This window comes from Capra hircus, chromosome 5, assembly GCF_001704415.2.
Source record: "Capra hircus breed San Clemente chromosome 5, ASM170441v1, whole genome shotgun sequence".
Taxonomy (NCBI): domain Eukaryota; kingdom Metazoa; phylum Chordata; class Mammalia; order Artiodactyla; family Bovidae; genus Capra; species Capra hircus.
The window spans coordinates 68953060-69097238 of record NC_030812.1 but is presented as its reverse complement, the minus strand read 5'-3'; the positions used below and the strand labels follow the sequence as shown (position 1 = coordinate 69097238).

Below are 144179 nucleotides of genomic sequence, written 5' to 3'. Positions count from 1 at the left end.
CTCTGCTTTGGAATATGCTGTCTAGGTGGTCATAACTTTTCTTCCAAGGAGTAAGCGTCTTTTAATTTCATGGCTGCAATCACCATCTGCAGGGATTTTGGAGCCCAAAAAAATAAAGTCTGACACTGTTTCCACTGTTTCCCCATCTATTTGCCATGAAGTGATGGGACCGGATGCCATGATCTTCATTTTCTGAATGTTGAGCTTTAAGCCAACTTTTTCACTCTCCTCTTTCACTTTCATCAAGAGGCTTTTTAGTTCCTCTTCACTTTCTGCCATAAGGGTGGTGTCATCTGCATATCTGAGGTTATTGAGATTTCTCCCGGCAATCTTGATTCCAGCTCGTGTTTCTTCCAGTCCAGCGTTTCTCATGGTGTACTCTGCATAGAAGTTAAATAAGCAGGGTGACAATATACAGCCTTGACGTACTCCTTTTCCTATTTGAAACCAGTGTGTTGTTCCATGTCCAGTTCTAACTGTTGCTTCCTGACCTATATACAGATTTCAAGAGGCAGGTTAGGTGGTCTGGTATTCCCATCTCGCTCAGAATTTTCCACAGTTGATTATGATCCACACAGTCAAAGGCTTTGGCATAGGCAATAAAGCAGAAATAGATGTTTTTCTGGAACTCTCTTGCTTTTTCCATGATCCAGCGGATGTTGGCAATTTGATCTCTGGTTCCTCTGCCTTTTTTAAGACCAGCTTGAACATCAGGAAATTCACGGTTCACATATTGCTGAAGCCTGGCTTGGAGAATTTTGAGCATTACTTTACTAGCATGTGAGATGAGTGCAGTTGTGCGGTAGTTTGAGCATTCTTTGGAATTGCCTTTCTTTGGAATTGGAATGAAAACACCTTTTCCAGTCCTGTGGCCACTGCTGAGTTTTCCAAATTTGCTGGCATATTGAGTGCAGCTCTTTCACAGCATCATCTTTCAGGATTTGAAACAGCTCAACTGGAATTCCATCACCTCCACTAGCTTTGTTCGTAGTGATGTTTTCTAAGGCCTACTTGACTTCACATTCCAAGATGTCTGGCTCTAGATTAGTGATCACATCATCATGATTATCTGGGTCGTGAAGATCTTTTTTGTACAGTTCTTCGGTGTATTCTTGCCACCTCTTCTTAATATCTTCTGCTTCTGTTAGGTCCATACCATTTCTGTCCTTTATCGAGCCCATCTTCGCATGAAATGTTCCCTTGGTATCTCTAATTTTCTTAAAGAGATCTAGTCTTTCCCATCCTGTTGTTTTCCTCTATTTCTTTGCATTGATCGCTGAAGAAGGCTTTCTTATCTCTCCTTGCTATTCTTTGGAACTCTGCATTCAGATGCTTATATCTTTCCTTTTCTCCTTTGCTTTTCGCCTCTCTTCTTTTCACAGCTATTTGTAAGGCCTCCCCAGACAGCCATTTTGCTTTTTTGCATTTCTTTTCCATGGGGATGGTCTTGATCCCTGTCTCCTGTACAATGTCACAAACCTGATTCCATAGTTCATCAGGCACTCTTATCTATCAGATCTAGGCCCTTAAATCTATTTCTCACTTCCACTGTATAATCATAAGGGATTTGATTTAGGTCATACCTGATTGGTCTAGCAGTTTTCCCTACTTTCTTCAATTTGAGTCTGAATTTGGTAATAAGGAGTTCATGATCTGAGCCACAGTCAGCTCCTGGTCTTGTTTTTGTTGACTATATAGAGCTTCTCCATCTTTGGCTGCAAAGAATATAATCAATCTGATTTCATTGTTGACCATCTGGTGATGTACATGTGTAGAGTCTTCTCTTGTGTTGTTGGAAGAGGGTGTTTGCTATGACCATTGCATTCTCTTGGCAAAACTCTATTAGTCTTTGCCCTGCTTCATTCTGCATTCAACGGCCAAATTGCCTGTTACTCCAGGTGTTTCTTGACTTCCTACTTTTGCATTCCAGTCCCCTATAACGAAAAGGACATCTCTTTGGGGTGTTAGTTCTAAAAGGTCTTGTAGGTCTTCATAGAACCATTCAACTTCAGCTTCTTCAGCGTTACTGGTTGGGGCATAGACTTGGATTACTGTGATATTGAATGGTTTGCCTTGGAGACGAACAGAGATCATTCTGTCATTTTTGAGATTGCATCCAAGGACTGCATTTCAGACTCTTTTGTTGACCATGATGGCTACTCCATTTCTTCTGAGGGATTCCTGCCCGCAGTAGTAGATATCATGGTCATCTGAGTTAAATTCACCCATTCCAGTCCATTTTAGTTCGCTGATTCCTAGAATGTCAACGTTCACTCTTGCCATCTCTTGTTTGACCACTTCCAATTTTCCTGGATTCCTGGACCTGACATTCCAGGTTCCTATGCAATATTGCTCTTTACAGCATCGGACCTTGCTTCTATCACCAGTCACATCCACATCTGGGTGTTGTTTTTGCTTTGGCTCCATCCCTTTATTCTTTCTGGAGTTATTTCTCCACTGATCTCCAGTAGCATATTGGGCACCTAATGACCTGGAGAGTTCCTCTTTTGGTATCCTATCATTTTTGCCTTTTCATACTGTTCATGGGGTTCTCAAGGCAAGAATACTGAAGTGGCTTGCCATTCCCTTCTCCAGTGGACCACATTCTGTCAGACCTCTCCACCATGACCCGCCCGTCTTGGGTTGCCCTGCAGGCATGGCTTGGTTTCATTGAGTTAGACAAGGCTGTGGTCCTAGTGTGATTAGATTGACTAGATTTCTGTGAGTATGGTTTCAGTGTGTCTGCCCTCTGATACCCTCTTGCAACACCTACCATCTTACTTGGGTTTCTCTTACCTTGGGCGTGGGGTATCTCTTCATGGCTGCTCCAGCAAAGCACAGCTGCTGCTCCTTACCTTGGACGAGAGGTAAACAGAAAACAAAAATAATTTGTAATTTAAAAGGTGTCCTCTTCTTATCAGAGATTTGTGTGTCTGTGTATGTGTGTTTCCTGTCAGGCCTATTTGTTTATTTTGCAGTTTTTTGCTTCCTGAAACCATTCAATTAAGCCCTATACATCTTTTTTTTAATGCTTTCTTTATTGGGAAGAGACTTCAAAGCACTCCCCAAAATTTAGCCACAAAGATCTTTATTAAACAGTCAAAGAAAGTTATATGACTTAAGATACTGTGCAGATCTGAGACTGATGGGATTACATTGTCAAGTGAGATGAAAATGCTATTAAAACTGATTGAATATAAGATACTACAAAGTGCTGTGCATCAATAACTTTGAAATAAGTCTGTGATTTGCTATCTTAAGATCCAAGGACTCTATTTCTATCCATGTAGTCATGTTATCTATGGAATTTCTTACCAGATTAGGAAAAAATTACATTATGCAACGGATAACTACATTATGTGCCTTGGAGCTGTACATCTCACATTGTCATGGGAAATTCAGCCAGATCCTCCTGTGCTGTCTACATAACACCCATAAACAACAATCAAAGCCAAAAAGTGGCTGTGTTTCCGAAGCAAAATTTAGCAGATTGAAGTCCATTAGGTTAGCACAGTTCTGATTCACAGAGAATTTTTGAATCCAAAAAATAATCTAGGGGCAAAGGATACTGCTGAATATCCCAGTGAATAACAATCAGGGCCAACATGAATGCTTACTTTATGCCAGACACTATCATGAGTTCACAATAGGCCCATGAATCAAGAACTGTTACTTTCCCTTTTTAAAATATTTATTAATTTGGCTGCACTGGGTCTTCATTGCAGCATGCGGGATCTTTCAGTTGCGGCTTGTGGTATCTAGTTCCCTGAGCAGGGACTGAACCCGGGTCCCCTGCATTAGGAGCATGAAGTCTTAGCCACTGGACCACCAGGGAAGTCCAAGAACTGTGACTTTCTTGATAGTTTAGCCCAGAGTCTCCAGTCTAACAAGACCCTCACTCTTCTCTCCTCTCATTACAAGAACAAAGACTTGCTCAAAATAACTTACATGCTCTCTCTATGGTTCCTGGTCTACTTAATTCAGATACCTTTCAGAACTCACTAGAAACCTTGCTTTCCTAAAAGAATTTCCCTAGTTCTTAGGCTATTTTTGGTCCGTTCTCTTACACTTACACTCCTAGTACCAACTATTTCAACCAGTATAAGCCAAATCATAATTTTTGAAAATTACTAATTGAGTTAATTATCTTCCCTAGTAGAATTCTTCCAGAAGGTAGGGACTGTGTTTTGCATCCACTGTAGTCTTAGTACAGGGCAGAGATTTGGCACATAATAAATCTTTACTGTATGAATACATAAGTAAGGACAACATAGCTGTTTCGTTGATCAAGGGGAGGTGATAAAGAAAACGTAGCCTACGTAAAGGAAGCACGCTACATGTGGAAAAATACTGAAAACAACCGAAAGCAGACGGACTGATCATCACAGAGATCAGGCAGGCCTGCCCTCTGCTGGTGGTTCGGAGTATATAGGAGAGGCTGGTTCTTAAAAGGGAAGCGGCTGCGGAGGAGAAAGAGGAGCTGGAGAAGGCGAAAGCCACAGGAAGGATCCTCGCCGTAGTTCGCGGACCTAGAACTGTTGAAGGGGCCGGTCGGGAACCGAGCTGGCGGCTGCTTCTTCTCGTGGTCCCCATGACTGAGAACTGGCTGGCCTACCCGACCCTGGGCCCCGGCTGGAAGCGCCGTGAGGTTTTTAAAAATCCTTGACATAAACCATTCTTTCTTGCAGCCAGCACCCACTCATATATTCATTCAGACTGTCTGCCTTTAGGGGACTCTCACATGATGCTGTTCTCGGAGGGGCATGGCATAAAATCATTACCAGCTTGACAAATTCTGCCTGCAAAACCCTTGAAGGAAAAAATGAAAACCAGACCACTTACACTGACTTAGAAGCTGCTGCTGCTGCTGCTAAGTCACTTCAGTCGTGTCTGTGCGACCCCATAGACGGCAGCTCACCAGGCTCCCCCGTCCCTGAGATTCTTCAGGCAAGAACACTGGAGTGGGTTGCCATTTCCTTCTCCAATGCGTGACAGTGAAAACTGAAAGTGAAGTCGCTCAGTCGTGTCCGACTTTTAGCGACCCCATGGACTGCAGCCTACCAGGCTCCTCCGTCCATGGGATTTCCCAGGCAAGAGTACTGAAGTGGGGTGCCATTGCCTTTTTCGACTTAGAAGCTAGCTTCAATCTATTCAGACTTTTTGTTGTTCAATTGGCTTTACGCACAAAAAAAGCAGACAATCTCTAAAGACTATTGATTTAGTATAAATATTATTTCTAATTTATCCTGGGCTTCTAATGACTATAGCTTTACTAACTTGACCTTATTCATTTAATTTAGGACCCTAGCCTTGTATTCTAATTCTGATTTAGTTTGTTCATCTCACACTTTTTTTTTTTTTTTTTTGAAGGCTGTTACACAGCAAATGTTGCACTAGTTACTGGGACATAACAGTGAACAAGACAGATGCTACCTGACCTCACAGTGTAGTCTGGTTGAGAATATAGATGTGTGAATAGGCAATTGCAAAAATAGCAGGGGTCTACAGCTCATCAACAAAATTCAGGGAGGGTTTCTCTTTGTCTTAAATCCCTTAAATGGTAAACACAACTGGATGTATGTGTTTATGTGTAATTTTCATTGTTTTCAGCAAATTCTTAATCATCTTCAGTCTAATAGTTGAGGTGAGACAAAACTACATGCAAAATGCACAACAGCATGTATAACCAAAGCATAAACAAGTCACCAGCGTGGTTGTTTTGAACTGGATGTCCTATATAACTCGGGACAGGCAGGGGCAGCTCTTTTTTTTATTTTTTTATTTTTTTTTTATTTTTTTTAGTTTTTTATTTTTTTAATTTTAAAATCTTTAATTCTTACATGTGTTCCCAAACATGAACCCCCCTCCCACCTTCCTCCCCATAACATCTCTGTGGGTCATCCCCATGCACCAGCCCCAAGCATGCTGTATCCTGCTGCGATTCAATTCTTACATGATAGTATACATGTTAGAATGCCATTCTCCCAAATCATCCCACCCTCTCCCTCTCCCTCTGAGTCCAAAAGTCCGTTATACACAGCTGTGTCTTTTTTGCTGTCTTGCATACAGGGTCGTCATTGCCATTTTTCTAAATTCCATATATATGGGTTAGTATACTGTATTGGTGTTTTTCTTTCTGGCTTACTTCACTCTGTATAATCGGCTCCAGTTTCATCCATCTCATCAGAACTGATTCAAATGAATTCTTTTTAACAGATGAGTAATACTCCCTTGTGTATATGTACCACAGCTTTCTTATCCATTCATCTGCTAATGGACATCTAGGTTGTTTCCATGTCCTGGCTATTATAAACAGTGCTGCAATGAACATTGGAGTAAATGTGTCTCTTTCAATTCTGGTTTCCTCAGTGTGTATGCCCAGCAGTGGGATTGCTGGGTCATAAGGTAGTTCTATTTGCAATTTTTTAAGGAATCTCCACACTGTTCTCCATAGTGGCTGTACTAGTTTGCATTCCCACCAACAGTGTAGGAGGCTTCCCTTTTCTCCACACCCTCTCCAGCATTTATTGCTTGCAGATTTTTGGATCGCAGCCATTCTGACTGGTGTGAAGTGGTACCTCATTGTGGTTTTGATTTGCATTTCTCTGATAATGAGTGATGTTGAGCATCTTTTCATGTGTTTGTTAGCCATCCGTATGTCTTCTTTGGATAAATGTCTATTTGGTTCTTTGGTCCATTTTTTGAGTGGGTCATTTATTTTTCTGGAATTGAGCTGCATAAGTTGCTTGTATATTTTTGAGATTAGTTATTTGTCAGTTGCTTCATTTGCTATTATTTTCTCCGATTCAGAAGGCTGTCTTTTCACCTTGCTTATAGTTTCCTTTGTTGTGCAGAAGCTTTTAATTTTAATTAGATCCCATTTGTTTATTTTTGCTTTTATTTCCAGAATTCTGGGAGGTGGATCATAGAGGATCCTGCTGTGATTTATGTCAGAGAGTGTTTTGCCTATGTTCTCCTCTAGGAGTTTTATAGTTTCTGGTCTTACATTTAGATGTTTAATCCATTTTGAGTTTAGTTTTGTGTGCGGTGTTAGAAAGTGATCTAGTTTCATTCTTTTACAAGTGGTTGACCAGTTTTCCCAGCACCACTTGTTAAAGAGATTGTCTTTACTCCATTGTATATTCTTGCCTCCTTTGTCAAAGATAAGGTGTCCATATGTGTGTGGATTTATCTCTGGGCTTTCTATTTTGTTCCATTGATCTATATGTCTGTCTTTGTGCCAGTACCATACTGTCTTGATGACTGTGGCTTTGTAGTAGAGCCTGAAGTCAGGCAAGTTGATTCCTCCAGTTCCATGAATCAGTTACCAAAAGCTCCTGTTTACAAAATCTACGGGGAGACTTTTCAAAGAGAACAACAACAAAAAAAAAGCAGGTGATGAAGACTGTACCGTTGTTCCCCATCATTCTCTCTTCTCTCCTCGTGATTTGATTAAACTTCTCCACCACAACCCTCCTCCCCAAACACACACATCAGACTTGGCCACATGGCTGGTTTTGCCTAATGCAATGTACTTGGGGGTGTTGTATGCACTATCCAAGCAGAAGCTTGAAGAGATTTCCAGTAGTTATGTATTGCTCTATTCCAGGAATGGGCTCTTTCTCCAACCTAGTCCCAGAATAAAGAACATGTGCAGCAGAGCCGACCAGTGAATAACACCTAAGATGAATAAGAAATAAACCTTTGTGGCTGTAAGTCACTGGGACTTGGTGGTTGCTTGTATTTCACATAACCTAGCAAGAGTAGACAAGATCACCAAGTTTCAGACACCCAATGGGATTCAAACAGGGGCTCAAAAGGAAATAAAGAGCCAATATAGAACAGACACAACTTTCTAGAGCAAGACAAGAAATTAAATAAACCTATAAAAAGGTCTGTAGCCAAGTAAACAAGCAAATTAAGGGGGAAAAGAAATAAAGATATTAAAGGTTAGAAATTACTAAAAATCAGCAAAATTTCTGGTTATGAAATCAGTATACAATAGCCAATTGCATTTATATATAATGAACAAAGAAGATATATAATAACAGCAACAAAATTACTTAGAAATAAATCTAATACCAATTTCGTCTGTAAATGTTAAGTTTTTGAGAGAGTAGTTCCCTAAGAAGAGGACATTATAAAGAAGCAGGGCAATTAGAAGAAAGTCAGCATCCTCAAAGACAGATTCCTCCACAATAGAGCACTGAAAAAGGATTAGGCAGAGTCCAACAGAGCTGCTTCTGAATATAATGGCTATGTTTTTAAAAAGAAAAAGAAAAGGAAGGAAAAGACTGAATGTTTTGAAATGTGTTTTAGTAGAATGTTATAATGATTTGTTCTATTTATCTGTTCTTTACATTGTGACTTTATTATTTTGTTTGAAATTCTCAGAACATCAGATATATTCACAAATACCAAGTCACATATGAAATTTTAAAAACTTTAAAATGAAGATAAATCTAATAAAAGACATGTAAGACCTCTGTGGAGAATACATAAATCTAATATTAAATATTAGATTAAATCAAAGAGATGGGAATACCAGACCACCTGACCTGCCTCCTGAGAAATCTGCACACAGGTCAAGAAGCAACAGTTTGAACTGGACATGGAAAAGACTGGTTCCAAATTGGGAAAGGAGTACGTCAAGGCTATATATTGTCACCCTGCTTATTTAAATTATATACAGAGTACATCATGAGAAACACTGGGCTGGATGAAGCACAAGCTGGAATCAAGATTGTCGGGAGAAATATCAATAACCTCAGATATGCAGATGACACCACCCTTATGGAAGAAAGTGAAGAGGAACTAAAGAGCCTCTTGATGAAAGTGTAAGAGGAGAGTGAAAAAGTTGGCTTAAAACTTAATATTCAGAAAACTAAGATCATGGCATCCAGTCCCATCACTCCATGGCAAATAGATGGGGAAACAGTGGGAGACTACATTTTGGGGGGCTCCAAAATCAGCTCCAAATTTTGAGGGGTGCTGCAGATGGTGACTGCAGCCATGAAATAAAAAGATGCTTGCTCCTTGGAAGAAAAGTTATGACCAACCTAGACAGCTTGTTAAAAAGTAGAGACATTACTTTGCCAACAAAGATCCATCTAGTCAAAGCTATGGTTTTTCCAGTAGTCATGGATGGATGTGAGAGTTGGACTATAAAGAAAGCTGAGCGCCGCAGAATTGATGTTTTTGAACTGTGGTGTTGGAGCAGACTCTTGAGAGTCCCTTGGACTGCAAGGAGATCCAACCAGTCCATCCTAAAGGAAATCAGTCCTGAAAATATTCATTGGAGGGACTGATGCTGAAGCTGAAACTCCAGTACTCTGGCCACCTGATGTGAAGAACAGACTCGTTGGAAAAGACCCTGATACTGGGAAAGATTGAAGGTGGGAGGAGAAGGGGATGACAGAGGATGTGATTGTTGGATGGCATCACCGACTCGATGGACATGAGTTTGAGTAGGCTCCGGGAGTTGGTGATGGACAAGGAAGCCTGGCATGCAGCAGTCCATGGGTTGCAAAGAGTCGGACACAACTGAGTGACTGAACTGAACTGAATATTAAGGAAGACTTAAACAAGGAGAACATCGTACAAAGGTGACTTTAGTGCCTAGTAGTTTGTGTAAGCAAACTAGAACCTAAGCTTGTAATGTCTCAAGGTTAAGAAATTGAAACCTTTGGACTACCAATTGCAAACAGCCAACTAGACTTCTCAAAATAATGCAGCCACTTAAGCTATAGCCAATCAAATAATTTCCTTGCTTTGCTTCCACCTCTGATGTATAAAAGACGTTTCCCCTAGCTCCTGTTGGTGGACTGCAGAATTTAACCACTTCAGGTTTAATGCTGCTCTATTCAAATCTATGTTTGCTCAAATAAATTCTCAAAAAATTTAATATGCCTCAGTTTACAAGACCATATAAATGGAGAAGGATATATATGAGTGCATGTGTGTATGTGTAAACTAAAAGTACATGTGTGTGTTAGTCACTCAGTCGTGTCTGACTCTTGCGACCCCACGAAGGGGTCTTCGTAGCCCACCAGGCTCCTCTGTCCATAAAATTCTCCAGGCAAGAATACTAGAGTGGGTTGCCATTCCTTTCTCCAGGGGATCTTCCCAACCCAGGGATCAAACCTGAGTCTCCTCCTTGTAGGCATATTCTTTACCATCTGAGCCACCAGGGAAGCCCAATTCTATTATATGAAAATTATATGAAAATGTGAATAAGAACAAAATGGGAATACTTGCTCTATTATATAGTAATTGAGACTAACTGATCAATATCCTGAAACAGACTCTGACATATGTAGAAACTGAATTTGTTACAGAACAATTATCTGTCGCTATGTCATAAACTACCCCAACACTTCAGATCTTAAAACAGCAATAGTTTTATAATTTCTTACAGTTCTGTGGATTGATTAGCCAGTTCTTGTGTTGGTCTCACCTCCACTCAGTCATGCAGCTTCATTCAGGTTAGTGACTCTACTGGGCTGGCAAGTCCAAAGACTGCTCTCACCTGGCTGGGACCTTAGTGCTGACTGTTGGCTGGGGTTTCAATTCTCTTCCAGGTGACCTCTCACTATACAAAGGAAACTATAAGCAAGGAGAAAAGACAGCCTTCGGAATGGGAGAAAATAATAGCAAATGAAGCAACTGACAAATAACTAATCTCAAAAATATACAAGCAACTCATGCAGCTCAATTCCAGAAAAATAAATGACCCAATCAGAAAATGGGCCAAAGAACTAAATAGACATTTCTCCAAAGAAGACATACAGACAGATAACAAACACATGAAAAGATGCTCAACATCACTCATTATCAGAGAAATGCAAATCAAGACCACAATGAGGTACCATTTCACACCAGTCAGAATGGCTGCTTTCCAAAAGTTGACAAGCAATAAATGCTGGAGAGGGTGTGGAGAAAAGGGAAGCCTCTTACACTGTTGGTGAGAATGCAAACTAGTACAGCCACTATGGAGAACAGTGTGGAGATTCCTTAAAAAACTGCAAATAGAACTGCCTTATGACCCAGCAATCCCACTACTGGGCATATACACCAAGGAAACCAGAATTGAAAGAGACACATGTACCCCAATGTTCATCGAAGCACTGTTTATAATAGCCAGGACATGGAAGCAACCTAGATGTCCATCAGCAGATGAATGGATAAGAAAGCTGTGGTACATATACACAATGGAGTATTACTCAGCCATTAAAAACAATACATTTGAATCAGTTCTAATGAGGTGGATGACACTGGAGCCAATTATACAGAGTGAAGTAAGCCAGAAAGAAAAACACCAATACAGTATACTAACACATATATATGGAATTTAGAAAGATGGTAATGATAATCCTGTATGCGAGACAGCAAAAAAGACACATATATAAAGAACAGACTTTTGGACTCTGTGGGAGAGGGAGAGGGTGGGATGATTTGGGAGAATGGCACTGAAACATGTATACTATCATGTAAGAAATGAATCGCCAGTCTAGGTTCGATACAGGATACTGGATGCTTGGGGCTGGTGCACTGGGATGACCCAGAGAGATGATATGGGGAGGGTGGTGGGAGGCGGGTTCAGGGTTGGGAACTCATGTACACCCGTGGTGGATTCATGTCAATGTATGGCAAAACCAATACAGTATTGTAAAGTTAAAAAAAAAAAAAAAAAAACACAAAGGCAATGAAAAAAAAATAAAGCCAGTAGCAGGATCAACTCAGATTCAAGGAAAAAGAAAATAAACCTACTTCCTGATGGATGGAGTAGTATATATATACCAGGAGGGAAGGAATTGATCATGGCTGTCTTTGGAGCTTATCTAACACAGCTGAACTTACAGGCTAGTGAGAAATGGAGGACCTATCAAATAGGTTATCCACACTGAATAAAAAATTGGGCCCTACCTCACATTGTTGTTGTTTAGTTGCTAAGTCTTATCTGACTCTCTGAGACACCATGGACTGTAGCCCACCAGGCTCCTCTGTCCATGTGCTTTCCCAGGCAAGAATACTGGAGTGTGTTGCCATTTCCTTCTCCAGGGCATCTTTCCCACCCAGGAATCAAAATTGTGTATCCTGCTTGGCAGGTAGATTCTTTTTACCACTGAGCCACCAGGCAAGCCTCACCTCATACCATAAAGAAAGAAAGTGAAGTCGCTCAGTCGTGTCCAACTCTTTGCGATCCCATGGACTGTAGTCTACCAGGCTTCTCTGTCCATGGGATTTTCCAGGCAAGAGTACTGGAGTGGGTTGCCATTTCCTTCTCCAGGGGATCTTCCTGACCCAGGGATCGAACCCAGGTCTCCTGCATTGCAGGCAGACGTTTTACCCTCTGAGCCACCAGGGAAGCCCACCTCACACCATACACAGAGACAAATTCCAGACAGAGTACAGGCTAAAATGTAGAAAGTAAAACTATAAAACTTTGATAAAACAAACAGGAGAATATGTTTACGACCTTGGAAAAGGAAAGGATTTCTGAAGTGAGACATCAAGACGACCCAGAGGGATGGTACGGGGAGGGAGGAGGGAGGGGGTTTCAGGATGGGGAACACGTGTATACCTGTGATGGATTCATGTTGATGTATGGCAAAATCAATACAATTGTGTAAAATAATTAACCTCCAGTTAAAATAAATAAATTTATATTTTTTAAAAAAAGAGTCAAAGGAGACTTATGAGTGAATTTCAGCTGTGTTGTGAGTTAAGGACTTCAATGGTAGAGAAACTAACCACCATGTTTGACACAGTTTACACAGGAAAATAGTTTTCATATTCTAAGAGTACAGGACTAATTTATAAATCCTCTTTGCACTCATCTAAAAATTTTAATATAATTTTGGTTGTACTGTCTAAAAATATCTGCAGCTGTTAACCAAAGCCAGGTAAAGCATATTCACTTAAAGCAGCCAGAGGGACTTCCCTGGTAACCCAGTGGCTAAGACTCCCAGCTCGCAGTGCCAGGTGTCCCGGTTCAGTCCCAGGGCAGGGAACTAAATCCCACATGCCCACAACGAAGAATTCACACACCACAACTAAATATCCTTCATGCTGCAACTTAAGAGCAACTAAGGATCCCACATGCTAAAACTAAGGACTCGGGGCAGACAAATAAACAAATATTTTAAAATTTTGTTTTGATTAGAAACAAGGGATACTCATGTGCTCTTCTAATGGAAGTAGAAGTAGATACCACCTATTTGGAAAACTGTTTGACTTAATAATTTCAAAGAAGCACCTAACCTATAACCCAGTAATTCTACTTCCAAGTGGATTGGCTGAAAAACTCTTGAAAATAAATATCAGAAGGCAAAATGTTTATAGCAGCAATGTTTGCAATAATTTTTTTAAATGAAATTTACTCAAATTGGTTGATAAAAGAATGACTTGTTCTTTAAATGGAATACTAGGTATGAAGTTGACTGCCTTTCAAGGTGAGCAAAAAAGCACAAGGTAAGCAAAAAAAAAGTCACAGAAGACTAGACTCAGTATAATTCTACTTACATAAAGTTCAAAAATACAGAAAACCAAACAACATATTGGTTGGAGACTGATATGTAATAAGATCACAAAGAAAAATAAGGGAATAATAAATATAAAATTCAGGATTGTGGTTACCTCTGGGAAGACAGATGAATGAGAGCAAGGAGACACAGAGTGGGCTTGGCTACAAAGGTATTGTAATTGCCCATTTTTAAACCAGCTACTGAATTCATGGGTGTTCATGGGGTTGTTATTCTTTAAGCCTTCCACATATGTTATAATTACTACTTTACATATATTCAGTATCCAATAAAAATGATAAGAAAATTAAAGTCTTTACAAATGCATGGAATATAGTGAATGATGAGTGTGCAATAGCAGAAATAATAAAAATTTTAAATTTGAAAACAAGAGTGATTTAAATCCCTTTTCCTTGTTTTCCAAAACCTAGACAGAAGAGCAACTTGGGTTTATTTTTTCAACCAGTTTTTTTGACAGCAATTTTTTTTCTCCCCATCTTCAGCAGGAACCTGAACTGTATGAGAAAATAAGCCATGTGGCTATATAGGAGAAGAGTATCTAAAGTTCATCAGATTGATCGAGAAAGCAACAGTAAATCCCCTATAATGGCTTGCATCCGGTCTGTGTATGACATTCACCCCACCCCCCACCACTGTCTCTCACTACCCCCCATCTCAGCTTTACTTTGATCTTATGATAAAGATCCTGGGTTGCATTACAAAACCCTCATCTATTAACTTGGCACAGTAGGCTCCAGATCTAATCACTTCTTCGTAATTCCCATGATCTCTGCCCTGGCTCTGAAGGGATTGCCTTTGGTGAGAAAAGAGGGTCCCACATTTCCATTGTTTTTCAAATTTCCTCCTTTTTCTTTATCTTCAGTCCCATAGGGATCATTATTTACCTTTCTAGAGTGGTCTGTCTGCATGGTCTAGAATCAAATTTATCAAGTATTGAGTTATCTGTTAGTTCCCTTAATTTAGGATTCCTGCCCAACATCCTATCCAGGTTATTCTAAATTTGTCTACATGCCTGGCTCTCAGAAGATTCCAAGGTACCAATCCATTTCTAAAAGAATGAGGAACCATGCAGTTTTGTAAACTATACATCCTGAGCTCTTCACTTACTCGAGATCTTGAACAAGTTACTTAGACTTTTTGTATCTCAGTTTCCTCTCCTCTAAAATGGAGGAAAAATAAGACTTATCTGAAAGAGTTATAGGGAGGACAAAAGATGGTATACATGTTGCAGACCCTTTGAGGCTACTTACTAATATCCTTTCTCTCTCCCAGAAAAGACTACCTCAGGATCACATTGGGACCCTGTGAAGCAAAAAGATTCTGAGCTCTGCTCAGCTCTGCTAAATCAGAATCTCAGAGAAGATGGGGGATGGCTGAGAATCTACATTTAATTCTGATCAAAGTGATAATTCTGACATACATATGTGGTAGGCACCATTCTAAGAATAGCCCCCAATGACCTCACTCTTGCATAATCCCATCCCTTTTGAGTAGGGATGAAATCTGTGATTATGATGAGATATCATTTGCCCAGGAAGAGATTATCTGAGTGAGTTTCATCTCATCACATGAGCACTTTAAAAGCAGAGTTTTCTCCAGCAGATAACAGAAGAGAAAATATGTGAAACCCTAAGGAGAGAGCCCAGTGGAGCTCACCTGGACTTTTGACCTATGGAACTATTAGATAATAAAATGGGGATTGTTTGAAGTCACTAAACTTGTGGCAACTTGCTATGCAGCCATAAAAAATCAGAACAATATTCAAACTTGGGAACAGCTAGAAATAATATCCTATTCTCACTCCTCTATCCTCTATGCACACTAGCATTGATTTATCTCTGTCTGCATTTGAAGGTTTTTTTTTTTTTTTTTTAAACTGAAAGAAGGTGGACAAATGTTTTTATGAGAAAGGCTAAGTAATGGGAGAAAAAAACCCAGGAAGTTGAAAGGTGATAGAATAGTGACTAGTTTTCAGACTAGTTTTCAGTCTCTTAGGAGCCTAAAAGTTGAGAGTTCAAGGGGAATTTGAGGGGCTTTCAAACATATGGAAAGCTACTTTTGGCAAACCCAGAGGCAGTGTCCTTAGCAGAGCCCTGGGCAATCCCATGCTGGGTAGTGAGTCTTCTCCCACGCAATGTCCACAGACACAAGCTACCAACCAACTGAAGGAAGATGGGACTCACACCTTTGTATGTCTTCTGCAAATAACTGGGGCCACTGATAGAAGTGGGGGCAGGTTGTGGGACAAAGGCTAATTAGCAGGGCCTATCAGACTAGCAGACGTCTAGGCTGCACATGGAAAATAAGTACCATAGGTATGATATTTAGTAGACTTTTTATAAAGGCTGGTTCTCATTTAAGCTTCCCCTTAATTGATAAGAATGTGTTATAGTCCTGATTATCAAATCCTATTCCTGGCCTAGTTCTACATTCCCTGTTAATTTGAGCAAAAATTTATTTCTGTCTATTGTAGCTGCCTATGATAGGTACCCTTTTCTTCCTAAATGCCTTGTCCTTCAATCACTTTCCCTAGGAATGAAGATTGTACTAAAGCTTGACTTCAGCCACAGTATTTCCCCGAAATCTGTCTTTGGCATCAGCTTTGATCTTTGAAAGTTCAAATGCCTTCTGGCATTCTGAGTGACAGAATGCCAACTTTAACGTCCTTTCTAACCTCCTGAGCTTGCATATGATCTATTTGCAAGTGACTGCAGTTAACGATCAAGTCTACTCGGCTTAACAATGTCAATAATAGAATGACATATCATTCAGGATCATAATTAATATCTGAATGGTTTCCTAGGTGGCCCACTGGTAAAGAATCCGTTTGCTAATGCAGGAGACATGGGTTCAATCCCTGGGTTGGGAAGATCCCCTGGAGAAGGAGTGGCAACCCACTCCAGTATTCTTGCCTGGAAAATTCCATGGACAGAAGAGCTTGGCAGGCTACAGTCCATAGGGTCACAAAGAACTGGATGCAACTGAATAACTGAGTATACAAGCATGCACATGTACTTTCAAATATAAGTAAGCTTTTTAATGTAACTCAGAGCAAAAGAAAAATAGTGTACGCTTTGGAGTTTTAATTCCTATCACTCAGTTGAAATCTAAATGTGTATTCTTAGTTTGTGGAGTAAAATGTTAATGAAGATTTTGCAAGCTCTATATGTTATGGGAAAAATTAAGAAACTTCTAATATTAGAGAGAATAGAGAGACAGCATTAACTAGAAAATTTTAGGGAGATTGTCATCTTTTTTGAATCAACAGCCTTTATTAAAATTTAAATAACAAGGTGAAATAATGGAGATTAGCATAATTCTAATTTTTGTAGAACTGTTCTAAGATTCATAACATTAAATAAAATAACCTTAACCTCTAAAACTGCCTTTGGATTTTAGTTATTTAGTTCTATTTAGACCATGAATCTTCAGTTGTGTTTTCTGAAAATAATTACCATGCAGCCTAATGAAGCAGAATTACTAACTGTAAACGGAGAGATAACAAGGATACTTTCATCATTTTTCTTCATGCACAGAAAGGCAGACAAAGGATTTCAGAATTGCCTTGTCATGTACTTATATATAGGATGTTCAAACAAGATAAAATAGCTGCAATTACATTATTAAAAGGCTGCTTGAATGAAAGACTTTAATGCAATACTTTGCAGAATAAAATAGAAATACAGCCGGGCTTACAAACCACCAGTGGTTGCCTGCAGAGAACATGGCTCCTATGCCAGAAACTGCCAAAGAAATAGCCAAAGCATTGTTTCTGAAGATAGCAAGTGTTTCTTATCCGTAAATAAGCCAGTTCAGTTCAGTCACTCAGTTCAGTTCAGTTCAGTTCAGTCAGTTGTGTCCAACTCTTTGCAACCCCATGGACTGCAGCATACCAGACTTCCCTGTCCATCACCAACTCCCGGAGCTTACTCAAACTCATGTCCATTGAGTTGGTGATGCCATCCAACCATCTCATCCTCTGTTGTTCCCTTCTCCTCCTGCCTTCAATCTTTCCCAGCCTCAGGGTCTTTTCCAACGAGTCGATTCCTCACGTAAGGTGGCCAAAGTATTGGAGTTTCAGCTTCAGCATCAGTCCTTCCAATGAATATTCAGGGCTGATTTCCTTTAGGATGGACTGGTTGGATCTCCCTGCAGTCCAAGGGACTCTCAAGAGTCTTCTCCAACACCACAACCCAAAACCATCAATTCTTCGGCTCTCAGCTTTCTTTATAGTCCAACTCTCACATCCATCCATGACTACTGGAAAAACCATAGGCTTGACTAGACAGACCTTTGCTGGCACAGTAATGTCTCTGCTTTTTAATATGCTGTCTAAGTTGGTCATAACTTTCCTTCCAAGGAGTAAGTGTCTTTTAATTTCATGGCTGCAATCACCATCTGCAGTGATTTTGGAGCCCCCCAAAATAGTCAGCCACTGTTTCCACTGTTTCCCCATCTATTTGCCATGAAGTGATGGGACCAGATGCCATGATCTTCGTTTTCTGAATGTTGAGTTTTAAGCAAACTTTTTCACTCTCCTCTTTCACTTTCATCAAGAGGCTCTTTAGTTCCTCTTCACTTTCTGCCATAAGGGTGGTGTCATCTGCATATCTGAGGTTAACTCCTTGCTTAACTCTGCAATAACCATTTCTCTGTTCCAAACTCCAACATTTAGGCTTGTTTGGCTTCACTGTGATTCAGGCACAGGGGCTTGAGTTTGACAATGATCTCCATTCCAGGCAACTTGGAAGCAAGGCAAGAAAATGTCTGACTTGCAGTTGTCCTTGGTCATATGCTGACATTGGTTAAAAGGATAAATCTCACTGAAATCAATGGTTCATTGTGAAACTGTGTAACTCAGAGTGTGTCTTGAACCCATGGTCTTTAAACTGAGATCATACCTGGTCTCAGGATTTAATGAAGCTCAGGTTATTGATGTTTCATAGCAGAAAAAGTTCAGTGACAAGACAAAGTGATAGGTGAGAAGTTGATTTATTTAGAGAGAAATACATTCCACAGACAGAATGGGGGTCATGTTAGAAGGTGAGAGCCGCCCCAGAATATGGTGTTTTAGGGGCTGGGTAATTTCATAAGCCTTTGAGTGGGAGGATTTGTCCAACTATTTTGGGGACGGGGTGAAGATTTCCAGGAATTGGATACGACCCTTGATGGTTGGGCTTGGAACAGTCATGGCACTGGTGGGTGTGTCACATCAGTTCAGTTCAGTTGCTCAGTCGTGATCGACTCTTTGCGACCCCATGAATTACAGCACGCCAGGCCTCCCTGTCCATCACCATCTCCCAGAGTTCACTCAAACTCACTCACTCACTCATCGAGTGGGTGATGCCATCCAACCATCTCATCCTCTGTCATCCCCTTCTCCTCCTGCCCCCAATCCCTTCCAGCATCAGGGTCTTTTCTAATGAGTCAACTCTTCGCATGAGGTGGCCAAAGCATTGGAGTTTCAGCTTTAGCACCAGTCCTTCCAAAGAACACCCAAGACTAATCTCCTTTAGGATGGATTGGTTGGAACTCCTTGCAAGGGACTCTCAAGAGTCTGCTCCAACACCACAGTTCAAAAGCATCAATTCTTTGGTGTTCAGCTTTCTTCACAGTCCAACTCTCACATCCATACATGACCACTGGAAAAACCATAGCCTTGACTAGACAGACCTTTGTTGGCAAAGTAATATCTCTGATTTTCAATATACTATCTAGGTTGGTCATAATTTCCTTCCAAGGAGTAAGTGTCTTATAATTTCATGGCTGCATTCACCATCTGCAGTGATTTTGGAGCCCCCAAAAATAAAGTCTGATACTGTTTCCACTGTTTCCCCATCTATCTGCCATGAAGTGATGGGACCAGATGCCATGATCTTCGTTTTCTGAATAATGAACTCTAAGCCAACTTTTTCACTCTCCTCTTTCACTTTCATCAAGAGGCTTTTTAGTTCCTCTTCACTTTCTGCCATAAGGGTGGTGTCATCTGCATATCTGAAGTTATTGTTATTTCTCCTGGCAATCTTGATTCCAGCTTGTGCTTCTTCCAGCCCAGCGTTTCTCATGATGTACTCTGCATAGACGTTAAATAAGCAGGGTGACAATATACAGTCTCGACGTGCTCCTTTTCCTATTTGGAACCAGTGTGTTGTTCCATGTCCAGTTCTAACTGTTGCTTCCTGACCTGTATACAGGTTTCTCAAGAGGCAGGTCAGGTGGTCTGGTATTCTCATCTCTTCCAAAATTTTCCACAGTTGATTGTGATCCACACAGTCAAAGGCTTTAGCATAGTCAATACAGCAGAAATAGATGTTCTGGAACTCTGTTGCTTTTCACCTTAGCTTATACTAATGTCTTACAGGGCTTCCCAGGTGATGCAGTGGTAAAGAATCTGCCTGCCAATGCAGGAGACACAGGAGGTGAGGGTTTGATCCTTGGGTCAGGAAGATCCCCTGGAGAATAAAATGGCAACCTACTCCAATATTCTTGCCTGGAAGATTCCATGGACAGAGGAACCTGTCTGCGGAGTCCATGGAGTCACAGAGATCTGGACATGACTGAGCAACTGAGCAACTGAGCACACATGTAATGTATTTCAATGAGTATATAATGAGGCTCAAAGCATGCTACCATCCATGGAGTCACATAGAGTCCAACATGACCAAGGACTGAACAACAAAGGGTTCAGTTCAGTTCAGTTCATTTGCTCAGTCATGTCCAACTCTTTGCAACCCCATGGACCACAGCACGCCAGGCCTCCCTGTCCATTACCAACTTCCTGAGCTTGCTCAAACCCATGTCCATCGAGTTGGTGATGCCATCCAGCCATCTCATCCTCTGTCGTCCTCTTCTCCTCCTGCCTTCAGTCTTTCCCAGCATCAGGGTCTTTTCCAATGAGTTGGCTCTTTGCATCAGGTGGCCAAAGTATTGGAGTTTCAGCTTCAGCATTGGTCCTTCCAGTGACTATTCAGGACTGATATCCTGACAGTTTACTAGACGTCAAATCTTCCATCTTGGACCTAGTTGGTTCCAACCAGTTTTTGTCATGTCTGTGGCTATGTCATTCTTGTAAAGGTTGTGCCCTGCCCCTTTCCTCCTGTTTCAATTGGTTAAAGTGAACTTAGGGCATGTGTATTATTTTTTGTGGGTTTCTACTGAGGCAGCCATGCCCCAAGTGGTGCATCATCCATGCTGCTCTCTTGCTTTCTGAAGCAGTGCCTCCCTGGAACTGAGAATTGTTCTGTAATTCTCTTTCCCTCTCTCTCTTTGCTCATTTTTAAAACTTTCATGAAGACTCTGTAAATTGGGCTTGTTCTTCCTTTCAAACTGTCTGAAATGAATGTATCTATTGTTCTATAATTGCCAGGTTCCTTTAGTAAGGATCAAGAGTGTCCCATGATTAGAGGCACTGATGTGTCTCTCCGCACAATCTTACTAACAGATGATATCATATAATGGAAACAATATGTATCAGCCAACAGCGACAAAAAATCATGTGACCAGTCACAGTGATTGCAGTGAGATTCCTTCTCTGCCCTTTTAGAGTCCTACAAGAATCTTGCATGAAACACACAAAGGCAAAATGTAACAATATTCTGACACTGGAGGCTTGAAGACAGAGCTCTCCAATAAAAACATTATGTGAATCACATATGTAAAGTGTTGATTGTATATGAAATTTAAAGTAGCCATCTTTAAAAACAAAACAGGTAAAGTTCATTGTTGGTTTATTTGGTTTTGGTTTTTGTAAGAAAAAATGAGACCATAAACACTGAAAATGTCACAGAACAAATGTATAACTTAAGGAGTTTTTATAAGGTGAGGAAGACTGAGCGACGAAGAATTGATGCTTTCAAACTGTGGTGCTGGAGAAGATGCTTGAGAGTCCCTTGGACTGCAAGGAGATCAAACCAGTCAAACCTAAAGGAAATCAGCCTTGAATATTCATTAGAATGACTGATGCTAAAGCTGAAGCTCCAATACTTTGGTCACCTGATGTGAAGAGCCAACTCATTGGAAAAGACCCTGGTGCTGGGAAAGATTGAGGGTAGGAGAAGGAAACAACAGATGATGAGCTGGTTGGATGGCGTCACTGACACAATGGACATGAGTGTGAGTGAGCTCCAGGAGTTGGTGATGGCAGGGAAGCCTGGCATGCTGCAGTCCATGGGGTCGCAGAGAATTGGATGAGACTGAGCAACTGAACAGCAACAACATCTGTGTCACAACTAACCAAGTTAAGAAATAGAACGTTTCAGGCTACCTCAGAAGTCTCTTGATGTGTCTTGGCCCAATTTCAGCCCAATCCTGCCTTCCATGCACTATCAGTTTCCTGACTTTAAAATTTATAGACATTATTTTTAAAACAGTTGTAGATTTATAGAAAAAATGAGCAGATGGTACTGAGAGTTTCCTTGTGCCTCCACAGACATACCCAGTTTTCCCTATTATTAGCATCTTTCATTAACTGGTATATACAGTTAATGAATCAATATTGATAAATTATTATCAACTAAGTACAAAGTTTATTCAGATTTCCTTTATTTTTACCTAATGTTCCTTTATTGTTCCAGAGTCCAATCCAGGATTGAACTTTTTTTGTAGGGGTTGAAGAGAGAGAATACTTTATTAAATACTTTACAATATCACCTTGCATACTCATTAATAAAGTTATAGTCCTTTATTAGTCTTTGGTTATAGTCCTTTAAAAGCTTTAGTGAGAGCAGCAACAGTAACATACACTCACTCTCATAGGCTCTAAAGTTGGCCATTTACAAAAGGACACATCATTAGTTTTCAGGGAAAGTCATGTAGCTAATTCACAATGTTCTGCCTAGATATTCTCAAATTTTTCTCCCATTTGTGTGTCAACATTTGACTTCAAACTTATAAATGTTTCACATTTTAAAAGTTCTAAAACATTCTGGAATTCCATTCCAGTAAAACAGTTTTGTCAATTAGCTCAGTTTTCAGACTAATTCCCCAAGCCTATTTCATTCATCTTATAGCACAAATCAATTACATTTGAACTGAAAATTGTAGAAAATAATACTGTTACACTATTTAAAGAACTCTGAGCATAGAAACTGTGGAAAATTCTGAAAGAGATGAGACTACCAGACCACCTGACCTGCCTCTTGAGAAACCTGTATACAGGTCAGGAAGCAGCAGTTAGAACTGGACATGGAACAACACATTGGTTCCAAATAGAAAAAGGAGTATGTCAAGGCTGTATATTGTCACCCTGCTTATTTAACTTCTATGCAGAGTACATCATGAGAAACGCTGGGCTGGAAGAAGCACAAGCTGGAATCAAGTTTGCTGGGAGAAATATCAATAACCTCAGATATGCAGATGACACCACCCTTATGGCAGAAAGTGAAGAGGAACTAAAAAGCCTCTTGATGAAAGTGAAAGAGGAGAGTGAAAAAGTTGGTTTAAAGCTCAACATTCAGAAAACGAAGATCATGGCATCTGGTCCCATCACTTCATGGCAGATAGATGGGGAAACAGTGGAAACAGTGCCAGACTTTATTTTGCGGGGCTCCAAAATCACTGCAGATGGTGATTGCAGCCATGAAATTAAAAGACGCTTACTCCTTGGAAGAAAAGTTATGACCAACCTAGATAGCATATTGAAGAGCAGAGACATTACTTTGCCAACAAAGGTCCATCTAGTCAAGGCTATGGTTTTCCTGTGGTCATGTATGGATGTGAGAGTTGGACTGTGAAGAAGGCTGAGCGCCAAAGAATAGATGCTTTTGATCTGTGGTGTTGGAGCAGACTCTTGAGAGTCCTTTGGACTGCAAGGAGATCCAGCCAGTCCATTCTGAAGGAGATCAGCCCTGGGATTTCTTTGGAGGGAATAATGCTGAAGCTGAAACTCCAATACTTTGGCCACCTCATGCAAAGAGTTGAGTCATTGGAAAAGACTTTGATGCTGGGAGGGATTGGGGGCAGGAGGAGAAGGGGACGATAGAGGATGAGATGGCTGGATAGCATCACTGACTCGATGGATGTGAGCCTGAGTGAACTCCGGGAGTTGGTGATGGACAGGAGGCCTGGTGTGCTGTGATTCATGGGGTCGCAGAGTTGGACACGACTGAGTGACTGAACTGAACTGAGCATAGAAAGATACAACACATGTGTGGTTTTTTATGCATAAATAGCCCGGCAGTAAAAGCTGATACAGCTTAATTGGCCTCATGGTCTCATAAGCTCTTTTTCCCTCTCCACTCTCCCAGTTTTCTTCTGAACTCTTGGGAGTTCATCACAGCCCTCTATCATCCCTTTTCATCAATCTTTCGAATAGTAAGAACTCTTAGGGAAAGAAATGAAAAGACTGCTCTTTTAGCTTGAGGTCAATGGAGGAGACCTCCATCGGAAGGTTGGTGGAAGGTTGGTGACATGTACAGAAAATATGATTTTTAAACATATTCAAACTTTTTAATGATAAAATTTAAAGCCATTTTCCTCAAGCTTTTAAATTCAACATACAAATCTCATTATTCTATTAATAAATCTAGTACATTTTAATAACGGGGCTTTGATTAATATTCTCAAGTTGAACAAGCTAAACTACTTCCAACCTGTTATGTTTACAAGCTTACTTTAATTAAATTTTCACTAAATGTTTTAAATTGCATTAATAAATTCAACATATTCAATTTTCTTTTTAAAGTACATTTATCACCTATCCTGACAAACAAAACATTCTCAATACTTGGACTAAATTAAATTTATAAATATAACAAATCTGTTAAACATTCTAATACTGTATTGCTTGCAAACCATAAAATCCTCTTACACCTTTCAGCAATAGATTACAAATCTTAAGTCAATTACCCCATTACACATTTCAAGTTGGAATTGGAAGGCTAATCTCTCAGCCATTCTCCTACACCCAATTATTTTGAACACTATATATACTGTGAATACCAAATATACACAGATTGTTGTTCCTAAGTTTAATGCAAAGTGTTAATACTGGGTATTTGGTCTCTTGCTTTTCTATATTTAATTTTAAGTCTTCCCAAGGCTAAAATACATGAACACACTACAACTAAGGGAACAGTTACAGCATCTCAAAATGAGTTGATGCTCCCATCCGAAGCAAGTTGCATTGATTTCTTGCCAGAGATTTTTTGGCTCAGGGCAGGATATGAATTCCAGGGTTATTTTTCTAGCACTAAAAATAGATGCACTTGCCTTTTTTAAATTAGTCACTTATTCCAACTGGGGACAATAATCCAAATCTTTCCAAGGGAAATAGTTTTGCTGAATCCATCTTCTCTGTGTTAATTACATCATTATCTAATTCTTTGAATTTGCAACCCACTCCATCCCTTAAGCTGCTTTACCTCTTTACATGGATTCAACTAGTCTTTCTACTACTTGATTGAACCAAGCATTATTTTCAAATTTTTGTCTTTGTCTATTATCTGTCCAGTCTCTGTCTTATCAACTCTTTTTGCCCCTTTGCTGTTTGTTCATCTCTGGGTTGGGAAGATCCCCTGGAGGAAAGAGGGCATGGCAACCCACTCCAGTATTCTTGCCCGGGGAAATTCCATGGACAGAGGAGAGGGGTTGCAGTCCATGGGGTTGCAAAGAGTCAGACACAACTGAAGCAACTTAGCACGCAGCACATGCACATCTCACAGCTCTATGGAGATTATTTCTGACATCCTGAAGTCTCAAGGGAAACATCTGAATATAGATTTTTTTCCCAAGTACTTCTTTGCAAGCAGGTCTGGGAGCTACTGATAACCACTGTTAAACTTTTTCCCCCAGAAAATTCATTCTTTTTTTTTTTAAGAATGTATTAAAATTTGTTTTAATTCATTTGCACCAGATCTTAGTTGTACCACGTGGGATCTAATTCCCTGACCAGGGATCAAACCCAGAAAATTCATTCTTTTTTTTTTAAAGAATGTATTAAAATTTGTTTTAATTCATTTGCACCAGATCTTAGTTGTACCACGTGGAATCTAATTCCCTGACCAGGGATCAAACCCAGGCCCCCCTGCCCTGGGAGTGTGGTGTATTAGCCACTGGACTACTTGAAAATTACTGGAAAATTCTTTCCTGAACTGTGGCTTTTGTTGGCTGACTTTATCTCTTTATGCCCCTAACCTCCTTTCCTATCATTCCCTACCTTGCTCTCTCCACGTCTCAGCAGGCTTTCACTCCTGCTTGTCTCCATTCAGGATCTTTACCCTGGCATTCCTTCTGCCCAGCTCCCTCTCCCTCCCCTCACCTTTAATCTTCAGGTCTTGGTTTCAGTTTCACTTGCATTAACTTTTTTCTTTATGAGCTCACACATTCTAATGAAGTCCCTATTGGGAAAGACCCGCATCTGGGTTGTGATACCTTTCCAGGGTGGTCTGCCCCACAGGCAGGGCTCCACTAGGGCAAGGGCTGTGTTTGTGCTTAATTCTTATTTTCAGTGCCTAGCACATGTCTGGCATATAACTAATTGTTCCACAAAACTATTTGTAATGTAGATCTGAATTTAAATTTAAACTCTAATTTCTAAAAAAGAAGAAATACTGCATCTTGAAATTTAGCATTTGAGAGAAACAGGTTTAATATAGAGTTATAGATTTCTGCAGATTTCATAGAGGGAGTGGATAGTGGAGGGACACATGGGTAGATGCAGGTTATTAGTGATGTTTATGATTTCTTATTATATTATGCTTTATGCATGCATGCTAAGTCACTTCAGTCAGGTCCAACTCTGTGGAATCCTGTGGACCATAGCCCTCCAGGCTCCTCTGTCCATGGGGTTCTCCAGGCAAGAATACTGGAGTGGGTTACCGTGTCCTCCTCTGGGGTATCTTCGGGTCGAACCTACTTCTCCTGCATCTCCATCATTGCAGGCAGATTCTTCACCACTGAGCCACCAGGGAAGACCATTATGCTTTATACCTGATATTTATTACAGAACTCTATATGCATTAAACATGTTGTAGTTAGTGTATCAAATATAAAAATAATAAAGGAAAAATGGAATCATAAGAAAAAGATTTCCGATGATTTCAAATTTGACATATATAGAGAGAAACGTTATACTGAAATTAACATACAGCAAAATGCCCAAGTCAGTGTAGAGCTTGATGAGTGTTCATGTAACCAGTTCCAGATCAAACAGAACCTTCCCAGCACCTCAGAAGACCCTCCTGTGTCCCCTAACAGTGGCTTCCACATTTACTCAAAATTGATGAGGAAAAAACCTGCTATCACTTCATTACTCCAAAACTTAGTGGCTTAAAACAGCAATACTCATTAATTTGCTAACAAGTGCACAATTTGAGAAGGGCTTGGAGGGACAGCTGTCTGTGTTCCATGCGGCATTTGACTGGGGGCAAAGAAAAACACACGCTCACCCTTATATCACTAGTTCTAACTGGACCTGGAACTAGGAATCTATTTCAATCAATATTTTTTGGCTGACTGGATCAATCCCAACCTGAAACCAGACCTGCGTTTGGATTTTCGGTCATCTGAGCCAATATATTTGCTTTTGAGCCAATTGGAACTGTATTTTCTGTTGTTTACAACTGTAAGATTCTTGAAGGATAAGAGAGAGATCAGGGTGTAAAGAGAGAATAAAGCATCTCTGAGAAGAAAGAAGAGGGATTCAGATGACCAGGGACTCGGAGGAGATGTCCCTAGTGATGGAGGAGAAGCAGGGATGGATCCCACATGCCTGTTGGTGGCAGTGCCCTGAGGAGATGGAAAGGCCTCAGAGGGATGGAGTGGTGACCAAGGGAGGTGGCTGCCTGGCTGAGGCTGGCGGAGACTCCAGCAGCAAAAGCCAAACCATCATTCCGTCTAAGTGAGGCACAAAAATCAGCAGACAGCATCCACATCTGAATGGACTAGGGGGAGAGACAATAGCCATCTCCACAGAGGCCAGTGTGGACAGTTGACTGAGGGCTTCCAAAATGTGGGTCCTGCATGAGGCCACATAACTTTGGCTTGACTCACAGGAAGGGAAAGGAAAGCTCCAAGAATGACCATGATCAATTTCCTGCTCAACCTGGCAGAGTAGGAGCGTGACAAGAAAAATCAAGTTGATGTGTAGAAAATAATTCAGTACACCTGGCTTTGTGGACTGGGATTCCTATCAACTAAACAAGAGTGATAAAGAGCTTGCCTGAGTTGGACTTAAGTTTTGAATACTGGAGGGAATGTGAGCAGAATGTGGGAGATTGATTGGTAGGGATCTGATGCAGAATGCTTAGTAGGTGAAGCTCCCCGTGAGGGTTGGGGAAGTGAAAGTAACTTACAAGCTCTTCCACTACAACCTTTCTCCACTACAGAAAACTACAAGTGTTTCTGAATATGCAAGTTAGTCTATATGTGATTGCTTAATAGAGAAATGATAACAGTAAAAGGCAAAAGGTATCTTGACTCATGAAATTTTACCCAATAGGTTAATGTTTTACTCCACAAATTTATTCCACTTTGTTCCACTAGGTAACAATAGACAATGGCAATGTAGATGCACACAGCTAAATACAGCAAGCCACAGAGGAATACAGTACTCTATAGAATAGCCATGATTCAGCCAATGTTTTTCTCTTGCCTTGATTTAGCCATGTCCTCAGTCTAAGAGATGGAACTCTCCCTGGTATTTGTTTATTGAATTCTTATCTCCATAAATCAACAGCCGCAACTTGTTGGTTTTTTTAATTGGAGTATAGCTGATTGAAAATGTTGTATTAGTTTCAGGTGTACAGTCAAGTGAATCAGTTATACATATACATAAATCAACTCTTTTTTAAGATGCTTTTCCCATACAGGTCATTACAGACAGTACAGTACAGTAGGTCCTTATTAGTTATCTATTTTATATATAGTAGTGTGTATATTCAACCTGTTCTTATACTCTTTACATCAAGCTCAGTTCGGTTCAGTTCAGTTCAGTCGCTCAGTCGTGTCCGACTCTTTGCAACCCCATGAATCGCAGCACGCTAGGCCTCCCTGTCCATCACCATCTCCCGGAGTTCACTCAGACTCACGTCCATCGAGTCAGTGATGCCAACCAGCCATCTCATCCTCGGTCATCCCCTTCTCTCGCCCCCAATCCCTCCCAGCATCAAAGTCTTTTCCAATAAGTCAACTCTTCACATGAGGTGGCCAAAGTACTGGAGTTTCAGCTTTAGCATCATTCCTTTCAAAGAAATCCCAGGGTTGATCTCCTTCAGAATGGACTGGTTGGATCTCCTTGCAGTCCAAGGGACTCTCAAGAGTTTTCTCCAACACCACAGTTCAAAAGCATCAACTCTTCGGTGCTCAGCCTTCTTCACAGTCCAACTCTCAGATCCATACATGACCACTGGGAAAACCATAGCCTTGACTAGACGGACCTTAGTCGGCAAAGTAATGTCTCTGCTTTTGAATACGCTATCTAGGTTGGCTTCACTTTTTTAAAGTAAAACCCAACATATAATTTCTTATAATAGGGGTTGGGGCTTCCCTGATAGCTCAGTTGGTAAAGAATCTGCCTGCAATGCAGGAGACCCCAGTTCAACTCCTGGGTCAGGAAGATCTCTGGAGGAGGGATGGGCTACCCACTCCAGTATTCTTGGGCTTTGCTTGTGGCTCAACTGGTAAAGAATCTGCCTGCAGTGCAGGAGACCTGGGTTCAGTCTCTGCGTTGGGAAGATACTCTGGAGAAGGGAAAGGCTACCCACTCCAGTAGCCTGGCCTGGAGGATTCCACGGACTGTGTAGTTCATGGGGTCACAAAGAGTTGGCCACGACTAAGCGACTTTCATAATAGGGGTTAAACTTGTCTTTTAATTATATTTTTATTAGAATCAGGTTTGTTGTTGTTAGTGCTGTGGTTATTAAGTTGCACACATTTTAAGTGGCTGTCCCAACCAACTATTTTCTCTAAGACTTGTTTTAACTGTGCTTTTTTGCAGAAGGGAGTCTTTTCTGAATATGTTTACGGATTCTTGTGGAGCTGCTTGTAGTGTTCTTGCATTAGCCACCAGGTGGCATCACTAGGTGGTTGCCCCAGGCAACTTTGCTTTCCAGGAATTCTGAGAGCTGAAGTTCAGCAAAGTAGCAGGTGTGCCTGTTTCCACACCTTGCCTCTTCCAACTTGTCTGAGTTTTGCCTGCTAACTACTCTTACTTAAAAAATCTAACATTAAGGACAGAAGAATTGCTTTTCACTCTTTTGCTTTGAGTTCATAATACTTGTCGTTTTTTGAGTATTTTCTTTATAGAGTTCCTGGCCGATCTTTTTGGTCTTGATTAACTTATGAACCAACTTCTAAATCCACTTTTCTATCCTGACCCTTCTTGGAGTGCTATCATGTCAATCCAGGCTGGTTTAATCCTCATCAAACGCTCAAGAACTGTGGAGATGAGCCCTTTAAAAGCCCATCGATAGCTCTGAGCAATATGCAGCATAGTTCAGTGCCATCTTTCTGCCCTTTCTTTCCATCTCCATCCTCCTTCCTGTTGATACTGATGCTGCAGTTATAGCAAATATCCTCCAGGTTTCTGCTACTGTTCACTGGGTTTTCAGTTTATACTCGAGAACTGTTTTTCCTCTATACACTTACTGTACCACATGAATATTTTAAATTAGTATATTGCCTTATATTGCATTATCATCTACTTCTTTGGAATCCTTTCTTCATTTATTTTTCCCCCCAGTTCAAATACTACTTTCTATAAAAAGCCTATCCAGATTCATCTTAACCAGAATTACTCAGCCTTCTCCCCACAGTCTGAAAGACCTTGTCCTACATCTGTATAAAAGCACCTACTGCCAGGGCAGAAGTGTGTCCTGGGCAACCCACAGCCTCTGCATTTGGGAGAACTTGGGTTTGCTTCCTGTCTTTTCCACTTTTGATATGAAGCCTTAAGCTTACCTGGTAGCTCAGAGGTAAAGAATCCACTTGCCAAAGCAGGAGACACAGCTTTGATCCATGGGTTGGGAAGATCCCCTGGCGAAGGGCATGCCAATCCTCTCCAGTAATCTTGCCAGGGAAATCCCAAGGACAGAGGAACCTGGTGGGCCAAGTTCATGGGGTCACAAAAAGAGTCAGACATGAGGACAAAACTTAGCAACTGAACAGCAACGATATGAAACCTTAACTACTCTGGGCACCAGTTATCTCATCTGTTAAACAGGAATAGTGATACCTATCTCATATGGCACTTTAAAAATTAAATTGTGTATCTAAGGTTCTTTGCACAGTACTTACCTACTATAGTGGTTCTGTGTCTGGCACATATTAAGGACTTGAATTGATCTTGGATACTATTAATAGTATTTAGGATATTTATCTATTCATTTACTTTAAAAATACTGTGGAGTGTGTTAATTTTGGGGGGTTACTATAACATAAAGCCATGGACTAAATAGATTATAAACATCAAAAACTTATCCCTTACAGTTCTAGAGGCTGGAAGTCTCTCAGACCTCACCAAGGTCAGGGTGCCAGCACAGTAGGCTCTGGGAAAAGCCCTATTCCCAGTAGCAGACTGCTGACCTCCTACTGTGTCCTCACATGATAGAAGGGGTCAGGAGCTCCTTGGAGCCTCCTTTATAAGTCACTAATCCCATTCATGAAGAGGATTAGCATTTCAACAGATGAATTTAGGGGAGGGGGGAAGGGTACACAAATGTTCCATAGCATGAGGCTTACTCTATAGAGCAGTGATGGTAGTTTAGTCACTAAGTCATATCTGACTCTTGTGACACCATGGACCGTTAGCCTGCCAGGCTCCTTTGTCCATGGGGTTTCTGAAGCAAGATTACTGGAGTAGGTTGCCATTTCCTTCTCCAGGGGATCTTCCCAGGGGTTGAAACCAGGATCAAACTCAGGTCTCCGGCAGGCAGTCTCTTGCATTGCAGGCAGATTCTTTACTAACTGACCCACCAGAGTAGGGGAGAGGCATATTGCTATGGACTGAATTGTATCCCCTCAAAATGCATAGGTTGAAGCCCTAAACTCCAATGTTTCTGCATTTGGAGATAGGGGTAGGGCCTTGCTGGAAGTAATTAAGGTTAAATGTGGTCATAAGTATGGGACCCTGAACCAATAGGATTAGTGTCCTTATAAGAGACACCAAGTAGTTCTCTTTCCCCACCTCTCTCTCTCTCTCTCTCTCTCTCTCTCTGTCTGCCATGTGCAGGCATAAGAAGGTAGTCTACAAGACAGGAGTAGCATTCTCACCAAAACCCGACCATACTAGCACTGGACTTAGACTGAGCTTGGACTTCCAGCCTCTAGAATCGTAGGAAAATATACTGTTTAAGCCACCAATCTATGATATTTTGCTGTAGCAGCCCAAGATGACTAATAAGTGTGCATGCACGTATGTTACATGGCTTCAGTCATGTCCACCTTTCTGTGACCCTAAGGACTGCAGCCTGCCAGGCTCCACTGTCCATGGGATTCTCTAGGCAAGAATACTGGAGTGGGTTGCCATGCCCTCATTCAGGGATCTTTCTGACCCAGGGATCGAACCCACACCCCCTACATCTAACCTGCATTGGCAGGTGGGTTCTTTACCACTAGCACCAACTAATATGCACATGTAACCAAAAAGATACATAGTTCAGGTACAAGTGAGTGCCAGAAGAAACACACAGCTGGGCGAGTGGATTTTAGAATAAGTATAGATTCAGTGGACAGGAAAGGCCACCCTAAGGAGGCGACACTGAGGCAGACCACTTAAGGAAATGAGGAAGGAGCTACCAGAATATCTCGGGACAGAATGTTTCAAGCAGGGAACACAGCAAGTGCAAAGTCCTTGATGAGTTCCTGGCCTGCTTGAGGAACAGCAAGGAGAGAGTAAGAAGCAGAGTGAGACTAGTAGGAGTGCAGAGCAGATCTCACAGCCAGAAAGCTTGAGAAAGGTCTCTGGACTTTCTACAATAAATGGCTGGATTTTGTGGCAAGTGTAATTTTTGTTAGTCTGCAAAACATAATTCAAAAGTAACTATTTTTAGCCCAAAAGTCTTTATTTTTCTGTCTTATTAAAGTTTATCTCAGTTTGATGCTCACTGGTTAAAAACTGGTCCAATCAGTTTCAGGTTTGCTTGATCATTTCTGGATTTTCCTGTCATCCCAAGTTTAAAATCAATCAATTCTTTAAAAACACACACACACAACAAAACTCCTTTTTCTGCTTCTCTCTGGAGTAGCATTTAATCATTTAAGTTTCCAGATATTTAAAAGACAGCACCTCTTGGGGAAGGAGGGGTGCTGATCTAACTTGTCATTCCTCACTTGCCAGCGCTGACATCGGCAGAATGTCTGATCCTGTCTGGTTCTCAGAGGTTGTTGTCTCTCTGGATGGCATCTGTTGAGATGCTCACATCCCCATCTAGTCCTTGGCCACAATCTCTTGTGACATTTTGCCCACGTGGTGCTCTTTGGCAAAACTCCTTGGCTAACTGGTTTTCTCTTTCAGCTAACTTTGACAGCCCTTTAAGGAAAGAAATCCAGATCTTCTCTCAGATGGCAGGATGTAGGGCTCCCCTGTCCCCTCTGTCCAATGGCATCCCGCTAAAGTTTTTGTTCTGAGTCACAGTAAAGTGGTAATGGAACTTTCATGAGGGGTCAGCCTCCAAATTTCAGATGGAAAGTTAGCACAAGATCTCTTCTACTCTCAGTTCAGTTCAGTCACTCAGTCGTGTCTGACTCTTTGCGACCCCATGAATCGCAGCACGCCAGACCTCCCTGTCCATCACCACCAACTCCCAGGGTTCACTCACACTCATGTCCATCGAGTCAGTGATGCCATCCAGCCATCTCATCCTCTGTCATCCCCTTTTCCTCCTGTCCCCAATCCCTCCCAGCATCAGAGTCTTTTCCAGTGAGGAAAGCCACTCTTCGCATGAGGTGGCCAAGGTACTGGAGTTTCAGCTTTAGCATCATTCCTTCCAAAGAACACCCAGGGTTGATCTCCTTTAGAATGGACTGGTTGGATCTCCTTGAAGTCCAAGGGACTCTCAAGAGTCTGCTCCAACACCGCAGTTCAAAAACATCTATTCTTTGGTGCTCAGCTTTCTTCACAGTCCAACTCTCACATCCATACATGACCACTGGAAAAATCACAGCCTTGACTAGACAGGCCTTTGTTGGCAAAGTAATGTCTCTGCCTTTGAATATGCTATCTATGTTGGTCATAACTTTCCTTCCAAGGAGTAAGTGTCTTTTAATTTCATGGCTGCAATCACCATTTGCAGTGATTCTGGAGCCCAGAAAAATAAAGTCTGACACTGTTTCCACTGTTTCCCCATCTATCTGCCATGAAGTGACCAGATGCCATGATCTTCATTTTCTGAATGTTGAGCTTTAAGCCAACTTTTTCACTCTCCTCTTTCACTTTCATCAAGAGGCTCTTTAGTTCTTCTTCACTTTCTGCCATAAAGGTGGTGTCATCTGCATATCTGAGGTTATTGAGATTTCTCCTGGCAATCTTGATTCCAGCTTGTGTTTCTTCCAGCCCAGCGTTTCTCATGATGTACTCTGCATAGAAGTTAAATAAGCAGGGTGACAGTATATAGCCTTGACGTACTCCTTTTCCTATTTGGAACTAGTCTGTTGTTCCATGTCCAGTTCTAACTGCTGCTTCCTGACCTGCATACAGGTTTCTCAAGTGGCAGGTCAGGTGGTCTGGCATTCCCATCTCTTTCAGAATTTTCCACAGTTGATTGTGATCCACACAGTCAAAGGCTTTGGCATAGTCAATAAAGCAGAAATAGATGTTTTCCTGGAACTCTCTTGCTTTTTCAATGATCCAGTGGATGCTGGCAATCTGATCTCTGGTTCCTCTGCCTTTTCTAAAACCAGCTTGAACATCAGGAAATTCACGGTTCACATATTGCTGAAGCCTGGCTTGGAGAATTTTGAGCATTACTTTACTAGCGTGTGAGATGAGTGCAGTTGTGCGGTAGTTTGAGCATTCTTTGGCATTGGAATGAAAATGGACCTTTTCCAGTCCTGTGGCCACTGCTGAGTTTTCCAAATTTGCTGGCATATTGAGTGCAGCACTTTCACAGCATCATCTTTCAGGCTTTGAAATAGCTCAACTGGAATTCCATCACCTCCACTAGCTTTGTTCATAGTGATGCTTTCCAAGGGCCACTTGACTTCACATTCCAGGATGTCTGGCTCTAGGTGAGTGATCACACCATTGTGATTATCTTGGTCATGAAGGTCTTTTTTGTACAGTTCTTCTGTGTATTCTTGCCACCTCTTCTTAATATCTTCTGCTTCTGTTAGGTCCATACCATTTCTGTCCTTTATCGAGCCCATCTTTGCATGAAATGTTACCTTGGTATCTCTAATTTTCTTGAAGAGATCTCTAGTCTTTCCCATTCTGTTGTTTTCCTCTGTTTCTTTGCATTGATCGCTGAGGAAGGCTTTCTTATCTCTTCTTGCTATTCTTTGGAACTCTGCGTTCAGATGCTTATACCTTTCCTTTTCTCCTTTGCTTTTCACCTCTCTTCTTTTCAGATCAGCCTAAACTTATCTAGAAATCTGGAGTTAATCCAAAAAGTGTAGGTGTGACACTATCTTCTTATTTTAGAAAAAGATTGATACTTATCTATCTCATTTCCCTCAAATGGCACTCATATCCCACCCCAGCTGAGAGAACTGTTAGATAGTGATGAGGGAAGGGGTGGGGAACATCAAATCTTTCCCAATTTACATCTGGATCAAGGCTCTTGTATTTAGAACAAAAACATTGGGCCACCTCGGTCCTCTAATTGTGCCATTCTGAGGCAACAGAAGACTTACACCCAAAGACCTGAATAGGGATGGTCATAGGACAAAAAGAAAAAAAAATGAGGGGAAAACTAATATGTCACAATATATATTACCACGTTTGTAACTATCGACTTCCTAAATGCACTTGATCACGAAAAAGGAGCACAAGCAAGAAAACTTTACATCTCTGTGGATGCCATCAGTTAATGGACTATATCAGTTAGCGTCTGATGAGGAAACAGAAACCACACAATAAGCCCCAACAGGAGAGGTTTCATAAAAAGAATTATTAAGTATTACCTGAGTGCATGCTAAGTTGCTTCAGTCGTGTCTGACTCTTTGAGACCCTATCGACTGTAGCCCACCAGGCTTTTCAGTCCATGGGACTCTAGGCAAGAATACTGAAGTGGGGTTGTCATGCCCTCCCCCAGGAGATCTTCCGGACTCAAGGACTGAACCCATGTCTCTTAATTCTTCTGCATTGACAGGTGGGTTCTTTACCACTAGCACCACCTGGGAAGCCCAACGATTACAGGTGATTAACAATAAAGGGAGAAAAGGAACTAGCAGGAAACCCAGGATTTAGGGAGGGTAACCAAGGAAAGACAAATTTGGAAGGGAAAGTGCCAGGAGCTACTTTCAAAAGTGAGATTCAGACCTCATTGACTTGCTTTTCATTGCTTTTGTTATTATAATCATACACAGTGGTCTGCCTCAGAGAATCCTGCTCCTCTGCCTGACTGTTAGAGTGCTTATGTTCAGGACCCTGTCCACCAGTGGGTGGCAGGAAAGAATAAATCAACACATCTCCTGCCCCAGGCTTGCCATTCTAGGAGATATTTGGAAGGTTGATTTTTTTTTTACTTTGTTTCCTCACTTTTCCCCATCTCTGTTCTATAAAAGGACCTGGCATCCAGACCCCGATAAGATGGTTATTTTGAGACATGATTCTGTGATCTTCTTGGTCTTCTGGCTTTCCAAATAAAGTCATATTCCCGGCCTCAAAACCTCATCTCTCATATTCATTGGTCTGTTGTGTGGTGAGCAGGGTGAGCTTGGACTGGGTAAGCTTTGGGAGTGCCCACAGGAGACACATGGCCAGAATGCAGGGGCTGAGGCAGGGCAGCTGCCGCCTGAGATGCCTGCAAGGCTAACTGGGAGTCCATCTGCCTGGATGCCACCAAAACTCGATAGACGTGAGCTCCACAGTATAAGCATCCCTTAGTGTCCGGGAGGATTGCTCCTGGGACCCCTCTGCTCACCTCTTCCTGCCAAGATACCGAAAGTTGGAGATGCTCAAGTCCCTTATATAAAATGGCACAGTATCTGCATATAATGTCCACACATCCTCCTGCATACTTCAAACCATCTCTAGATTACTTACAATTCAATGTAAATGCTGTGCAAATAGAAGTAAATACCATGTAAATGATATGTAAATAGTTGCCTGTGTACTGTTGATTTTTTAATGTTTTTGATCTGCAGTTGGTTGAATCTGTGGATGTGGAACCCACGGATCCAGAGAGCCTAGTGTATGTTCCTCCCCCAAGCACTGTGATATCAATGGAAGAACTACAGCACGAACAACAGAAGAAACCAATATACCAACACAGGAAGAGAAGACCCTCCTCCTTTAGTTTCCCTCCGGCGCCCTCTACTGACAATGTTTTACGTGGCGCCAGTGGAGAAGACAATGGCGCCAAACTCCAGCACTCCTGCCTGGAAAATCCCATGGACGGAGAAGCCTGGTGGGCTGCAGTCCATAGGTTTGCTGAGGGTCGGACACGACTAAGCGACTTCACTTTCACTTTTCACTTTCATGCATTGGAGAAGGAAATGGCAACCCACTCCAGTGTTCTTGCCTGGAGAATCCCAGGGACAGGGGAGCCTGGTGGGCTGCCGTCTATGGGGTCACACAGAGTCGGACACGACTGAAGTGACCTAGCAGCAGCAGCAGCAGCAGTGGTGAAGGAGTAATCCTTAAAGAGAATATAGTTCCACCAACACCTAGGAGGCATGAAAGGTGAATTTGGAGTTGAGAGGCAGTATGTTGATAACTAACATGAGAGAGTGAGGTACCGCACTCGTGATCAAATGGGTGTTTATAGCGATCTGTAGAAGAGCAGTGATTGAGAGTCTGTTGGGTACCGGGCACTGTGGCATGTGCTAATGTATAATGAGGAACATGACAGACCAAAATGTCTGCCCTTCTGAAGCTTGCATATGGGATGGGGACAGACAGAGATTGCCTGAAGTTAAATAAGTAAATAATCAAAAAATACAGATAACAATTGGTTCTATGATGAAAGTAAACAGAGGGCTATAATAGAAACTAAGAAGGGGTCCTTTTTAGAATGGGCTGACAGGGAAGACCTCTCTGAGGAGGTGACAAAAATTATGAATAATCTTTAAAATAGGCAAAGGTCTCTTGTCTGGAGCACCCTTCGAGTTATTCTCTGCTTGTTATTATCTTTAAACTATTTAACAACTCTGTAAATTGTAGATAATCAATGCAACACAAATGAATGTTCACTATAAATATGCAAGTGAATTCCATAGGATTTCGTTCTGTGAAAGTGAAGTTGATTTCCCTCCAACCCTGCCTCTGTAACAGTGTTTTGCATATATTAAGCAAATTTACTTTTAGCATTTCTGATGGCCTATATATGTAACTGCTCTTTGGAATCTTCTTTTATTCCATTGTAACATTTTACTGGTTCTCTCATTAAGAAATCTTCAACATGTATTTTACATTCATATGAGAGTCATAATTTACCTTTAAAAAATAACAATTTTGGAGGGAAGGCAAAGTGAGTAAAGGGGGTCAATTGTATGGTGATGGATGGAAACTAAACTTAGTGGTAAGCACGCTATAATGCATAAAGAAGTCAAAATATAACATTGTACACCTGACACTTATGTTATAAAATAATGATACTTCAGTTTTTAAGAAAAGATCCTTTAATACATTTAAATTCAAAGAGTCTAGTGCTGAGGTTCATTCAGCCTGGGGCCACCAGCCTAATATTCACAACACATCAAGACTGAATGATCTGATCACACTTTCCTCTACTTCATTATTTGTGTGTTGATAACACATGCCCAGAATCACATCTAGAAGATGGGGTCAAAGAAGAACACAGGCTTTCAGTTTAGAGGCTGATGCAGTTTTATCATCAGAGTGCTCATGAAGTCAAAGAGATACTGATTTTTCTAACACTGTTGGCAGTTAAAAGAACATTTAATAGGACTCCTTATAGATATTTTTGAGCCCAAGGTAGGGTTGTGCTTAAAGAATCTTAGAATTTTAAAACAGTATAGAAAATTTAGAAATCATCCAGTTCAACCCCCCATTTTACATATGAATTAAGCTGGTCAGGAAAACCCTAATGACTTGCTCAAGAGCAACAACTAATTAACTACAAGCTGAGATATAACCCAGCATTTTCCTTGTTAGTCCCATACTTGTTCAACCACCAGGAAGTTGGAACCAACCAGAACTTCACAAGAGATTCCTGAAAATGTTACCCATACCTTCTTTTCCTCACACATAAACACTCAATCTGAAAAAGAAAGGGAGAGGTGTTATCAGTGAGGGATAGTATGTGATAAGGAAAGAGCTTTGGGTTCAGAAATAGTCGTAGTTTTTCATCTGGTTTTACTACTTATTTGTATTTGAGCTTCAGCATCTTCATCTGCACAGTAAGCATAAACTATTATTAAATAATAATAAGCGGCCTTACTGGATTAATAATAACCTGTATAAAGTACCTGGAGTATAGTAGATGCTCAATAAGTCACAGCTTCATTTTATTGAAGTATAATTGCTTTACAATGTTGGGTTAGTTTCTGAAGTACAACAAAGTGAGTCAGCTGTATATATATATGTAATATCTCCCTCTTGAACCCCACTCCCACCCATAACTCTCCACCTCAAAATCACCGCTTTTATTAAATTGTTGCAAAAACATATTAAAGTAATAATCTTGATGTTCAGTTGCTAAGTTGTGTCCAATTCTTTGTAACCTCATAGACTGCAGCATGCCAGGCTTCCCTGTCCTTCACTATCTCCCAGAGTTTGCTCAAACTCATGTCAATTGAGTTGGTGATACTATTTAACCATCTCATCCTCTGCAGCCCCCTTCTATCGCCTTCAATCTTTCCCAGCATCAAGGTCTTTTCCAATGAGTCAGCTCTTCACATCAGGTGGCCAAATTACTGGAGTTTCAGCTTCAGCATCAGTCCTTCCAGTGAATATTCAGGGTTGATTTCTTTTAGGATTGACTGAGCTCCTTGTAGTCCAAGGGCATCTTAAGGGTCTTCTCCAGCACCACAATTCAAAAACATCAATTCTTTGGTGCTCAGCCTTCTTTATGGTCTAACTCTCACATTTGTACATGACTGCTGGAAAAACCATAGCTTTGACTATATGGCTTTTTGTCAGCAAACTGATGTCTCTGCTTTTTAATATATTGTCTACGTTTGTCATAGCTTTTCTTCCAAGGAGCGAGTGTCTTTTAATTTCATGGTTGCTGTCACCATCTGCAGTGATTTTGGAGCCCAAGAAAATAAAATGTCACTGCTTCCAGTTTTTCCTCTTCTATTTGCCATGACAATAGAAGGGACCAGATGACATGCTATAAAAACCCCTCACTCTTTGAGGAATGCATGGTTGACAGTACTGACATTTTCATAATTTAGTACTTTCATGTGTAAATGAAAGTTACACACATACCCACATGTAGCTGTCTGTTTAAAAGATCCATCTTTATTGAATGGACAGTTGGCAAACATAAACCAATTCCACACAAATCAATATTCTATCTTCCACTGTTTCATTTGGCTGCTTGAAAATAATTATATCTTTAGACATACTCTGCTTATTTTCAAACTGCCTAAAATGAAACATGAAACATTGTATTTTTAAAAGTATGTTAGGCCCTGGAGTATGAGACAATCCAAGTGAAGGCACAGCTCTGTCTGCCACATCCTCTACAAAAGCGATCGGCCCCTTGGAGTGGTAATTAATCAAGGCTCACCCTCATAAAAATAACTGTTTAATGCTTCATAGTGAACAACAGGCTTTCACATACTATATAATTTTAAATGTTCTTAGCAAACTGAAGAGAGGATGCTATGTCCTTCCTATGGCAACAAAAGCAGGGCTAGGAAAGACATCCAGACATACTGGCTCACTAGACGATGAAACTTATTTTGCTGCTGTATTAGTTTGCTAGAGCTGCAGTGGCAATGTACCCCAAAATGAGTGGCTTAAAACAGCAGGAATTTATTGTCTCACAGTTCTGGAGGCTGGAAGTCTGAAATCAAAACGTTGGCAGGGCCATTCTCCCTCTGAAGACACTAGGGAAGGATCTGTTCCAGGCTACTCTCCTAGTTTCAAGTAGGTCCTTAGTTTATGGCAGCCAAACTAAGATCATGGCATCTGGTCCCATCACTTCATGGCAAATGGATGGGAAGACAGTGGAATCAGTGTCCGACTTTATTTTGGGGGGCTCCAAAATCACTGCAGATGGTGATTGCAGCCATGAAATTAAAAGACGCTTACTCCTTGGAAGGAAAGTTATGATCAACCTAGACAGCATATTCAAAAGCAGAGACATTACTTTGCCGACTAAGGTCCGTCTAGTCAAGGCTATGGTTTTTCCAGTGGTCATGTATGGATATGAGAGTTGGACTGTGAAGACAGCTGAGCGTCGAAGAATTGATGCTTTTGAACTGTGGTGTTGGAGCAGACTCTTAAGAGTTCCTTGGACTGCAAGGAGATCCAACCAGTCCATCCTAAATGAGATCAGTCCTGGGTGTTCTTTGGAAGGACTGATGCTAAAGCTGAAACTCCAGTCCTTTGGCCACCTCATGCGAAGAGTTGACTCATTGGAAAAGACTCTGATGCTGGGAGGGACTGGGGGCAGGAGGAGAAGGGGACGACCAAGGATGAGATGGCTGGATGGCATCACTGACTCGATGGACGTAAGTTTGAGTAAGCTCCGGGAGTTGGTGATGGACAGGGAGGCCTGGCGTGCTGCGATTCATGGGGTCGCAAAGAGTCGGACACGATTGAGCGACTGAACTGACTGAACTGAAGTCCAATCTCCATACGGCCTTCTCTCCCGAGTATGAGACTGCTGTCTGCATCCAAATTTCCCCTTTTATAAGGACACTAGTCATTGGATTTGGTCCCCGAATGACCTCATCTTAATTTCATCATCTGCAACGATCTTATTTCCAAGTCAGGTCAAATTCACAGGTACTAGGGGTTACATGACTTTTAGAGGTACACAACTCGGTTTGTAATAATTGCCATATCTTTCCTCCTTCTAGCCTTGTGAAACACACTGGTGACAAACAGAATTAATTCATTCACTCTTTCATTCAATAAACATTTGACTGTGTCGAAATATATTCCCTAGCTCAAAGGTGGTGTAGTGAGCGGCAGATTCTAAACAGCATTTACAGAGCGAAAAACAGCACGTATAAAGGTTAGGGGACACATCGTGAACTTCAAGAGGGCTTTTCTCTTCCTCTCTCTGTGTACCTCCAGTACTTTAAATAGTGCCAGTTTCATTCAATAAGTGATTGTTGAATGAACTTAAAGTTATTGCATGCCTAAGGAACAGCGATTCCCTTGTAGTTCAGTCCCTAAAGAACCTGCCTGCAATGCAAGAGACCCAGGTTCGATTCCTGCGTGGGAAAGATCCCCTGGAGAAGGAAACGGCAACCCACTCCTTGTCTGGAGAATCCCATGAACAGAGGAGCCTGGCAGGCTACAGTCCATGGGGTCGCAAGAGTTGGACACGACTTAGTGACTAAATCAAGGAACAGCAAGGCCTGAAGTTCATTGTCCTTACAGGGGTAGGCAAAGTCCCCATCGCAAAGAGCCCTGTAAACCGCACTAGGTGTAAGAAAGGAAGGCTGACATGTTGACAACACAGAGATAGTATTAAGGAGTTCCAGGGATGCCTGGCACCACCCTCGGAATTAATCCTCTTCCCCAGAGCTCATACAAGGATCCAGTAACGCTAGGGGCACAAGAATGAGAAGGGAGCCAGCTCTATACACTCCAAAGTAGGGTTGGGTTCTCCAGCTAAAGCTGGATGGAAACACATGTTTTGGGCTCTAAGTCGATGTGGAGCCTCCTACTCTGCTCTTTCCACTCCATCCTGCCCTCACTCATTCCCCACCGGATCCTCGTTCCGACTCCTGGAAGACACCGCGATGTCTCCACGCCTTCCGCGAACTCCGCGGGAGGACTCCCCAAGCGCGCTCCGGATCGCCGGCCCCGCCCTCCTTGACTCCGAAACGCAGCGAGAGCGCAGGCGCGCCCTCACGGGCAGAGCGCGAGCTCTCTAGCTCCCCGCATCCCCGTGCTCATCCGGGTCTCAACGAGTCTCAGCCAATGGTGGACGTTCACAGCCCCCGAGGGCGGGGCTAAGTCTTCCCTCACATGGGGCCTCGGCTCACTCTGGGCGCTTTCAGGCAACCGCGATTTGTTGGCCGAGAAAAGGGACAGAGGCAAAGTGTCTAGCGTCTGGGAGAGGACCGATGGATTTGACATGGAGCAGCTGCCGCCTCCTAGAAGCGACTGAAGTGCAAGCTGATACCCCGGTCGGAGCCGCTGTAGTAAACACACTTCAGAAACGTGAGGTGCCGGTGGTCACGTGGGGAGTGCGCCCTCCAATGAGGAGCCGAAGGCGGGGCTGAAGCCGCTGACGCGGCGGTGGCGGCGGAGTCACCCGGGCAGCCTCGGGACGGGTCACCGGCCGGCAGCGGTCCAGCGGCCTCGACCACCGCCTTGCGGGCTCTGTCCTCACTTCTCTTACCCGGGCCGAGAGGCAGCGTGGCCGACAGTGACTGAATTCTCTCTCATCCTTGTCGGTGGCTCGCCTCAGGCGGGGCCGTCTGCTCCTCAGGGGCCGCCTCGGTGGGCGAGGTTTCCGTGCAGGGAACCTCTTGGGGCTGCCCGCGCCCGCGCGGGCCGTGGTGGAGTCTCGGACTTGTGGAACTTGGTCAGCCTCCAGAGGTCCGGGGACCTCGAAGTTATGCGTCTTTTCCAGTCGGTGGCGGCGGGTGCCGGCTCCTAAAGGGCGTCACACCGGGACTCCGCTGACTGGGCAACCTCCATTCATCTTCCAGCTGCGCCGCCAGCGCCCTCTCCCTCTTCAGTCCCTTCCTCGGACTCATCTTTTCCTTCCCCTCCTCTGCTTTCCTCGCTCCTTGGGTGCGGCGATTCTCCTGCGTTCGGAGGTGTCGGTTATGAGCCGGACCCTCCTACCCTGAATTTCTCGGCGGAGGAGCTCGGCGGCGCCGCGCCGCACCGCGGCACCCTCCCCCCCGCCCCCAGCCCCCAGCCCCCAGCCCCCAGCCCCCAGCCCCCGGGATGGGGGTGAACGCCGTGCACTGGTTCCGAAAGGGGCTCCGGCTTCACGACAACCCCGCCCTGAAGGAGTGCATCCAGGGCGCCGACACCATCCGCTGCGTCTACATCCTCGACCCCTGGTTCGCCGGCTCCTCCAACGTGGGGATCAACAGGTGGCGGTGAGTCAAAATCCTGTGGGAAATTGATTTCGCTGTTTAATGAATCAAGACTTTACATGCCATCAGCCAGACCTGAGAATTGAAATCTTGCACCGCCTCGCCCGTACTGTTTGAATTATTGCAGGTGCTTTAAGTATTAAATAGAACGGACTTAATAGCCTTGAGGCGAGAGAGTTCTGGCAGCCTGAAACACCTTGGCCTTCAGGTGTGAATTACGTGTCTCTGCGCTCGTAGGAATTCTTCCCCTGGATTTATGGAGAATTCTTAGTGGTGGAGTTAAAGAAACACCCTTCCAGTTCTCAATGGCCCGTGTGTTGATTTCCTTGGCCTCTGTGGCATTTGGGGTTGCGGTCTTTAGTGTTTACGTTTGTGTGTTAACTCATAGTATGGAGAAAATCATTCATTCAGTAGAGTCCCCTCCAAATCTAGTTTTCTTCCACCTTGAGGTTGCCAGAGGAAAAGCAAGGGACATTTCTTTGCTCAGTTCTTCCTCTCAACTCCTCCTTGTGGTTGAATAGACAAAGCACAGTTTTTCTTTCTAGGCAAAGTATAATCCTTCCAGGATTTAGAGCACTGGAAGAAATCTTAGAGAAGCTTTATGATCTTTTCCTGACATGCCAGGCCAGATGATTATTAGGCCCCGTGGTGGAAATGAAAGCATTCTTTCAGCAGAGTATTGATCACCTGCTGTATACCAGGGCTTCCCTTGTGGCTCAGCTGGTAAAAAAAATCCCCCTGCAAAGCGGGAGACCTGGGTTCTATCCCTGGATTGGGAAGATCCCCTGGCAAGGGGAAAGGCTACGCACTCCAGTATAATGGCCTGGAGAAATCCATGGACTGTATAGTCTTTGGGGTCTCAAAGAGTCTGACACGACTGAGCGATTTCACTCACAATCACTTACAGCCACAGCTTTAAACACCAGGGATACAGTAGTGAATGAAACAAATAGAAATTCTTGTCCTTTTCTAGCACATGTCCCAGAAAGTATGTAGTAATGTAGTAGATGATAAATGATGTGCGGAAATACAGCTTTTATGTGTACAAGGGAGTGGGATTGGAATTGGGAGTTTAAAATATGGTGATAGGGAAAAACTCAGAGAAAGGGACAGTTGAGCAAGATGATGAAACAAGTAGATTACAGATATCTAGGGAAAAGCATTCCAGGGAGAAAGAACTAAGAAAAAGGGCCTGAGGTGGAATATGCTTAACCTTTGGAAGGAACAGCAGAAGAAGCCAATGTGACTGGAACAGAGTGAGAGGAATAGTAGTGTATGAGGTCAGAGATGTAATAGGGCCAGACTGAGTAGAGCTTTATAGGCAGTTGTCAAGATTTGGGCCTTTACTCAGATGAAAATAGGAATAATTCTAAGATTATGAGCAGAAAAGTGATGTGATTTGACTGAAGGTGTTTTTTTGTTTTTTTGTTTTTTTGTTTTTTTAAACTTCTCTGGCCATGGTTCTGAGAACAGGCCCAAATTGTGGGGTGGAGGTGGACAAGAAGCAATAAGACAGGTTAGGAGTCAGTTGCATTCATCCAGGTGAGATATGATAATAACTTGGACCATAGTGATTGTGGTGGACATAGGGAGAAGAAGTCAAGTGCTGAGTGTATTTTGAAGGCAGAATTCACAGTATTTATTGACAGATCTGGTGTGTTAGAAAAGGAATTAGGAATAATTTCAAAATTTGATTTGAGAATCTAGAAGGGTGGAACTGATCTTTACTAAGTGGTCAGTTGAAGAAGCCATTGAGAGGGTGCTTTGAGTTTTCTTTTGAACTTGGTTAGTATGAGATGTTTATTATGCATCCAAGTAGAGATAGCAGATAGATATGTCTAGAGTTAAGGTTAGAGATCCTGGCAGGAGGTATAAATTAGAGATTCATCACTTTATAGATAACATTTAAAACTATTAATCCATTCATATATTGACCAAATATATTGTATGGATCTACTATGTGCTAGACACTTTTAGGTGCAGGACATTAAACAGAATAGCTAAAATATCTCTGCACTGTTGAAGATACATTCTAGTAGAGCTGTGAGACTATATGAAAACATTATGTGAATTTATACAGATAGAAAAGAACTGAGCCTGGGTACTTGAATGTATTTAAATTGTGGACGTGTGGAAGAAGTAGCATAGGAGTTTGAGAAAGAACATCTGGTAAGCTAAGAAAACCTGAAGATAGTGGTGTCGTAGAAGCCAAGGAAAGGACAGTGGCTCAAAGAAAATGTTTGACCTTTGTCAGGTTGCTCGTCGTGTGAGATGAGGACTGAAAATTAAGAATCATATTTAGCATTTTGAGATCATAATCTTGACTGAAGTGGTTTCAGTAGTGTCAGGGGCAAAAGCCTTTTTGGACTGGCTTGAGAGAGGCTGAGAGGAGAGAAGGTGGGGATAACTCACATAGATAGCTCTTTTAAGTTTTCCATTGAGGGGGGGAATCAGAGAAATGGTGTAGAAGAAGGTGAACTCAAGAGAAGATTTTTTTTTTTTTAAAGATGAGAGAAATTACAGGATATTTGTGTGCTCATGAGAATAATACAGCAACTGTATATAAAACATTTTCATTAGCAGAATTGGTGTCATCATTGATTCTGGAAAAAGATAATGCATGTTATATATTCTAATCTATTCATATCTTAACAATAATATAGTAATAAGTCTGTCTTCATAATATTGTTAGGAGAATTAAATTAGTTAAAAGATGTAAAATGCTTAAAATGTGAGTGGTGCTACTACTGCTACTACTAAGTCATACTAGGAAGTGCTTATTTGCTGTTTGCTCTTAAATTGAAAGTCCTAGGTAAATAGTATCTACTTAAATGCCTACAGTTTTAGCATTTTAAGACTAAAACTGATAAGTATAGGAATCCCTTGAATAACAAGGAGATCCAACCAGTCCATCCTAAAGGAAATCAGTCCTGAATATTCATTGGAAGGACTGATGCTGAAGTTGAAACTCCAATACTTTGGCCACCTGATGTGAAGAACTGACTCATTGGAAAAGACCCTGATGCTGGGAAAGATTGAAGGCGGGAGGAGAAGGGGATGACAGAGGATGAGACAGTTGAATGGCATCACCGACTCAATGGACACGAGTTTGGGTAAACTCTGGGAGTTGGTGATGGACAGGGAGGCCTGACATGCTGCAGTTGATGGGGCTGCAAAGAGTCGGACACGACTGAGCGACTGGACTGAACTGATAGGAATCTCATATTTTCCTTTTAAAAAGGATTTTTTTTTTACTACTAAATATTGCCCTTGATGAATAATAGATAGGTAAAGATGTAAATAATGAGTAGAGACAGACTTTCTTCCACTGACGACTATATAAAAAGGAGGGACAGAGTTAGACTTTTCTCTCAGCATCAGATTCAGTGCTTTCATATAGTGGTAACTCAGTTACTGTTTGTTAATGAAATGACATCCTGGAGTCAATAGTTTTATGTTTAAACAACTTTGCTACCTTACTTATTGACCATAGAATAAGGTGCAAACTCCTTAACTTGGCATTCAGGCTATCTTGTGGGTTTTGGTCTTCTTTCCTTTGTACTATTTCCTTTAATTAACAAAATTTCCTAGATTTTTGGATTTAACAGAAAAACAAATCTTAAAAATCTATTTTGCATAAGAAAATTAACAAAATTACCTTTTGATGTTGCTGTAATTTTCATTTAAAATGGGTTCTTTCTAAGGCAACTGAAAGAAGAACAAGCAAAACCCAAAGTTAGCAGAAGTAATAAAATCGTAAAGACCAGAAATAAATGAAATAGAGACCAAGAAAACAATAAAAAGATCAGTGAAGCTAAAAGGTAGTTCTTTGAAAAGATAAACAAAATTAATGAACATTTAGCCAGATTCACAGTATATTAAAAAGCAGAGACATCACTTTGCTGACAGAGGTCCATATAGTCAAAACTATGGGTCTTTCAGTAGTCATGTACAGGTGTGAGATTTGGACCATAAAGAAGGCTGAGTGCTGAAGAATTGATGCTTTCGAACTGTGGTGTAGGAGAAGACTCTTCAGAATCCCTTGGACTGCAAGGAGATCAAGCAGTCAATCCTAAAGGAAATCAACCCTAACTGTTAACTAGAAGGACTGACGCTGAAGCCGAAGCTTCAGTACTTTAGCTATATGATGTGAAGAGCTGACCCTGATGCTGGGAAAGATTGGGGGCTAGAGGAGAAGGGAGTGACAGAGGATGTGATGGTTGGGTGGTATCACCAACTCAATGGACATGAGTTTGAGCAAGCCTGGTGTGGTGCAGTCCATGGGTTGCAAAGACTGAGCGACAAAACAGTAACAAACCAGACTCATCAAGAAAAAAAGGGAGAGGGCTCAAATCAGTAAAGTTAGAAATGAAAAAGGATACATTACCCCACAAAAGTACAAAAGACTGTAAGAGATTACTACAAGCGACTATATGCCAATAAAATGAACAGCCTAGAAGAAATTAGCAAATTCTTAGTAAGGTGCGAATCTCCCAAGACTGAACCAGGAAGAAATAGAAAGTACAAGCAGACAAGTTATAAGTACTGAAATTCAGTCGTTGATTAAATAACTCCCAATAAACAAAAGTCCAGGACCAGATGGCTTCACAGGCAAATTCTGTCCAACATTCAGAGAAGAGTTAACACTTATCTTTCTGAAACAAATCCAAAAATCTGGAAGAAACACTTCTTCACTCATTCTGTGAAGCCATTCTGTGAAGCCACCATCACCCTAATACCAATCAGAAAAAGGCACCACAAAAGAAAAAAAAAAAGAAAAAAAAGACAATTACAGGCCAATATCACTGATGAACATAGATGGAAAAATCAACAACAAAAGATTATTAAACTGAATCCAACAAAACATTAAAAGGGTCATACACCATGATCAAGTGGAATTTATTCAGTGATGCATGGATTTTTCAGTATCCACAAATCAATCAGTATGATACACCCCATCAACAAATTGAAGAATAAAAACCATATCAGAAGACGCAGAAGGCGGCTTTTGATAAAATTCAACATCCATTTATAATAAAATCCCCCAGAAAGTGGGCATAGAAGGAACATACCTCAGCATACTAAAGGCCGTATATAACAAACTCACAGCTAGCATGTTGCTGTTGTTGTTCAGTTGCCCAGTCGTGTCTGATTCTTTGCGACCCCATGGACTGCAGCACGTCAGGCCTCCCTGTCCCTCTAGCATACTCAGTGGTAAAAAGCTGCTTTTCCTCTAAGATTAGGAACAAAACAAGTATGTTCACTCTCACCACCTTTATTCAACATAGTTTTGATGACACAAACAGATGGAAAGATGTACTTCATGGTCTTTTTGTTTCCATACAAATGTAAAAATTTTTATTCTAGTTCTGTGATAAATGCTATTAGTAATTTGATAGGGATTGCACTGAATCTGTAGAGAGCCTTGGGTAATATAGTTGTTTTGACAGTGTTGATTCTTTCAACCCAAGAATACAGTACATCTTTCCATCTGTTGGTGTCATCTTTGATTTCTTTCATCAGCATCTTATAGTTTTTGGAGTACATGTCTTTTGCCCCCTTAAGTCAGTTTAGTCCTAGGTATTTTATTCTTTTTGATGCAATAGTAAATTTGATTGCTTTCTTAATTTCTCTTTCTGCTCTTTTGTTGTTAGTACATGAAAACGCAAAAGATTTTTGCGCATGAATTTTGTATCCTGCAACTTTTATCCTATTCATTGATCAGCTCTAGCAGTTTTCCGGTAGTGTCTTTAGGATTTTCTAATTTGAAAAGTTACATGAATCTAGTGCTCATAGCAACATTGTTTACGTTGCCAAAATATGGAAGCAACCTAAGTGTTCATCAGCATCTGAATAGATAAAAATGGATAAAGAAGATGTGGTGTGTATATACACACACACAAAATTAAATAATATTCAGCCATTAGAAAATTTGGTGTTTGCAATAACATAGATAGACTTGGAGGGTAAATGAAATGTCAGACAGAGAAAGAAATGCTGTATGATACCAGTTATATATGGAATCTAAAAAATACAACAGAGTAGTGAATATAACAAAAAATAAACAGAATCACAGATACAGATAACAAAGTAGTGTTCACTAGTAGGAAGGGAGAGGAGGAGGTAACAACTGTTGAGTGTAAGGTACACTGTGAGGATGTATTGTACAACATGGAGAAAATAGCCAATATTTTGTAATGATTGTAAATGGAATGTAACCTTTAAAAATTGTAGAAAAGTAAATTCCTTAAAAATCCCAATTTCTTTATGTGTACTCTATTTTATGAACTTCGCTCTTATTTTTTAGCCATATTATTGACATGCAGAAGAACCTGAATGAACTTTTTGGCCAACTCAGTATAATTGACAAATTTGAAACTGTATGTTTAAGCTATACAATATGATATGATATATGTATACATCATGAAGCTCATTTTTGATTATTCTGTTTCACCTTTTATTTAACCCTGTCCTCTTTTTAAGTGGCTTCCAAACAACATTTAAACATGCCTGAAACCAAATTCTACAAAGAGATAAAGAAATAACAACAAAAAACCAAACAGGAACAAAACCTACCCTTGACATTCCTCTCCTGAAGCTTTACTTCTCAATTCCTTTATAGCCACACTTCCTGAACAAGAATGTCTAACACAAACATGGGTCTAATACTGGCTGACTCCATATCTTTATCTCCTGCTCAACCTTGAACCCACTCTAAACTTGGTTTTACCCCCATCTTCTCCACCAAAACTGCTTTCATTCAAAGGATACTTTAAAACTTTTCATTCCTGGACTTTTAAATTTTTGACGCATTTGACCATACCATCCTTTTCTTCCTTCTGCTTTGGTTAGAGGACTCTCCTGTGTTTGTTTTTCTGCCAGAGTTGTTAGCGACCTTCCTTTACTTCGGTTTCTCTCTTTTCAACCCTTAGAAGTGAATTCGCTCAGTTGTGTCCGACTCTTTGTGACCCCATGGACTGTAGCCCACCAGGCTCCTCCCTCCATGGGATTCTCCAGGCAAGAGTACTGGAGTGGGCTGCCATTTCCTTCTCCAGGGTATCTTCCCGACCCAGGGATCAAACCCGGCTCTCCTGCATTCCAGACAGACGCTTTAACCTCTGAGCCACCAGGGAAACCCTTAAGTGCTCCTTAAATCTGTAGTCTCTACCCTCTTTTCATCATTTTGAGGTAATCTTTTCTCTTCATAAAGTTGGTTACTATCTATATGCTCAGAATTCACAAATTAGTATCCTCAGCCCAGATCTCTCACCTGATCCCCAGATATGTGTCCACTATAATATTCCCTCCATATTTGAATCTTATGGAGGGCTTATTACCCTAAACTCAGTTTGCTCAAAACCAGGTTCATCTTTTCCCTTACCTCTTTCTCAAAAACAAACAAAAACCCCAAACTGATTTTTCTTGTGTTTCTGATCTTCGTAGATAACATTGCCATTTGCCTAGTTGCTCATATAGTTTACATATTAGGTTGTTAATTGTGTATTAATTTATTCAACAAATAAATGTGTGCTTCTACTGTGTGCCAGGCTTCCCTGGTAACTCAGTTCGTAAGGAACCTGCCTGCAATGCAGAAGACCCCGGTTCGATTCCTGGGTTGGGAAAATCTGCTAGAGAAGGGATAGGCTACCCACTCCAGTATTCTTGTGCTTCTCTGGCTCAGCTGGTAAAGAATCTGCCTGCCATGCAGAAGACCTGAGTTCAATCCCTGTATTGGGAAGATCTCCTGGAGAAGGGAATGGCTATCCACTCCAGTATTCTGGCCTGGAGAATTCTATGGACTGTATAGTCCATGGGGTTACAAAGAGTCAGACACGACTGAGTGACTTTCACTTTCACTGTATGCCAATCACTTTGCTAATTTATCTCGATAAAATGGTAGTCAACAGATAAATTCTCTGTCCTCAGGGTGTTTGCAACGTAGGAGGGATATATTCAGAAATAATCACAGAAATAACATTCTTCTGTCTCCATTGCCACTTTAGTCTATCCTACTGTCTTTTTGCATAGATTTTTCATAGTTTATAAACTAGTTTGCTCTTCTCTGATTCCTCCTTTACACAACAACCAGAGTAAACTTTTAAAATTGCTAATGTGATCATGTCCTTTACTAACCTTCGATGACATTTATTTACCCTTACATAAAGGTTCAAATGGGGCTTCCCTGGTAGCTCAGCTGATAATCTGCCTACAATGTGAGAGACCTGGGTTTGATCCCTGGGTTGGGAAGATCCCCTGGAGAAGGGCATGGCAACTCACTTCACTATTCTTTCCTGGAGAATCTCAAGAACAGAGGAGCCTGGTGGGCTACAGTCCGTGGGGTTGCAAAGAGTCAGACACGACTAAGTGACTAAGCACACACAAAGGTTGAAAAAGCCATAGCATGGTTTAAAATCTCTGTGTAATCTGGTCTTCTGCTTCTTTTCCCAGCCTCTAGGGATTGCTTCACTAAGGCATTGAAGTAGGAGATGGATCTTATTAAACAGAGGAAAGAGGGAAGGGAATTCCAGACTGAGGAAATAACATAAGGGAAGGTTCTATATTTTGATACTGGTGAGGAGGTTGATGTAACTGAATCATATGGGTACATAAAAAGATAGGTGTTATTTAGTATTCTTTTGGTTCAGTGGTTTAGATGGTTGCCTTACTCAGATGGGGTTAAGCAGAAAGAGGGTTTATTGCCAAGTGTAATTGAATGACCCAAGGGAAATTGGCTTCAGACATGGCTTGATGCTAGCTAGGGCTCAGAAGGGCTGAAGTCTCAGCATCTCCAAACTTGACTTATTCTACATTGGCTTTTCAGGCAGTCTGTCCTCTGGTGGTAAAATATAGCAATGACAATAGCAGATATAGAGTAAAAAAGCATTTGTTTCTGTCCCAGAAGTAGCAGCAAAAGTCTGTGGCACTTCAGTGGCTCTGTTTGGGCCAATTCTGAATCAGTCATTGTGAACCTGATATCTGAGCTGAAGTTGTATGCCTCAGCTTGACTAAGCTGAAGAAGAATAAGTAGGAAGTAGGTGGATGCCCTAAAACAAAACTCAGTTTGAAAACTCAGATCAGAAAGTAGGACCAAGTCAGAAAAACTTTGACTCCGTTTAGGGAAATATAACTTTGGCATCTGAGTGAATGATGGAGGAAAGAGACCCAGTAAGAGTGTGGAAGCTTTATCAGCAGTTCACTTGAAAGATATTACAGACTTGAATTAGGGAAAGGGCTGTAAGGAAGGGGAAGGTTGCAAGAGAGTAACTGTAGAGGTGCAATGGATAGCTTAGGTGACTGTCTGTAAAAGGCAGTTTTCATAGTGGAGTATGAGGGAGAGAGTAGAATATAAGCTTCTCATATTATATGCCTCTTTGACAATTAGACATTAAGTTAGAAAACACAGGCATATATCATATTTAGATGATCTATCTAAATATGTATCACCTAAGCTCATGATGAATTTGATGTGCTGCTAAGATACCAGCGTGGGAAATGGAGGAAATAGAAGTTCAAGTTTGGGGATCATAGACGTTAGAGCTGTGGTCATGGGAATAATTCCTATACAATTAATAGGTTAAGCATAACTGATGATACTGGATGGAATCAGACCCATCAGTACCTTGAAGAATACTGTATTTAATATGAATAGGAACTGGTGAGACTGAAGAAAATCAGAGGAGTCAGGAGAATGATGTATCATGGAAACCAAAGGTGGTAAGAATTTTCCCTCATTGTGCTAAAGAAGGCAGGTTAGAATGAGTTTTGACAGTTATGCAAGAAAAATTTGTCAAAGACTTGAAAATGGGCAGAAGAAATTACTGTGTATCTGAATGCCCTAAATACTGTGTATCTGAATGGGCATTGGACTCTCTAGGACCTAGAGGGCCCTCTAAGATAAGTAATTATATTACTTTGATTTAGAGATACATATTTTTGTCCTTGGTTGACTAGACTGATTTACAACTCTGCAAAAAGGGGCAAAAGTTAAGTTGTAGAAAACCAATAATGGAACAGATGTCCCCTACCTGTACCAGTGCAGTTATTCCAGTTCATGCCATGCAAATGAATTTCATAGACTGGACAATATAAACCTCTGAGAGTCAGATTCTCATTTGAACCAAATTTAACATCTTACTGGTTGCTTCATTTATTAATGAGTTAAATAAAACCTTTCTCATATTCATTTCATGTCTGTATGAGAGTCTCCTGCAAGGAGATTAAACCAGTCAGTCCTAACGGAAATAAATCCTGGATGTTCATTGGAAGATCTGATGCTGAAGTTGAAGCGCCAGTACTTTGGCCACCTGATGCAAAGAGCTGACTGATTAGAAAAGACCCTGATGCGGGGAAAGATTGAGGGCAGGAGGAGAAGGGGATGACGAGGATGAGATGGTTGGATGGCATCACTGACTCAAGGGAGGGTCATGAGTTTGAGCAAGCTCTGGGAGATGGTGAAGGAGAGGGAAGCCTGGCGTGCTACAGTCCATGGGGTTGCAAAGAGTCGGACACAACTGACTGACTGAATAATGAGAGTCACAATTTGACCATTTTGCAAATTATACTTTAACTGTTACAAAGACCTTTGGTAAACTTGAGAAAGGAGCTTTAATGTAGTTGTAAGGACAGATATCAGACTGTGTAGGATGTTACAGAAAGTGTATGTGTGTGTCTAGCTGGTGTATGGGAGGATGGTGATATTTGAGGGACTGGTGGAGAGAGATTTTATGGGAGAAGTAAGACAAGCTGAAAGCTCAACATTCAGAAAAGTAAGATCATGGCATCTGGTCCCATCACTTCATGGCAAATAGATAGGGAAACAGTGTCCGATTTTATTTTTGAGGGCTCCAAAATCACTGCAGATGGTGATTGCAGCCATGAAATTAAAAGACGCTAACTCCTTGGAAGGAAAGTTATGACCAACCTAGATAGCATATTCAAAAGCAGAGACATTGCTTTGCCCACAAAGGTCCATCTAGTCAAGGCTATGGTTTTTCCTGTGGTCATGTATGGATGTGAGAGTTGGACTGTGAAGAAAGCTGAGTGCCGAAGAATTGATGCTTTTGAACTGTGGTGTTGAAGCAGACTCTTGAGAGTCCCTTGGACTGCAAGGAGATCCAACCAGTCCATTCTAAAGGAGGTCAGTCCTAGGTGTTCTTTGGAAGGACTGATGCTAAAGCTGAAACTCCAGTCCTTTGGCCACCTCATGAGAAGAGTTGACTCATTGGAAAAGACTGTGATGCTGGAAGGGATTGGGGGCAGGAGGAGAAGGGGACAACAGAGGATGAGATGGCTGGATGGCATCACCGACTCGATGGATGTGAGCTTGAGTGAACTCTGAGAGTTGGTGATGGGCAGGGAGACCTGGCGTGCTGTGATTCATGGGGTCGCAAAGAGTCGGACACGACTGAGCGACTGAACTGAACTGAAGACAAGCTGGATGCACAGGTTCTGGATAGGCTGAGCCAAAGTGAACTTTGGGTAGATCATTAGATTTGCAGTCAAGGCAATGAAATCATCAGACTTAGAGTCCAGACAGGATGATAAAGAGAAAATAAAATATATAGATAGGATGAGTAGTGGACTGTCTGAATGTGTAGTCCTTTGAATGACAGACTGAAGTGAGTTTAGAACATCTGGCTGTCCTAAAACCTAGATACTAGTCCCTCCTTCCCTATTAAGTAGCAGTTGGACTGACTGTAAGTCACTCCTTTATAGCCATTCAGTAATGTTCATTAAAAGATTGTTGTTTGCCAGGCACTTGGCAGGGCACAAAGATGAGGGTCATAATTTTTTCCCATAAAGAAACTTTCACACCACTCAAGGACAAATAATTAGAATATAGGATGTTACATAGGACTTCTGTAGAAATATTCTGAAATGTCTGGATCTCCTCCTCTCTCAAAACAGTATTTCCCTTCCTCCTCCCTCCCACATATCCTCCTTCACCACCTCTATCCTAATCCCTCCTCCCCTCTACCAGGGTTGTCTCTCTTCTGTGCTAAGATTATCCTAATATGAAGAGAGAGGTACTAAAAAATAAAAGCCCTCTTATCTGATATCATTGTCTTTGAAAAAGACAAGTATAAAAAATAGCGTAAATATACATTATTTTGACAGCTTTTGATGTGGAGTGAAATTCTAGGTCTCAATTCTCTCTCTCTTCTTTATCTACATTTGCTCCTTAGGTAATTTAACCTAGTCGCATACTTCATGCATGTCCTAACCTGACCTCTATCTTGAATTACAGACCTAGGTATCCAGTAGTTTTACTCAGATTTCAAATAAGCATCTTAAATTCAATTTTGTCTCCCTCTCTCCAACCTTCCATGGTTTCTCTGTGTCACATATGGCAACGTTCACCTCATTGCTGCCTAGGAACCATCTTACCTTCATCAAAAACCTAGGAACCATCTTAACCTTCATTAGTTTTTTTCCCACTCACAACCCTGTTTCTAGTCTTTCTGAAGTTATTATGGCTTTTCCTTCAAAATCCCATATTCATTCAAATTTCACACTTCCACTGCCATCATACTCTCCAGGTCACCAATATTTCTTGCAGGATTACTGCAGTAACCTCCTCTAACTTCTTTACTTCCATCTTTATACCTTCTTTCTCAGTCTTTCTGAGTGGAAGCCAGAGTAGTAGTTTTAAAAAACCTTAATCAGATTAGGTCATTCCTGTGCTCTAAAGCCTCCAGTTGACTTCCAGGGTATTAACATTTTTGCTTCTCTGTCTTTCAGTCACTAAGTCATGTCTGACTCTTTGCAACTCCCGGGACTGCAGCATGCCAGGCTTCCCTGTCCTTCACTATCTCCCAGGGTTTCCCCATCTGTTTGCCATGCAGTGATGGGACTGGATGCTATGATCTTAGTTTTTTGAATGTTGAGTTTTAAGCCAGTTTAAAAAAAAAAATTGATTTATTTATTTTAATTGGAGGCAAATTACTTTACAATATTGTGGTGGTTTTTGCTACACATTGATGTGAATCAGCCCTGTGTGTACATGAGTCGCACCATTCTGAATCCCCCTCCCACCTCCTTCCCCACCCCATCCCTCTGGGTTGTCCCAGAGCACCAGCTTTGCGTGCCCTGCTTCATGTATCAGATTTACACTGGTCATCTGTTTTGCTTATGGTAATATACGTGTTTCACTGCTGTTCTTTCATATTGTCCCACCCTCTCCTTCTCCTACATAGTCCAAAAGTCTGTTCTTTACATCTCTATCTCTTTTGCTCTCTTGCATATAGGGTCGTCATTACTGTCTTTCTAAATCCCGTGAAAGTGAAAGTGAAGTCGCTCAGTCATGTCCGACTCTTTGCAAGCCCATGGACTGTAGCCTACCAGGCTCCTCCGTCCATGGGATTTTCCAGGCAAGAATACTGTAGTGGATTGCCATTTCCTTCTCCAGGGGATCTTCCCGACCCAGGGATTGAACCCAGGTCTCTTGCATTGTAGGCAGACACTTTACCGTCTGAGCTACCAGGGATATATATGTGTTAATATGCAGTATTGGTGTTTCTTTTTCTGGCTTACTTCACTATATATAATAGGCTCCAGTTTCATCCATCTCATTAGAACTGACTCGAATGCATTCTTTTTTTTTATTGCTGAGTAATATTCCATTGTGTATATACACCACAACTTGCCTATTCATTCATCTGCCAGTGGACATCTAGGTTGCTTCCAAGTCCCAGCTATTGTAAATAGTTTAAGCCAGCTTTTTCACTCTCCTCTTTCACCTTCATCAAGAGGCTCTTTAGTTCCTCTTTGCTTTCTGCCATAAGGGTGGTATCATCTGCATATCTGAGGTTGTTGATATTTCTCCTGGCAGTCTTGATTCCAGCTCGTGATTCATCCAGCCCAGCATTTCACATGATGTACTCTGCATAGAAATTTAATAAGCAGGGTGACAGTATACAGCCTTGATGTACTCCTTTCCCAATTTGGAACCAGTCTACTGTTCCATTTCCAGTTCTAACTATTGCTTCTTGACCTGCATACAGGTTTCTCAGGAGTCAGGTAAGGTGATCTGGTATTCCCATCTCTTTAAGAATTTTCCATAATTTGTTGTGATCCACATAGTCAAGGCTTTAGCATAATCAGTGAAGCAGAAGTAGATGTTTTTCTGGAATTCTCTTGCTTTTTTTATGATCCAGCGGATGTTGTCAGCTTGCTCTCTGGTGGCTCAGACAGCAAAGAATCTATGTGCAATGATGGAAACCTGGGTTTGATCCCTGGGTCAGGAAGATTCCCTGGTGAAGGGAAAGGCAACTCACTCCAGTATTCTTGCCTGGAGAATTCAGTGGTCAGAGGAGCCTGGCAGGCTACAGTCCTTGGAGTCGCAAAGACACGACTGAGTGACTAACACTGTAAGTCATTAGGGAATGCAAAGCAGAACCACAGTGTGTATCTACTTTACACCCACTAGGATAGTTATCGTAAAACTTCCTTTAAAGGAAAATAAGTATGAGTGAGGATGTGAAGAAATCTGAACCCTCAAACATTGTTGGTTGGAAGTGTAAAATGGTATGGTCACTGTAAAAATGGTTTGGTAGTTCCATAGAAAGTTGTAAACAGAATTTCTCATGGCTGTGTTATGAGTCATACCATGTGACCAAGAAGTTTCACTCTTAGACTACCAGGAGAATTGAAAGCAGGTATTGAAACAAAAATTTTTTTGTGAATGTTTATAGCAGCTCGGTGCACAGTCACCAGAATGTCTATCAACTGATGATGGGTAAACAAAATGTAGTATATCCATACAATTGAATGTTATTCAGTGGATAAAAAGGAACTACGTCCTGGATGAATGTCTAAAACATTATGCTAAATGAAAGAAGTCAGACACAAAAGATCATACATTAAATGATTTCATTCATGTGCAGTATTCAAAATAGAAAAATCCATAGGAAAGCAAATGAGTGTTAGCCAGGGATGGGGGAAGGGAGAAATGGAGAGTGATTGCTTAATGGGTACAATGTTCCCTTTGGGGTGACGAAAACGCTTTGAAACTGAAAGAAAGATGATGATTATGCAACATTATGAATTGAACTAAATGCCACTAAATTATACACTTTAAAGTGGGTAAAATTATGTGATATGTGTTTTACCTCACAAAATTACAAATAGCTTTCTTACATATTAGAGATTGGCTAACTTTTCGTATAAGGGCCAGATGATAAATATTTTAGATCTTACAACTTCTGTTACAGCTACCCAAATTTCCTCCTGTTGCATGAAAGCTGCCATAGAAAATATGTAAATAAAATGAACATGTCTGTGTTCCAAAAAAACTTTATTTGCAAAGCAGGCAGCTGGATTGACCCATGGCCTTACCGTGCTGAGCCTCTGCTACATATACAGAGCCAGGTAGAAAGTATCATAGTAAAAAAAATCCTATTTTTAATAGCAACAAAGAGAGATGAACAATACCCAGTGATAACTTGAATTCAGATACAAAGAGATTGGTGATTGGATCTTAGCTTTTATTTTTATTGCATAGCTCTTCAGTCTTTTTGTCTCATTTTCCTGTTCTATCATTTTGTCTCCAAGCATTTGATAAATTAACTTGATATTCTTTTTAAGTTCATCTGAAGATGCAGATCTTTTTGGCAGATTTTTCTTGTTGCTTGTGTTCTGTTTTTATATTAATATGCTGGGTTTTGTAGTTTTTTGCCTGCTCTGGAATTATTTTTGTGTTATTTACATTAACACTGTCATGTTTCTTCTTTTGATTTTGATTTTATTCATGTTTAATGTGGGGAACTATATTTTACTTTTATAAACATTTAAAATGTAGTAAAAATCACTTTTACCCAAAAAAGTTGGTAAAATCACTTTTATACATCTCTGAGTTTTAATGCACAGAACATTACAACCATCACCAAAATCAAGAACCAGGATGGTTCCATCATTCCTGAAAAATTCTATCATGCTATCCCTTTGTATTCAAACTCCCCCCCAGTCTTAGCCCTTTAGCAACCACTGATCTATTTTGTGTTTTCCAGAATGCCATAGCCTGTTGCCTTTTGAATTTGACTTCTTTTGTGTGTGTGTATGTGCTCAGTCACTCAGTCATGTCCAACTCTTTGCAACCCCATAGGCCGTAACCCACCAGGCTCCTCTGTCCATGGGATTTTCCAGGCAAGAATTACTGGAGTGGATTGCCATTTCCTCCTCCAGGGGGTCTTCCTGACCCAGGGATTGAACCCACGTCTCCTAAGTCTCCTTCATTGGCAGGCGGATTCTTTACCACTCAGCCACCTGGGAAGCCCCTTGGCTTCTTTTACTTAATATCAAACATGCATTTGATATTTATCCATGTTGTTGTTAGCGTTAATTCATTTCTTTTCATTGCTGAGTAATATTCCATCATATAAATGTACTACAGTTTGTTTATCCATTCCCCAGTTAATTGACTATTTGGATTGTTTCCAACTTTGGCAGTTACAAATAAAGCCACTGTGTAGCAAAGAGTTAGCATAACAAGCGTAAGATTGCTGTTGCTAGGAAGCCTGTTTGCAAGGTTGGCTCTTGGCTATTGTCTGGAACTTGGATTTTGAGAGTGTTTCCACCATTCTCTAACTGATGAGGGTGATTTATGTGCCTAAACTGTATGCTAAACACCTTCCGTCCTTAAAGAAGTATGGAATTTTGACACATGCTATAAGCTACTGTGACTGTATGACCAGCCCCCAATAAAACCTTGTACTCCTATGTCAGGGAAGTTTCACTGGTAGATAGTACTTCACATACACTGTCATAAATTCACTGATGGAAGGATTAAGTGCATGCATCCTGCTGGGAGAGGACTCCTGGAAGTTTTCATCAGGTTTCCAATTTTACCCCATGTGCCTTTTTCCTTTGCTTGTTTTGCTTTGTTTCCTTTCTCTGCGTTAAATCTTAATCCTAAGTATAACTAATTATATGCTAAGTCCTGTGAGTTCTTCAAGTGAATCACTGAATCTGGGCATTGTCTTGGGGACCTCCAGCATAACCACTATAAACATTCACACACAGGCTTTTTTGTGTGAACATGGTTTTCATTTTGCTTGAGCGCATATCTAGGGGTGAGATTGCTGGGTCTTATGGTCACTGTTTATTTTACCTTTATAAAAACTGCCAAATTGTTTTTATACCATTTGAAAATGCAGATTGTACCATTTTGCATTTCCACTAGCTATGCATGAGCATTCAAGTTGCTCCTTATCCTTGTCACCATTTGGTATTATCAGGCTCCCCCCCCCCCCAATTCTGATCAGATGTAATGGCATCTCATTGTGGTTTCAGTTTGCATTTTTATGTACTTATTTCTCATATCCATATAATCTTTAGTGAACTGTATGTTCTCATCTTTTGGGTTTTTTTAATTGGGTTATTTTTTATTGTTGAGTTTAAAGAGTTCTTTACATATTCTAGATCCAAGTTGTGAGATATAAGATAAATGATTTGCAAATATTTTCTTCCCATCAGTAGATTATCTTTTCATTCTTTTAACAGTGCCTTTCAAAGAACAGTTTAAAATTTTTAAGTAAAATTCTGTTTGTTAATTTTTTCTTACATGGGTTATGGTTTTAATATCATGCCATATGTATTGTCTTTGCATAATCCAAAGGTGCAAGGATTTCTAATGTGTTTTCTTTTAAAACTTTCATAGTTCTACATTTTATATTTAGGTCTTTGACTTGTTTTTAGTTAATTTTTGTGTAAGGTAGTGGTGTGTATCAAAGTTTCTTTTGTTGCATATGGATCTCAATTGGTTCCAATACCATTTGTTGATAAGACTGTCCTTTCTCCATTGAATTGTTTTAACACCTTTGTCAAAAATCAGTGAGTGTATGTGTATTCATATATAAATGAATTTATCTTTGGTCTCTGTCTTCTGTTCCATTGATGTATGTATCTGTCCTTTCACTGAAAACCATACTGTCCTGAAATCACATAGTGTGATTTCTCCAAATTTGTTCTTTTTTAAAAAAATTTTTGTCTATTCTTTTTCCTTTGTTTTATAAATTTTACAATTAATTGGTCAGTATTTACAAAAAAATCCTGCTGGGATTTTGATTGAAAATGCACTGAGTCTATAGTTCAATTTGGAAAGAATTGACTTCTTAACAATATTGAGTCTTTCAGTCTGTAAACACAGTATATCTCTCCATCTATTTAGGTCTTTTTTTTTTTTTTTCATGAGTCTTGTAGTTTTAGCATGTAGACTCTGGGAGCTGTTCTGAAGCCTTCTGTTTTGTTGAAGTACATGTGTGTTCTAACTCCTTCCCTATTTATTTGAGACCTTTTCAGTTTTTCCCTGGAAAGTATACTTGGAGCTGAAACATTCCATTTAATCTACTTCTCTTTACTTGGTGGCATTGGTGTGTGTGTGTGTGTGTGTGTGTGTGTGTGTGTGTGTGTGTGTGTGTGTGTGTGTGTGTGTGTGTGCGTGCGTGTGTGCGTGTGTTTTGCTTAAAGGACAGCTCCATTAGACTAAACCTTTTGCTTTAGAGCTGAATTCTTCTGTGTGTTAACTGGTGTTAAAATTCTATACTGGGGTCTTTTCTATCTAGATTAGGAAATACCTTTTCTCATGGGGGCATACTGTCAGGTTTTGAACTGTGAATCTTCCTCTGTTTGGGGCACTCAAAGTGTTTTCAGCATTTGAAGTCTGCCATGATTGTTTGATTCTTTAAACAAAGTTACTTACCTCTTTCCCCAGGGGTATTTGTTTCTCCCCAGGCAAAAAGAAGCAGTTTGAGGGGAATGAAGAGTGGAATTCATTAAAGAAAGATTGGAAAGAATGGAAAATTATTTTTTTTAAGAGTCAAGGTGAGACCCTCTGAATCCCTTCATCCAAAATCAACAGTTGCTTACATTTTGGCACATTTTCATTCATATTTTTTCCTTGCTATGTTTATCTTTCTCAAAGTTAAATATTCTTACAGTTTGAACTGTCAAAAAATGCTAAGGCTCTTTAGAAAAAAGCAGAACATACTCATTGTTGACCCTTCTCCAGTCATCCTCTTCTCAATTCTCACAAACACCTTTTGGAATTTTTATTTGAATTGTAGTGTATTAACTCTATATATGAATTAGGAGGAATTGATGTCTTTGCCCCATTGCATCTTTCACTTCATCCTATAGTATATTTATTCATTTACTTTGTTTATAGCTAAAATTTTATTGAAAGACATTTTTCTCCATTAAAATCTTTTGTACTTTTGTTACATTTATTCCTAGAGTCTTCATGTTTTCTAATGTTGTTGGATATAGTATCCAACTTTAATACAAACTTTATTACTTTAAAAAATAAAATGATTTATTTGTTAGGAGAATATAGAAATGATTTAGGAGAAGGCAATGGCAACCCACTCCAGTACTCTTGCCTGGAAAATTCCATGGGTGGAGGAGCCTAGTAGGCTGCAGTCCATGGGGTCGCTGAGCGACCTCACTTTCACTTTTCACTTTCATGCACTGTAGAAGGAAATGGCAACCCACTCAAGTGTTCTTGCCTGGAGAATCCCAGGAACAGGGGAGCCTGGTGGGCTGCCGTCTGTGGGGTCACAGAGTCGAACACAACTGACGTGACTTAGCAGCAGCTGCAGAGATGATTTATATCCATTAATGTTTACTTCTTATTTACCTATAGAGTGTCAAATTTTCTAAGTATACATCATATCATCAGAATAAGGGTAATTTTGTTTCTTCCCTTACAATCCATCTATCTACCTTCTGTTTATTTGGTATTTATTTGATTAGCTGATTGGTGTGTGTTTGTCTGACTGTACTAACTAGGATCTCTAAGAAGTATTATATAGAAGTGGCCAGAGAGTAATAGCTTTTCTTGTCTTAACCCACTTTTTAAAGGGAATATTTTAATATTTCTCCACTGAGTATGCTTTTTGCTTATATTTTTCATCAGTAGCTTTTTATCAGAGTAATCCAGTTAAGAAACATTATTTCTAAGTTTCTAAGAATATGTTCATATAGGTGATTAAATTTAATCGAATACCACAAATATATTCTATGACTTTTAAGATTTTATTTTAAAAAGGATAAAATATACTTAATTTTTCAAAGCCTAAAGTAGAACTTTCTGGAGTTATTTCTCCACTGATCTCCAGGAGCATACTGGGCACCTACCAAACTGGGGAGTTCATCTTTCAGTGTCCTATCTTATTGCCTTTTCATACTGTTCATGGGGTTCTCAAGGCAAAAATACTGAGGTGGTTTGCCGTTCTCTTCTCCAGTGGACCACATTCTGTCAGACCTCTCCATCATGACCCATCCGTCTTGGGTGGCCCTACACGGCATGACTTACTTTCATTGAGTTAGACAAGGCTGTGGTCCATGTGATCAGATTGGCTAGTTGTCTGTGATTGTGGTTTCAGTCTGTCTGTCCTCTGATGCCCTCTCTCAGCACCTAATAACTCCAGAAAGAATGAAGGGATGGAGCCAAAGCAAAAACAACACCCAGTTGTGGATGGAACTGGTTAGAGAAGCAAGGTCTGATGCTGAAAAGAGCAATACTTCATAGGAACCTGGAATGTTAGGTCCATGAATCAAGGCAAATTAAAGTGGTCCAACAGGAGATGGCAAGAGTAAACATTGACATTCTAGGAATCAGTGAACTAAGATGGACTGGAATGGGTGAATTTAACTCAAATGACCATTATACCTACTACTGTGGGCAGGAATCCCTTAGAAGAAATGGAGTATCCATCATAGTCAAAAAAAGAGCTTGAAATGCAGTACTTGGATGCAATCTGAAAAATGACAGAATGATATTTGTTTATTTCCAAGGCAAACCATTCAATATCACAGTAATCCAAGTCTATACCCCAACCAGTAATGGTGAAGAAGCTGAAGCTGAGTTCTATGAAGACCTACAAGACCTTCTAGAACTAATACCCCAGAAAGATGTCCTTTTCATTATAGGGGACTGGAATGAAAAAGTAGGAAGTCAAGAAACACCTGGAGTAACAGGCAAATTTGGCCTTGGAGTACAGAATGAAGCAGGGCAAAGGCTAATAGAGTTCTGCCAAGAGAATGCACTGGTCATAGCAAACACCCTTTTTGAACAACACAAGAGAAGATTCTACACATGGACATCACCAGATGGTCAACACCGAAATCAGATTGATTATATTCTTTGCAGCCAAAGATGGAGAAGCTCTATACAGTCAACAAAAACAAGACCAGGAGCTGACTGTGGCTCAGATCATGAACTCCTTATTGCCAAATTCAGACTTAAATTGAAGAAAGTGGGGAAAACCACTAGACCATTCAGGTAGCACCTAAATCAAATCCCTTATGACTATACAGTGGAACTGAGAAATAGATTTAAGGGACTAGATCTGACAGACAGAGTGCCTGATGAACTATGGACGGAGGTTCATGGCATTGTACAGGAGGTAGGGATCAAGACCATCCCCAAGAAAAAGAAATGCAAAAAAGCAAAATGGCTGTCTGAGGAGGCCTTACAAATAGCTGTGAAAAGAATAGAAGCAAAAAGCAAAGGGGAAGAGGAAAGATACACACATTTGAATGCCAAGTTCCAAAGAATAGCAAGGAGAGATAAGAAAGCCTTCCTCAGTGGTCAGTGCAAAGAAATAGAGGAAAACAATAAACTGGGAAAGACTAGACATCTCTTCAAGAAAATTAGAGATACCAAGGTAACATTTCATGCAAAGATGGGCTCAGTCAAGGACAGGAATAGTATGGACCTAACAGAAGCAGAAGATATTAAGAAGAGGTGGCAAGAATACACAGAAGAACTGTACAAAAAAGATCTTCACGACCCAGATAATCATAATGGTGTGATCACTCACACTCACCTAGAGCCAGACATCCTGGAATGTGAAGTCAAGTGGGCCTTAGAAAGCAACACTATGAACAAAGCTAGTGGAGGTGATGGAATTCCAGTTGAGCTATTTCAAATCCTGAGAGATGATGCTGTGAAAGTGCTACACTCAATATGCCAGCAAATTTGGAAAACTCAGCAGTGGCCACAGGACTGGAAAAGGTCCGTTTTCATTCCAATGCCAAAGAAAGGCAATGCCAAAGAATGCTCAAACTACCACAGTTGCACTCAGCTTACACACTAGCAAAGTAATGCTCAAAATTCTCTAAGCCAGACTTCAATAATACATGAACTGAGAACTTCCAGATGTTCAAGCTGGTTTTAGAAAAGGCAGAGGAACCAGAGATCAAATTGCCAACATCTGCTGGATCATGGAAAAAGCAAGAGAGTTCCAGAAAAACATCTACTTCTGCTTTATTGACTATGCCAAAGCCTTTGACTGTGTGGATCACAATAAACTGTGGAAAATTCTGAAGGAGATGGGAATACCAGACCACCTGACCTGCCTCTTGAGAAATCTGTATGCAGGTCAGGAAGCAACAGTTAGAACTGGACGTGGAACAACAGACTGGTTCCAAATAGGAAAAGGAGTACGTCAAGGCTGTATATTGTCATCCTGCTTATTTAACTTATATGCAGAGTACATCAAGGCTGTATATTGTCACCCTGCTTATTTAACTTATATGCAGAGTACATTATGAGAAACGCTGGGCTGGAAGAAGCACAAGCTGGAATCAAGATTGCCAGGAAGTATCAATAACCTCAGATAGGCAGATGACACCACCTTTATGGCAGAAAGTGAAGAGGAACTAAAGAGCCTCTTGATGAAAGTGAAAGAGGAGAGTGAAAAAGCTGGCTTAAAGCTCAACATTCAAAAAACAGTTCATTCATGGCATTCGGGCCTATCACAATGGCAAATAGATGGGAAAAGTGGCAGACTTTATTTTTCTGGGCTCCAAAACCACTGCAGATGGTGATTGCAGCCATGAAATTAAAAGACACTTACTCCTTGAAATAAAAGTTATGACCAACCTAGATAGCATATTAAAAAGCAGAGACATTACTTTGCCAACAAAGGTCTGTGTAGTCAAGGCTATGGTTTTTCCAATAGTTATGTATGGTTGTGAGAGTTGGACTATAAAGAAGGCTGAATACCGAAGAATTGATGCTTTTGGGTTGTGGTGTTGGAGAAGACTCTTGAGAGTCCCTTGGACTGCAAGGAGATCCAACCAGTCCATCCTGAAAAGAGATCAGTCCTGGATGTTCGTTGGAAGGACTGATGTTTAAGCTGAAACTCCAATACTTTGACCTCCTGATGCGAAGAGCTGACTCATTTGAAAGACCTTAATGTTGGAAAGACTGAGGCCAGGAAGAGAAGGGGACCACAGAGGATGAGATGGTTGGATGGCATCACCGACTCGATGGACATGGGTTTGGGTAGACTCTGGCAGTTGGTGATGGACAGGGAGGCCTGGTGTGCTGTGGTTTATGGTGTTGCAAAGAGTTAAACACGATTGAACGAGTGAACTGAACTGAACGTAGAACTTTTGACCTCCTTCTGCATAGTATGGGGCTTCCCCGGTGGCTCAGAGGTTAAAGCGTCTGCCTGCAATGCGGGAGACCTGAGTTTGATGCACGGGTTGGGAAGATCCCCTGGAGAAGGAAATGGCAACCCACTCCAGTATTCTTGCCTGGAGAATCTCATGGACGGAGGAGCCTGGTGAGCTACAGTCCACAGGGTTGCAAAGAGTCGGACACGAGACAGGGAGTCTGAAATCTCATTTACCCCGACCCATATGTTAGCATTTGCTCTGTGTTTTAATTCTGTCCTTTTTTAAAAATTCTATAAGGTATTATTAGATAGTTATTTTGTAAAGTCAGAGTTCATTTTGATTTATGCCTATATTTACTACTTTCTTTTTTATTTTTCTTACATACTAGGCAGTCATCTGAAACCACTTCTGTCTAAAACATATTTATAGTTTCCTTTAGTAAGATCTTTTAAAGACATATCTTTTCATCTTTTATTATAGTATGCCTATATGTTCATCTCAATTCTTTAAAAATATTTTCATGCATATAGAATTTTAGACTGCTGTGTTTTGGGTTGTTTTCGTTTTTCCAGCATATTGAAAATATACTCCTGCTTTATGGTTTCCACTGTTGCTATTGAGAACTGTTGATCCCTTAAAGGTAATCTGTCATCTATCCCTATGCTATAGCTGCTTTGAGGACTTTTCTCATTGCCTTTGAAAGTTATTGGTGGGGAATTCCTGACGGTTCCTTTCTTCAGAGAGAATTTGAACTTACTTCTCAGAGTCATCCGTCGCTGCAACTTGAGGGACAGTTCAATGTTTTGGTGTGAAGTTTCTTGTACTATCCTGATGATTTGAATTTGGGCTACATCTCTGTCCCAGGGCTGGTCAGTGCTTAAGAAGCTTCATTTCTTTTTGTTGATTTTCTTCCCTTTTTTCTGTTGAATGCCACGGGCAACCTCACCACTGTGTGGTGTAAAGGAGGACTTTATATGTTTACTCATTTCCTGAGGGTTTGTGTGGTGTTTTGGCATCCTGGCCACTGTTAGGGGTATCTTATTTTAACCCTTCTATCTTGGACAGATCCTAGGCTTTGTTGTCTATTTCCCTTGTGTCATGAGATGATTAAAACCACTCTTCAGATGCTTTAGGGATAGCAAATGCTCTTAGGGCAAAAGCTGATTATGTGTTCTACTTAGCTTTTAGTTTATTAATTCCTTATTGTCTTGTCAGATCTTAGCTGCTTTAATAAGATATATTTTTATATGTTAAAAACAAATATTTTTTATTTGTTTTTAGTGGGAATATTGATCTAAATAATTAGGCCATTACTTGAAATTGAAACCTACTTATTTTTGTGTATGATCCAAATGTAAGTAGTGTTATTATTTTCCCTTTCGGTCTTAGATATTGCTTATTTCTATCCTCTCTTTTTGTTGTGATGAATTTGTCAAATGTTGATTAATTGTCTTCAGAGAACCAACTGTTGTCCTTACTGATCATCTTTCTCTATTATAGATTTGTTTTCAATTTCATTAATAGCTCCTGTTACTTTTATTTCTTCCTTCTGATATCTTTTTGTTACTCTGACTTCTTGAGATGCATGTTTTGGCTGATAATATTTAGCCTTTTTTTCCCTAATGGAGAAGGCAATGGCACCCCACTCCAGTGTTCTTGCCTGGAGAATCCCATGGACAGAGGAGCCTGGTAGGCTGCAGTCCATGAGGTCGCTAAGAGTCGGACACGACTGAGTGACTTCACTTTCACTTTCATACATTGGAGAAGGAAATGGCAACCCACTCCAGTGTTCTTGCTTGGAGAATCCCAGGGATTGGGGAGCCTGGTGGGAGGCCGTCTATGGGGTCACACAAAGTCGGACACGACTGAAGCAACTTAGCAGTAGGCATTTAGATGTTAAATATACTTTAGTATTACTATAGTATTTATTTATAATATTTATTATATTTCAAACATAAAGTTTTTCTAATTATCTTTTTAGTATTAATTTTTAGCTTAAATACATAAAGGCCAAAAAAAATGCTCTGCAGTATTTAATTCTATGAAATTTGTTTAGACGTTTTTAATGTCCTAGTCAATTTTCTTTTTTTTTTCTAAGTTCCATGTTAATACTATTCTTCCAGCAGTAGTCTACTACTGTGATTGTGTGGAGTATTTTTTTTTTTCCTCATCAGGTCAAAGTTGTTAATGTGTTCTCCAAATCTTCTATGATTAGTTTTGGTCTGCTTGTATATCTCAGTTATTATCAGAAGAGTGTTGAAATCTCCCCCGATTTAGTCATGAGTTTCTCTTTGAAGTTCTGTCACTTTTTACTTTATACATTGTAAGATTATTGTAATGTATGTCCTCCTGATTAATGGATTATTCTAGGTTTTATATCATTATGAAGTGTGATGGCTGTGTTATATTTAAATTTATTTATTTTTCTGGGAATTGAAGTGTTTGTCATGACTTTTGCTAAGTATTTTTTCTTAATTAGTTTGTGACTGATATGGCTGCAGCAGCTTTCTTTGATATTTTTATGGTGAACTTTTGGTATCCTTTTGTTTCACTCTTTCTGGAAACCTTTTTTTAGATATCTCTTATAAGTAGCGTATCTTTGGCATTTTGATTAATTGGCCTGATGGTTTGTAGTTTTTAATTGAAGCCTATTTACATTTGTTATAATTGCCTTTGTGTTGGATTTATGTCTGCTATCTTATTTTGTGTTTACTTTTTTTTCTGCTTGTTTTATTTCTTTATCGTCCTCTTCTAAACTTATTTTGTTTATTTCTTTGTACAAGCTTGGTAATTATACATTATTTTAGCTATTGTTCTAGTGTTTACCCTAGAAATTACTGCAGCCATACTGATCAGTTAATCAGTGACTTCGTATATTGGATCATACTTTAAAACACTTAAACTTGTGTGTGTGTGTGTGTGTGTGTTTTACTTTATTTTACTTTACAATACTGTATCGGTTTTGCCATACATCAACATGAATCCGCCACGGGTGTCCACGTGTTCCCAATCCTGAACCCCCCTCGCACCTCCCTCCCTATACCATCTCTCTGGGTCATCCCAGTGCACCAGCCCCAAGCATTCTGTATCCTGCATTGAACCTAGACTGGCGATTCATTTCTTATATGATAGTATACATGTTTCAATGCCATTCTCCCAAATCATCCCACCCTCTCCCTCTCACAGAGTCCAAAAGACTGTTCTATACATCTGTGTCTCTTTTGCTGTCTCGCATACAGGGTTATTGTTACCATCTTTCTAAGTTCCATATATATGTGTTAGCATACTGTATTGGTGTTTTTCTTTCTGGCTTACTTCACTCTGTATAATCGGCTCCAGTTTCATCCACCTCATTAGAACTGATTCGAATGTATTCTTTTTGCTGGAGAGGGTGTGGAGAAAAAAAAAACACTTAAACTTTTAAACTCCAGTTAGTCTCCTTCTGACTTGTATATTCTAATTCTGTCTGTCTGGTTTTTGTGTGTTTATTTGCTTTTTAAAAAGCCAAAATGCATTATTTTATTGTTTTATAAAGCCAGTGTTTATATACATATATATTAACTTCTGTATTCTTTTTTCTTCCTAAAATCTCAAATATTCCACTTGGAATCACATTGTGTATAGTGCTAATGGGAGACTCTCAAGTTTTGTTTGTCTGAATATTGTGTTTCTGTCCTTACACTGGGTACAGAATTCTAGCTTGACAGTATTTCTCCCAGCATTCTGGAGATAATAGTTATAGTCAGCTACTGTTCCCACTGTTACTTTTTTGAGGGTAATATGTTGTTCCTTTTTGTCTAATTTTGTATCTTCTCTTTCTCTTATATATTCTTCAGCTTTGCAGTGATGAGTGTTGTGTAAGTTTCTTTACATTTATTCCTCTTAGATTTGTAAGGCTCCTTGAATCTGAAAGTTGGTATCTTTCATGAGTTCTGAAAATTTTTCAGCTATTTCCTGTTCAGATATTGCCCTCACCTCATCTTCCTTTCGGAACTCTGTTTGTACATGTTAGATGTTTTCACTGCGTTCTTAAGGTCTTCTCCTTATTTTCCATCTCTTTGTCTCTCATTATTTTGTTTTGTAAAATTTCTTTATGTCAGCTTTCCGTTTCATGAGTTCTCTTTTAAGCTTCATCATTATGTTTCATTTCAGTTATTTTTAAGTAGAAGTTTTCTTTGGTCCCTTTTCAAATGTGCCATTTCTTCTTAAACTTTTTGTTTTTGTTTTTTGTTTGTTTGCCTGCTTTTATTTATACCTTTTTACTTAAACATAATTAAATTGTATTGGGTCTGCTTTCAAGAAGTATCCAAACTCAGACCATGTCTCATACCCCCATATAACTACCTTGGCCCAAGCCACTACATAGACTATTGCATTAGTTCCCGTTTAGAATTCCCTGGCTCTGCCTTTCCTCCAATTCAACCTATTAATGATTCTTTGTAGCCATAAGATCAATCTTCTAATGACTTATGTCTCAAGAGTAAAAGGCATAACCCTTAAAATAGTTTGTAAGATACTGTGTGAATGGGAATTTGATAGCTTTCTAACTTGGTTTCTTACCACTCTGTCTTTCAGTCTCTGTGCTACAGCCATCGTGGCCTCTTGAGTGTTGTTTTTACAGTGTTATACATATTCCCAATCTGGACTGTACGTTTGCTGTTCCCTTTGTGGAGAATGTTTTTCTATCAGTGTGACTTGTTCTCTCAGTTCCCTTCAGATCTCTGCATGAATATTCTATTATCACTGAGGATTTACCTGACAGTCTTATATAAAATAGCAATCTCCATTCTTTTATTCCCCCTTTAACCTTTTATTCTTCACTTATTACCATTTGACTGATTTCTTTTTTATTATTCTGTCACCATCCATCCCCTACTAGAAGGTAAGCTATAGCAATACAATAGTAAGAATATCTTTTTAAAATAATGTCACAGTTATATCCCTAATATCTAGTATAGTCCCCAGTTCCTAATAGGTTCTCAATAAATACTTATTGAATAAATAAATGGTTACATAGGATTGTTCAAGGCATTTTCAATATGGTGAGTAGGTACTGACATTTTGGGAAAGTCACAAATCATATTACATTAGAATACTGTGGTTCACCTTCTATGACCTAGATTTCTACTTTTATTATTGTTACTTTTGGTGTACTTATTTAGTTACTATTGGAGAAATCTTCTGGAAAACTTGAATTGCTTATGTTTAATTTAGGTCATGGATAAGCAAAATCAGTATAACTTTCAGCATTTTTGAATAAAATTTTCAGAAAAGAAATTTCTTTTAGGCTATTTGACAACAAAACCCATTATTTATAGTTCTCTAAGACAGTTTGCTTTTTACAAATGTTTAACAGATTTTATTTAATTCCATGTAAGTCCTCTAGAGCCCCAAAATAGACCTCCTACCTGATTTTGCCTATCCTTCAGATGTTACAGTGCAGTGCTCTCTAAAAATAGACAAAGATTAGTAGGAGGCCTAGATTACAAGTATTTCAAAGTGATTTTTGAAATGAGGACAACACAAGTTACGTATAGTTGTACTAGTGTAATTCAGTTCCAAAAGATATATAATACTTGTATTTAAGATCATCTTCCACTACTGTCATAAAATTGAAGTGCTGTGATAGTTAAAGACTCATATCAAACATCATCTTTGTGAAACTTTATGATCCTCCCTTGACAGAGTTAATTCCTCTACATTTACTTAGTACCATAAACTTTAATAATACCATTTACTAAGAAATATAATAGTTTTTTATAGCTTATGTTCATTAAACTAGGGAGGCCTGACAGATGGGAGTTCTATATTTGTTTTTGTATCTCAGGAAAATGCCAAAATGTTTATTTAAAGAATGAATGAATGAAAATGCTTCAGGTATATTTTTCTACATTGTGTCACTGGTTCTTAATATTAAAAAATATATATATAAATGGTGTGGACCATTCCACTAGTGGACCCTAAAGATAGTGAAAGTTAATACAGGCCTAAATATGACTTTTTAACCTAAGTAAAATAATGTGGTTCACACAGTTCATTAAGTACACTTCTATTGTTGCTTTTTTCTCTAATTAGATTATGTTTTGTCATATAATTATGTAACATCTGACAGTCAGGGAACATTCTTTTTTCACATGTGCAAGCAGATGTGATTAGAATTTGTTTGTGGTCCATGACAGGTCCAGGCCCTCTTGTTTGGAATTTAAGAAATGTTTCTGTCTTCCTCTGTCTTTGGAAACTGCATGAGATAATAGATCAGTTGGACTTAACTGATATCTACAGGACACTTCATCCAAGAAAATACCCAGAATAAACATTCTTTTCAAGCACTCATGGAATGTTCTCTAGTAGAAACAAGCCTCAGTAAATTTAAGAGGATAGAAATTATTTTAAGAATCTTTTCTGACTACAATTTTATGAAGCTTGAAAGCAACCACAGAAAGAAAAACAGGAAAAGAATGAATACATGGAGACTAAACAACATGCTACTAAAAAAACCAATGGGTCAATGACATCATCAAAGAAGAAATCAGAAAATACATTAAGACAAGTGAAAATGAAAATACAGTATTAAAAAAATCTACGGGATACAGCAAAAGCTGTTTTAAGAGGGAAGTTAATAGCAGTACAGGCCTTCAGGAATCAAGAAATTCTCAAATAAACAACCTAACCTACCACCTAAAGTAAATGAACAGACAAAACCCAAAGTCAGCAGAAGGAAAGAAATAATAAAGATGAGAGAAGAATCAGAGAAGAAACAAATAAAATAGACCTAAAAAGTAGAAAATAGCAGTAAAATCGAGAGTGCTCTTTTTGGAAAGATAAAATTGTCAAACCTTTAGGTATGTGCACCAAGAAGAAGAGAGACCCAAATAAAATAAGAAATGAAAGAAAGAAACAACAACAGATACCACAGAAATAGAAAAAAAAAAATCATAGGAGAGTACTATGAAAAGATCCATGCAAACAAATTGGACAGCCAATGAAATGAAATGGAGAAGTTTCTAGAAACATATAGTCTGCCAAAATTGATTCAACAAGAGATAGATGAGTTGAACAGACAATCATTAGAAGTGAAATAGAAGCTATGATTTTTAAAAGTCCTTCCAAATAAAAGTCCAAGTCCAGACAGCTTCACTGGAGAACTCTTATCAGACAAAGAGGGACTTACACCTATCCTGCTCAAATTATTACAGAAAATTGAGGAGGAGGAAACACTCCCAAATTCATCCTATGAAGCCACCAGGAGCCTCATACCAAAATAACACAAAGTACTACAAAAAAAGAGAAAATTACAGGGGCTTCCTTGGTGGCTCAATGGTAAAGAATCCTCCTACCAATGCAGGAGACACTGGTTCGATCCCTGTTCCAAGATGATTCCACATGCCACGGAGCAGCTACACCTGTGAGCCACAACTAGTGAGCCTGTGCCCTAGAGCTTGGGAGCCACAACCGTTGACCTCATGTGCCACAACTACTGAAGCCAATGGCCCTAGAGCCTGTGCTCTGCAATAAGAAAAGCCACTGCAATGAGAAGCCCACCCATCATAACTAGAGGGTAGCCTCCATTCACTGAAGTGAAGTGAAGTCACTCAGTCGTGTCCGACTCTTTGCAACCCCATAGACTGCAGCCTGCCAGGCTCCTCTGTCCATGGGATTTTCTAGGCAATAGTACTGGAGTGGATTGCCATTTCCTTCTCCAGGGGATCTTCCCAACCCAGGGCTCGAAACTGGGTCTCCTGCGTTGTAGACAGAGGCTTTACCGTCTGAGCCACTGCAACTAGGTAAATCCCATGCAGCAACAAAGACACAGCACACTCAAAAATAAGTAAATAAGATTATTTTAAAAACAGAAAATTACAGATCAATTTCTTTGATAAATATAGATGAGAAAACTCTTAACAAAATATTTGAAAACTGAGTCCAACAATAAATACATGATCAAGTTGGATTTATTCCGTTTGCACAAGAATAGTTCTGTATATCCAAATCAATCAATGTGATATACCACATTAACAAAAGGAAAGATAAAAAACCACATGATCATCTTAGTAGGTGTAGAGAAAGCATTTGACCAAGTTCAGTGTCCACTTATAAACATTGTCATCAGAGTGGTTATAGAGGGAACTTATCTCAACATAATAAAAGCAATTCATGACAAATCCATAGTTAACATAATTCTCAACTCATAATTCCATTAGTCATGTATGGATGTAAGAGTTGGACTATAAAGAAAGCTGAGTGCCGAAGAATTCATGCTTTTGAACTGTGGTGTTGGAAAAGACTCTTGAGAGTCTCTTGGACTGCAAGGAGATCCAACCAGTCAATTCTAAAGGAAATCAGTCCTGAATAGTTGCTGGAAGGACTGATGCTGAAACTGAAATTCCAATACTTTGGCCATCTGATGCAAAGGACTGACTCATTGGAAAAAACCCTGATGCTGGAAAGATTGAAGGCGGGAGGAGAAGGGGACGGCAAAGGTTGAGATGGTTAGATGGCATCACCGATGCGATGGACATGAGTTTGAGTAAGCTCTGGGAGCTGGTGATGGACAGGGAACCTGGCGTGCTGCAATCCATGGGGTCGCAGAGTCGGCCATGACTGAGTGACTGAACTGAACATAATTCTCAATGGTGAAAAACTGAAAGACTTCCCACTAACTTTAGGAATAAGATGAGGATGGTCACCCTCACCACTTTTATTCCACATAATATTGGAAATCCTAGCCACAATTAAACAAGAAAAAGATATAAAAGATACTCAAAATTGGAAGGGAAGAGGTAAAACTGTCAGCATTTGTGGATGACGTGGTACATAATATGGAAAGCCATAAAGTCTCCACACAAAATCTATTAGAACTAATAAATGAATTCGCCAAGATAGCAATATATAATATTAATATACAGAAATCCATTTTATTTCTTTTTACACTGGCAATGAAATATCAAAAAAAGGGTGTAAAAGATTTAAAATCACATCAAAAATTTAAAATACCTAGGAATAAATGTAACCAAGGAGGTAAAAGATCTATACACTGAAAACTGTAAAACATTGAAAAGGAAACTGAAGATGATTCAAAGAAATGGAAAGATATCCCATCCTCTTGAAAGAATTCAGTTCAGTTCAGTTTGCTCAGTCGTGTCCGACTCTTTGCGACCCTATGAATCACAGCACACCAGGCCTCCCTGTCCATCACTAACTCCCAGAGTTCACTCAAACTCATGTCCATGGAGTCGGTGATGCCATCCAGCCATCTCATCCTCTGTCATCCCCTTCTTCTCCTGCCCCGAGTCCCTCCCAGCATCAGGGTCTTTTCCAATGAGTCAACTCTTCGCATGAGGTGGCCAAAGTACTGGAGTTTCAGCGTTAGCATCATTCCTTCCAAAGAAATCCCAGGGCTGATCTCCTTCAGAATGGACTGGTTGGAAAGAATTAGTATTGTTAAAATGGTCATACTACCCAAAGCAATCTACAGAGTTAATGCAAGCTCTATCAAAATACCCATGACATTTTTCACAACTAGAACAAATGATCTTAAAATTTTATATGACCTAAATGGAACCTAAATGACCTAAAATTGTCAAAGCAGTCCTGAGGAAAAAGAACAAAGTTGGAGACATAACCCTCCCAGAGTTCTGACTATACTACAAAACAGCAGCAATCAAAACAATATGGTATTGGTACAAAAACAGACATATGGTTCAATAGAGAATAGAGAGCTCAGAAATAAACCCACGCACCTACAGTCAATTAATCTATGACAAAGGAGGCAAGATATTCAATGGAGAAAAGACAATCTCTTCAGTAAATGGTGTTGGGAATGCTAGATAACTGCATGTAAATCAATGAAATTAGAACATTCCCTCGTACCATATACAAAAATAAAGTCAAAATGGTTTAAAGACCTAAATATAAGATATGACAACCATGAAACTCCTAAAAGAATATAGGGGAAACATTCTCTGACATAAATCATAAAAATATTTTTAAAAATCAGTCTCCCAAGGTAAAAGAAATCAAGCAAAAATAAACGAGGCTTAATCAAACTTAAAAGCTTTTGCACAACAAAGGAAACCATTGACAAAATGAGAAGGCAGATTATAGATGGAGAAAATATGTCAAATGATGTGACTAATGAGTTGTTAACATCTAAAATATAAAAACACATTGTACAACTCAATATTGGAGAAGTTACCAATACAGTCAAAAAGTGGGTAAAAAACCTGAATAGAAATTTTTCCAAAGAAGACATACAGGGTAAAGTTGTCTAATATAGTAAGTCCCCTGTATACAAACCTTCAAGCTGTAAACTTTCACAGATGTGAATGTGTGTTTGTGTGTCCAGTTATGTTAAGTTGGTTCACGTGTCTGATGCCCATTATCATGTGCATGCATCCTCCACCAGTGGTTGTGCTTTTGTGTACTTTATACTACTGTATAGAGTGCAGTAGTGCAGTATCATTATTTCAAGCCCAGGATGTCTGGAAGCAAGCATAAAAGCAGCAGTAATGTAGCTTGTTCTATTGTACTTTTCAAGATACTGTATTGTAAGATTAAAAACATTTTATTTTTTATATTTGTTTGTTTTAGTTCATTATTAATGTAAAAAGTATTATAAGTATTATAATACTAGATAGCTGATTGTATTAGTTGGGTGCATGCGTGCTTCAGGCATGTCCATCTCTTTGCATCCCTAGTGACTGTAGCCTGCCAGGTTCTTCTGTCCATGGGATTCTCCAGTAAAGAATACTGGAGTGGGTCGTCATGTCCTCCTCCAGTGGATTTTCCCCGACCCAGGGGTCAAACCTGCATCACTTGCATCTCCTGCAAAGGCAGGCAGGTTCTTTACCGCTAGTGCCACCTGGGAAGCCCCATTAGTTGGGTACCTAGGCTAATTTTGTGGAACTTATGAACAGATTGGATGAACAACCTGTACTTATGAACATGTTCTCAGAATGGAAGTTGTTTGGTATGTAGGGGACTTACTATATTCAACTTAATTGTTACCTGTCTTGTAGTGTCATTTCCTACCACTATCCTAAACTTTCAGTAAGAGCTTCCTATCCATTAAAAAATATGATAATGGAAAGTAAGTATGAAGGATCCAACTGTTTCTTTTAATCACTGTTTATTTTCCATAGATTAGTTGTTGAATTCCATTAAGTTCCTTTTATGAACATCATAACTCATCCATTTTTCTCCAGATGAACCATTATGAACAAAGCTACAGAGAACATTTTTGTACATCTCCCAGTAAATATGTCTACACATTCTGGGAGGATATATGCATAGGAGTGGCACTGCTGAGTCATAGGGTAGTCATTTCTTCACTGTTAGTGCGAGTTTTCCAAAGTGGTTATGTCATTCACATTCCTGCCAGCAGTTCATGGGAGTCTTGAGATGACCTATACTCTTATCAACACTTGTTATTGTTGGTCTTTTTCTTTTCAATCATTCTGATGGATGTGAAGTGTTATTTCATTATAGCTTTAATTTTCACTTTGTGATTACCAAAGAAGTTGAGTGTTTTTTCATGTTGTTAGTAGTCATTGGATACTTTCTTTCAGAAAGTGCTTCCTCAGGTCTCTTGTCCATTTTTCCATTGTGTTAATCTGTAATTAACACATAATCAGTTCAGTTCAATCACTCAGTGGTGTCGGACTCTTTGCGACCCCATGAATCACAGCACGCCAAGCCTCCCTGCCCATCACCAACTCCCAGAGTTCACTCAGATTCACGTCCATCAAGTCGGTGATGCCATCCAGCCATCTCATCCTCTGTCATCCCCTTCTCCTCCTGCCCCCAGTCCCTCCAGCATCAGGGTCTTTTCCAGTGAGTCAACTCTTTGCATGAGGTGGCCAAAGTACTGGAGTTTCAGTGTTAGCATCATTCCTTCCAAAGAAATCCCAGGGCTGATCTCCTTCAGAATGGAGTGGTTGGATCTCCTTGCAGTCCAAGGGACTCTCAAGAGTCTTCTCCAGCACCACAGTTCAAAAACATCAGTTCTTCGGCATTCAGCCTTCTTCACAGTCCAACTCTCACATCCATACATGACCACAGGAAAAACTGTAGCCTTGACTAGATGGACCTTAGTTGGCAAAGTAATATCTCTGCTTTTGAATATGCTGTCTAGGTTGGTCATAACTTTTCTTCCAACGAGTAAGCGTCTTTTAATTTCATGGCTGCAGTCACCATCTGCAGTGATTTTGGAGCCCAAAGAAATAAAGTCTGACACTGTTTCCACTGTTTCCCCATCTATTTGCCATGAAGTGATGGGACCAGATGCCATGATCTTCGTTTTCTGAATGTTGAGCTTTAAGCCAAGTCTTTCACTCTCTACTTTCACTTTCATCAGGAGGCTTTTTAGTTCCTCTTCACTTTCTGCCATGAGGGTGGTGTCATCTGCATATCTGAGATTATTGATATTTCTCCCGGCAATCTTGATTCCAGCTTGTGTTTCTTCCAGTCCAGCGTTTCTCATGTACTCTGCATATAAGTTAAATAAGCAGGGTGACAATATACAGCCTTGATATACTCCTTTTCCTATTTTAAACCAGTCTCTTGTTTCACGTCCAATTCTAACTGTGATTAATATAATATATAATAGTATATGTTATATATATAATACATAAAAATAAAATTATATTTATTTTATATATTTATTTAAACAAAATATAAATAAGATATTAAAAATATAAATTTCATAAAATAAAAATTTAAAATATGATTAAGATGAGCTGACGAGCTGATTAAGATTAAGAAATAGCTTCCAGTGGAGCTATTTCAAATCCTAAAAGATGAGGCTGTCGAAGTGCTGCACTCAATATGCCAGAAAATTTGGAAAACTCAGCAGTGGCCACAGGACTGGAAAAGGTCCATTTTCATTCTAATCCCTAACAAAGGCAATGCCAAAGAATGCTCAAACCACTGCACAATTACACTCATCTCACACGCTAGCAAAGTAATGCTCAAAATTCTCCAAGCCAGGCTTCAACAATACTTGAACCATGAACTTTCAGATGTTCAAGCTGGTTTTCAAAAAGGCAGAGGAACTAGAGATCAAATTGCCAGTATCCACTGGATCATCGAAAAAGCAAGAGAGTTCCAGGAAAACATCTATTTCTGCTTTATTGACTATGCCAAAGCCTTTGACTGTGTGGATCACAATCAACTGTGGAAAATTCTGAAAGAGATGGGAATACCAGACCACCTGACCTGCCTCTTGAGAAACCTATATGCAGGTCAGGGAGCAACAGTTAGAACTGGACATGGAAAAAAAGACTGGTTCCAAATAGGAAAAGGAGTACGTCAAGGCTGTATACTGTCACCCTGCTTATTTAACTTCTATGCAGAGAACATCATGAGAAACGCTGGGCTGGAGGAAGAACAAGCTGGAATCAAGATTGCCAGGAGAAATATCAATAACCTCAGATATGCAGATGACACCACCCTTATGGCAGAAAGTGAAGAGGAACTAAAGAGCCTCTTGATGAAAGTGAAAGAGGAGAGTGAAAAGTTGGCTTAAAGCTCAACATTCAAAAAACAAAGTTCATGGCATCTGGTCCCATCACTTATCGGCAAATAGATGGAGAAACAGTGGACACAGTGTCAGACTTTATTTTTCTTGGTTCCAAAATCACTGCAGATGGTGATTACAGCCATGAAATAAAAAGATGCTTACTCGTTGGAAGAAAAGTTATGACCAATCTAGACAGCATATTAAAAAGCAGAGACATTACTTTGCCAACAAAGGTCTGTCTAGTCAAGGCTATGGTTTTCCAGTAGTCATGTATGGATGTGAGAGTTGGACTATAGAGAAGAAAGATGAGTGCCGAAGAATTGATGCTTTCGAACTGTAGTATTGGAGAAGACTCTTGAGAGTTCCTTGGACTGCAAGGAGATCCAACCAGTCCATCCTAAAGGAGATCAGTCCTGGCTATTCATTGGAAGGACTGATGTTGAAGCTGAAACTCCAATACTTTGGCCACCTGATATGAATAGCTGACTTATTTGAAAAGACACTGATGCTGGGAAAGATTGAGGGCAGGAGGAGAATGGGACGACAGAGGATGAGATGGCTGGATGACATCACCAACTCAATGGACTTGAGTTTGAGTAAACTCTGGCAGCTGGTGATGGATAGGGAGGCCTGGCGTGCTGCAGTCCATGCTATTACAAAAAGTCGGGCACAACTGAGCGACTGAACGGAACTGAAAGATGAGCTGAAGTAAAACCATGGGAAAAGATATACCATGCAAATACTAATAGAAAGCTAGTATCACTTTAGTAATATCAGATAGAGTTTAAAGCAAGAAGCTTTATTAAAGATAAAGAAGGAAATATCCAAGTCTTTAAAATGGATAGTCCTTCAGAAAGACATAGCAGTTCTAAATTTGTATTTGTAAAATGCAGTTTCAAAATACAGAAAGCCAATATTGATAGAACTAAAAGGAGAAATAGAAAAATTTAGAGTCACAGAGAAAAATATATACTTCTTTAAATAACTAGTGGAATAGGCAGACCAGAAATCAGTAGTTTAAAGGATTGGAACAATATGATTAACAACTTTGAATTCACATAAGTAGAGCATTTTATCCAACACCTACAGTATACATATTCTTTTCAAGAGTACATTGAAAGATTAACAAAGTTAATTGTATCCTGGGTCATAAAGCAAGTCTAATATTTCGCAACATTGAAATAACAGGGTATGTTCTTTAATCACAATGAGATAAGTTCAGAATTACTAACAAAAAATCCCCAAATACCAATAGTTAAGCAATATTCTTACAAATAATAAAATAGAAATTACAGTGGAAATTTTAAAATATTTTGGACTAAATGACAATGACATATCAAAATTTGTGAAATACAGCCAAAGACATTTATGGCCCCAAAAGCATAAGGTTGAAAAGAAGAAAGACAAAAATCTGAGACAGAAGTATTCCTTTCCAAGAAGTTGAAAAAAAATTAGAAAAAATAAACTACAAGAAGGTGAAAGGAAGAAAAGAATGAATATGAATACAAATTAAAACTGGAAAGTTTGTTCCCAACTTTTAAATAAAACAAAATCTCTAAAGCACCTTGTCCTGTATTCTCCCATCTTAATAAATAGAAATTTTATCCTGTCATGTGCCCTTAATTTGAAATCAGCTTTGCTCTCTATCTCATATCTCACATTTTTCATGTGATTCTATAGGTTATACCTTAAAAATATATCCAGAATCTAGTCATTTCTCATTCCCGTCATTATTACAGCTTGACCTAAGCCATCATTATCTCTTACCTGGATAACTGCTTTAATTTCTTTTTTTTTTTTAATTTTTAATTTTTTTTAAATTTTAAAATCTTTAATTCTTACATGCGTTCCCAAACATGAACCCCCCCCCACCTCCCTCCCCACAACATCTCTCTGGGTCATCCCCATGCACCAGCCCCAAGCAAGCTGCACCCTACGTCAGACATGGACTGGCGATTCAATTCTTACATGACAGTATACATGTTAGAATTCCCATTCTCCCAAATCATCCCACCCTCTCCCTCTCCCTCTGAGTCCAAAAGTCCGGTATACACATCTGTGTCTTTTTTCCTGTCTTGCATACAGGGTCGTCATTGCCATCTTCCTAAATTCCATATATATGTGTTAGTATACTGTATTGGTGTTTTTCTTTCTGGCTTACTTCACTCTGTATAATTGGCTCCAGTTTCATCCATCTCATCAGAACTGATTCACATGAATTCTTTTTTACGGCTGAAATCTCTAAAGCACCTTGTCCTGTATTCTCCCATCTTAATAAATAGAAATTTTATCCTGTCATGTGCCCTTAATTTGAAATCAGCTTTGCTCTCTATCTCGTATCTCACATTTTTCATGTGATTCTATAGGTTATACCTTAAAAATATATCCAGAATCTAGTCATTTCTCATTCCCGTCATTATTACAGCTTGACCTAAGCCATCATTATCTCTTACCTGGATAACTGCTTTAATTTCTTAATTGATCTCTTAGCCCAGTTCTTCATCTGATTGTCAGAATTACCCTGTAAAACCTTCGTGTTGCTATTCTCTTAACTTTCCAGTCCCTTTCCATTTATCTTGGTGCAAAAGGCAAAGAAAACTCTTACAGTGTCCAGTTCAGTTCAGTCGCTCAGTCATGTCCGACTCTTTGTGACCCCATGAACCGCAGCACGCCAGGCCTCCCTGTCCATCACCAACTCCCAGAGTCCACCCAAACCCATGTCCATTGAGTCGGTGATGCCATCCAACCATCTCATCCTCTGTCATTCCCTTCTCCTCCTGCTCTCAATCTTTCCCAGCATCAGGGTCTTTTCAAATGAGTCAGCTCTTTGCATCAGGTGGCCAAAGTATTGGAGTTTCAGCTTCAACATCAATCCTTCCAATGAACACCCTGGGCTGATCGCCTTTAGGATGGACTGGTTGGATCTCCTTGCAGTCCAAGGGACTCTCAAGAGTCTTCTCCAACAACACAGTTCAAAAGCATCAACGAGGCCTTAAATAATTTGCTCACCTTATCTATTCTTTGTCTTCTTCCTATTCCTCCCTGAGCGGCAACCATACTGACCATCTTGCTATTCCTCAAACATGCTATTAAATCTCTAGGCTGTTGCTCTTCCCCAGTACCCCCTTGGCTTTGCTGTTGTTGTTCACTCATGTCCAACTCTTTGCAATCCCATGGACTGCAGCAGGCCAGGCTTCCCTGTCATTCACTATCTCCGGGAGTTTGCTCAAACTCATATCCATTGAGCCAGCGATGCCATCCAATCATCTTATCCTCCGTCACCCCCATTTCCTTCCTTCAGTCTCTCTCAGTATCAGGATCTTTTCTAATGAGTTGGCCCTTTGCATCAGGTGGCTGAAGTATTGGAGCTTCAGCTTCAGCATCAGTCCTTCCAATGAATATTCAGGGTTGATTTCCTTTAAGATTAACTGGTTTGATCTCTTTGCAGTCCAAGGGACTCTCAAGCATCTTCTCCAACACCACAGCTCAAAAGCATCAATTCTTTGGCATTCAGCCTTCTTTATGGTCCAGCTATCACAGCCATACATGACTACTGGAAAAACCATCACTTTGACTAGACGGACCTTTGTTGGCAAAGTAATGTCTCTACTTTTTAATATGCTGTCTAGGTTGGTCATAGCTTTTCTTCCAAGGAGCAAGCATCTTTTAATTTCATAGCTGCAGTTACCATCTGCAGTGATTTTGGAGCCCAAGATAATAGTCTCTGACTGTTTCCATTGTTTCCCCTTCTATTTGCCGATAAGTGATGGGACCAGATGCCATGATCTTTGTTTTTTGAATGTTGAGTTTTAAGCCAGCTTTTTCACTCTTCTCTTGCAGCTTCATCAAGAGGCTCTTTGGTTTCTTTTTGCTTTCTGCCATAAGGTTGGTATCATCTGCATATCTGAGATTATTGATATTTCTCCTGGCAGTCTTGATTCCAGTTTGTGCTTCATCCAGCTTGACATTTCCCGTGATGTACTCTGCATAGAAGTTAAGTAAGCAAGGTGACAACATATAGCCTTGACGTACTCCTTTCCCAATTTTGAACCAGTCCATTGTTCCATGTCCGGTTCTAACTGTTGCTTGTTGACCTGCATACACATTTCTCAGGAGGCAGATCAGGTGGTCTGGTATTCCCATCTCTTTGAATTTTCCAGTTTGTTGTGATCTACATAGTCAAAGGCTTTCGTGTAGTCTCATTTCAGAACCTTGCTGAGTATTGCCTTATTGATGAAATCTTATCAATTAGCCCGTAAAACATCCATCCTTTCCCCCATACTTGGCATTCCCTACTGTAAGTGGTTACTACCTGTTGTTGTTCAGTTGCTAAGTCTTGTCCAACTCTTTGTGACCCCATGGACTGCAGCAGGCAAGGCTTCCCTATCCTTCACTGTCTCCTGGAGTTTACTCAACTTAAGCCCATTCAGTTGGTGATGCCATCCAGCCACCACTGGTAGAGATGTGAAAGTAATATTCATGTAGGAAGGAACTTTCCAAACCTGTTTATTTCAGGATGCAGTGCTCTCAATGATCTGTTTTTTTGTTTTATTTTGAAATAATTTTAGGCTTATTTAAGAATTACAAAAATAATAGTTATTGTGTACCCTTCACCCAGCATCTCTTAATGTTAATATCTTATATAGTCATAGTATAGTTAATCAGTATCAGTAACTAAGTTAATCAGTAACTAATAGTATAGTTACATAATGCTTATGTAAATGGCTTCCCTGGTATCTTAGCTGGTCAAGAATCCACCTACAATGCAGGAGACCCTGGTTCGATTCCTGGGTCAGGTAGATCCACTGGAGAAGGGATAGGCTACCCACTCCAGTATTCTTGGGCTTCCCTGGTGGCTCAGCTGGTAAAGAATCTGCCTGCAATGCAGGAGACCTGGGTTCGCTCCCTGGGTTGGGAAGATAGATACCCTGGAGAAGGGAACAGCTACCTACTCCAGTACTCTTGCCTGGAAAATCCCACGGACAGAGGAGCCTGATAGGCTGCAGTCCATGGGGTTGCTAAGAGTCAGACACGACTGAACGACTTCACTTTGACTTTTCACTTTCATGCATTGGAGAAGGAAATGGCAACCCACTCCAGTGTTCTTGCCTGGAGAATTCCAGGGACGGGGGAGCCTGTTGGGCTGCGGTCTCTGGGGTCGCACAGAGTTGGACACGACTGAAGCGACTTAGCAGCACCAGCATAGTTAATCAGAAGTAGGAAATTAGCATTTGTACGGAGCTGTTAATGAAACTACAGACTTTATATGAATTTCACTATTTTTTCACTGACATCTTTTTCTGTTTCAGTGTCCAGTCTAGAATTCTCCATTGCATGTCTCCTTATTTTCTTCTGGCTGGTAACAATATCTTGGTCTTTCCTTGTGTTTCAAGACCTTAAGAGTTTTAAAAGTACTAATTAGGCATTTTGTAGGATGTCACTACAAAATGGACTTATGTTTTCTTGTGCTTGAGGCTTTGCATTTTTGAAAAATACCACAAGTGATGTGGCTTTCTCATATGACGGGAGACATGGTATCAATGTGTATTATTATTGGTGATATTACCATTGATCATTGGCTAAGAGAGTGTCTGCTGGGTTTCTCCATTGTAAGATTACTATTTTTTCCTTTGTAATTAATAAATATTTTGGGAGAGATATTTTGAGGTTATATGAAAAGTGAAAGTTGCTCAGTTGTGTCCAACTCTTTGTGACCCCATGGAGTGTAGCCTGCCAGGCTCCTCTGTCCATGAAATTCTCCAGGCAAGAATACTAGAGTGGGTACTATTCCCTCTCCAGAAGATCTTCTAACCCAGGGATCAAACCCAGATCTCCTACGCTGCAGGCAGATTTCTTTATCATCCGAGCCACCAGAGGTTATATTAATATTCTTTTTCTTCTTATTATTTCAGATACTAATTTTTATATTCATCGGTGGCTCTTGCTTGATTGAAGCAGTTATTAAGTGCTATTCCAGTCGTGATTTTTTTCATCCCTTCCATATTTATTAGTTGGATTTCTTCTGTAATTGAAGACGTATTCCTTCTCCCTCCACATATTTCATTATTCAGTAATGAAATTTGTAGATTTATAAATTTGTAGATTTATGTTTGTTTTGTTCTGTGGGTTATAATCTATTACCATTGCTGGCTGTTTTGTTTATTTGGTCCACCTTTGATATCCATCTTATTTTTAGACATGCACTCATCTTATTTTCCTTTAGCACTTTCTTACTTTCTGGCACCATGAGATGCTCCTCTCATCTTTTATATTTTTTCACTCTGTTCTGAAATCAGCCACCACTCTGTGGAATCCTGGTTCTTCTTATTGGAGAAGGATATTTGGAAAGCAACATTTGGGTACTTGTTTCATCTTTTATAGCGTTTTTTCCTTCTCTGGCACTTTTTTCCCTCTTCTTTTTCATAGTACTACCAGCATGAAAACCTCTAAAAATCTTGACTTAATGTCTAGAGGAAACTAGCATTATTAGAAGAGAATTTTCTGGTAGGAATACCAGAAAACCAATACATGTAATGCTGTCATTTGCTTTTGTACATGTGTTACACAAATTTTATTTAGTTCTGTTTTAATCCTCTAAAGCCTAGAAGTAGATTTTCAATATGATTTTTGGCCTACCGTCAGAGGGTTAGAATGTTCTGGTTTCTAAAAATACACATGGAATAGTAAAAGTCTTAGATTTCAAGTACCTTTGTGATTTGGGGATTAGGGAGACATATTACATAACCATACTAGTTTAAATGAACCTCAGAAGTTAAAATATATTTCAAGAAAGACTGAGTAAAACTTCTGTCACAGAGTGCTGTGATAGATACTGTAGATCCAGATCAGTTATGTCTTTGTAAAGTTGTAGAGATCTTCTTCAGCATAATTACTTTCCTTTTATATGTCCTTTAACGCTAGGGACTTTAATAATATGATGTATTAGTAGAATAATAAATGTGCATATCTTATTCCCTCATTGAACTTGGAGACTCCAAGAACTGGAATCCTGGATTTATTGTGTTCTGTGTAGATACCCAGATGTTGGTTGTATGAATGAAAGAATGTACCTCAGAATACAACTTCACATTTATTACTAATAGTAATTTACTCTCAAATATCTCTAAAGAGAATAAAAGTTAACATGAATCCAAATGAGTCTGTTTATCAAGTAAATGACAGGATAATACTTTGGGTTCATTTAGTTTCACTTATAGTTCTCTCTCTAAGCATAGAACAACTTCTGTAAGTAGTTATATAGTATCTATAAAGATGAGACGTTTCTTATTTTCAACCATGAAATTAATGGGATGCGTTTGAGGTCTATGACTGGTTCATAACTCACTTATTAGTAATTATATAAAATTAACCCCTTTTGTTCATGATAATTGCATCAGACTTAGGATTCTCAAATTTCAGTTCGATTTCCATGTTATCTTTTCTCCCCCCTTTTTTTTGACCCTTTTACCATCCTCCCTCTTCTCTATCCTATGTTCATTCTTTCTTCTTTATCACATCAGTCTTTGCTTCTTTCCGTCATGTATCCTTACTTCTCTCATGTGTTATTACATCTTTATCCCATTTATCTGTCCTCTCTCCCTCCCTTTCTTCCATCAGTCATTCTTCCCATATTTCCTTCTAGGAATTCACATATTTATCCTCTGCTTCAGAGAAGGAAATGGCAGTCCACTCCAGCACTCTTGCCTGGAAAATCCCATGGACGGAGGAGCCTGATAGGCTACAGTCCATGGGGTCGCAAAGAGTCGGACATGACTGAGCAACTTCACTTTCACTTTCTGTATATCCAGACCTCATTCTGTCCTTTCTCTTCTTTTTCTTCTGTCTCTCCAACCTTCTTTCTGTCCTGTCAGTCCTTCTGTCCATTCAAAGTGAAGGTCCTTTTCTTTTATCAGGTCTTTTCCTTTCTCCTTATGGCTGCCATATATGTGCTGATGAATTCCAGTTTTATATCTTGCAATCTCACTTCTGTCTTAGACTCCAGATTTAACAATCCACTTCCTTTGCTGTATTACTTCTTGAATATCTACCCAGATACCAACTGCTCTTATCATTTTTACTGTTACCACTCCTATTCATGGCACCATCATCTCTTCTCTAGAGTAGTATAGTAGTCTTCTCAGTAGTCATCCTATTTCTGCCCTGTGCTGATACTCATTTTCCACCCATCAGTCCAAGAAATTATTCTAAAAGTTATCATATTGTGTCCCAGTGTTTGCACAAAACCTTTTAAAGGATTCCTATCTTTTAAAATTATTATTGAGGTAAATTGGTTTATAACACAGAAGTTTCATTTGTATGTTATGATTCAATATATGTGTGTACTGTAGCCTGCTCATCATGAAAACAGTCACCATACAGTTGAGCCCCTTTGCCTTTATTGTGCTTCTATCCTCTCTGATAACCACGAACCTTATTTTCCACAGATAAAAATAAAAATATTATTAAATCTTTTTTCCCCAGCTTTATTGAGATATAATTTACATGTAACTAGTCTTTTTCTGAGAGAGAGGAATTTCAAATAAGACAGACTACTGAGATGCATTACACATAGATCTGGAAAAGCATGCTTTTGAACACGTTAGATTTTATTTATTTGTATGTAAATCCTTTAAAGCCTAGAAGTACATCTTATACTTGATTTTGGCCTAACCTGGTAGAGTCATAATGCTGTGATTTCTAAAAATAAACAAGGAGTAAGAGTTCTAGATTATAAATAGCTTTGTGTGATTTTTGAGATCAAGGAGGCTTAATTACATAGGTTGTATTAGTATAAATTGATTCCAGAGATTGAGTGATCTTGACCCTTTTAAACTCTAATTACTAATTTTAATAATTTTCTGTGTATTCTTTTTCTGTATTTGATAGTGTCAACTCTCATGCCATCTGTAAATAACTGTGCGTTTGTTTCTTCATTTCCTTTTATCTCTTGATCTTTTTACTATATTTGTTAGTCCTGCTAGTACCAAGTTGAATAGAAACAGTGGCAGGCATCCTTGTCTTCTTCCTAGTCCTGAAAGAAATACTTAAAACATTTTGCCATTAAAGAGAATGTTTTCTATACTTTTTGTAAATGCCCTTTTCACCATTAAGGAGGTTATCTTCTAGTCCTGGTTTGTTGAGGCAAAATGGAAATTGAATTTTAATAGTTTCTCCTCCTGCATCTGTTCTGATTTTGGCATCCAAGTAAATCTCATCTCATAAAGTCAGTTGAGGAGTGTTCCTTTTTGTCTATACTCAGTATTAACCACGAATTCAATCTCTTTAATAGCTGTGAGATCCATTTCATGTTCTTTTTTTGTTCTTGAGTCAGTTCTGGTGAGTTTTAAATTTCTTGCTGAGTAACTTTTAATAAGGAATTGATCCACCTTATCAAAGTTTTCAGATTTATTTCCTTAAAATTGTTCATACTGTCTTATTTTCCACTTAATCCCTACAGTATCTGAGATTATATCTTCATTTTAATTTTTTTTTTAACCTGTGCTCCCTGGATTGGGAATGCAGAGTCTTAACCACTGGGTTACCAGGTAAGTCCCTCTTCTTTTTTATTCTTAATATTGTTTATTTCGCCTTCTCTCATTTTTTCCCTTCATTTACCTTGTCAGATATTTATAATATTGTTTCTTCAAGCAATAAATTTTGGCTTGTTTCTATTATATATGTGTTCTCTTTTCACTAATTCCTAAATTTCATTTTTCTTTGATCATTTCCGTCTTTCCCATTTCTTCTTTTTTAGAACAATAAACACCTTTATTACTTGAGCTACGGTATGATGGAGGAAGATTTGTTTGCCTTTCCAGGCCTTGATTTTCTTCAGATGGAAGTTCAGCTCCTTGCTGTCTAGCACATAGTCATCTGCTTGGCCAGAAGACTGGTGATTTGGGCATTCTCGTTTTCATCGTATTTCTTCTGAATTTTCTTAGATTATTTTTTGTCGTTGTTGTTTAAAATCCCTTCTTCCTTGAGAGTCTGCTTGGCTCCATTCTTGCAGCCCAGAGGCAATGCATAGTGGGATCCCTACTTCTCTCAGAATAGTGTGCTGTCAGTGAGCAAGATGCAGTTCTTCACTAGGGTCTTGGTACTGACCAGTTCATCGTTGGATGCACTGTGAACAACATCTTTAATCCTTGCTTTGCACATACAACACTCCAAGCCTCAGTAAAATTTCGCTATGTCCAGCCTCAAGATATGGTATTTCTTGTTGCCTCCCTGCACATGGACTGTGTGTATGAGGCCAGCATCAATCTTAGTGTTGGCAGCAGGGATTCTCAGCTCATACTTCTGCTTCCTGTGGTAGGGCTTTCTTGCTTCTGGTCTTGTGGCGCTTGTGTCAGTTGTCCAGAAAAATGCCTGTTGCTCAGTGCTGGCTGGAAAGAGATCATTTCCTTCTTTGTGTTAATTCTTTTTAGGACTTATTTATTCTGCTGTTTTCCTAGCTCAATTTCAAGTCCTTTTTTTCTAACATAAGCATTTAAGCCTTTATATACCATTTTTTTGTTGTTTTGTATTCTGTACATTTTAGATATATTTTCCTCATTATCAGTCTGTTCTAGGTATTTCCTGAAATCCATTGCGATGCTTTTTGTCCTATGAGTTGTTTGAGGAAGTGTTTTTTAATTTCAGAATGTATGCTAGATACCAGTTCCTTTAAATTTGCTAATAGTGTTATGACCTAGTACAGGTCAATTTTCATGAGTATTCCATTTATACTTGAATAAATATTCTCTGTTTATTGGGTATAGTGTTCTCTGATTGCCTTATATCTTTTGTCTTTTTCTTTTGTTTTGTGTGGTTTCAATATGATACATCTAGATGTGGATCTTTCTCTGACTGTCTCATCTCCCCATCTGTGTATCTCTGCTCATTTTTACTTGTTCTTTTTTCTATTTTTATTTTCCCTTCTCTCCATGTCACCTTCCATCTCCAACTCCACGTCCCTCTCTTCTTACATGAGAAGAGAGAGGCATGAGATTAATGAATTTCTTGAATTGCTATCTTTCAATGGTTCTGGAAAATTCTCAGTAAAATTTGGGCCTCTCATTCTGCAACTTGTGGAATAAATTCTTGTTTCCTTACGTATTTTATGATTGATTTGTTGGTTGGTTGATTGATTTTGGTAGAACTTTTTCTGTAGAAAATGAAGTGTTGGTTGAAGTTGAGAATCCAGAGAGTATTTATACTTTCTTTTAGCAATTATCTCAGATCATAACCAACCTGGGACTGCATTAAATGCAATGATATGCTTGAGGTGATTGGTACCATTTAAATCCCATGAATTTGCAGTGAGGTTATGCTTTGGGGGGATGCACTAGAATTTTTAAATAAAATAAATAATTTTAGATTTGTAGAAAATGTGGAAATATAATACAAAGAGTTCCTGATTACTCTGTACCCAGTTTTCCCTGATATTAACATCTTAACATTAATACCATATTTTTGTCAAAACTAAGAAATCATAGCACTAGCTAAATTCTGGACTATATTCAGATTTCCTAAAATGTTCTTTTTCTGTTCCAGGATTCCATCCAAAATACCACATTGCACTTAGGCTCCTCTGTTCTGTGCCAGTTCCTCGGGCGTCCCTTGTTTTTTAAGACCTTTTTGATTTAGTCATCTGTCTTATAGAATAGCCAGCCTCAGTTTAGTTTTGTCTAATGTTTTTCCCATCTTTAGAGTGGGATTACTGCTTTGTGGAAAATACCATAAAAAAATATCTCATCGTATTGTATCAAGATGTACCTGATACCCTACTGACTTATCACTGGTGATGTTTGCTCTGATCACGTGGTTAAGGTAGTGTTTGCCAGTTTTCTCCACTGCAAAATCACTGTGTTTAACCTTTCTATTCAGGAATGGGAGATTTTATTTTCTTTCTACTCTAACCAAGTAGAGACAGGCGAGTTTCCTTCCTGTCCTCGTCTGCCCTATTAAGGTTTATGTCTACTGTACAGTTGAGCTGTGCATGGAGCTCTTTAAAGCTCAGGCATAATATTGAGGGTCTTTTATTAGTTTTTTCAGTTGAATGGGCCTGGTCTTTATCTCCTGTCCTCCTCAGCCTGGATTACGTTCAAGGTTTCCAGGAATCTGTAGAAATCCTCAAGGCTAAAGCTGTCCTTAGTGCTTTGCTTAACCTATTTATGACTCCTTACTTTTGGGGCAGTCCAGTGAATTATGTTTAAAAGTTTTATTTATTTATTTTTGTTAACTTGTTAGTTATTTCCGTTAGAGTATCTTGGTCCAATGTCCTGTCAGTGACAGAAGTTTGTAGGTTTCTTTTGACATTGTTTTTGAATATTTTTTGAAATGTTAACACTTGTGTTGGGGGGAAGTAGTTTAGTGTTAGAAAGTATGATACGTTCTCCCAGTTGCTCACTACCCATCCATCCCTCACCCAAACACACACAGTTCTTTTAAATTTCTTTTTTTAAATATTTATTTATTTATTTGTTTGTGCTGGGTCTTAGTTGCTGTGTGTGGGATATAGTTCCCCAACTGGAGATGGAACCCAGCTTCCTTGCATTGGGAACGCCGAGTCTTAGCCACTGGACTACCAGGTGGTAGTCCCCTTTTGAATTTCTTGACTTAAGGATACAGTTTTCCCTGCTTGGAATGCTCTTTGCTACCTGATCCTCATGATCAACACCTGTTGATTCCAAACTCTGCTCAGATGTTTTCTTGCTCATGCCTCCTATCTCCTTTCCTCTGCCCCCGTACACAGTTTGATTTCTTCTGTGCTGCTATAATATACCCTTCATTAAAAAGTATGAATACATATATATCAGTGTTGGTTTGAATATTGTGGTAGATATTATTGTTCACTTACAGAAAATTTATGCTTCTACCTTCTTAAAGTTTGGTTTGGCCTTGGGACCTTCCCTGACCAATTAAAACTGGTGAGAAAGGCCTAGACTTGGTCTTTAAGAAGGTTACAATTCTGTAGCCAATATTCTTCCTTACTGTCTTCATCTATTACAATCAAATTAATGCTTCAAGGCTTCTTTCTGCCATCACCTTGGAATTTTTTGCCTCAATTTCTCCCCATCTCAAAAAAAAATCCAGAAGTGATTTCTCCCTCCTGATTTTTCAAAGCAAATTAATGATATTTATACATGTCTCTTATATATTGCATTCTACCATAACAGGTTCTGTTACATTCATATGTATCGTGTACATTTTCAGGTTTGTTTTCTAGATTTTAAGCTTCGTAAGTGTTGGCATTTCCTATCATTTATCATGTGTTCCTCAGATCAATAAAATTATGTGAATAATTAATAATGTCACTAATTAGAAGATATTTTAGGAGTTTATTGGGGCATTTTGGGGGGTGACAGTGTTTGAAAGGTCCTACTAGAATTAGTGAGGAGAGGTCAAGAATGGAAAACTTCTTGCAATGCTCAGGACAATCTCTCAAAATAAATAGTTGTCCTGAGTCCCACATAACTTTCAAATAGTCTGCTAGATGTTTCATATGAGTGAAAAACTTATTCATAATCTTCAGAATCTAGAGCCTAAATTCATTTTTATATGTAAACATGTTATTTTTTAGACAATTTTAATATGCATCAAGTGCTCCTAAAATATATTTATCACCCATGTAAATCAGGGAAGACTGGACTTTGTCAAGAACTTTACTAAGTCTTGCTTAACGTTACAGAAAAGCATGTTACCAAAGGCAGTACTGTTCATGGTATTTTAGTCACCGATAATACAGCTGTGTCATTCTGTTTTTGTAGCTGTTGAATTTTAAATGATTCTGTATGTAGGTGTAGGCATCCAGTTAATTCACTGTCTTTTTGTTTCATCCCCAGATATTTACTTACGGGAAGTAAATGTTACTTCTGTTTCAAATATAAATGACTTTCCTTAAACTTCCTTCATATGTTACATTGGAGCATTATATTAATGCTTTTAAATTGTATATAAGGATGTTATATTATCTATGAATTTCAGAATTTAAAAGAGGCAGTGAAAAATATTTGTTACAAAAAATGACATTGTGTCATGGTATCAGACACGGATTTATGAACCATTAGAGCCTGGCAAAATAAGAAATTTGCTTTTAAAGTATATGTTTAATCCTCTTTCAATATTAAACTACTTTCTTCAGGGAAAGTATGCATCACAAATACTCTGATAATTTGAGTAAAGTTAGATAAGAACACTAAAATTTTGTCACAAACCAGAAAAAAAGCATATGTAAAGTTAAGTCAATTTATGGAGAGACAAATTACTATTTATATTGATAACTTTTAAGTTTCTAATGAAACACCATAGACTCTTAATGACTGAGACTCTCCATTTTTTCTTTTATTATAGTTAATATATCCAGAACTTTTATTTTTAAAAATCTAACTGTTGTTTCATGAGGAGAAAGAGTAGAAAGAGAAGATATTTTGCATGTGGTTTTAATGATCTTAATTTATATTCTGTAAATCAGTTCTCTAGGGTCAGCAGTGAATTGTTTTGGTTGAGATATTCGAAGTGTAGTTTTCATCGTTGAGCATGTGATAAGATATATTTTATAAACTAAAGTGCAGAACCAGATGGCTTTATTTTGGTATGATACATGTTAATTCATAATGCCTTGTTTTTAGCAGGAATGGGATTATGTTGTATCTTACTATTGCCTTTTTTAGACTATTTTCTAGACAGAACAAGAAATTCAAGTTATATAAAGCTGTTCTAGCACAGGCTGGAAAGTAGGTCATTGTTATGGGGAGTATACCAAACTGCCCACTGGTTGCTATAGCAATGACCTACTTTAAGAAACTATTTCTGTTGATTCATGTTGAAATCATCTTTTGGAACTGGTATAAGGAAACTCACCAACATGTAATTTTTTCTAATAGCAATAAAGTAGTGATCACTGGAGGTTTTAAAAAAATCCTTAAAATATTTAAAGTGAAGGAATATATTTTATTAACCTAACATCTCTTCAATTTATTGTGAAGTGCTACAATTCATATTGTATTCAGTAATTAAATATCAACAGAACTATTCTTCTGTTTAGGCAGTACGATTATGCAAAAGGCTGTAGTGAGTTTTACTAACATTTGTCCTGTTTAAAAATCAACCCAGTGCATGTATCAGTAGTTAATAGCATTATTAACTGAGCCTTCAAATGGATATGGTTTCAAGAAAACAGTAAACACACCAAACTGAATAAGGTCTGAAAATATGTTCCTATTTAAACTGTACCTTATAAGGAGTTCCCTGTTGGCCTGGTGGTTAGGAGTCCAGGCTTTCACTGTCATGGCCCAAGTTTAATCCATGATCTAGGATCTGAGATCCTACAAGCTGTGTATAATTTCAGGGTATTAAATCAGTCCATTCAGCATTGGATTCCTGTACTTAGGTACATGCATTTGTAATATATAAAGGTTGAAAATGATATGATATGGAATACATTGAATCTGAACTCTGGCAGAACCCACTCTCTTCTCTGATGAGGGTCAAGAATGAAAGATTAGACTTTATATAGTATTCTTTGAAGTAACATTATTCCTTCAGTACTAAAAAGAAATCTTACCTGGGAATGAGTTGATACTTTGAACTTAAGAGTATTGAAGATTTTACGGTGTTACCAAGGAAGAATTATATGCTTAGAGATTAGTTGATTCAGGGTCTTAATTACACTGTATCTGTATGTATATATATTCATATTCACATTTGCTTTGCTTGTGGAAAAGATTTTCATCAAACCTTTGTTCAAATTCACATTCAGGGAAGGTTAAGAGTCGAGACAATTGTGTATATACTTGTAGGCATCCAACTAATTCATTGTCATCTGTTGTCATGCCCAGTTATTTATATATAAAAATACATGTTATTTTTTCAAAACTATAAATTTTTCCCAAGGGAGAATAATTGTAACTTCTGTTTAATGAATATCTACCAAGTACTAGTGACTTTATACTTTTTTTAATCCTTTGAATTTGATCAAACTCCAGGATACAGTGGACAGAAGAGCCTTGCATGCTACTGTCCATGGGGTCACAGAGTTGGATGTGACTTAGCAACTGAACAACAACAAATCCTTCCAACAGATGTTACAGACATTTCTATAGGTCATTTCTCCTATTTCTGATCTTTTCAGCAAACTGTGTAAGGCACATATTGAAATTTGTTTGCCAAATACAGAAACCAAAACACAGATAAAGTTAACTGTGTAGGTAGGCATGAGACACAGATACTTAATTTGAAATCCTTCAGGAGGAGAAGGTGATTATATGATAACTATCATGTAACATATAATCTGAAAGTTTCTCTATGATGAGATACATTATGTCCCTTGAGAGTATATGGGATGGAGAAATTACTTTCATATGGAAGACTGAAAATTAGCAGAAAATAGAGATGGGAATTAGGAAGGTGCTCCAGGCCAAGGGAAGAGCATGGAGCAAATTCCAGGAGATTAAATGTGTGTGGGGGAAAGTAGTTTGATTTGGCAGAAGGGAAAGAGGAGTGGCAGAAAAATGAACCTGAAACCCTAAGTTAGTCAAACAGAATAATTTGTTCTTCATTCTATAGGTGAATGAACCTTTGAAGACCTTTTTACAGGAAAGTGTGCCTCAGGAAAATTTGGTATTGGTAGGCAGGACTATTTTAAGGCATTGAGCAAATAATACTAACATGAGATAACAAGAAGTAGAATTATTGTAGGAAAGAGGGGACTAAAATTATTATAGGAATGATGAGACATATAATCATGCTTACTGTGGGTCAGGCACTGTTTTAAGAGCTTCACATACATTAACATTTAATTCTCACAACAATACTATGATATGGGCCCTATTACTATCCCAGTTTAACACATGAGGAAATTAGAACTTTCCAGGATTGGTTGAAGGATAGTAATTTGTTGCTATTAATTATTAAATTATGGAACATCTATGCAATGAGATACCACAAACTGTGAAAACTGATGCCATAGAAGTATGCCAGTTGCTTTGAAAGATGTTCATTGTGTGTTAACCCAGGTTTCCATCAGATATAATATTTTTCAATTTTGTTCTACTTGGAAGGAATCTATGCTAATTATCAATTTTATACCCTTTATGAAGTTTAAAAAAGTATGTTTCTCTCTTCTTTACCCCCACCCCAAACTTGCTCTCCCCAATAGTTGTTGTTCAGTCGCTCAGTTGTGTCTGACTCTTTGCAACCCCATGGATGCAACATTTGAGGCTTCCCTGTCCTTCACTATCTCCCAGAGTTTGCTCAAACTCACGTCCATTGAGTCAGTGATGCATCCAACCATCTCATCATCTGTCATACCCTTCTCCTGCCTTCACTCTTTCCTAGCATCAGGGTCTTTTCTAATGAGTAGGCTCTTGGCATCAGGTGGCCAAAATATTGGAGCTTCAGCTTCAGCATAAGTCCTTCCAATGAGTGTTCAGGGTTGATTTCCTTTAGGATTGACTGGTTTGATCTCCTACAGTCCAAGGGACTCTCAAGAGTCTTCTTTAACACCACAGTTGGAAAACATGAATTCTTTGGTGCTCAGGGTAGCTATTATTAACAGGTTGATGAGTATGCTTACAGTTATTTTCTTATACACATGTAACAAGTAGATATATGCAAAGTAAATTTTATTTTATCAAAATAATATATGCAGTCATTTTAAAAGTCATAGCATAGAAAGGCTTATAACAGAGAAAAGCAACACCATGCATTCTCCATGCTGCTCTTTTTCTTTCCTTCACAATTATTTTCTGAAATACATATTTGAATCTACTGTATCTCTGCAATTTTTATGTTAAGTTACAGTGATATAAACAATAATAGCCATGGAAGGAAAACATACTATGGAAGAAAAAAGTCATCAATAACATCTGTTGGAGAAAAACACTATACTGGAATACAATTTCTATTCCTTTGTTTTATGGAATGCCAAAACAAAGTTAATTCTGGTTGCAAAACTTTTTCCATTGCTTTAGTCCACATCATCATGTACAATGTTTGTTTGGTTCATAGAGTGTTTATTGAAAAGCATTAAGAATGCTTATTCAACTGTGAACAAGAAAGGGAAAAATAAGGGGCTAATTATTAACTAGTTGAGGCTTACTACTTCATTTTATAAATTAATCAGGTCCTTTTTTTCCCTTTTCCCATCTTATTATCTGTCACTGACCTACTTGTACTACATGAAAACTTTTCTACCCAAAATGTAGAATGTGGAGAGCTCTGCTACTTACTGTCTGGTCTGGTAGAGAAGATACTGAAACTCACACTACAAAAGAGATTTGAGTATTATTTCTTCCATGGATTATCTTTCCAGGACATTTTAGTTTTGTACTGTTTGAATTTAAAAAACTTTAAAATTGCTAGTTCATTCAACTTGTTAATTTTTGATCTGAGTACCTCAGGGTCTAAAAATTATTTTGCCAAGCAAATACAGAAAACTGCTTCCCAGGAAACATTTATCACTAAACATGATGTTATTCATAGTTATGGATAATTTTATAAAACTTAGATGCTTTTATATTGCTTTAACAACAATAGTCAGCAACAATATTCTCCCCAAAGGATTTACACATTGGTACTGGTGGGTTGGGATCAGTTCAGTTCAGTTCAGTTGCTCAGTCATGTCTGACTCTTTGTGACCCCATGAACTGCAGTATGCCAGGCCTCCCTGTCCATCACTAACTCTGGGAGCTTAGAAAACTCATGTTCATTGAGTCGGTGATGCCATCCAACCATCTCATCCTCTCTGATCCCCTTCTCCTCCCGCCTTCAATCTTTCCCAGTATCAGGGTCCTTTCCAGTGAGTTAGCTCTTCACATCAGGTGGCCAGAGTATTGGAGTTTCAGCATCAGTCTTTCCAGTGAATATTCAGGACTGATTTCCTTCAGGATGGACTGGTTGGATTTCCTTGCTGTCCAAGGGACTCTTCAAGAGTCTTCTCCAATACCACAGTTCGAAAGCATCAATTCTTTGGCACTCAGCTTTCTCTATAGTCCAACTATCACATCCATCCATGACTGTTAGAAAAACCATAGCTTCAACTAGACAGACCTTTGTTGGCAAAGTAATGTCTCTGCTTTTTAATATGCTGTCTAGGTTGGTCATAGCTTTCCTTCCAAGGAGTAAGTGTCTTTTAATTTCATGACTGCAATCACCATCTGCAGTGATTTTGGAGCCCCCCAAAATAAAGTCTCTCACTGTTTCCATTGTTTCCCCATCTATTTGCCACTAAGTGATGGGACCGGATGCCATGATCTTAGTTATCTGACTGTTGAGCTTTAAGCCAACTTTTTCACTCTCCTCTTTCACTTTCATCAAAAGGCTCTTTATTTCTCTTCGCTTTCTGCCATGAGGGTGGTGTCATCTGCATATCTGAGGTTATTGATATTTCTCCCGGCAATCTTGATTCCAGCCTGTGCTTCATCCAGCCCAGTGTTTCTCATGATGTACTCTGCATATAAGTTAAGTAAGCAGGGTGACAATATACAGCTTGACGTACTCCTTTCCCGATTTGGAACTAGTGTGTTGTTCCATGTCCAGTTCTAACTGTTGCTGCTTGACCTGCATACAGATTTCTCAGGAGGCAGGTCGGATGGTCTGATATTCCCATCTCTTTCAGAATTTTCCACAGTTTATTGTGATCCACACAAAGGCTTTGGTGTAGTCAATAAAGCAGAAGTAGATGTTTGTCTCAAACTGTCTCACTTTTTTGATGATCCAATAGATGTTGGCAATTTGATCCCTGGTTCCTCTACCTTTTCTAAATCCACCTTGAACATCTGGAAGTTCATGGTTCACATACTGTTGAAGCCTGTCTTGGAGAATTTTGAGCGTTACTTGGCTAGCATGTGAGATGAGAGCAGTTGTGCAGTAGTTTGAGCATTAAGGATAGTGTGTTAGGGAGGTGACTGTAAACCAAGACAAAAAGATTTGGTGTAACATAAATGTGAGTATATAAAGGTTTATTTCCTATTTCTTGAAGGACAACTGTTAGACTTCCTAAGGTGAAATGATGGGATGTCTTTAACAGCCTTGTGAATATAGCACTCTGACTCCCTAAGCCCATAGAGATAATGACTCCTAAGGGGAAAGAATATCAGATTTGACTAGTTATACTGATGTCACTTGAGAGTCCCTTGGACTGCAAGGAGATCCAACCAGTCCATTCTAAAGGAGGTCAGTCCTGGGTGTTCTTTGGAAGGAATGACGCTAAAGCTGAAACTCCAGTACTTTGGCCATCTCATGCGAAGAGTTGACTCATTGGAAAAGACTCTGATGCTGGGAGGGATTGGGGGCAGGAGGAGAAGGGGACGACAGAGGATGAGACGGCTGGATGGCATCACCAACTCGATGGACGTGAGTTTGAGTGAACTCCAGGAGTTGGTGATGGACAGGGAGGCCTGGCGTGCTGCGATTCATGGGGTTGCAAAGAGTCGGACACGACTGAGCGACTGAACTGACTGATGTCACTTAATAACTACATCTATAGAAAATTAACAAGACTTTCTTGGTGAAATGAAATTGGAATGGGCAATGAGGAATGGGGATTGGAATGGGCAAAGAGAACAAAATGATCTATTCTGAATAATCTTCTAGAGCAGTGCTGTCAAATAGAAATTTCTGCAATGATGGAAGCATTCTTTGCTTGTGCTGTCCAATATGGTCACTGCTAGCCATACATGTGGCTATTGAGAGACCTTGCTATATGGCAAGTGTGACTGAGGAACTGAAATTTTAATTTTAACTAATTTAAATGGTTACACATGCCTAGTGGCTACCATGTTGAACAATGCGGTTCTGAAATATGCCTTTGTATTCATTTTAACCACTCCTCCTCATACGTAAGGCACAGTCATTATTCTGGAAGATCATAAGCCCTGTGGAAAAGATGGATAGATATTAAAAATGAAAAACATAAAAGAAGCAGAGTCAAGAGGGGAACAGAACAGAGAGAGGAACAGAATCTACATGAAACCTTAGAGAAAATTAACATGAGGCAAACAATGAGGTTGAACCTTCCAGGGGTGACATCTATTTTGGATTTGCTCTTGTGAACTGCCCCATTTCTTTACAATGGAAGATGCAAAATAAGCAGTCTTCTGCCTCCACCCCAGAATTTCCCCAGATATCTATTATGCATAGGACTTATTGACGCTAACTTCATTGAAAAAAATTTACAGCCCCACCTTCCTCAGAAACCTTTTATGAAAAAATTAATTTGGTATTCTCTATACTCAGAGAGTTAACGCACATAATTTAACATCTATTTATTATCAGATTCTTTATATTAGAAACTTGACAATGGACTTTACTCCTTCTCTCTCTTAGCTGATTACAACATCCCCTAATAAAGGGCTCAAAGTCTTATTCACTTGTTCAGAGTGATTAAATAGGATGTTAAAAGTGTTCTTTTTTTTCCCAAAGAAAACCTAGTGTCCTAGGTTTTTCAAGGTGGCTTTTCTATATTAACTTGGATTTATTTCACCAAGTTTAAACAATGAGATTAATTCATTTAATTATTTTATTTCTTTATATGATTTTTACTAACAGTCACCATTATTTAATGACAGTTATTCATTTAATTTAGGAAGTTCATTTAAAAATACTGAGAAACTTGTGCCATAATTTTTAAAAACTTATAAGAATGGTTTCTGGAAGCACTAATTTTTACATGATCTAGAAATTAGAAGATTTTAAAGAGGTAAAAAAGATGAGATTTCAAATTTTAGAATAGCATGACTTTTTATTACTTTTTATTACTTTAAATCTTATAAATATGTATTTTGAAGAATTTAAATAATATTTTCCTCTCTCTAGATTTTTGCTTCAATGTCTTGAAGACCTTGATGCCAATCTGCGAAAATTAAACTCTCGTCTGTTTGTGATTCGTGGACAACCAGCAGATGTGTTTCCCCGGCTTTTCAAGGTAATTGAAAAAAATCTTTGCATAAAAGAAAAATCTCTTGTCAGAGAAGACACATTTGTGGGGGGGATAATTTAAATTTTAGTATGGGAAATGTAAAATTTTTAAATATATGTGGATTTTTTCTTAATGAAAATGTTACACAGAAAGTGTGAAATCAGACTGTGAAAAAAATGATTTACATTGAAGTTAAATCTTTCTTCTATTTTAAACTGCTAGTTCCCCTCTCAGAAGCAACAGCTACTACCGCTTTCTTATATATGCGTTAGAAATAGTCCTTGCATAAATAAGAATGCATATGTGTATGTGTATTTATATACATATATTTGTGTGGTTTATGTGTATTTAAAACCTCTGTTAAAACCTTTTAAAAACCTCTTGTTTTTGAAACCAAGATAAGAACATGCCATGTTATACCATTCTATGCCATGCTTTATTCACGTGCTTTATTCATGTGCTTTTAAACCTCTGTTTAAAAACCTTAAAACCTCTGTTAAAACCTTTTAAAAACCTCTGTTTTTAAAACCAAGATGAGAACATGCTATGTTATACCATTCTATGCTGTGCTTTATTTGCATAATCATGTATTTTGGATATTGTTCCATGTTACTTTCTCAGTCTTTTAAATGGCTTCATAGTATTCCATTGTGTAGATATGCTATAGTTTCCTTTTTAAAAAATTATTATTGACTTATAATTTATATTTCAGGTATACAATGTAGTGGTTCAATATTTTATTGATTGCATACCATGCAAAGTTATTACCACTTAGCATAATGTCCTCAAGGTCTTACATTTGCGATGCTATTGCTAATGACAAGATTTCATTCTTTCTTTTTATGGCTGAGTAATATTTCTGTGTGTGTATATGTAAATCGTTATTCATCTGTTGGTAGGCACTTAGGTTGCTTCCATATATTGGCTATTGTAAATAATGCTGACGTGAACATTGAGGTACATACATCTTTTAAATTAGTGTTTTTGTTTTCTTCAGATAAATAATGGGAGTAGAGTTGCTGGATCATATTACCATATGATCTGTGTTCTATTTTTTATTTTTTGAGGGTATCATTTCTTTCACTAGCTTTCTAGTGAACACGTAGTTGTTTTTCTACAGGCCTTTTGCTAGTTCAAGTTATGCTGTCAGTGAATGTCCTTGTTCAAATATACATGTCTTTACTCACATTTGCTAGTACATTTGTGGGATAACTCTTGTAAGACTTTCTGAGTCAAAGGACTATATCAATTGACATGCTACAAAACTGTAATTTTTTTAAACTTGGTAGAATCTTAAAGATCTCCTAATCTTATTTTCCCCTCTGTTGTCCACATGAAAAATTTAGTCCTAAAGAGATTAAATGAGCTGACCAAGGTCATAAAGTAGCTCACGGAAGTGCTCAGGCTGTTTCTTGGCTTAGTTCATCCCTTCCTATTTATTGCAGTTAGAATTCCTAATGTATATCTGTTTTTTTCTTACAACAGTTTGATTCATCAAATTTTTATAATAGCATTGTTTCTATTTCGAATGCAGAAGAGAACAGTTCCTTTTCCTGAGTGAAAATATCCCCAATTCTGGGAATTCAATTAACACTACCTTGCCTTTTTTCATCAGCATGAAAGAAATTTTTAACGTTTAGGATATGACTAATGCAACAGTTGTGGCTAGTCAAAATTTATTTTACGGAAGTTTTCTTACTACTATAGCTTCTTAGGGTCAGAATTTAACCTAGTTACATGCAAGAGCTCTGAGCAGAAAGTATATCAGGAACAATGGTAATAGTTGATCAGCAACTCATATGTATAAAGTATATATGAATATCTGCTTCAACTTTATATAAATCCATGTATTATAAGTAAATTGAATCTTGAGGATTTTTAAGTACCTTTAAAATAACAAAACATTTATTTACCTCCTTTGACAAAAATGGTTTAAGTAAGCAAGACTCTGATGCTGGGAGGGATTGGGGGCAGGAGGAGAAGGGGACGACCGAGGATGAGATGGCTGGATGGCATCACGGACTCGATGGACGTGAGTCTGAGTGAACTCCAGGAGATGGTGATGGACAGGGAGGCCTGGCGTGCTGCGATTCATGGGGTCGCAAACAGTCGGACACGACTGAGTGACTGAACTGAACTGAAGCAAGTCTTTTGTGTTCTTTATTTTGAGCTTTCTTCTGCCTGGAATAGCATATTATTGGATCAGACTATCTTCTGAATTTAGATGCTATGCTTCTTGTCTTGTCACTTTGACAGAGAGGCAGTGGTTTCTACAAAGGCCATAAAATATAGATACATGAATATATATTACTGTGCCTAGAGTGCTTATTATTTGATTCTGATATAGTCCATATAAAATATATTTTATGAAAACTTTCAGGTTTATTTAATATGTCAGAACCATAGAGGGAGTTAATTCTTTTTATTGTATTGTTTTTATTTTTACTGTTTTTGTTTAGAGGTACTGTATGCATGTATTTCAGAAATGAGCCCAAGAGTGTACAATAAAAAGGGGTCTCCTCATCTCTGACCCTTACACCCCCAGTTTTTCTGAGGAGGAAGATTTCTTTTGTCAGTAACTAGCTGACTCATTTACATTATTGTCTCTGGTTTTATTATTCTAGTGCAGCAAATCAGTTCAGTTCAGTCGCTCAGTCGTATCCTACTCTTTGTGACCCCATGAATTGAAGCACTACAGGCCTCCCTGTCCATCACCAACTCCTGGAGTTCACCCATACTCATGTGCAATCGAGTCGGTGATGCCATCCAGCCATCTCATCCTCTGTTGTCCCCTTCTCCTCCTGCCCCCAATCCCTCCCAGCATCAGAGTCTTTTCCAGTGAGTCAACTCTTCACATGAAGTGGCCAAAGTATTGGAGTTTCAGCTTTAGTATCAGTCCTTCCAATGAACACCCAGGACTGATCTCCTTTAGGATGGACTGGTTGGATCTCTTTGCAGTCCAAGGGACTCTCAAGAGTCTTCTCCAACACCACAGTTCAAAAGCATCAATTCTTCAGCACTCAGCTTTCTTCACAGTCCAACTCTCACATCATACGTGACCACTGGAAAAACCATAGCCTTGACTAGATGGACCTTTGTTGGCAAAGTAATATCTCTGCTTTTTAATATGCTATCTAGGTTGGTCATAAGTTTCCTTCCAAGGAGTAAGTGTCTTTTAATTTCATGGCTGCAGTCACCATCTGCAGTTGATTTTAGAACCGCCCAAAATAAAGTCAGGCACTGTTTCCACTGTTTCCCCATCTATTTCCCATGAAGTGATGGGACCAGATGCCATGATCTTCGTTTTCTGAATGTTGAGCTTTAAGCCAACTTTTTCACTCTTCTCTTTCTCAAGAGGCTCTTTAGTTGCTCTTCACTTTCTGCCATAAGGGTGACTTATGCCAACTAGCTGACTCATTTACATTATTGTCTCTGGTTTTATTATTCTAATACAGCAAATAGTGAGAACTTTTAATGGGTAAGTAATTCAGCTTCTTCCTACATTGGAGATAAAACTGATTTAGACCTGATAACAGTGCCTTTAATTTATTGGGATGGTGACAGTGATTTTAGTACTGATGTCTCCTCTAGTGTACACCCTCTCTACAGCATTCATTCGTTTTATTCTGTTTATACTGAATAGATTTAGGAATGGGGCCAGAGCATTTTTAAAATATATATTTACACACACCTGTATCTGATAAACTTGTTTTTTCTTATGTGTTTTCTACTTAGAATTTTTCTGTTAAGTTCTACTTAATGTAAGCTGACAGGATGGCTTTTTTTAAAAACTTGTATTTTTTTCATGTTCTACTTAGGAAGTGATAAACTTAGCAGACACTAGCCTAGGCAAAACTTGAATGACACTATTAATCATAGGTGTCTTACATAAATTATTATTACTATGCAGCTAAATCTTGTATTGTCTACATTTGGTTCCAGACTGATAAGCTGTTAAGACAGTGCATATTCTAGGGCCTGTTAGAAGCTTTTTATGAAGAGTTTAAAGTATTGGTATAAAAAATTCTCATTATATCCAAGAAACAAGAGACATGTGTCTAAGTCTTTATAGATGGACACAGTGAGGCATAATAAAATATTTTGTTCAAAATCACAGAATAAATAAAAGAAGAACATATAAAGCCACTAATGTTGTTGTTCAGTCACTAAGTCATGTCTGACTGTTTGCAACCCCGTGGACTGGGTTAGGGTTAGGGTAGCACACCAGGCTTTCCTGTCCTTCACTGTCTCCTGGAGTTTGCTCAGATTCATGTCTATTGAGTCAGTGATGCTATCTAACCATCTCATCCTCTGCCACTAACATTTCACATGCCTAAATTTATATTATGCTTTTTGAGTCATTTTGGATTCTTTGGATTCTTTTTTTTTTTTTTTTAATTTTAAAATCTTTAATTCTTACATGCGTTCCCAAACATGAACCCCCCTCCCACCTCCCTCCCCACAACATCTCTCTGGGTCATCCCCATGCACCAGCCCCAAGCATGCTGCACCCTACGTCAGACATGGACTGGCGATTCAATTCTTACATGACTGTATACATGTTAGAATTCCCATTCTCCCAAATCATCCCACCCTCTCCCTCTCCCTCTGAGTCCAAAAGTCCGTTATACACATCTGTGTCTTTTTTCCTGTCTTGCATACAGGGTCGTCATTGCCATCTTCCTAAATTCCATATATATGTGTTAGTATACTGTATTGGTGTTTTTCTTTCTGGCTTACTTCACTCTGTATAATTGGCTCCAGTTTCATCCATCTCATCAGAACTGATTCAAATGAATTCTTTTTAACGGCTGAGTAATACTCCATTGTGTATATGTACCACAGCTTTCTTATCCATTCATCTTAGTTCATGGTACATGCTCATTTGAATAAGATAATTCATTTGTCAGATACTGCTTGAGTGCCTGCTGTGTATACACGGCAGTGTTCAAGGTGCTGGGGGCATAATGGTGAACCAAAGAGAAAATTCCTACCTTCACAGATCTTACACTCTTTTGGGAAAGAGATCAGTAATAAAATAAATATGCAATGTCAGGTGATGTAGATGCTAAAATAAAATGTGGGAAAGAAAGTCCCAAGGTGAGGGAAGGATAGTTAATTTATATGGAGTCATAGAAGGCCTCACTGATATGGTGACATGTGAGCAAATGTATGAAGAGACTGAGCCATGCAGATATCTGGGGTGTGATATATTGAATCCACAAAATTTTGCAACTTGTTCATCAAAGGGTAGATTTTTTTTTCCCCTACTCCCTTAAATCTGGGTTGGCCTTATATGTTGTTTTGACTAAGTGCCAAAGAAGATGGCAAGTTCCAAATTCTAGGCCTCAAGTGACCTTGCAGCTTCTACCTTTTCCCACTGGAATGCTCCCTTGTACTGGGTAAGGACGGGGCTAGAATGTCAAATTGTGGGAGACCGCCTGTAGAGAGGGGCTTCCCAGGTGACTCAGTGGTAAAGAATCTGCCTGCCAATGCAGGAGATGCAAGAGATGCAGGTTCAGTCAGTGGGTCAGGAAGATATCCTGGAGTCAGAAATTACAACCTCCTCCAGTATTCTTGCCTTGGAAGTCCCATGGAAAGAGGAACCTAATGGGCTACAGTTCATGGGGTTGCAAAGAGTCAGGCACGACTGAGCAACTGAGCATGTGCACACATATGAAGAGAACGGGCCAACCAGCAGCCAGCACCGAGGCCTGAAGTGTATGAGAGAGGTCATTTAGATCATCTGGTACCAGCCAAGCTGCCCACTGGTTGCAGGCACATGAGTGAGCCCAGGTGAGACCAACAGAAGAACCATCTAGTTAACTGAGAGGCTTGGAGAATTAATCAGTTGTTTTAAGCTACTGAGTAACTGCAACATGGGGAAGGAGTGTCGCAGGCAGAGGGAGCCCCAGTTGCAGAGGCCCTGATGTAGATGTGGGCCATGACTTGTTTAGAACAACAAGGAGGCCAGTGTGCTTTAGCCAGAGCACAGTGAGCAAAAATAAGAGATAGGGTCAGAGAGATTGCAGGAGCCAGATCATAGGATTTTACCATGTTTTATGGCTTTTACTCTGAGTGAAATGGAATGCCACAGGAGATCACTGAGTAGAGGAGTGACATGATTTCACTTACATTTTTAAAGAATCACAATGGCTGTAGAGAATAGAAGTTGAATGGAAATGCTGTAAAGACTTAAGCAGAAGGGTCAATTAGGAGGCCAAGGCAATTATATAGAAACACGATGATGGTGACTAGGACTAGAATAGCAGTAGGAGTGTTGAGAAATGGTAGGATTTTAAATATATTTTTAAAATCGAGGCTACAGAGTTTGTTTATATGTGGTATTAGAGAGTCAAGGATAGCTTCTAGGTTTTTAACCTGGGCAAGTGACCCAGTGGTTTGTCATTCAGCAAGATGAGGAAGACTCTAGGAGGAACAACTTGGGGAAAAAATGAGGAGTTCATTATTTTTAACATTTTAAGTTTGAGATGCCTTTTAGACATATGAATGTGTTTGTTGAGTATCATTCAACTCCAGAGCTCAGGGGAGAAGTCTGCAGTAAATTTAGGAACCTTAAATATAAATTCTGTTTAAAACTCTGAGACTAGATTTATTTAATAAAAGAAGGGGTAATGGATGGATGGGCAGAAATTTTTGGACCTTTACCTTCATTATATTTTGGTTATTTTGTGAGTTAACATTTTTTAATGTAATGCTTTCTCCAAGGAAGTTTGTGATTTATAACTTTGTTTTGCTATAAAATTTTATGTTTCTTATTTTCACAATATTACTTGTGAAATAATATTTTACAGTACTACTGTTTAAGAACTTTACATCATTTAATGGTTCATATTATGCCTTCTGAATGGTTAAACAAATAATTGTGATACATAAAAACAGATAGGAATCTTAGTGCTTAAAATTGTGAAGTGAATAATACTTATTTCACATGAAAATATGTTAATACTACAACAATCTTATTGTTATATTTACTGTTGAAATGCAAAGGTTAACCATATGTTGGTTGAAATAAAACCTATGCTGGGACTTCCCTGGTGGTCCAGTGGCCAAGACTCCACACTCACAATGCAGGGGGCCCGGGTTCAATACCTGGTAAGGGAACTAGATCCCACATGCTGCATCCAAAGATCCTGCTTGCTGCAACTAAGACACAGTGCAGACAAATAAATAAATAAATATTAAAAAATAAATAATAAACGCTGTGCTGAAGAGTAGATAGAGACTTCCACTTCTGGTTAAGATGTGCAGAGTTGCAGTAGACCATTCACTCCTGTCTTAATAATGTGAAGAAAGTGAATATGCCATAGTATCATAGATTTGTTTGTTTGTTTGTTTTTAATCTATTAGAGAGTTAATGACACAAATAAATCTAATAAATTAAGTTCCATTAGGGGATGAGCCTTTCATGGGAAAGAAGATACCCAAGGCTACACCCCTGAAATCACAGCAGGAAGAGAAGGGAATTTACCATAGTTAAGAGTAAAGAGAAACTTGTTGAAATTTTACCAAAGTCTTTGTGGTAATATGTGTGCTGACATGGCAGATTAGAATTCCAAGAAGCCCTAGTCACAGAGCAAGTTTGTACCCACTGTCCAGTACTTTTCTTCAGTGTATTCATGGAGCTCCAGTGGCAGCATGCCAAAGGCTGGGGTGAAGCAGAAGGGTTGAGAGGGATCCCTCTTAAGTGCACTAGGAATTCACTTAGTGCAAAGGAGCTGTTCCCTGAAGCTGGCAACAGGACATCAGTGTAGAAAGATGCCTCCAAAGGTGCAGAATATTAGGGGACAGGGTTGGAAAACAAAGAGAAGTCCTCAGAAAGCAAAGCTGCTGGGTAGACAGCAAAGCAAAGAGAAATGTCATATAATTTGTAAAGCTAGTGCCCAAGCTATAAAGCAGAGAGAGACAGCTGGAGTCTTGTTACTACTCAGAACTTAAGCCCTGTTGAAGAAAAATCTGAATCCTGCCTTCAAAATATTTGTAGCCAGTGGTGAATGAAATTTAAGGAAAGCAGCAACAAAGCCCAGACCCAGCTCAATTACAGACTCCATCAATTAGACTTCTATCAGTCAGAGCAAAGACTATGTACTTTTCTAGAGATAAATATTGTTTATTCTGTCTCTAATCTTTATACCATTGCCTGTTATATGATCACAAATTATGAGATGCATGAAGAAGCAATTATATATAACTTGCAATCAAGTAAAGAGAAACAGAAACAGTCCCACAGTTGATGAGGATCTTGGGATTAGGATAAAAAAGGACTTTACAATTGTTATTCTGTAGATAATGGAGATCTGACAAAGGTCTATATAGCTAAGTTCAGTCACTCAGTCATGTCCAAGTCTTTGCGACCCCATGAATCGCAGCACGCCAGGCCTCCCTGTCCATCACCATCTCCCGGAGTTCACTCAGACTCACGTCCATCGAGTCAGTGATGGAATCCAGCCATCTCATCCTTGGTCGTCCCCTTCTCCTCCTGCCCCCAATCCCTCCCAGCATCAGAGTCTTTTCCAATGAGTCAACTCTTCACATGAGGTGTCCAGAGTACTGGAGCTTCAGCTTCAGCATCATTCCTTCCAAAGAAATCCCAGAGTTGATCTCCTTGCAGTCCAAGGGGCTCTCAAGAGTCTTCTCCAACACCACAGTTCAAAAGCATCAATTCTTTGGCACTCAGCCTTCTTCACAGTCCAACTCTCACATCCATACATGACCGCAGGAAAAACCATAGCCTTGACTAGACGGACCTTAGTCAGCAAAGTAATGTCTCTGCTTTTGAATATACCATCTAGGTTGGTCATAACTTTTCTTCCAAGGAGTAAGTGTCTTTAAATTTCATGGCTGCAGTCACCATGGGTTTTCCAGTAGTCATATACAGGTGTGAGAGTTGGACCATAAAGAAGGCTGAGCGCCGAAGAATTGATGCTATTGAACTGTGGTGTTGGAGAAGATTTTTGAGAATCCCTTGGACTGCAAGGAGATCAAACCAGTCAATCCTAAAGGAAATCAACTCTAAATATTCATTAGAAGGACTGATGCTGAAGTTCCAATACTTTGGCCACCTGATATGAAGAACCGACTCATTAGAAAAGGCACTAGTGCTAGAAAAGATTGAAGGCAGGAGGAGAAGGGGATGATAGAGGATGAGCTGCACGGATGGCATCACTGACTCAATGGACATGAGTTTGAGCAAACTCTGGGACATGGTGAAGGACGGGGAAGTGGTGTGTTGCAGTTCATGGGTCGCGAAGAATTAGACATGTCTGAACTACTAAACAACAACAAGGATAGTAGTAGAGAATCTAGTCAAGAGGTGAAAAATGATGTGACGAGGTGATAATTTAATACAGAAATGGAAAATATTAAAAAGGACCAAATAAAATCTTAGAACTGAAACATACTATCAAAATGAAGAATTCATTAATTGGATTGATTAATTGGATATCTGGATTGAACAGAGCAGACAAAAAGATCAGTAAAGTTGAAGACAGTCAGTATCCCAACTGAAGCACAAAGAGAAGGAAGATTTTTTTAAAAGGGGAATAGGGTGTTTGAGATCTCTGGAACAGTAGTAAATGGCCTAACATATCTGTACTTATAGACCTAGAGAAAAGAGGGAAAGAGAGATTGGGACAGGAAAAAAATTTGAAGAGATAATTGAGTTTCCAAAGTTGATGGAAGGTATCAACCTGCAGTGCCAAGAAGCTCAACAGACCCCAAACAACATAAATATAAAGGAAATCACATCTTGTCATGTCATATACTCGATTAACTGAAAACCAAAGATGGAAAATTTTATAAGCCGCCAGAGGATAAAAGATATATTCAGGGAACCATGATAATAGCATTCAGTATTTTCTTACAGAATGGAATGGCAGCTTTAAAAAACTAGAAATAGCCCTGTTTACTTAGCAAAAACATTCATTTTTTTAAAAAAGAAAAGGCACAATGGAGGCATTTTTAGGCACAAAAAAGCAGAAATAATTTTTTCCATCATATCTATACTATAAAAAATACTAATATTAAAGGAAATTCTGCTAGGTGAAAGAAAATAACTCTAGGCTAAAGACAGGATCTTCAGGAAAGAAAAAGAGCACTAAATACATGGGTAAATATAAAAGACCTCTTTTTTCATTATTTTTAGTTATGTACATTCATATGTCCTATTTTTGGAAGACCATTGACAGATTAAAACCAACTAATATTGATAAATTGTAGGGAATAATACCAGTATCTTGGGACTTGACACACATGTGAAATAAAATCTATTGCAGGATCACATAAGGCAGGAAAAAGGTAAGTGAAAGTATATGTAAATTTTTAACAGCATTCAATTGTAATATATTATTTGAAGGTAGACTATAATAACGGTATACTGTGATCTAAGTAGCACAAAAAGCTATTTCTAAAAAGTTAATAGAGGAATTTTAAATGGAATTCTAAAAATATCTCTCATTCAAATAAAGGCAGATGGGGGCACAGAGGGCTTTCCAGGTAGTACTAGTGGTAAAGAATCCACCTCCCAATGCAGGAGACTCAGGAGACATGGGTTCAGTCAGTCCCTGGGTTTGGAAAATCCGTGTGAGTAGGAAATGGTACCCCAATCCAGTATTCTTGCTGGAAAACCCCATGGACCGAGGAACCTGGAGGACTACAATCCATGGGGCTACAGAATCTGACATGACTGGGCAACTGAGCACAAGGGAGCACAGAGGAGTAAATGAAAACATGGATAAAAGGAAAGCTTACCAACGTGGTAAAATTAAGCACAGCTATATCAATAATTGTATTAAATGTAAATAGTCTATATTAAACTCTTCATTTAAAGACAGTTTATCAGAGACTTTCCTGGTGGTCTTAGCCCCTTGGCAGGCTTCTTCCCTGTGGGGATGGTTATTCCTGAGGCAGCACACCTCATTCACAATGAGGTGTGAATCTCAGCAGGGGAAGAAGGAAAACTTTCTTAATTCATTGCTTAATTATTTTCCCTTCATTTAGATGTGGTAGCTGCTTAGAACAGTGCTATCCAACAGACATGTGTAATTTAAAATTTCTAACATGTATATTTTAAAAAGTAAGAAAAATGTGGTTAATTTTTAAGATATATTTTATTTAACATAGTATAGCTAAAATACTATCTTTTCAATATAAAATCATTATAAAACCACTATACTATTTTAACCTTTTTTATATTAATATGAAGTCTTTGAAATCCAGAGTATATTTTATGCTTATAGGATGTCTCTATTCCAACTAGCCACATTTCAAGTGCTCAGAAGCTGCTTCTGTGGCTAGTGGTTATCTACTTTATTGGACAGTATAGCCTTAACTCTTCTTCTGCTCCTTACCATTGTTGACCACCTTTTACTTGCTGACAGTTGTTCAGATTAAATTTTCCCTGTTCAAATTACTAATGTGGTTTCTGTCACCTGATTAAACTCTGAGTCAGAGTTCAGTTTTCTTTTGAAAAGATTAATAAAACTGATAAACTCTTATCAGTACTGATCAGGGCCCAAAAGAGAGAAAACACAAATTACCTTTATCAAGAATAAAAAAGGGGACATCACGAAATTGTCTCTAAACTTTGAAAGCATAAAAGATATTATAAATGTCATAATGTCAATATAAACTAGAGAACATAACGTCAATATAAACAAAAGAACTAAAGAGCCTCTTCATGAAAGTGAAAGAGGAGAGTGAAAAAGTTGGCTTAAAACTAAACATTCAGAAAACTAGGATCATGGCATCTAGTCCCATCACTTCATGGCAAATAGATGGGGAAACAAAGGAAACAGTGACAGACTTTGTTTTTTTGGACTCCAAAATTACTGCAGATGGTGACTGCAGCCATGAAATTAAAAGATGCTTGCTCCTTGAAAGAAAAGCTATGACCAACCTAGACAGCATATTAAAAAGCAGAGACATTACTATGCCAACAAAGGTCTGTCTAGTTGAAGCTATGGACATGAGTTTGAGTAAGCTCCAGGAGTTGGTGATGGACAGGCAAGCCTGGTATGCTGCGGTGTATGGGGTCTCAAAGAGTCAGACACGACTGAGCGACTGAAGTGAACTGAATGTCAATGTTCACAACTAAGATAAAATGAAAAATACTCTTGAAAAGTACAACTTCTTAAAATTTCAGGAGAAAAAAAAGAAAAATTGAATAGCCCTCTCTTTACAAAACTGAATTTATAATCAAAAACATTCCAGTAAGTAAAACTCCAGGTCCCAGGTGGCTTTACTTATTCTATCACGTATTTAAGAAAGAAATAATGCCAGTCTTATAACACTCTTCCGGGAAACAGGATAATATTGGGAACACTGAACTTGTTTATGAGGGCAGCATAACTCTGATACCAAAATCTGATGAAGAACTTTCAAGAAAGAAAAAAAGTGTAGCCAAGCGTCCCCATAAACACAAACTCAGATATCCTTAATATATTAACAAAGAGAACTTAACAGTATTTTGAAATAATACTGCATCATGATCAATGGAGTTTATTTCAGGAATACAAAGTTGGTTCAACATTATAAAATAATAAATTAATATGTCCTATTAGTAAATGAAAAGGTATTATTATGTCAGTGATAAAGAAAAGCATTTGACAGTAGTCAGCACCCATTTGTAATTTTTTAGAAACCTTTATGCAAACTAGCAATAGAAAATTGCTGAATATCAACTTGGTAATATCAACAGAAACATAGCTAATGGCATACTTAATGGTGAAACATGCTTTACACCTGAAATAGAGAACAAAGCAGGGATATTCAATTTTCACCACTAACTGAAAGTCTAGCTAGTGTAATTAAGAGTAGATAACTAACTTACCAGCTTATCCTCACCCCCGTATTCTCTATCATAACATCCTTTTTTTCCTAATAGTATATATATTTGATTATTTATTTCCCTCTGTGTTGCCAATCTTCAGTAAGTTCCAGGATGAAGGGACCTACAATAGGAGCTAAGAATTATAATAAATACTTAGAATATGAATGAATAAATTTAATATTTGGGGAACTTTCTCTTCCCTAGCTTTTCATTTTTCTTGTGGAGAGATGTCCACTAATTTATCCCCAGGGGAAGAAATGAATGATCTCACTAGTGAGTTTAATAGAAGGAGTTAGGTGAGTATTGGTCAGATCATCCCCTTTCACCTCTTCAGTTGCAGAGAGTACATGTCCTGTTCCCTTCTTCCATGTGATAAATTTTATAGGGGCAGCCCACACTAAAAGAAATGTGCTGTTTAGCCTTGGGTAGCTAAATCTGTTTAATTCAGTGGTAAAAAATCTGTAAGCTTACCTGTCCTTAAACCTAATATATTTCTTCCAGTTCACCTTTACTAGTAATGTGGTATGTATACATGCATATATGATTTACAATGTTGTATTAATTTCTGCTATACCATAAAATGATTCAGTTACATACATTCTTTTTTATATATTCTTTTCCATTATGGTTTATCATAGGATATTGAATATAGTTCTCTGTGCTGGACAGTACAACCTGATTGTTCATGCATTCTATATATAATAGCTTACATCTGCTAACCCCAACCTCCCACTCCATACTTCCCTTAACCTCTTCTGCCTTGGCAACCACAAGTATGTTCTCTGTGCTCATGGGTATGTTTATGTTTTGTAGATAGATTCATTTGTATCATATTTTAGATTCCACACATAAGTGATATGTATGGTATTTGCCTTTCTCTTTCTGACTTGCTTCACCTAGTATGATAATCTCTAGTTGCATCCATATTGGGGCAAATGGCATTATTTTGTTGTTTTTATGACTGAGTTGTATTCTATTGTATATATGTACCACATCTTCTTTATCCATTCATTTATCGATGGGCGTTTAGGTTGTTTCTCTGTGTTGGCTATTGTGAATAGTGCTGCTGTGAACATAGGGTTGGGTCTGTCTTTTTTCATTAGAGTTTTGTCTAGATATATGCCCAGGAGAGGCATCACTGGATCATGTGGTAATTCTACTTTCAGTTTTCTGAGGAACCTCCATACTGTTTTCCATAGTGGCTGTCTCAAATTACATTCCCACCAACAGTGTAGGAGGATTCCCTTTTCTCCATATTCTCTCAGTTCAGTTCAATTGCTCAGTGGTGTCCGACTCTTTGCGACCCCATGGATTGCAGCATGCCAGGCTTCCTTGTCCTTCACCAACTCCTGGAGCTTACTCAAACTCATGTCCATCAAGTCGGTGATGCCATCCAACCATCTCATCCTCTGTTGTCCCCTTGTCCCATCTTCAGTCTTTCCCAGCATTAGCGTCTTTTCCAGTTAGTCAGTTCTTCTCATCAAGTGGTCAAAGTATTGGAGTTTCAGCCTCAGCATTAGTCCTTCCAGTGAATATTGAGGACTGATTTCCTTCAGGATGGACTGGTTGGATCTCCTTGCTGTCCAAGAGACTCTCAAGAGTCTTCTCCAACACCATAGCCCAAGAGCATCAATTCTTTGGTACTCAGCTTTCTTTATAGTCCAACTCTCACATCCATACATTACTTGAAAAACCAAATTCTTTCCAGTATTTATTTGTAGACATTTTAATGATGGCCATTTTAACCAGCAAAATCAATGTAAGATGGTACCTTATTGTAGTTTAGATTTAGATTTGTATTTCTCTAATAACAATGTTGAGCATCTTTTCATGTACCTATTGGCCATTTGTATTACTTCTTTGGAGAAATGTCTGTTTAAGTCTTCTGCCAATTTTTTAATTGGATTGTTTGTTTTTTCTTATATTGAGTTATATGAGCTGTTTGTATATTTTGGATATTAAGCCCTTGTCGATTGTATAATTTGCAAAATTTTCTCCCACTCTTTAGGTTGTCTTTTCATTTTGTTTATGATTTCCTTTGCTGTGCAAAAGATTGTAAGTTTGATTAGGTCCCATTTATTTACTTTTGTTTTTATTTCAATTGCCTGGGAAGACTGTGTGGGTTATTATTTTACATTTAGTTTTCTGACTTATATTTCCCTTCCTCTTCAAAAAGGGAAAAGGGGAGGGACTGTTACTGACTTGTTTTAAGCTCCAACATTTACTAACCAAAAACTAAAAAATTGTCAAGAAATATCATAGAATTAAATTACGGACTATTTAGGAAGTGACATATGTGACAAAGTTTGTCATTAAAAATAAGGAGTGTACAAATCCATAAGAGAATTAATTGCAATAGAAACGTAAGCAAACATAAGCTGTAATTCATGAAGAAAAAAATATACAAATAGCTAGTAACAACAGTAATAACAGCTGTCATTCATTGAGGACTTAACTATGTACTATGTACTCAACAATTTACATTGTTGTTGCTCAGTTGCTAAGTCGTGTCCAACTCTATGACCCAATGAACTGCAGCACGCCAGGCTTCCCCGTCTTTCACTATCTCCCGGAGCTTGCTCAAACTCATGTCCACTGAGTTGGTGGTGCCATCCAACCATCTCATCCTTTGTCGCCCTCTTCTCCTGCCCTCAGTCTTTCCCAGCATCACCATCTTTTCTCTTCCAAATAATTTACATACATTGTCTCATTAAATTTTTTCTCAATTTAATCTTTATACAACAACAACAAAAATATCATTTTTTTCATTTTACTCTAATAAACACATAGTGTTTGTTATATACTAGGTACTCTCTAAGTACTCTACTTACATGCTACCCATTTTAAGATCAGGAAACAGGCATGGAAGGTTTAGAAGTTTGCACAGATAGTTGCACCAGTGTTCGAACTTGAGAAGTTTGACTTTAGATCCTTTGTTTTTTAACTACCACTCTATACTGCCTCTCGCTATAAAACAAAGAAATATAATGCTTTCTTTCCTGTTCTCATTTTAATTTCATTTTTAAATTTCAAAAACAGTAGATGCTTGTATTTAACAAATATGAACAATACAACATTGTATAAAATAAAAAATAATTATTTATATTCCTAAATTCTACCCTGCAAAGATAACAGCTATTAACAACTTTGTATGCATTCTCCAAGACTTTCAAGAAATGAAAAAGTTTTTAATGAGATATTATTTTCCTGTGTATGTTATGTGTTTATATTAGTGGTTTTTAAAATACTGGTGTACTACTATTGAGAGTGTAAATTGGTGCAGGATATCTGGTGGAAAATTTGGCAATATCTATCAAAATTTTAAATATAATTTATTGTATCCATTAATTGTGTTTCAAAAAATTACTTCTAGAAAAAATGAGACAAGTGTCCCAAAATGTTTAAGATTTATGTATAAAGGTGTATACTGAAAGGTTTATAATAGCAATTTTAAAAAAAACTCACTATTGGAAATAGCCCTTGTTGAGACACCTATATGCAGGTCAGGAAGCAACAGTTAGGACTGGAGATGGAACAACAGACTGGTTCCACATAGGAAAAGGAATATGTCAAGGCTGTATATTGTCACCCTGCTTATTTAACTTATATGCAGAGTACATCATGAGGAACACTGGGCTGAATGAAGCACAAGCTGGAATTAAGATTGCCGGGAGAAATATCAATAACCTCAGATATGCAGATGACACCACCCTTATGGCAGAAAGTGAAGAGGAACTAAAAAGCCTCTTGATGAGAGTGAAAGAAGGGAGTGAAAAAGTTGGCTTAAAGCTCAACATTCAGAAAACAAAGATCATGGCATCTGGTCCCATCACTTCATGGGAAATAGATGGGGAAACAGTGGAAACAGTGTCAGACTTTATTTTGAGGGGCTCCAAAATCACTGCAAATGGTGATTGCAGCCATGAAATTAAAAGACACTTACTCGTTGGAAGAAAAGTTATGACCAACCTAGATAGTATATTCAAAAGCAGAGATATTACTTTGCCAACAAAGGTCTGTCTAGTCAAGGCTATGGTTTTTCCAGTGGTCATGTATGGATGTGAGAGTTGGACTGTGAAGAAAGCTGAGCACCGAAGAATTGATGCTTTAGAGCTGTGGTGTTGGAGAAGACTCTTGAGAGTCCCTTGGACTGCAAGGAGATCCAACCAGTCCATCCTAAAGGCGATCAGTCCTGGGTGTTGATTGGAAGGACTGATGCTAAAGCTGAAACTCCAATACTTTGGCCACCTCATGCAAAGAGTTGACTCATTGGAAAAGACCCTGATGCTGGGAAGGATTGGAGGCAGGAGGAGAAGGGGACGACAGAGGATGAGATGGCTGGATGGCATCACCGACTCGATGGGCATGAGTTTGGGTAAACTCCGGGAGATGGTGATGGACAGACAGGGAGGCCTGGCATGCTGCGTGCGATTCATGGGGTTGCAAAGAGTCGGACACCACTGAGCAACTGAACTGAACTGAACTGAATCTATACAGGTTTGGAGAAGTACAACTTGTAATTATATAATCAGTTAAATAATGGTAGAATGACAGGTGAATTTTTTTTTATTTGTAAGGTATATCGGATTAGATTTTAGAATTAAAAAAACCATAAAACTTTACTACCCCACCCTGGGAAATCACTTAATTCCCTTAAGTCACAGTCTCTTCACTGAAAGTGATTATAAGAAGGTTTACAGGACTTATTAATACAGCACCTGGCACTCAATATCTGCTCTTGTTATAAGTGTGTTTATATTTTCCACAGTTAATATTTTTTGATAATCAAGAGTAAAACATTGTAAAACAATACCTCACCAGAGCAGCTTGTACCACATTAACTGTCAAAGGTTTATATTAATAGTAGTTAGGACATGGAAGCAACCTAAATGTCCATCAACAGATAAATGAATAAAGAAAATGTGGAACATATATACAATGGAATATTGCTCAGCCATAAAAAGGAACAAAATTGGGTCATATGTGGTGATGGGGATGAACCTAGAATGTCATGGAGTGAAGTTAAGTCAGAAAGGGTAAACCAAATATCGTATATTAATGCATATATGCATTAATCTAGAAAAATGTTACTGATAAACCTTTTTGCAGGGCAGGAATAGAGACACAGACATGGAGAATGGACTTATGGACACAAGGTGGGAAGGAGGGAGTGGAATGAATTGAGAGAGTAGCATTGACATGTATACACTACCATGTGTAAAACAAGTAGCTAATGGGAAGCTGCTGTATACAGGGAGCTCAGCTCAGTGCTCTGTGATGACCTAGACTGGTAGGATAAGGGAGTGGGTAGAACGGAGATATAAGAAGGAGGGAGTATAGCTGATTCATGTGGTTGTTCCACAGAAAATAACACAACACTGTAAAGTAATTATACTCCAATTTTTTCAAAAAAGAACCTAGTCTTAGAATCAACAGACATAAAATCAGGTATTATGGCTCTCTCTGAACTTGACAAATTCTTGAATTTTCAAAATAATCTTATCTGCAAAATGGAGTTAACAACCAAAATGCCAAACTCTGAGGATTATTTTGAGTAACAAATGAGATAATGTAAGTGTAAATTATTTGAACAAGTAAAGTGCTATACAAACACATTTAATGTAGGAAGCTTAGGTTAAGCATATTGCTAGATTGTATAATGCCTAGCATAAATCTAGTGAGTACACATTTCTGATTTACATAATTTTGAATTTATAAATTGTGCATTTTCTTTCTGTATATTCAAAGTAGTATAATCATTTGATATGTAGAGTTGGAGCTTTTCATGTTTTTCCAGCCTGTGTTGTTATAGTAGAGAAAATAATCATTAAATTTTATGTATGTTTTTGCTTCTTTCTCTTTAGGAATGGAACATTACTAAACTTTCAATTGAATATGATTCTGAGCCCTTTGGAAAGGAACGAGATGCGGCTATTAAGAAACTGGCAACTGAAGCTGGAGTAGAAGTAATTGTACGAATTTCACACACATTATATGATCTAGACAAGTAAGATTTTTTAGTACATATAACATTAAATTTGTCATTTTAACCATTTTGAAGTGTACATTTAAGTGGTATTAAGTAGAAAGACAATGTACTGTGGGACTTAAGTTCAAAAGTGAAAATAAAGACATGCATAATAGAATTGTGGAGAATTAAATTAACTCAAACTTGTAGCATTTTATTTAACTTCTGTAATTTTTGTTTACCCAAAGACAGACGCCAAAATTACAGACCTAAGTGCATAAGATAAAAATACTCAGAATTTCAGTTCCAAAACTATTAAAAGAATCACAAAATTATCTTTGACTATTCTAACTCAGCCTACTAATTTGCCAATCTGGGCTCTCAGCAACATTAATTTTATAGTTTATATGATACACAGCCATCAAGTGCCTTGGTATATTTTACATGCTTGTCATAAATTATTTTATGTGTCTATAGTCTGTCTGAATTTTTAGTTCATATGCAAATTGTATTAATATTATGTAGTCCTCTGATCAATGGTATGATATCTTATTTCTCAAAGTATATTTCATGAAATATCAGTCTTTGTCATGCTTTGTCCAATAGGGATTCTGTGGTCAAGGTTAAATTTCGGGAGTTTTATTAATATGTGCTGTAAGATTTGAGGATTCATAAGATTTTTTAACATTAACCTTTGGCATACTGTCATCCTTACAAGTGCTGAAATCTCATAATTTATGTACCTTTTATTTTACTTTTTTTAGTTGTGTTCACATTTTATCAAAATAATGAAGCTGATTCTGTAACATGACAAACTATTTTATTCCACTTTTCCAGTTGTACAAAAAATTGTGGTTTGATTCAGGCAACAGTCTTAACTTCCTATTAAGCCAGAAGTCATATATCCTTTGATAAAAACCGTACCTGCTTGTTTACCATATTTCTTAACCTTAGAGAGCTGATAGGAAGGAGGCAAAACAAGATAAGGGCAGTTGCTTAAAGTGGGAAGCTCAGTATATAATTATGTTATGTATAAAAGTAGATTGTTTGTTAGACTGAATGTGAATATTTACTATATAAATCCATCATATAAAAATGTAGCATATAGAAAATATCTTTTCTAAGATTTTTATTTTGCTTCTGTTATATAATTAGCAGTGTCCTCAGTAGTATCATTGTAGATCATTATAGTGGACAGATTTCATTATGATCCTAGGTATAAACTCAAAGAATTACATCAAAGCAATATTTCTAAAAGCAAAGCATAGTTTTTATGGTGGTTACTTTCCATACATATAATCGATTCACCATTATATGTGGTATAGAGAAAACTTTATTCTATTTGGATTAAGAAAATCTCGATTTGCTATTTATTAGTTATGTGACCTTGACTAGTTTATTAAATTCTCTTGAGGCTTCAGTTTCCGATCCATAAAGTGATAGAGTATAATTTTACCAATAATTTTTTATGAAGCCTAAATGCTAGTATGCAAATGGCTATAGTGAAAAAGAATAATTGGTTATTCCCAAATTGTATTTAATTTAGTTATAAATACCATTGGCAAGCTCTTTGTTTTTAGTATTACTTAATTGAGAAATTAGTGATCAGAAGTAAATATAAAATATATACGTAAGATACATATGTTAACATTTAACAAAAAAATGCACAATAGAAAATACCAAGTAATTATCACTATAGTAATATAGAATCTTAATTAATAAAACTTGCTAATTACTCCTTGATACAGTATTGGCCTGGTTTAGCTTTCATTGATGACTAGAAGGTTCTCTAAGCTATGCTGCAAAATAGTTTTACATTTCCATATGTATTATTTTTTGTTTTTGCCTTTAGGCTTATTAGCCACTTGTTTTTTCCACTTATAGATGCTTAATTTTCTTTGTCATAAAAGTTTTGGTTTTTGCAGGCTGTATATTTTTGACATCTAGCAGATGTTTATAAACTGATTTTTAGATTTGTTAATTGTTTTAACAAGTTTCTCGGTCCTATAAGAAGCTAATATTCTTGAAGTCTTAAGTGCAAATGGCTATGGTGAAAAAGAATAATGGATTATTCCCAAATTGTATCTAATTCAGATTACCATTGACAAGGCTCTTTCCTTATAGTATTACTTAATTGAGAAATTAGTGATCAGAATTATATATAAAAGATATACATAAGGTACATATATTGACATTTAACAAAAACGTACAATAGAAAATAGAAGTGATTTTTCATTTTTATTTTCATTTTTACTATCTTCATTTAATTTTCTTATTTTAGACTTTTAAATGTTTATCAAATTATATTGTCCTTTTAAAAATACTAATAGCATTTTACTAATTTTTGTAATAGGATCATAGAACTAAATGGTGGTCAGCCACCTCTTACCTATAAAAGATTCCAGACTCTCATCAGTAAAATGGAACCACTAGAAATACCAGTAGAGACAATTACTTCAGAAGTGATAGAAAAGTGCACAACTCCTCTGTCTGATGACCATGATGAGAAATATGGAGTCCCATCACTGGAAGAACTAGGTAGGTATAAGCAATAATACATGTGGAGCTTAAGAGTTAATAAACCATTCAGAAAAATTCCACTTCTAATTTGACATGTATTTTGCACTAAAAGGAAAAGAAAGGAGAAAAAAGAAAGTCTTAAACTAAAAAGTGATTAATCTGTGTATTATTTACGTATGCTATTAATTCATGGTCTATCTGTTATCACCTTAAGATAAATGTCTCAAAGGACAGAGACCATGTTATTTATCATCTATCTGTGAGGACCTATCCAGGGAGTCATTTCGTTTTTATGCTGTCAGATTTTTTTTCCATTTCCTTTTTTTTTTTTTTAGGTTTTGATACAGATGGCTTACCCTCTGCAGTGTGGCCAGGTGGAGAAACTGAAGCACTTACACGTTTGGAAAGGCATTTGGAAAGAAAAGTATGATAATACAGATGATGTTTATATTGTCAAATTGTCATTTTAAAAATATTCACTCTTTTTTAAAAACAAAAAAATAGGCTGTTGACAAAGGAGGATTAAGAGAAATAATTAAAATAGCACAAATGTAATTGAAGATTAACAACTGTTTTCATTTAAATACCCATCTTCCTCCTCTCTGATTATTTCCTCTTTAGCTACTATCAGTACCACCTCTCTGTGGTTTCTGTGTAAGCTGGTATCTGATGACTTTAAAGCTAGGATAGAGTTCTTCTGTTTCACATTATCTCAGTGTCAGAAAGACAGGTTGAAGGTGCTCTCAACCTTGTGTTAGGAATTTGCCGCATGAGGATGACTAAAACAAAAGAATGCTCACTTTTATCTTGTTTTTTATTAAAATCTGTCATTTGTGGCTGAAAAAATGAGATTTTATTCCCCAAGGACTATGTAACGTTCTTGAAAAGCTCGATTTCAAACAGTCTTTTAAAATTGGAAAGGCAGTTAGCATAATTTTCTCTGTGTTTTGTTCAGGCTTGGGTGGCAAACTTTGAAAGACCTCGAATGAATGCAAATTCCCTGCTCGCTAGCCCTACTGGACTCAGTCCTTATCTCCGATTTGGTTGTTTGTCATGTCGGCTCTTTTATTTCAAACTGACAGATCTCTACAAAAAGGTATTATCTAGAACTGGAGCTTATTTTTAAAAAATACTTTTTATCAAAAAAAAATCACTGATAATACTTCTTTGCTTTTTAATCTTAGGTGAAGAAGAACAGTTCCCCTCCCCTTTCCCTTTATGGGCAACTATTATGGCGTGAATTTTTCTATACAGCAGCAACAAATAATCCACGCTTTGACAAAATGGAAGGAAACCCCATTTGTGTTCAGATTCCATGGGATAAGAATCCTGAGGCTTTAGCAAAATGGGCAGAAGGACGCACAGGCTTTCCATGGATTGATGCCATCATGACACAGCTTCGTCAGGAGGGTTGGATTCATCATTTAGCCAGACATGCAGTTGCTTGTTTCCTGACACGAGGTGACCTATGGATTAGTTGGGAAGAAGGAATGAAGGTAAGTGTTCTTCCAACTAATGTAGTATGGCTTTATTTTGAAGAACTCTATACCTTTTACACACACACACACACACACACACACACACACACACACACACACGTATATATATATAAAACAGTTCCTAAAAGTTGTCTATTATATAGATTTGTTTATAGTCTTGTTTCTTTTTTTCAATAGAAAAGCATTTATTTCTTAACTATAGAGGCAACTTTTGGGCATAATCAGAGTGCATTAACCTGAAGTCAGTTAACCTGAAGTCATTTCAGTGGCTAAATCAGCCTACCCGTCAAGGGAACTCTAAAATTTAATACTCTGGACTTAGCAGATTGATGTATATTTATAGGTGATCATTTCTGCCACATAAAGGATTCATCAAAGAGTCTTAGAAATAGCCATCTTTATATTATAAATTATAAAATATAAATCATTTTGCCTCACTTCAGCACCATAGCTTTTTATGTAATGTGATGCATACTGCATTTTGTGACATCATCTTATGGGTATATATAAGAGGACTTAAATATGTTTTACCTTCCTATCTATATCATAAATTTCCCCTTTCCAAAGACCATTTCTGATCCTATGTTTTTTTACATCTCTATTTCCTAGCACCAAGTCATACATGAGGTAGATACATAGCACACACTTAATGAATTTATTAAAATAATTTAATTCTGTTTCCCTTTTGGATCAAGGAATCCCAAATTTAAATTCCATAATTCTAATTAAATTTTGAAGGTCATTTGTATTTGATTGTTCCCATTATGTAGACCAATGTACCAAACTTCCAAGTTTTTTTTGGTGGTTTATTTGGTAGTATTTTTGCTTTCTTGAAAGTGTTTACTACTTTTTTTTCCTGTTTTAAAAAAAATCTTCCCATATCCTAACTTATCCTTTTAAATCAATGAGTTGAATAACTTTTACCCTCCCCTTTCCAATAACACTGCCAAGCTTACAATGGTAAATTCTATTCAGAAATCTGTATAGTACTAATATGTTTTTTTCCCTGGAATAACTCATTATAGGATAGAACATAGATAAGGAAACTAACTTTGGAATGTTTAATTTTATAGTTCAGTGCTAGATTTTCTTTACCTTGACTTTTGATCAACAGAGACCTGGAAAATGCTTGCTTTGAGAAATATCTGTGTGCAAACTAATTGATTACCGTTACTTCTGAAGGTATTTGAAGAATTACTGCTTGATGCAGATTGGAGCATAAATGCTGGAAGTTGGATGTGGCTGTCTTGTAGTTCCTTTTTCCAACAGTTTTTTCACTGCTATTGCCCTGTTGGTTTTGGTAGGAGAACAGATCCCAATGGAGACTATATCAGGTAAATCAAGGATGATTATTATTCAGTTTGGAATAGTTAATCCAGGGAGAGCTTGTCATGCTTAAACAACACTTAAGGTATTCCCCACTTCTGATGGGCAGCAGAGATGAGGAAAAGGGTAATAAATCATTTAAATGATATTTATTTGATTTGGGTCATTTATAGCTAATAAATAGTATGTTATAATTTGCTTACAGTTCATTTTATTAATAATTTTTCTTCCTTTTCCTAAAAGGCGCTATTTGCCTGTCCTAAGAGGCTTCCCTGCAAAATATATCTATGATCCCTGGAATGCACCAGAAGGTATTCAAAAGGTAGCCAAATGTTTGATAGGAGTTAATTATCCTAAACCAATGGTGAACCATGCTGAGGCAAGCCGTTTGAATATTGAGAGGATGAAACAGATCTATCAGCAGCTTTCACGATACAGAGGACTCGGTATGTCAGTAAATGCCTTTGATTTGTTTCTTTGGCAGCTGTTTCTGTCCCCATCCTTCAATTTCATCTTGATCATAATTTAATAGGAAATTTTTTCCCTTTAGGTCTTCTTGCTTCAGTGCCATCTAATCCTAATGGGAATGGAGGCCTCATGGGGTATTCTCCGGGAGAAAATATCCCAGGTTGTAGCAGCAGTGCAAGTAAGTAAAAAGAAAATTTCTGTACTTAGTAACATAAAGAGATGAATAATAAAATATATTGTTTATTGTACCTCACTATAATATGTTTTTAAAATTCTATCTAAAATTTGTGTAATAGGTTCCTTGTATATACGCATACATGTACATACGTACACACCCCCTTATTCCATTAGTGACATTTTAGAGCTGGAAATGGCAACTCACTCCAGTGTTCTTGCCTTGAGATCGCATGGACAGAGGAGCCTAGGGGTCTGCAGTCCATGGGGTTGCAAAAGGGTCAGACATGACTTAGTGACTGGAAAACAACAATGGAGATGGAAAATATTGTTACATACAGTGGAATTTGGGTCAAAGATCTTGCAAAGTGAATGAGGATAGCAATATCAAGGAAAATGAAACTCAGATGTTATATTTTCAGAATGCCCATTATTTTTTATTCTCTTTAAGTGTATATTAACTATAAGATAATTAAGAGGGTCAGAGGCCCTGTGAATGTGGCCAGAGATTTATCATAAACATGCATAGCGACGCTAGTCTTTTTGCACATAAGTTTTTCCTTACAAAGCCTGGTCTATAATGGTGTTCTTGTATAGTTATTTGCCACACATATATTCTTAGTACATGTGAAGAAGTCAGAATGTATTGGACATTTGAATCATCTCAATTTTCAAATGTTCTAACCAAAAATCAGTTCAGTCGCTCAGTCATGTCCAACTCTTTGCAACCCCATGGACTGCAGCATGCCAGGCTTCCCTGCTGCTGCTGCTGCTAAGTTGCTTCAGTCGTGTCTGACTCTGTGCAACCCCATAGACGGCAGCCCATCAGGCTCCCTCGTCCCTGGGATCTTCCAGGCAAGAACACTGGAGTGGGTTGCCATTTCCTTCTCCACCAGCCTTCCCTGTCTATCACCAACTCCCGGAGCTTACTCAAACTCATGTCCATTGAGTCGGTGATGCCATCCAACCATCTCATCCTTTGTTGTCCCCTTCTCCTCCTGCCTTCAATCATTCCCAGCATCAGGGTCTCTTCAAATGAGTCCATTATTCACATCAGATGGCCAAAGCATTGGAGTTTCAGCTTTAGCATCAGTCCTTCCAGTGAATATTCAGGACTGATTTCCTGTAGGATGGACTGGTTGGTCTCCTTGCAGTCCAAGGGACCCTAAAGAATCTTCTACAACATCACAGTTTGAAAGCATCAATTCTTCAGCACTCAGCTTTCTTTATAGTCCAACTCTCACATCCATCCATGACTACTGGAAAAACCGTAGCTTTGACCAGATGGATCTTTGTTGCAAGTAATGTCTCTGCTTTTTAATATGCTATCTAGGTTCATCATAGCTTTTCTTCCAAGGAGCAAGTGTCTTTTAATTTCCTGGCTGCAGTCACCATCTGCAGTGATTTTGGAGCCCCCCAAAAATAAAGTCTCTCACTGTTTCCATTGTTTCCCCATCTATTTGCCATGAAGTGATAGGACCAGATGCCATGATCTTAGTTTTCTGAATGTTGAGTTTTAAGCCAGCTTTTTCACTCTCCCCTTTCACCTTAATCAAGAGGCTCTTTATTTTTTCTTCTCTTTCTGCCATAAAGGGTGGTATCACTGCATATCTGAGGTTATTGATATTTCTCCTAGCAACTTGATTCTAGCTTGTGCTTCATTCAGTCTAGCATTTCTCATGATATGCAGAGTACATAAGTTAAATAAGCAGGTGACAATATACAGCCTTGACGTACTCCTTTCCTGATTTGGAACCAGTCTGATGTTCCATGTCCAGTTTTAACCTGCAAACAGATTTCTCAGGAGGCAGGTCAGATCTGGTATTCCCATCTCTTTCAGAATTTTCCACAGTTTGTTGTGATCCACACAGTCAAAGGCTTTGGCATAGTCAGTAAAGCAGAAGTAGATGTTTGTCTGGAATTCTCTTGCTTTTTCTGTGATCCAACGGATGTTGGCAATTTGATCTCTGGTTCCTCTGCCTTTTCTAAAACCAGCTTGAACATCTGGAAGTTCACAGTTCACATACTGTTGAAGCCTGGCTTGGAGAATTTTGAGCATTACTTTGCTAGTATGGGAGATGAGTTCAATTGTGTGGTAGTTTGAGCATTCTTTGGCATTGCCTGTCTTTGGGATTGGAATGAAAACGGACCTTTTCCAGTCCTGTGGCCACTGCTGAGTTTTCCAAATTTGCTGGCATATTGAGTGCAGCACATTTTAACAGCCTCATCTTTTAGGATTTGAAATAGCTTAACTGGAATTCCATCACCTCCACCAGCTTTGTTCGTAGTATTGCTTGCTAAGGCCCACTTGACTTCACATTCCAGGATGTCTGACTCTAGGTAAGTGAGCACATCATTGCCGTTATCTGGGTCATGAAGATCTTTTTTGTATAGTTCTTCTGTGTATTCTTGCCACCTCTTCCTATTATCTTCTGCTTCTGTTAGGTCCATACCATTTCTGTCCTTTATTGTGTCCATCTTTGCATGAAATATTCCCTTGGTATCTCTAATTTTCTTGAAAAGATCTCTAGTCTTTCCCAGTCTATTTTTTTTCTTGTATTTCTTTGCATTGATCGCTGAGGAAGGCTTTCTTATCTCTCCTTGCTATTCTTTGGAACTCTGCAGTCAGATGAATATATCTTTCCTTTTCTCCTTTGCCTTTTGCTTCTCTTCTTTTCCCAGCTATTTGTAAGGCCTCCTCAGACAACCATTTTGCCTTTTTGTATCTTTTTCTTGGGGATGGTTTTGATCCCTGCCTCCTGTACAATGTCATGAACCTCCGTCCACAGTTCTTCAGGCACTCTATCTGATCTAATCCCTTGAATCTCTTTGTCACTTCCACTGTTTAACCATAAGGGATTTGATTTAGGTCATACCTGAATAGTCTAGTGGTTTTACCTACTTTCTTCAATTTCAGTCTGAATTTGGCAATAGGAGTTGATGATCCTAGTCACAGTCAGCTCCTGGTCTTTTTTCTTTAATGTCAGATATTCAAAATTTGATATTAAGAATAAAATCTTTTAACAAATTGAACCCTCTTCTGAATTCAGAAATATTTTGCATACTTTTGAGAGCATCAGCAGTTAGCTTAGGGTAAAAGGAATGAAAGCACTCATATCTTACTTGCCTACTTTTGTGTATGAGGACACTTTTGCCACATACTCACAATATCCTGGAGCAGTGGTGGTAGGATTCTCATTCTGTGATTTGAGACATAAGCCTCGAAGAGTTAGGCAACTTAACCGAGATCCCACAGTTAGTAAGTAGCTGAGCTAAGACTCAGATCCAAGTCTAACTTGTCCTAAAGTTCATACTCTTTCCTGTATCACTGGGCCTCCCCTGTAAATGTAAGGCCATGTGTAGTGTTTATAAAACAAAAGATTTTATTATGTGTTTGGCCTACATTCAAATTATTGCTGTTGATGGTAGTGTACTTCAGAAATGTTCTTTCTCAAAGTCTCCTACAATTTAAAATAAACTTTAACAAGGACTCATTTCAAAAGTTCTGTCACATTTCTTACACAGTTCACAGACTGCCTTTTTTCTCTACACTTGAGTTTTAGGGACAGAAGTTCTGTGAAACACTGAGATAACAGGGAGGCAGCAGAGGGGTAGAAAGCAACACACTCCAGTTACCTAGCTAATGAGGGATGATGGTACATACTCTTTCTTAGTTCAAATCTGTATTCATTATATGAAGTTATCTGCAAAGCTAAACATGTTAGCAAGTTAAATTGGAATGATTTAGCTTCACAAATTTATACACATGATGTTTTATGGTAGGATTAATAAATCTGAAAGTCGTCTAATTATGTAAATATTTGCCTATAACACACTTTGTAGCTAGATACTGTGAGGCTTTAAAAAAACAGAAGACATAAAAGCCACATTGAGCTTGGAGTCTAAATGGAGGTGTGGAAAGAGAAAAAAATAAATGAAGTAAGTCATAAATTGTTAAGATCTTGCCTCCCCATGCAATAGGAAAAAAAGGAGAAGAACATTGAGAGCTAAAGAAACTAGGAAACTTTACTTGGAAGATGGTGGGTGGGTAGCACCTTTGTCTGTGTCTCCTCCTTGTGTGAACTGTTTAGCTGTCATCTGACAGACGCTTAATTCTCTCATCTCCAAGGACGTATGTTTTAGATATGTGCTGAGAAAGGAGGAGGTGAAGAGAGCATGTATATCTTACTGATGCCCTATGTTTTGCCTTCATGATCAAGTGTCTAATCATTGTCATCCAGTAAAGAAATGTTTTTTACAAAATGATTATCAGTGATTTTTCCATTGAATAGTCAACATTTTTGTGTCTCTAAATTTAAGGACAAGTTAAGTTTTCCTGATTTGGGCATACGATTTTTGGTTCTTATGAAGCATTATGGATTAGTTCTAAAAAGCATAATTCAAATACTAAAAATTAGATTTGTAATCTTAATACATACAACTTGGAATTTACTTGAGTGATTTTACTGTCTTTTAAATACTAACAGGTTGTACTCAAGGGAGTGGTATTTTACATTATGCTCATGGAGACAGTCAGCAAACTCATCTATTAAAGCAAGGTAAGAATGAAGCATTCAAGCATATTGTTCTTTTCACCTTTCCTATCTTAAACGTACTTTTTTTTTCTAATGTGTAGGAAGAAGCTCCACAGCCGCTGGTCTTGGCAGTGGGAAACGTCCTAGTCAGGAAGAGGACACGCAGAGTGTTGGTCCTAAAGTCCAGCGACAAAGTACTAATTAGGTAAATATTTTAGAGCTTTATTTCTTGCTTAAGCCAGAGTATGTAATTAACATAAATTAAGATAATTTCTGAAATGGAGCTTATCTCTATTTTCAAACCAGAGAATCTGGGGCATAAATTTTTAAAAAATATTTATTTATTTGACTGCTCTGGGTCTTAGTTGCAGCATGCAGGATCTTGAGTTGTGGCATGCTAACTCTTAGCTGTGGCTGTGGGGTTTAGATCCCTGGCCAAGGATCAAACCTGGGCCTCCTGCATTGGGAGCACAGAGTCTTAACCGCTGGACCACAAGGGAAGTCCCAGGCATAAATTTTTCAGTGATTGTTACAAAATCAACTCTGGGACAAGAGAAATACACCTGTACTGGGCACAGTGCTATACTCAGTTTTATGTCCTCTGAACTGATGATCTTCAAATCTGAAAAGCTTATGGTGTTCTGCTCAGATTTCTCCTCAGAAAAAGCCATCCTTTTCATTTCCTTCCTATGTGACCATGAGTCTAAAACAATTAAAATGACTTTTAACTTCTAGTGATATTAATAAATCCCTTTGTGAACTTTTCCTCATATCTTAAGTGTTTATAAATTTATCTGTTGTAATAGATCTGAAATCTAAATTATTTCCAGTTTGATAGGTAGCTTAAGTTTTTTTAAATGTTGGTCCTTTTTGAAAATGTCAAAAAGCCATGCCTGTATTCAATTCAATTGGTTTTGGAATACTGTTTTATGATTTAAATTTATATGAAAAGATTTCATACAGTGAATTTGCCAGTTAAGACTTTTGTTTCTTCAGTTATCTTGAACTGTTCACATTTTTAAAGTCATTGCTGTTTTTTTTAATGTGAACCTAATTAGTCTGTAAATTTCTTGACGATTAGTAAACACTCATCAGATTTTTATCATTCCTTGCAATCAAGCTTTACGCAGTTTTTTTTTTTTCCTTACATCACAGAAAACATTCAGAAGGAATACTGTTGCAGCTGAAATTGGTGGGGAGTTCGATACTTTTTCAGTTAAATTATTTTAAAATATTCCTCATTGATGGAAAGCAGTTACATATTGAAATGCATTATTTCTAATAACATTTCTGTGGTTTTTAACTTTTTAAATACATTTGACATAGGACAAATGGTAATTTGTATATAAAGAACTTGGTAAAAGAATTTGCTTAATGTAAATATAAATAGTCACAATTAGTATAGACCCATCAATATATTTTTGATAATTTTTCATGTATGGTAAAAATTAAAATGGCTAACTGATATTCTAATACAAAAAATCAAAGTTTTGAGAGTCAGTGTGGGAAAATAGGTTTTTAGACTTTCTTAAAAGACTTTGTTAAAATTTTAAGACAGAATTTTTCTTGACATCATTGTTTGGTCTAACTTTACACTCTTTGATAATAATGTTTTAAAAAATGTGCATAATCAAAATTAGGGGTTATAGCCTCTGTTAACATAGACAGTATATGTTTTAAAGCTTCATGTATGCCTGTTTGACCCAAAGTTGTGGAAGTGTCATATGTTAAGTTCTTTTTGTTCTCCCTTTCTTTGTTCGATTACAGCTAAAGTGACTATGTTATTAAAGTATATGCATATATGGAATCTTGTGTACTTGATTTTTTTTCTTTAAAAAATTTTTTTGCTTGTTTTAGGTAAGGAGGAGAGCTTTGGTATGTGAGATGTGATCACAGACTAAAAACAGAGTCTGTAAACTACATGTTACCATTCTGAAAGAAGAAACAGCTACTATAATTTAGTAAAATACTTTTCAAAATTATTCTAAGTAAGAGTACTATCTTCTAAATACTTAGTACTTTTAAAAATAAATGTATCTATAAGAAATATTTAAAACCAAAGAGATTTTTTTTTTCAAGTAATTGGGCTTACAACTCTGAATTAGTCAGTATGCGGTAATAATTAAGAGTGTGGGCTCTGGAATCAAATGCCTGGTTCTGCCATTCATCAGCTGTGAGATCTTGGGCAGTTATTAACCTTTTGTGCCTTCTTTTTTCTCATCTATAAAATGAGGATGAGAGTAGTATCTGCTTCATCAGTTCATTGAATTCAGTCACTCAGTTCAGTTCAGTTCAGTTCATTTCAGTCGCTCAGTCGTGTTCGACTCTTTGCGACCCCATGAATCGCAGTACACCAGGCCTCCCTGTCCATCACCAACTCCCGGAGTTCACTCACACTCACGTCCATTGAGTCAGTGATGCCATCCAGCCATCTCATCCTCTGTCGTCCCCTTCTCCTCCTGCCCCCAATCCTTCCCAGCATCAGAGTCTTTTCCAGTGAGTCAACTCTTCACATGAGGTGGCCAAAGTACTGGAGTTTCAGCTTTAGCATCATTTCTTCCAAAGAAATCTCAGGGCTGATCTCCTTCAGAATGGACTGGTTGGATCTCCTTGCAGTCCAAGGGACTCTCAAAAGTCTTCTCCAACACCACGGTTCAAAAGCATCAATTCTTTGGCGCTCAGTCACTCAGTTGTGTCCATCTCTTTGTGACCCCACGGACTGCAGCATGCCAGGCTTCCCTGTCCGTTACCTACTCTAGTGCCTGGCATGTGGTAAGATGGTCAATAAATGTTAGCTATAGGGTGGTCGTGCTGTGTAGCCCCCTGAATTGCGCAGCACATAGTCTGCATAACTGTATGCTGCAGCTCTGGTTAGCTGCCAATTATTGTTATCATAACTATTATTAATCTGGTAATTCCATTTTGCTATCCAGTGTTTGTCTGATTGTATTGTCCTAGAAGTGAATTCTTTAAATATTTAGGATGGAAGAAACTTTGGGTGGCATTTATTTAAGACAACTGGCATAGCTCAGTTGGTCAGTTTCAAGTGTTGATTACAATGTACAGGGTTGTGTTGTCATTCCTCATACAATTTTGTGGAGCCCTGGTACTAGCTGCCAGCTCCTTAATGCACATCCCTGCCCCCTCCCTCCTGACCAATGACTGTGGCATGCAGTTCTAAGGCCCGACTTTACATTCTGTAACTTCCTTCTCTTTTCTGTGGTGGTAGTTTAGTTGCTAAGTTGTATCTGACTTTTGTAACCCCATGGACTGTAACCTGCCAGGCTCCTTTGTCCATGGGATTTCCCAGGCAAGAATACTGGAGTGGGTTGCCATTTCCTTCTCCAGGGCATCTTCCTGACCTAGGTATCAGACCCAGATGCAGGTGACAATTTGGTTAGTCTGGACCCAGAATCCTAGTATTTCAGGAAATAGAGTGCAATAAAGCCACAAATAATGGGGGTTTTGCGTGGGGGTAACTCAGAGGGAGAAGAGTTACTGGACAAACACTCCCCTACCTCATATATGGTTAGCCATTCAGTTAATTCTAGAATATCCTGGAGATCAAAGTTGATCTAGAGACAAGGAGTCAGTATTTTTGCTGCTACTCTGTGGAATTAAAGTACAACTTGTCACCCTCTCAGCAAAGGCTGTTGAGCACAAACTGGGTAATAAGGCTAGACTCAAAGATTTGGTTAGCATTTCCCAAGTCCCTGTCATGTGCCAAGCATTGTTTGTAAGACTCGGAGAACCACACTCTGAAAGGAACACTCAGGGACAGCCTCTAGTGGACTGACAAATTTTATTATCCAGTTTTCGCAGATACATGGTCTCAGGGAGCAGAGCATAAAGCAGACTTGCACGTAACCTTTCTCAATAAAACATCAAAGCATTCAAGCATAAAATACAGTTCCCACCACCCAAGCCGTAACATAGCTTTGGCGAAACTCTAAAGGGAGTCTTATCATGAAACAACAGTCCTTGCTCCCAGAAACAGGTGGTCAGAAGGAAGCCTCCGAATGCTTCAAGGCCGGGCGTATGACCCTTCGTCATCCGTTCCCAGCCTTGGGCACTTGGTGAACGCTCATAACCCTTTGTTATGCTCGTCCCAGCTTCCAACCTTCGTCACGAGTGGAGCAAATACATTCTCAGTATTTGCTTAAAGCCTCCCAGCTCCTCCATATTTCCTCCCTTTTTCCTCAAGAGCAAGAACTGCTGCAGCTATGGTTACTCCTGCTTTTTGGGCAGCGGTGGCTTGAGCACATAACGTTCGGAATCCTATAAGAACAGTAACAAACAATAAACAGATCAGCGCGTAAGAAGCCATTGTATGGGGTACCCAATTTTTTGGATTTAGAAAGGAAGTACTAGCGGATAGTGTATTATAGAAGTCAGTGTTATATAACAGGGGGAATGCTGCTGAAGGTAGTAGACGTGATTTGTTGCTTCAGTTTCTGTATATCTAGACTAGTGTTTGATTTCGAACCTAAAAGATGTAACTTTATTTGTTCCCAAGGATATTCAGTGGCATTGTATGGCATATTGGTCAAACAGAAAGTAGTGAAATTCCAGTGACACCACAACTTCAATTGTACCTGTAAAGTATGCAGATCATCCCCCACATACATAAGGGCGGCTTGTAGGTCATCTAAGCGTGTTTGTATTTGTTGATCTATCTGAGCTTGCCGGGCCCAGAGCTCATGAGAATCCTTTTTCCAAGCAGTAATGAAATCATGATTTTGAATAGAATTATACAATGCCATTCCAGAAACTGTACCAACAGTTACAACTGAAATAATACCCACTATGGCAGCTACAATCCAGCCAATAAAGCATTTGCTTCTTTTTAGGGATTCTCTCAGAACGAAAAACAACAACATGGAATCTGACCAGGGTTCAGAAATCTTAACTGGAACCCACAAATCAGTCCTTTGCCAGACTAAAAAACCACTGTCTTTACTAACATTAATTGGCACACTATGGTTTAAGCAAGTAAACAACACTCAGTACAGGACGGAATTGAGCCATTACTCCTAAACTGTCTAATAGCAAAAAGATAGGGCGCATTTACACAAGAACGAACATAACTGGTATAATTATACTCAATAGTATAATTTTGTGGGATGGAAACATGTGCATAAGCATATGAGACGCTAAACCGGGACAAGCAAGCAGGAATTTTCCAAAGATGCCAGTGTTCAGGCCCCGGGACTGGACTAATTAGCTGGGGTCTGGGAGGTGAAAGACCTCCGTTGTACCAGTTCAAAAGTTCATCCCGTTGATGCCAGAGTCCTGTTTGTGTTCTGTTAAAATGTGGTGCTGAAACATTACACCATGGGCAGGTGTAATTATTTTCTTGTGATTCTGAGCAATTCACAAAGAGTCCATGATGCCCCCAATCAACACAAGTCATGATGGCATGAACAGAGACTTTTCCAAACTCTCTACAGGTGGACCAGTCCATTCCCAGCACAGACAATTTTTTCTTCCAAGATACATTGTCGCAAGGAGGCTCAGCAGGCCTAAATAGATAGTGGGTGAAGTTGGCTATTTGTCCATGGTAGGTAGTCTGTCCAGTTAAGAATAAAGGTCATGGTAGCGAACATTCCAAGACGGAAAGAGCCATTTGAGAAAGAGTAAGCCCACCATTGTGGATATAGGTGGAGACACAAAGGGAGGGCACCAAAACAGATGGGGAGCACTGGATACGTAAGTGTTAAGTTAACTGTCTTTCCTCCTCCTCCTTTTATTCGTGGTCCTAGATCCAGCCGGGGGCAGGAAAATGTAAGCTATCACTTGTGAAAACCACAGGAGATGATTCTGTCCAATCCACCACTTGTAAAAGAGGCGGGTCGGGGATATAAGCCCAATCGGTGTAATTACCACTTACCCCAGAAGCACAGGTTAAAACGGCCATCATGGCCAGCAACAGTTTTTCCGGTGTTACCTCGCTATTGGTCATTAACAGAGTATCCTCAGCTCGTCTTGACAGATTTTTCATTTGAGCCCAGGTCGGAAAAGGCACATTGCATTGGGGACGTTTCATTTTCTTGCTGTCTTTCAATGTCATCTGTTGCAATTTCCGTTTTAGTGCTGTTACCGGTCGAGGGGTGTGGAGCAAGGTCTGTCCGTCTTCTGACTCTTCTGATTGGGACCCACTGTTCGGTTCCATCATCTAAAATGACAAGACAACATCCCTTGCCTAGGAGCTTAAGTGTTCCTGGCCGCCATTGATCAAGAACAAACAACAGTTTGTTCAGGCATACGTGAGGGTGAATCAGAAAAATGTCGCTCTGCTCGTGTTTCCTGACTGTGTAGAGGCCAATTAAAACAAATGATTGTTAAAAGGGCTATAGGCAAGATGGCTTTAGGTCCATAGGGGTCCCTTAGCTTATTCCCCCTGTTTTGTTTATTAAGAACGAGCTTGAGTGTACGGTGGGCCCGTTCAATGATGGCTTGGCCTTGAGGGTTGTACGGGATGCCAGTAAGATGGCAAATACCCCACTGATGCATGAAATCACGAAAAGCATTGGCTGTAAAAGCAGGACCATTGTCCGTTTTGATGGAGGCAGGGATCCCCATCATTGAAAAACATTGCAGAAGAGCTGTGACGGCAGCTTTAGTAGTCTTGGCGGTGGAAGGAACTGCCCAAATGAAGCTGGAAAATGTATCTATGACTACAAATAACAATTTAAAAGGGGGCAGTTTGTAATGTGTAAAATCAGCTTGCCATGATTCATTTGCTTGTAAGCCTCTAGGATTAGTCCCTTGGGGACTAGTGGTCAAATGAAAGGGGGCACATGTGGCATAGTCCCGAACAATTTTTCTAGCCGTTTGTAATGGTATTTTATATTGAATGTGTAGTCTATTGCGTTAGTATAAAGAGCTGATGTTCCTGTTCGGGGGAAGAAAATATAGAGGCGATGAGGCGATCAGCCAAATCATTGCCTAAACTGAGGGGTCCTGGCAAATGGGAATGAGCACGAATGTGAGTAATGAAGAAGGGATGGAGTCTAGCTCTTATTTCTTGCTGAATCAATAAGAACAAATGTATAAGATTACTTTCATTGGATATAAAATGAGCCATTACAAAGGATGGAAAAAGATGTGCCACGTAGCGAGAATCAGTTAAAACATTCAATGGGGTTTTTATTAGAGTAGGTAAACAATATAATGTGAATAATTCGGTTTTTTGAACGGATTGATAAGGACTTTTAATTTTCTCTTGCAGGTTGGGACCTACTATGGCTGTCTATCCTGCCTTATTTCCATCTATGAAATAGTTAGGTGCATTCATGAGAGGGTGTTCAGAAACAATATTGTTGATGATAAAAGAAGTGTTTTGTAAGAAATTCCATAATTTTCTTTTAGGTGGGTTGGCCAATAATTCCCCTGAATAATCAGCAAGGGCTATCTGAATGGTAGTATACACCTGAAGAGCATTATGAATTTCTGTTTTTGCTAAAGGTAGGTAAATCTTAGTAGGGTTATATCCAGCTACAGTGCATAAGCGAGAGTGTGCAAGAAAAATGATTTTCCCTGTTAAGTCTATATAGGAAACAATGTGTTTAGTCTGTTTGGAATGGAGATATACCCATTCAATAGGGTAATTATCCTGCACTATAATGGCAGTAGGAGATATCTTAGTACCAAAGACATATATCTGAAAAGGGGAATTGTAATTAATACGGTAAACAAATGCTTGTTGAATTCTCTGTTTTACCAATTGTAATTCTTTCTCAGCCTCAGGGGTAAGTTGTCGGGGACTATTCAAATCAGAGGAACCTTCTAATATTTGAATAAGTTTTGTAAAGCGTATGTGGGCATTCCCGAGGTAGGTTGTAGCCAATTAATATCCCCAAGAAGTTTCTGGAAGTCATTAAGTGTTTGTAAATTATCCCTTCTGATAGAAAGTTTCTGTGGCTTTACAGTGCAGCAGTCCATAAGATATCCAGGATATTTAAAAGGGGAATGGTGTTGCAATTTATCTTCTGCTATTAGCAGCCCATGATTAGTTAAATTAGTTATGACCTCATTACCTAATAAACTTAATTGAGATTCTGAGGGAGAAGCCAATAAAATGTCATCCATGTAATGAATGAGATATGCCTCAGGGAATTGCTGTCTGATGGGCTGCAAAATTTTATCAACAACGAATTGACAGACCGTAGGGGAGTTCATCATACCTTGAGGCAGGACCTTCCATTGATACTGTTGAACAGGAGATTGATTATTAATGGAAGGTATTGAGAAGGCAAAGCGTTGTCTGTCATCGGGATATAAAGGTATAGTGAAAAATCAATCTTTTAAATCAATAATCATAATAGCCCAGTCCTTAGGGACCATAGCAGGGCTTGGGAGTCCTGGTTGTAATGCTCCCATAGGAGTCATTATAGCGTTAATATTCCTTAAATCTGTTAGCATTTTCCATTTACCTGATTTCTTTTTAATGACAAAAACTGGTGAGTTCCATGGTGATTGAGTAGTTTCTATTCTATTTTGTTGTAGTAGTTCAGCCATCAAAGTATGCAAAGCAGACAGTTTCTCTTCTGATAGGGGCCATTGAGCTGTCCAGATAGGTTTATCAGACTTCCATTCTAACTTCAGTGGCTTTATCTTAGTGACCCCTAAGAAAAAGGTTCTTATTCAATTGTGTAGTCGCCTGAGTTTGTTGTAGTCTCTTCCCTACAGATTTAATGGTAATGGGGCAATATACGATTTAATGTAAGCGACTAATTGATCAGGGCCCAGGGCTTGTAAATAAGATGAACTAACATAAGTTTGAGCTGCATCTGCAGTTCTTATTCCCACCAACTGGTGTGAGGCTAAAACTGCAGGCCAATCTGAAGGCCATTCCTTTGTTCTTATGATGGAAACATCTGCCCCAGTGTCTAACATTCCTTCCAAAGTTCTTCCTCTGATTTTTAATTTTAACATGGGCGTATTGATTTTTTTTTATAACAGTTAGAAAGGGCTGCAGTAATGTTGGTACTCCCAAAGCCACCTGTTTTGGTGTCTGCTTTTCTATTAAGTGGGGGGACATAAGGTAATAGCAATAGCTGAGCAAATCTGTCACCCTTTTGTAAATACAAGTTGCAAGTCACATGTAATATTACTGCAGTTTCACCCGTGTAATCTTCATCAGTGATCCCAGTATGTACAATTATCCTGCACATGGTGTTGCTGCTTCGTCTCAACAGGAGGCCTACAGTATTTTTTGGTATAGGGCCAAAATATCCAGTTAAGATTTTCATAAGATTATTTACCATTAATAATTCCATATCTTGGGGAGCAGGAATGTCTACACATGTGCTATGTCTGGTAGCCACTGTTAATTCAGTAATATTTGGTTGTCCTCCTTGTTTACCGGAGCTAGAGGAGAGCCCTTGTTCTAATTTCCCGAAGGAGGTGTCTGAATGGGTAAAGCATTACCTTGTTTATCAAATCTAGAGCAGCATTCACTCAGCCAATGATTCCCCTTTTTACATCTTGGGTAGAGCCCGGGGGGCTTAGTTTTAATAGCCCCTCCTTTGTCAGGAGAAAGACCTGTTTGCCGAGGCAAGCGACACTGCTTCCACATGTGTCCCGGCTTGCTGCAGCTAAAACATATAACTTTAGACTTTTGGGAAACATTTAAGGTTTCTAAAGTGGCTATTTTAGCTTTATGTTGAATCGTCCCCACATTCCTGCAGGCTTTCAAGTATTCCATAATTCCTCCTTGCTCCCTAATAGGTCTGATAATAGCCTGACAATCTTCATTAGCACTGTCAAAAGCCAGTTGTTTCAAAATGATTTCTCACAAAGATGCATCCTTAAGACTGTGATCAATGGCCTCCTTCAATTTACCAATAAATTGAGCATATTCTTCAGTTGGTCCCTGCAGTATTTTTACAAAAGATCCATCAGAGGTGGAACTGTCAATTTTAGCCCATGCTCTGATAGCTGCTTCCTTAATCCAGTATAACGTGGGCAGCTGCACAAATTGTAATTGCGCAGCAGTTTTAGCCATAGCTTTGGTGCCGGTGAGAATTTCAAAATTTAGTCCAGTAGGGTTTCCCTTGCTTTGCTGTTCTTGCAAGATTAATTTGGCTTCATCCGTGACCCACATTTGCCATTGTAGTAGCTGTTGTGGAGTCATAACCATTTTAGCAACTGTAAAAAAATCTGCATGAAGCCATTGATCTGCTTAGCCCCTAAGAAATTCCATACAGTAGGGTGAGGTAGGACCATATAGCGTACATGCCTTTTTGAATTGTGTGAGCAAACCGAAATCAGGTGATTGCCACTGATTATGTCCAGGTTGAGGATTATTAAATTGGACTGGAAAAGCCCACGCCCAAAGAGGCATGTCCGGAGGAGGAATGCTAGGAAATAGGGGAGCAGAAGCAGCAGCAGACAGCGTGGCAGTGGGCGGAAAGGCCGGTGTTAGAGGCTTGTTAATATGAGCTCGCGGCGGATCAGGGACCTCTGGCAAAGTTGATTGTTTAACAGCTTTCAGCACCTGTGACTCTTGTTTGTCCGTAATCTGCCCTAGCATGACATTTTTCTGATTTAAAACCTCTGATAGATCTTTCTCTTCTAATTCACATTCATGCAGGGATCGAACAGTTTCAACCTCTAAATCTCCTCCTGAACCATCTAATTTTTCCATAATGGCCTGTAAAAGAGACCAAGTTACCCACCATTGTGGGGGAATTTTTACCCCCTGTGTATAAGCTTTTAGAACATTATTCTTTACTCTGGTCCAAGTTTGTAAATCCAAGGTTCCTTCCTCCGGAAACCATGGATTATATTCAAGCACTGTCTGGTAACAGCTAGTTAACCGCTCTTCAGGCAGATTAACCCCGTATTGTTTCAAGAAATGATGCATGAGATGAACAAAAGGAATTTTACTTGTCTGATGTCCCATCCTGCTTACCTTGCTTCTGCAGGAATGCAGTCCTTGTTTAAAATCAGTCTGCTGCTTGAGCCCCACACTGGGCACCAGTTGTAAGGTTCGGAGAACCACACTCTGAAAGGAACACTCAGGGACAGCCTCTAGTGGACTGACAAATTTTATTATCCAGCTTTCGCAGATATATGGTCTCAGGGAGCAGAGCATAAAGCAGACTTGCACGTAACCTTTCTCGATAAAACGTCAAAGCATTCAAGCATAAAATACAGTTCCCACCACCCAAGCCGTAACATAGCTTTGGCGAAACTCTAAAGGGAGTCTTATCATGAAACAACAGTCCTTGCTCCCAGAAACAGGTGGTCAGAAGGAAGCCTCCGAACGCTTCAAGGCCGGGCGTATGACCCTTCGTCATCCGTTCCCAGCCTTGGGCACTTGGTGAACGCTCATAACCCTTTGTTATGCTCGTCCCAGCTTCCAACCTTCGTCACGAGTGGAGCAAATACATTCTCAGTATTTGCTTAAAGCCTCCCAGCTCCTTCACAATTGTTCATAGGAATAATTATCAGTATCCACAATGAGTACACTCCACAAGGAGACAGGGCAGTCTAGAAGAATTACTGTCCTTTGTGTTAAGGATGTTTTTAGAAGTATGCACAGCCACCCCTGGCCTCGAACGTTGGGTAGCTCCTCTCAGCTGTTCCTGTGCCATCGCAGCCTGGCACTCTCGGCCACTGCCCCTGACCTCGGACGTGGGGTAACTCCTCTTGGCCACTGCCCTTTGGACATGGGGTCCTCCCGGCTTCTGCCCCTGACCTCAGACATGCAGTAGCTCCTCTCGGCCGCACTTAGTGCACCGGTCGCAGCCGCCCGCACTTAAGGTAAGAGAAACCCAAGTAAGATGGTAGGTGTTGCAAGAGGGCATCAGAGGGCAGACACACTGAAACCATACTCACAGAAAACTAGTCAATGTAATCACACTAGGACCACAACCTTGTCTAACTCAATGAAACTAAGCCAGGCCTGTGGGGCAACCCAAGACAAGCGGGTCATGATGGAGAGGTCTGACAGAATGTGGTCCACTGGAGAGGGGAATGGCAAACCACTTCAGTATTCTTGCTTTGAGAACCCCATGAACAGTATGAAAAGGGAAAAATGATAGGATACCAAAAGAGGAACTCCCCAGGTCAGTAGGTGCTCAACACGGTACTGGATATCAGTGGAGAAATAACTCCAGAGTGAAGGGATGGCACCAAAGCAAAAACAATACCC

At 38.9% G+C, this 144179-nt stretch overlaps 1 protein-coding gene and 1 pseudogene across 3 annotated transcripts; one reads left to right on the top strand and one right to left on the bottom strand.

The window, feature by feature from the left end:
• Positions 43668-133986, top strand: CRY1 (cryptochrome circadian clock 1). Of its 3 annotated transcripts, none has more exons than XM_013964057.2 (13): positions 43668-43853; positions 102574-102682; positions 121391-121533; positions 123848-124032; positions 124350-124438; positions 124970-125110; positions 125199-125510; positions 126696-126847; positions 127083-127285; positions 127390-127485; positions 131969-132040; positions 132118-132221; positions 133874-133986. In XM_013964057.2, the coding sequence occupies exons 1-12, from the start codon at positions 43696-43698 to the stop codon at positions 132219-132221; spliced, it is 1764 nt and encodes a 587-aa protein (XP_013819511.1). In that variant the 5' UTR covers positions 43668-43695; the 3' UTR covers positions 133874-133986. The 3 variants fall into 3 exon arrangements, with proteins under 3 accessions (XP_013819511.1, XP_013819509.1, XP_005680639.2); XM_013964055.2 differs by lacking the exon at positions 133874-133986 and adding an exon at positions 133172-133823; XM_005680582.3 differs by lacking the exon at positions 133874-133986 and having other exon boundaries at positions 132118-133823.
• On the bottom strand, positions 90634-93476 carry LOC102173642 (annotated as a pseudogene).

Bases quoted from the DNA above. Each gene is read 5' to 3' on its own strand.
- CRY1 (XM_013964057.2), top strand. From the start codon at position 43,696: ATGGGGGTGAACGCCGTGCACTGGTTCCGAAAGGGGCTCCGGCTTCAC. The intron at 124,439-124,969 runs GTATGATAATAC...TGTTTTGTTCAG, and splicing joins AAAGGCATTTGGAAAGAAAA to GCTTGGGTGGCAAACTTTGA. The intron at 125,511-126,695 runs GTAAGTGTTCTT...TTACTTCTGAAG, and splicing joins GTTGGGAAGAAGGAATGAAG to GTATTTGAAGAATTACTGCT.